This window comes from Petromyzon marinus, chromosome 60 (assembly GCF_048934315.1).
Source record: "Petromyzon marinus isolate PM22_M1 ecotype Great Lakes invasive population chromosome 60, UKy_Petmar_22M1.pri1.0, whole genome shotgun sequence".
NCBI lineage: Eukaryota > Metazoa > Chordata > Hyperoartia > Petromyzontiformes > Petromyzontidae > Petromyzon > Petromyzon marinus.
The window spans coordinates 324449-468627 of NC_133726.1; the positions used below are offsets into that span (position 1 = coordinate 324449).

General features: G+C 54.0%; 4 protein-coding genes and 1 pseudogene across 8 annotated transcripts; 2 read left to right on the plus strand and 3 right to left on the minus strand.

The window, feature by feature from the left end:
- Positions 1-5673: 5673 nt before the first annotated feature.
- On the minus strand, positions 5674-42490 carry LOC116955534 (uncharacterized). The gene is made up of 2 exons (XM_032976666.2): positions 41550-42490; positions 5674-15831 (listed from the first exon to the last, which is right to left on the minus strand). Exons 1-2 carry the CDS (start codon positions 41955-41957, stop codon positions 13984-13986), a joined length of 2256 nt encoding a protein of 751 aa, XP_032832557.1. The 5' UTR covers positions 41958-42490; the 3' UTR covers positions 5674-13983.
- Positions 42491-53554: 11064 nt separating this feature from the next.
- On the minus strand, positions 53555-70091 carry AFG1L (AFG1 like ATPase; the record flags this gene model as incomplete). The annotated part of the gene is made up of 13 exons (XM_076053218.1): positions 53555-55982; positions 56868-56972; positions 57187-57327; positions 57843-57943; positions 58955-59025; positions 59221-59303; positions 59762-59820; positions 62784-62883; positions 63287-63417; positions 63711-63812; positions 64000-64054; positions 64972-65135; positions 69224-70091. Coding segments are annotated over 13 exons (2316 nt in total), but the record flags the coding sequence as incomplete, so codon positions are not given.
- Positions 70092-71888: 1797 nt separating this feature from the next.
- LOC116955541 (large ribosomal subunit protein eL34 pseudogene) lies at positions 71889-72340 on the plus strand (annotated as a pseudogene).
- A 244-nt stretch (positions 72341-72584) lies between these two features.
- On the plus strand, positions 72585-78877 carry OSTM1 (osteoclastogenesis associated transmembrane protein 1). Its single transcript, XM_032976609.2, has 6 exons — positions 72585-73078; positions 73685-73799; positions 75005-75111; positions 75487-75624; positions 76144-76309; positions 76992-78877. The coding sequence occupies exons 1-6, from the start codon at positions 72707-72709 to the stop codon at positions 77048-77050; spliced, it is 957 nt and encodes a 318-aa protein (XP_032832500.2). The 5' UTR covers positions 72585-72706; the 3' UTR covers positions 77051-78877.
- Positions 77679-114503, minus strand: LOC116955490 (adhesion G-protein coupled receptor G2-like). Of its 5 annotated transcripts, none has more exons than XM_032976607.2 (21): positions 113995-114503; positions 100781-100860; positions 99297-99668; positions 97924-98829; positions 96703-96741; positions 96149-96208; positions 95548-95604; positions 93825-93937; positions 92085-92182; positions 91341-91500; positions 89832-89960; positions 89463-89576; positions 88969-89008; positions 87003-87103; positions 86042-86163; positions 84701-84969; positions 84237-84336; positions 83132-83424; positions 82618-82719; positions 82169-82321; positions 77679-81948 (listed from the first exon to the last, which is right to left on the minus strand). In XM_032976607.2, the coding sequence occupies exons 2-21, from the start codon at positions 100857-100859 to the stop codon at positions 81806-81808; spliced, it is 3450 nt and encodes a 1149-aa protein (XP_032832498.2). In that variant the 5' UTR covers position 100860; positions 113995-114503; the 3' UTR covers positions 77679-81805. The 5 variants fall into 5 exon arrangements, with proteins under 5 accessions (XP_032832498.2, XP_075909335.1, XP_075909336.1 ...); XM_076053220.1 differs by lacking the exon at positions 113995-114503 and adding an exon at positions 103614-104436; XM_076053221.1 differs by lacking the exon at positions 113995-114503 and adding an exon at positions 103322-103604.
- Between the last annotated feature and the right edge of the window lie 29676 nt (positions 114504-144179).

The following is a 144179-nucleotide window of genomic DNA, read 5'->3' on the forward strand; positions in this document are numbered from 1 at the left end:
CACGACTCCACTCCCCTCTGGGGAGCGGTAGCGGAGGTGAGCGGTGGCGGAGGTGAGCGGTGGCGGAGGTGAGCGCAGTAGCGGAGGTGAGCGGTAGCGGAGGTGAGCGGTAGCGGAGGTGAGCGGTGGCAGAGGTAAGCGCGGTAGCGGAGGTGAGCGGTGGCGGAGGTGAGCGGTGGCGGAGGTGAGCGGTGGCGGAGGTGAGCGGTGGCGGAGGTGAGCGGTGGCGGAGGTGAGCGCGCTACTGCGCTACGAACCGGGCCGACCAGAGTTCGAATCCCGCTCACAGCCACCAACAGCCGTGCGGGGACCAATCGGTGTCGCTCGCTCACAGAACTTGTAGCCCCCCCCCCCCGCGACAGTCTGTGCAGGCTACACGGGGGATCTTTATATGTTGAATGGCATAGCCACGCGAACTGATTTACACGCAAGCCAATACTGTACCCGATGTGACCTATGACAAACACCGCTAAGCTCCACGATCACATCGTTGCGCGCGGAACGGAGAACGTGTATTGCATATGATGGGCGACGTTTCTGGCAATCGCCCTACTTCATGGCACATGGAGACTGGGGGTCACCTGGGGAGGCCCTCCAGGTGCCGTGTGCCAACAGGTGAGACGGTGTGTCACGTCTATGCCTCCACTCGTCCGTAATTAAAAGTAACGTGATCAAAAGTATCTGCCACATTGCGTCCTGGGGGAAGGGAGACCGCCTGTGAACCTCTTGACGGGAATCTTCTATCAGGGAGAGAAGGAGACCTGGGAAATAACCCCACACTGGTTGGAGGGATACCGTTGGGGATGGACGGGAGGAAGGGGATCTGGCACACACGGATAGGGAGACGTGGCATCTCCTCGAGAGAGAAAAAGAGGGAGCCATTGTGCCATTAGGGTTTAGAGAGGGAGACCTGGGACGTCAAGAAAGGTTTAGAGAGGGAGACCTGGGACGTCAGGAAGGGTTTAGAGAGGGAGACCTGGGACGTCAGGCAGGGTTTAGAGAGGGAGACCTGGGACGTCAGGCAGGGTTTAGAGAGGGAGACCTGGGACGTCAGGCAGGGTTTAGAGAGGGAGACCTGGGACGTCAGGCAGGGTTTAGAGAGGGAGACCTGGGACGTCACGAAGGGTTTAGAGAGGGAGACCTGGGTCGTCACGGAGAGTTTAGAGAGGGAGACCTGGGACCGCAGGCAGGGTTTAGAGAGGGAGACCTGAGTCGTCAGGCAGAGTTTAGAGAGGGAGACCTGGGACGTCAGGCAGGGTTTAGAGAGGGAGACCTGGGACGTCAGGCAGGGTTTAGAGAGGGAGACCTGGGACGTCAGGCAGGGTTTAGAGAGGGAGACCTGGGACATCAAACATGGTTTAGAGAGGGAGACCTGGGTCGTCAGGAAGGGTTTAGAGAGGAGACCTGGGACGTCAAGAAAGGTTTAGAGAGGAGACCTGGGACGTCAAGAAAGGTTTAGAGAGGGAGACCTGGGACGTCAGGCAGGGTTTAGAGAGGGAGACCTGGGACGTCACGAAGGGTTTAGAGCGGGAGACCTGGGACGTCAGGCAGGGTTTAGAGAGGGAGACCTGGGACGTCAGGCAGGGTTTAGAGAGGGAGACCTGGGACGTCAGGCAGGGTTTAGAGAGGGAGACCTGGGACATCAGGCAGGGTTTAGAGAGGGAGACCTGGGACGTCAAGAAAGGTTTAGAGAGGGAGACCTGGGACGTCAGGCAGGGTTTAGAGAGGGAGACCTGGGACGTCAGGCAGGGTTTAGAGAGGGAGACCTGGGTCGTCAGGAAGGGTTTAGAAAGGGAGACCTGGGACGTCAAGAAAGGTTTAGAGAGGGAGACCTGGGATATCAAACATGGTTTAGAGAGGGAGACCTGGGTCGTCACGGAGAGTTTAGAGAGGGAGACCTGGGACGTCAAGAAAGGTTTAGAGAGGGAGACCTGGGTCGTCAAGAAAGGTTTAGAGAGGGAGACCTGGGACGTCAGGCAGGGTTTAGAGAGGGAGACCTGGGTCGTCAGTTAGGGTTTAGAGAAGGAGACCTGGGACGTCAGGCAGGGTTTAGAGAGGAAGACCTGGGACGTCATGCAGGGTTTAGAGAGGGAGACCTGGGACGTCAGGCGCGTAGTGAGACGGGGTCTCGGTGAGCCGTGCTCTGGGAGCGATTGTGAAACGCGCCCCCAACGACACAAACAGGCGGCGAGGGCCGTAACTCGTGGGGCGAGTCGAGTTACGGCGCCCCGACCCCCGTCAGTCGCCTCGGCGCAGAATTCCTCGACCCGTAACACGCGGAGCCGATTAGAAGGGGGCCGCGTGGCGCCCCCCGGTCATCCCGGGACGTATCGGCGGACCACCGCCGCGGGCTTTCGGGGCCGCCGAGGTGACCTTGCAGCGAGAAGACCCTGGGTTCGATACCCGACTGGAGCGCCTCGCTGCGTGGCGTTTGCGTGCTCTCCACCTCTTCTGCAAAGGGTTGAGTAAGAGTGTGGGCAGCGGTAGTGTAGCAGTTAGGGCGCTGCTCTACGAACCTGGCGGCCCGAGTTAAAATCAAATGAGCACCCGGTGCGGTGTGTAAACATCGCCACGAGGGATACAAAGGCGGCCGGGCGTGGTGTTGGCAACACACCCCCTCGTGTGCCGTACCGGCCTTCATACGTGCTCGCTAACGGCACTTGCCCCAACAGTCTGTCCAGGCTATACGGGGGCTCTGTGTCTTCGGGGAGCGGTGGGGGAGCGGTTAGTGCGTTGCACTACAAACCCGGTGACCCGATTCCCGATAACGACGACCCAACACAAATGAGAAATAATGTGTTCACTGTGTATGGAGTGGTGATGTGTTCACTGTGTATGTTGTGGTGATGTGTTCACTGTGTATGTTGTGGTGATGTGTTCACTGTGTATGGAGTGGTGATGTGTTCACTGTGTATGGAGTGGTGATGTGTTCACTGTGTATGTTGTGGTGATGTGTTCACTGTGTATGGAGTGGTGATGTGTTCACTGTGTATGTTGTGGTGATGTGTTCACTGTGTATGTTGTGGTGATGTGTTCACTGTGTATGGAGTGGTGATGTGTTCACTGTGTATGGAGTGGTGATGTGTTCACTGTGTATGGAGTGGTGATGTGTTCACTGTGTATGTTGTGGTGATGTGTTCACTGTGTATGTTGTGGTGATGTGTTCACTGTGTATGTTGTGGTGATGTGTTCACTGTGTATGTTGTGGTGATGTGTTCACTGTGTATGGAGTGGTGATGTGTTCACTGTGTATGGAGTGGTGATGTGTTCACTGTGTATGTTGTGGTGATGTGTTCACTGTGTATGTTGTGGTGATGTGTTCACTGTGTATGGAGTGGTGATGTGTTCACTGTGTATGGAGTGGTGATGTGTTCACTGTGTATGGAGTGGTGATGTGTTCACTGTGTATGGAGTGGTGATGTGTTCACTGTGTATGTTGTGGTGATGTGTTCACTGTGTATGGAGTGGTGATTTGTTCACTGTGTATGGAGTGGTGATGTGTTCACTGTGTATGTTGTGGTGATGTGTTCACTGTGTATGGAGTGGTGATGTGTTCACTGTGTATGGAGTGGTGATGTGTTCACTGTGTATGGAGTGGTGATGTGTTCACTGTGTATGTTGTGGTGATGTGTTCACTGTGTATGTTGTGGTGATGTGTTCACTGTGTATGGAGTGGTGATGTGTTCACTGTGTATGGAGTGGTGATGTGTTCACTGTGTATGTTGTGGTGATGTGTTCACTGTGTATGTTGTGGTGATGTGTTCACTGTGTATGGAGTGGTGATGTGTTCACTGTGTATGGAGTGGTGATGTGTTCACTGTGTATGGAGTGGTGATGTGTTCACTGTGTATGTTGTGGTGATGTGTTCACTGTGTATGTTGTGGTGATGTGTTCACTGTGTATGGAGTGGTGATGTGTTCACTGTGTATGGAGTGGTGATGTGTTCACTGTGTATGGAGTGGTGATGTGTTCACTGTGTATGGAGTGGTGATGTGTTCACTGTGTATGTTGTGGTGATGTGTTCACTGTGTATGTTGTGGTGATGTGTTCACTGTGTATGGAGTGGTGATGTGTTCACTGTGTATGGAGTGGTGATGTGTTCACTGTGTATGGAGTGGTGATGTGTTCACTGTGTATGTTGTGGTGATGTGTTCACTGTGTATGTTGTGGTGATGTGTTCACTGTGTATGGAGTGGTGATGTGTTCACTGTGTATGGAGTGGTGATGTGTTCACTGTGTATGGAGTGGTGATGTGTTCACTGTGTATGTTGTGGTGATGTGTTCACTGTGTATGTTGTGGTGATGTGTTCACTGTGTATGTTGTGGTGATGTGTTCACTGTGTATGTTGTGGTGATGTGTTCACTGTGTATGGAGTGGTGATGTGTTCACTGTGTATGGAGTGGTGATGTGTTCACTGTGTATGGAGTGGTGATGTGTTCACTGTGTATGGAGTGGTGATGTGTTCACTGTGTATGTTGTGGTGATGTGTTCACTGTGTATGTTGTGGTGATGTGTTCACTGTGTATGGAGTGGTGATGTGTTCACTGTGTATGGAGTGGTGATGTGTTCACTGTGTTTGGAGTGGTGATGTGTTCACTGTGTATGTTGTGGTGATGTGTTCACTGTGTATGTTGTGGTGATGTGTTCACTGTGTATGGAGTGGTGATGTGTTCACTGTGTATGTTGTGGTGATGTGTTCACTGTGTATGTTGTGGTGATGTGTTCACTGTGTATGTTGTGGTGATGTGTTCACTGTGTATGTTGTGGTGATGTGTTCACTGTGTATGTTGTGGTGATGTGTTCACTGTGTATGTTGTGGTGATGTGTTCACTGTGTATGGAGTGGTGACGTGTTCACTGTGTATGGAGTGGTGATGTGTTCACTGTGTATGTTGTGGTGATGTGTTCACTGTGTATGGAGTGGTGATGTGTTCACTGTGTATGGAGTGGTGATGTGTTCACTGTGTATAGAGTGGTGATGTGTTCACTGTGTATGGAGTGGTGATGTGTTTACTGTGTATGGAGTGGTGATGTGTTCACTGTGTATGTTGTGGTGATGTGTTCACTGTGTATGGAGTGGTGATGTGTTCACTGTGTATGGAGTGGTGATGTGTTCACTGTGTATGTTGTGGTGATGTGTTCACTGTGTATAGAGTGGTGATGTGTTCACTGTGTATGGAGTGGTGATGTGTTCACTGTGTATGTATGTTGTGGTGGTGGTGCAGTTGTTAGTACACTTCGCTTCATGCCCGTCCACCCGAGTTCGATTCCCGCTCACGGCCAACATTCGTGACGAATATCTGAACCGGTCCTGGGCCTCCCCTACGTCGACTCAGCCTCAAATGAGTACCTGGTGCGGTGTGTAAGCAACGCCACCATGGAGACAAAGGCGGCCGGCCGGGGTGCTGTAGAGCGCTCCACACTTCAGCTGACGTCACGCGAACAGCGGTTTGGTGTTATTGTTGTTGTGAGTAGTTTGTAAGTTATCCTCCTTGCTCTGCATGGGGTTCCCTCCGGGTTCCAGCGTTACGGGCCGCACCCCCGAAGAGCCAGCAAGTGAGGCACTCGAGGGCCAAGGTCGTGTGGCACGAGGGAGGCTGGCAAACACTCTGGGGCCGATGAGAAGAGACGTCGTCATTGACCCTCGGCAACGACCACACGCTTGGGGCGGCGGCGGGGGGGGGACAGAAAACTGATTTTATTTATTCGTCTCAAATTAAAAAACGCAGGGGTCAAACAACGAGGACCGACTCCCCCACCCGACGTCACCGATCGCGCGGAATGGAGCGCGCCCCCCCCCCCGCCCCCAACTCCCGACGGGACTTGCACCGGGCCGAGATGGGAGCGACGCAAATGACCTTCCCGGCGGTCTGGGTGCTCGGTGAGAGGAGGCCCTTCATCCAGCGGTGGATCGAGCACGGCTCCACGGCGGCTCGTTCTGGAGCACCGAGGTGCAGGATGGCGGCAGCAGCAGCAGCAGCAGCGATCGATTTAGTAACCTCGAGGCGTCACGCCGGCATTGCCTCGAACTCTGGTCGCCGTGGAACTGCGGAGTGCCGATACGGGCCCAGAGCCCGTGCCCGGGGTTTTGGTCTGCAGTGGCACGTGTGGTGATGACCCTCTCGGGTTGAAGGCATAGGGGGTTAGGGTCCGGAGGGACAGGGCAATGGGCATGGGTTGCCACCTCTACGATACAAAAAGTCGGGACCCATGGTGGGCAGCAGGAGACGATCGTCTGACAATAGCGGGGGCCGGGGGGAGCACCGCTGGTAATGTGTTGCCTTGAGTGGCTCGCGGGTCTACAAGCCACAACAGTCTGTCAGAGGCTTACACGGGGGGCGTGGGGGGGGTCTTTGACGACGTTGTGTGATTGTGCAAAGTGAGTGAGGCGTGAGAGTGTAAGTACTGTTCCGGCAAGACTGATAGATTCCCCAGGACCACAGCTGCTTCACCCGACAGGAAGATAATCCCGGGAAAACCCGGACAGATGGAAACCCTCGCTGCGGCTATCGATGGGCCGTTGCTGCTCTTAGTCAGTCCGCCATGTAGCAGCACAGTCAGTTGCTGAGTTGGTGAGTGGCTGGGTGAGTGGATGAGAGAGTGGCTGAGTTAATTCGGGGTTGGGTGAGTGGACTGATTTTCTGCTGGCCACATGTTTTGTCGTCAAACCCTCCACTAACTGACACAGCTGAACAAATTATACTGTCACGTGGTGCACGTCCCGATTATCCAATTTCTGGCTGCAAGAATGGCTCTAACTCACCGGGTGTGTGAGTGGCTGATTGCGAATGGCTCTCTAACTCACCTGGTGAGTGACTGAGAATGGCTAACTCACCAGGTGAGTGGCTGAGTGAGAATGGCTCTCTAACTCACCTGGTGAGTGAGTGGCTGATTGAGAATGGCTAACTCACCTGGTGAGTGAGTGGCTGAGTGAGAATGTCTCTAACTCACCGGGTGAGTGAGTGGCTGAGTGACAATGTCTCTCTATCTCACCTGGTGAGTGGCTGAGTGAGAATGGCTCTTTAACTCACCGGGTGAGTGAGTGGCTGAGTGAGAATGGCTCTAACTCACCGGGTGAGTGAGTGGCTGAGTGACAATGTCTCTCTATCTCACCGGGTGAGTGGCTGAGTGAGCATGGCTCTTTAACTCACCAGGTGAGTAGAGCCGAAGCAACGGGAATAATCAGGCCACGTCGTTCACCATTCGGTGTAATTTAGCTCAGTCGTGCCGTTGGGTGGTGGAGGGTTTCACAACAATGAAAGCGTTAACACTTCCAATTGTACATCTCTTTAGAAAAACACCTTGATATGAACCAACCAACCTGTATAGTTCATGAATAAAATACTTCGTTAAAATATATTTATATATAGACTATAGACTGTAAATATATATAACACACGTGCTATCGCGACTATGCACTGCATCTAAAAGGCAGAGCGCCTACAAAACAGTTTATTGCCGTTAGGTAGTCGGCGTGTGGTCCACCGCGCCTGGCACTGGGACAGCCGCCCCGGGTTCCCGGCAGCTGCCACGCACAAGCACACACCCACACACACCCACACCCACACACAGACACCCACACACAGACACACCCACACACCCACACACCCACACACACATCCACACACACACCCACACACACCCACAACAACAACAATCGCCATTCGCCACTAAGTGGCGGTGACGTCACCATCACGCTTGTGCCAGGCCATGTGCACCTTGAGGCCACGTGAAGAGTCGAACGCCCGCTGGCAGGAGGAAACGGGGCAAACCCAGGTGCCACTGGTCGACTGACTGAGATGACTGGCTGATGCACCACCTGTGCCCCCTACTGTGCGAACCTGCTGTGCTTTAGCCATCCGGCGCTCCGCTCGTTGTTGTGAGCGTCGCTCCTCCGCCCTCCGTTGTTGTTGGAGGGCGACTGCCTCCAACTGCCCAGTAGCGTCCTTCACGACCCTCCTCCACAGAGGCCGATCTTGACACCGCTGGTACCAGTCATCGGCAAGTCCACTCAGCTCCATGTCCTCCTGCACCACGTCACTCCATCTCTTCTCTAGCCCGTGCCGCGCCCGTTTAGCCCCCTCGATCCGGCCGAACAAAAGCTGTTTTGGCATGCAGTGGCTGGGCATGCGGGCAACATGACCCAACCAACGCAGCCTTGCCTGCCGGAGGAGCTCACCGATAGGACCATGCCCAGATCTTTCAAGGATTTGTGAGCTCCTCACACAATCCAGCCTGGTTAAACCCAGGATGGATCGTAGGCAGGCCAGCCTAAATGTTTCTAATCGGCGAAGATGTTCCATTAGGGGGGTCCACGTTTTGCAAGCGTAGAGAAGGGAGGGAATGACCGTGGCCGAGAAGACCTGAAGCTTAGTGCGGAGCGACAGACCAGGTAGCTTCCACACAGCGTTACGCAACCGATGAAAAGATATTGCCGCTCGACTGATTCGGATTGAGACCTCTGCTGTTAAACTGGAGCCGGTCATAAGCACACTGCCCAGGTATGGGAAACTCTCCACTCTCTCCACAACTGCCCCATCACCGATTGGGAGTTGTGGGGGTGGAGTGTCCGATGGTACAAAATACCCAGGCAGGTGCTTAGTTTTGGTGGGGCTGACGGTAAGGCCCCATCTCTTAGTAGCACGCTCCAGTCTCAGCAGCAGCGTCTCCAACTCCTCCTCTGAATGAGCAGCTATTACCAAATCATCGGGATACATAACGTGGTTGAGCAATAGGGAGCCATCCCTTGACCGCACCCGGGCATCAATCAGCCTCCCATTATATCTGTACCAAATGGAGATTCCCCCGGTACAGCTATTGAAGGCTTCACGAACTACGTGGTCAAAATACATGTTAAATAATGTGGGAGCCAGAGGACATCCTTGTCGCACCCCAAGGTGTACAGGGAATGGCTCTGACTCCCGGCCAGGTAGTTTTACCCGGGCCCACTCACCATCATGAAGGTCCTTAATGATCGTGAGCAGAGGGTCAGGGACTCCAAAAGCACGAAGAACCCAGAGCCCAGGCCTATTGATGCTATCATAGGCCTTGACCAGGTCAATAAAGCAGAGATGTAGGTCTTGTTGGAATTCCCTACACCTCTGCTGTAGCAGATGGACAGAAAATATGGCATCTGTGCAAGACCGCCCTTTCCTGAAACCGCATTGGGGCTCCGCAAGCCTCTCCTCAGCGTGCCTGGCAAGGCGATGTTGAATAATCTTTGCCAGGACCTTTCCCGGCACACTGAGGAGTGAGATGCCCCTGTAGTTGTTACAGTCTGTGCGGTCCCCCTTCTTACAGAAGGGGACCACCAGGGCATCCTTCCAATCCTGCGGAACCCGTCCAGTGGTCCAGACTGTTATGATGTCATATAGTACAGTCTGTGCACAAGCGCCACCCTCCCTCAGCATTTCGCTTGGGAGATCATCTCTGCCCGGTGCCTTTCCTGGTCTCAGACTCTGGATCGCCTTCAGTACTTCCTCAACAGATGGCACCTCAGCCAGCCACTCACTGACTTCTTCCAATATTTGAGGCACTGCAGCCTCAGCAGGGTTATCCCCACTTTGTGCCACGATGTCTTCCTGGCTGAGGGATTTCCCCTCCCCCAGGACCTCACAGAAATGCTCAGCACATCTGCAAACCTGTTCCTGGGGGTCAGAGATTGGATCACCGTTTTTTATCCTAATGATGGTAATAGGTGTGGCGCTGCAGGTTACTTTTTTGATGGAGTTAAATAGAGATTTGTGATCACGGGCCACTGAGGCAGACTCCATCTCCTCAGCAACCCTCGACCACCACCCATCCTTGCAGCGCCTCACGGCTCTCCGAACCTCCGAGCGAAGGCTGCGGTAAGCCTCCTCATTCTCTGACATGGGATTCTGTAGCCGATGACAGTGGGCCCGTCGCTTTTTCTCAACTATCCTGAACACCTCCTCTGTCAGCCAGGGTCTCTGGGGAGGTCTGGACCGCGTACCCAAAGCAGCCATTGCAGCTGGATGGGTCACAATCCTAAACCTCGCCCATTTACCCTTGACATCAGGAGGAGTGGGGAACGATGCCAACCCCAGCCGCAAGCGATGATGAAATTCTCGTTTGCAACTTTCATCAGCTGAGACCAGGCCACTTTAGGTTGGAATGGGGTCCTGGGTGTACACCCACCACCGGAGTGGAAGAATGGCAGGCGCATCTTACAAATGACTAGTCAATGGTCAGAGGGCAGATCAGCTCCACGGTAGGTCCTGGTGTCAAAGACATGGGCTCGCATCCGCTGGTCCGTCACTATGTAGTCCAGCAGATGTTCTTGCTTGGACCCGGCATGCATCCATGATGTTGTGTGGATGCGCCGATGCCGGAACAGCGTTTTGGTAATTACAAGCCCATGGGCTGCACACACCCACACACACACACACCCACACACACCCCCACACACACCCACACATAACAACCGCCATTCGCCACTAAGTGGCGGTGACATCACCACGACGCTTGTGCCAGGCCATGTGCACCTTGAGGCAACGTGAAGTGTCGAACGCCTGCTGGCAGGAGGTCACGGGGCAGACCCAAGTGCCACGGGTCGACTGACTAAGATGACTGAGATGACTGGCTGATGCACTACCTGTGCCCCCTACTGTGCCAACCTGCTGTGCTTTAGCCACCCGGCGCTCCGCTCGTTGTTGTGAGCATCGCTCCTTCGCCCTCCGTTGTTGTTGGAGGGCGACTGCCTCCAACTGCCCAGTAGCGTCCTTCACGAGCCTCCTCCACAGAGGCCGATCTTGACACCGCTGGTACCAGTCATCGGCAAGTCCACTCAGCTCCACGTCCTCCTGTACCACATCACTCCATCTCTTCTCTAGCCCGTGCCGCGCCCGTTTAGCCCCCTCGATCCGGCCGAACAAAAGCTGTTTCAACATGCGGTGGCTGGGCATGCGGGCTACATGACCCAGCCCACACACACCTACACACACACCTACACACACACCCACACACATACCTACACCCACACACACCCACACACACACACACCCCCACACACACTCCCACACACCCCCACGTGTTTCAGCGCCTGTGGGGGACTCGAGAGGTGTCGCCAACTCCGTGATGCGGGAGGAGGTTGCTGGTCACTGAGTGTCACTCCCAATGCCGGGCCGAGCTGGCACGGCGCTCCAACGGTCCGGCTGAGCCGAACCGGAACTAAACCGTGATGATAACACGCCGTTGGCCTCACAAAGCACGTCCAAATCTGGTTTGGGGCCAAGCAGGGCCAGGGGCGGGATTACTGACACGGTCGTTGCGCGTGACGTCTCAGTCGGTACGTGGCGAGGACATGGCGTTGCTGCGTCGCCCACAGCGTCACCAACGTCACTGTGCCACCAGCAGTGTCGCCCACAGTGTCGCCCACCGCGCTCTAGAGCGCCCCCCCCCCGCCACCACCCGCCCCCCATCTAAGAGGGCATTTGCCAGGGAAACCCCTTTGAGGCGCTTAATACGATCGGACACGGCCTCGGCCTGGAAACGGTGAGTGGACGACCGTGACTGTAACCCAGTGGGTCTGGAGGTAGGGTTGGTAGATTCGGCCGGAGATGATCGTGAACGGTGGGAGCGCACGGAAATGCAGTACAGCAGCAAGGTTTTCCGTGCCGTTGACCTATCTGTGCAGTTTGCGTGCTGTCCCCTTCGCTCCTGGAAAGGGGGGGAGGGGATTGGTGGGAGGAGATTGGTGGGAGGGGGTTGGTGGGAGGTCGTCTCTAGGTGCTCCAGGTTCCGTTCCGCGCGCCGTCCACCCCGTGGGTCCCGGCGGGGCACGCGGCTGTTCCTTCATCGCCCCCCCCCCTCCACCCCTTAGAAGGCAGCTGTCCCGCCCACCGTGACCGCAGCTGCCCCCGTCACGCTGCGGCTCGACTCGTGCCACGCGGCCCCCTCCTCCTTCGCGGCGCTTTGCTCCGCGCTGACATTCACGCGGCGCTTTGAAGCGTCGGAGTTTATTTGAGTTTAAAGGAACGTGGAGGGTTCACATCCAGCGTGTCGTCGTCGTCCCTCCCACCCACTCTTTCGCCCCCCCTCCCTCCCACTTCGCCCCCCGTGGGCCACACCCTGCTGCCCCCCGCGTCCTCCCCCCAGCAGTCCCCGGCCTCCCAGCTGCACCGTCTCCTGAAAAGAGGAAGAAGCAGAGGTCGCAATCAGCATCATGCACAGAGTGGCACGGAGAGAGGAGCACGGAGAGATTGGCACAGAGAGAGTGGCACAGAGAGAGTGGTACGGAGGAACTGGCACGGAGAGAATGGCACGGAGAGAGTGGTACAGAGAGAGTGGCACGAAAAAAGTGGCACGGAGAGAGTGGAACAGAGAGAGTGGCACGGAGAGATTGGCACAGAGGGAGTGGCACGGAGAGAGTGATACAGAGAGAGAGTGGTACAGAGAGAGTGGCACGGAGTGAGTGGTACGGAGAGAGTGGCACGGAGAGATTGGCACAGAGAGAGTGGCACAGAGAGAGTGGTACAGAGAGAGTGGTACAGAGAGAGTGGCACAGATCGAGTGGTACAGAGAGAGTGGTACAGAGAGAGTGGTACAGAGAGAGTGGCACAGAGAGAGTGGTACAGAGAGAGTGGCATCGTCCGTCCACCCCCGTCCTTCGCTCGGCCCAGACTGAACAATGGGCCCTCTGTTTGCCACTGCGACCTCTGCCCTCAATGGGGCTGCCTTTAGCGGTCATTACAGAGGGGCCCGCTGCATTGGCACGCGTTTCACAACGCTCCGGTCCTAGCGCTGGAGTCGAGGAATGCATTACATGCCGGGCCTCAACGGGATCAGATCAGCTACACCCCGAGTGAAAAGCCTTCGGGGAAAACCCAAGAAACTGAGGCGGAATCCCCGAGATACTGAGAGGGATCCCCTATAAACTGAGAGGGAAACCCCAATGAACTAAGATGGAAACCTAAGAAAACGAGACAGAAACCGAAGAAACCGATAGGGAAACCCAAGAAACTGAGATTCCAACCGAAGAAACAGATAGGCAAATCCAAGAAACTGAGAAATGCAAGAAACTGAGAGGGAAACCCAAACAACTCCAGCAACTGAGGCACAGGAACATTGAACCATCACGCAGCGGGAAAGGGAGAGTCCACTTGCCGAGAGGGGGTTAAGCGGTTTACTGAAGGAGTTTGTGTCACGTCCACCGCTAAGCGAACACCCCGGCCCGTAGCAGATTACGCAACGACGCCTCGGAGAGTTGTGATTGGCTCCCCGCTGTTTTCGCGTCGAAAGGCTGTGAGCTAAGACTGACAACTCGGTTGGTGACCCCTCCGCACGCGGCATGACCCGAGCTACTGGCAGCAGCAGCAGCTGCCGGTGGTGCATCAGCAGCGCTGCAGTGGTAAACAGGGCCGAAGTAAATTGCTTACAACAGGTAAACAACTCACTACAACAGGTAAACAACTCACTACAACAGGTAAACAACGACAACAAACAACGTGGGAATGCCACTCAAATGGAGTGGGTGGTGGGGGGTTGAAACCGCGGCACGGCTGGCGACCGGCGCGAGACGCCCGTTGGGAACAGCGCCAGGGTGGCGACGTGGCACCAACAGCAGCGCCTTCGCAGAAACCTCGTCGCCAAGGTTCGCGATACCTCGACGGCCCCGCCTGCGGTTAACACCGCGGGCGTATTGACGGGAGCATGCTCCCACGCGCCACCCGCTTCGCTCACGGGAGGACGCTAAAGGTCCCGCGAGGCCGTTCGCCGAGCCTCAGGCCGTCGTGTGCCGTCCAGCAGACCCAGGGAAGCCAGACGTTTATGGGGAAGGGCCCTCTCTATCCTAGGTATGGCTCCTAGTTGAACGCGCAACTCCGATCGGACACCACGCAACCGCTGCGAATGCACGACTGCTCCCAAGGTACGGCCAGGCACCCCCCCACCGCAACTCACCACGTCTCATCGGCTCCGCTGCTCCCCTCCTGGTCGCCCACCCCCCATCCCCTCCCTCCCCCTTCACCCGGGTACCCATCTGTGGGCCCCGCCGGCCACCCCGCGGCTCGCGCTGGCCGCGGCCTGCACGTACGTGTCCAGATCGACGTCCAGGAGGCCGCCGCCCTCCGTGAGCTCGTGCCGGATCATCGAGTCGAGGTCGCACTCGAGGCCTCCGCCGAACATGTCCGGGTCCAGGTCGCTGGGCAGCCTGGGCTGGGCCCCGCCGCAAGGCTGCTCCCCCAGCTGCGGCAGGAGGCCCGCGGAGAGGCCCCGGTCGGCCGGGCCGCACGGCAAGCGGCCGCGCTGGGGCGGCCGCGTGGCGGGGCCTTGCGGGCCTGTGGCCTCCGGGAACGCGGAAGGGAAGGCGGGCCGGTAGCGGATGGTGTGCGTCGGGTTGGAGAAATCGACGCCGCCGCCACCGCCGCCCGGCAGCTGGAACGGTGGCTTGCCGAACACAGGGCCCCGTGTGAGCGCCGTCATATGGTGGTGCTGCTGTTGGTGGTGCCGGTGGTGGTCGTGCGGGCCGTGGTACGGAGGCAGCGCCAGCTGCTTGCAACTGTGGTGGTCCTGCCTGGCGCAGGCCGGGCTGTAGCCGGGTCCCGGGCACGGGCGGGTCGCGCTCAGGGCCTGCAAGCGCCGGCCGTCGAGAGCGCCGGCGTCCGCAGGCGGGGACTGCGTGAACAGCGCGTGGTGCTGCTGCTGCTGCTGCTGTTGCAGAGAACCGGGGCCGCCACCGCCGCACCACGAGGGGTCTGCGGGGAGGAAGGCGGCGCTGTCGAAGCCGAAGGTGTAGCTGGCGCTGCGCTGCATCAGGCCAAAGGAGTGAGCGGAGAGCGCCGCGTCGGGCTGCGCCGTCATAACGTGAGGCCGCGCCGGCGGCGCCGGCGGCGGCTGCGAGCCCGGCGGCGAGGGCGCGTACACGCAGCCGTGTGGAGCCGGCGCGGACATCGCGATCTGCGCGAGCGGCCCCGCGGTCGGCGCGGGGCCGAGGCGGTGGTGCGCGGCGAGGAACCGCGCCGGCCCCGCGTGGAGCTGCCGCTGCGCGTAGCCCGGCTGCGGCGACGCCATTGCGCCGGCCGGCGTCGCGGCCGCGGCCTGCCGGCGCTGCTGCTGCTGCTGCTGCCGGTGCTGCATCATCGCGTCCAGCGACGCCGCCGCGAGGTCGCGCGTCGGCGGCGCCACGCGCGCGTCCGCGAGGAGGCGCGGCGAGCCGCCGCCGTCGGTCGAGGCGCCGGCGCCGTGGTCGGAGGGCGGCAGATCCACGCTGAGGCTCTCGAGCAGCTCGTCCATGAGCTCCTCGCTCAGCTCGTCGTCGAAGCGCCGCTGCAGGCGCTCGTGCAAGCTCATCGAGTCGAGCGTCGGCACGAAGGAGGGGGGCCCCGCGCCCCCGGGCCCCCCCTCCTCGCGCAGCTCCTCCGGCTCCTGGCTCGCCGGGATGGGCGACAGGCGGCCCCCGCCGCCGCCGCCCAGCGAGCCGGCGCTGGCCGCGGAGCCGGCGCGCGACCGGAAGTCGGACCACGCGTCGAAGTCGTCGGGGCCCAGCGCGCCGGACGGGCCGCCCCCCCAGCCGCCGGGGCTGCGGGCGCCCGGCTCCCCCGGCGGCCCCGCGGACGGCCCCCCGCAATTCCCCGCGGCGGCGGCGGCGGCGGCGGCGGGGCCCCCCAGCGCCGCTTTCTTCTTGGCGACGGCGCGGGCGCGGCTGCGCGCCAGCTTGCTGCCGTTGGTCTCCATGGAGACGGCGCGGCGCCGAGGGGACTTGCCGCCCTTGCCGCCGTCGGGGTTGAGGACCCACCAAGAGCTTTTGCCGGTGCCCTCGTTCTGCACGCGGATGAACTTGCTGTGCAGAGATAGGTTGTGTCGGATCGAGTTCTGCGGAGGGGGAGAAGGGGCCGGGGAGACGCGTTAGTCCGCTTGACGTGCGGGGGACACTGGGAGACGCTTCGCCATAGAGTCGTGATCGAGAGCAGCGATTCACCGCAGCCTTGCACCCCTTTGGTTCTCCATCCTAAAACAAGGTATGTTAATAAATCCGTAGGAGAGAGTGGCACAGAGAGAGAGTGGTACAGAGAGAGTGGCACAGAGAGAGTGGTACAGAGAGAGTGGTACTGAGAGAGTGGTACTGAGAGAGTTGCACGGAGAGAGTGGTACAGAGAGAATGGTACGGAGAGAGTGGTACAGACAGAGAATGGTACAGAGAGAGAGTGGTACAGAGAGAGTGGTACTGAGAGAGTGGCACGGAGAGAGTGGTACAGAGAGAGTGGTACAGAGAGAATGGTACGGAGAGAGGGGTACAGAGAGAGTTGCACGGAGAGAGTGGTACAGAGAGAGAGTGGCACAGAGAGAGTGGCACAGAGAGAGTGGCACAGAGAGAGTGGTACAGACAGAGAATGGTACAGAGAGAGAGTGGTACACAGAGAGTGGTACTGAGAGAGTGGCACGGAGAGAGTGGTACAGAGAGAGTGGTACAGAGAGAATGGTACGGAGAGAGTGGAACAGAGAGAGTGGTACAGAGAGAGTGGTACGGAGAGAGTGGTACGGAGAGAGTGGTACTGAGAGAGTGGAACAGAGAGAGTGGTACAGAGAGAGTGGTACAGAGAGAGTGGCACAGAGAGAGTGGTACAGAGAGAGTGGTACAGAGAGAGTGGTACAGAGAGAGTGGCACAGAGAGAGTGGAACAGAGAGAGTGGTACAGAGAGAGTGGTACAGAGAGAGAGTGGTACAGAGAGAGAGTGGTACAGAGAGAGAGTGGCAGAGTGACACGGAGAGAGTGGTACAGAGAGAGTGGTACAGAGAGAGTGGTACAGAGAGAGAGTGGTACAGAGAGAGAGTGGTACAGAGAGAGTGGTACAGAGAGAGAGAGTGGTACAGAGAGAGAGTGGAACAGAGAGAGTGGTACAGAGAGAGAGTGGTACAGAGAGAGAGTGGTACAGAGAGAGAGTGGTACAGAGAGAGAGTGGTACAGAGAGAGTGGTACAGAGAGAGAGTGGTACAGAGAGAGAGTGGTACAGAGAGAGTGGTACAGAGAGAGAGTGGCAGAGTGACACGGAGAGAGTGGAACAGAGAGAGTGGTACAGAGAGAGAGTGGTACAGAGAGAGAGAGTGGTACAGAGAGAGAGAGTGGTACAGAGAGAGAGTGGGACGGAGAGAGTGGTACAGAGAGAGTGGTACAGAGAGAGAGAGTGGTACAGAGAGAGTGGTACAGAGAGAGAGTGGTACAGAGAGAGTGGTACAGAGAGAGAGTGGTACGGAGAGAGTGGCACGGAGAGAGTGGCAAGGAGGAACTGGCAGAGGCGTGCTCTCGACAGGGGCACGTGGTATGTGTGTGGGAGATCCGGCTGCTATGCTTGGCACAGGGTCACGTGTCAGTGGTACATGCGCACCAACCCACGTGGTACACACTGTACAATGTACACACCACCCACGTGGTAAATGCACTGTACCGTGTGCGTCACACACACGTGGTATACACACACCGTGCCATGTACACGCCACCTTCCCCGTCATCCACTGCTGGATGAAGACCTCCCCATCAGTGTCCGTCGCGAAACACCTCGGCAAACACCTCGGCAAACACCCGGGGCAGCCCCCGGGGCAGCCCCCGGGCAGCCCCCGGGCAGCCCCCGGGCAGCCCCCGGGCAGCCCCCGGGCAGCCCCCGGGCAGCCCCCGGGCAGCCCTGCCCTTCCGACACGATAAGTCTGTCTGGCTCAACCCCTGAGCCTCCCTCTTCGTCTGCCGCAGCCGCCTTTGTGTTTCCTGCTCCGCCCACGCCGCCACAACAAGCTGACTCCTCCGCCCTACGCCGCCAAAACACGGCGCGCCGAGAGGGAACACACCGGGGGGGGGGGGGCGGGGGGGGTGACACAGGGGTGACACGGGGGGGGGTAACACAGGGGGTGACACGGGGGGTGACACGGGGGTGACACGGGGGGTGACACAGGGGTGACACAGGGGGTGACACAGGGGGGTGACACGGGGGGGTGACACAGGGGTGACACAGGGGGTGACACGGGGGGGTGACACAGGGGTGACACAGGGGGTGATACAGGGGGTGACACAGGGGGGTGACACAGGGGGGGGGTGACACAAGGGGTAACACAGGGGGTGACACAGGGGGGTGACACGGGGGGTGACACAGGGGGGTGAGACGGGTGGGGGGGTGACACGGGGGGTGACACAGGGGGTGACACAGGGGGGTGACACGGGGGGGGGGTGACACAGGGGGTAACACAGGGGGTGAAACAGGGGGGTGACACAGGGGGGGGGGTGACACAGGGGGGTAACACAGGGGGTGACACAGGGGGTGACACAGGGGTAACACGGGGGGTGACACGGGGGGTGACACGGGGGGTGACACGGGGGGGTACCACACGGGGCTCCCTAGAGGACACCACGGTGTGAACCCAGGGGACCCAGGGGTACCACTGGGGTACCGTCAGGGACGTCACGAGGGGATGACGCAGGGTCAAGGATGACGCAGGGTCAAGGATGACGCAGGGTCAAGGGGACTTCGCTCTGCGTCCTCCTCTTGAGGTCAAGGACGGGGGCAGGGGGGGGGACGGTGACGTCACAGGGGTGCGAGATCGGCTCAATGCGGATGATTCGGGCCGGGTTGCCATGGGGACGGGGTATTTATAGGGGTATTTATGGCCTTAATTGGGGGTCACGAGGGCGAGGCACGTGCGGCGGGCTCCTAGGTCGACTCGGCCTCAAATGAGCAGCGCCCGGAAGAGCGGTAAGAAGACAAAGGCGGACAGGCGCGGTGCCTGCGAACAGCACTTGCCCCCGACAGCTTGTGAAGAAGGTTCCACACGGGGAGCCGTCAGTGTGTTCACGTGTCGGTGTGTTCACGTGTCGTTGTGTTCACGTGTCGTTGTGTGATGCACGTGTCGGTGTGTTCACGTGTCGGTGTGTTCACGTGTCGTTGTGTTCACGTGTCGTTGTGTGATGCACGTGTCGGTGTGTTCACGTGTCGGTGTGTTCACGTGTCGGTGTGTTCACGTGTCGGTGTGTTCACGTGTCGTTGTGTTCACGTGTCGGTGTGTTCACGTGTCGGTGTGTTCACGTGTCGGTGTGTGCACGTGTCGTTGTGTTCACGTGTCGTTGTGTGATGCACGTGTCGGTGTGTTCACGTGTCAGTGTGTTCACGTGTCGTTGTGTGCACGTGTCGCTGTGTTCACATGTCGGTGTGTTCACGTGTCGGTGTGTTCACGTGTCGGTGTGTGCACGTGTCGGTGTGTTCACGTGTCGGTGTGTTCACGTGTCGGCGTGTTGCACGCTGTGGCGTTGTGTTCACTGTGTTGGGAGCGGTGGGACAGTGGTTCGTGCACTTCGCTACTGCACCTGGCAACCCGAGTGCGATTGCCGTGAACGGACACACATTTGTGACAAATATCAGAGCCGGTCCTTCAGTCCCTGCTGCGGTGTATAAACATCAGCGCGTGGGAGACAAAGGCGGCCGGGCGCATCTTTGCCCAACAGCCTGTTCAAGGCTGCACGGGGTATCTTTGTCTGTGTGATTACGTAATGTTTGCCGTGTATGGCACGTGCACGTGTAGTAGTGGAGCTGTGTACACGTGCGTGTGTATTGAATGTTGCGGTGTGTTGTGTACGTCCAGCCACCACCGCATGACCAGGCAGCTTCTGTTTGGCCGGATCGAGGGGGCTAAACGAGCACGGCACGGGCTAGAGAGGAGATGGAGCTGATGTGGTTCAGGAGGCACGGGCTAGAGAGGAGATGGAGCTGATGTGGTACAGGAGGGACGGGCTGGAGAGGAGATGGAGTGATGTGGTACAGGAGGCACGGGCTAGAGAGGAGATGGAGTGATGTGGTACAGGAGGCACGGGCTAGAGAGGAGATGGAGTAACGTGGTACAGGAGGCACGTGGCTAGAGAAGAGATTGAGCTGATGTGGTACAGGAGGCACGGGCTAGAGAAGAGATGGAGTGATGTGGTACAGGAGGCACGGGCTAGAGAGGAGATGGAGTGATGTGGTACAGGACGCACGGGCTAGAGAGGAGATGGAGTGACGTGGTACAGGAGGCACGTGGCTAGAGAAGAGATGGAGTGACGTGGTACAGGAGGCACGGGCTAGAGAGGAGATGGAGTGACGTGGTACAGGAGGCACGGGCTAGAGAAGAGATGGAGTGACGTGGTACAGGAGGCACGTGGCTAGAGAAGAGATGGAGTGATGTGGTACAGGAGGCACGGGCTAGAGAAGAGATGGAGTGATGTGGTACAGGAGGCACGGGCTAGAGAGGAGATGGCGTGATGTGGTACAGGAGGCACGGGCTAGAGAGGAGATGGAGTGATGTGGTACAGGAGGCACGGGCTAGAGAAGAGATGGAGTGATGTGGTACAGGAGGCACGGGATAGAGAGGAGATGGAGTGATGTGGTACAGGAGGACGTGGAGCTGAGTGGACTTGCCGATGACCGGCACCAGCGGTGTCAAGATCGGCGGCCTCTACAGAAGAGGCTCGTGAAGGACGCCCCTGGGCAGTCTGAGGCAGCCACCCTCCAACAACAACGAGGAGCGTTGCTCACGGGTGGTGCTTCTCAGTCAACCCATAGCACCTGGGTCTGGCCCCTGACTTGTCAGAAACGGTTCAAGTGATAGCCTCAGCGTGCACCTAGTCTGGCACAAGCGCCGTGGGGGCGTCATCGGCAGTTGGTGGCGAATGGCGGCTGCTGTTGTTGTTGTGAGTGACAACGCACGTGAAGTGATGTACATGTGGCGTGGACACGCGTGTTGACAAGCAACGCGCGCGTGCCAGAGTCACGAGTCGCCTTGACTCATTCAGCCTGTGAGTCACCCCCCACATACACCCACGAACACACCCCCACACACACCCACACGCACCCGTGTCCCCCACACGCACCCGTGTCCCCCACACAGACCCCCGTGTCCCCCACACACACCCACACAGACCCCCATGCCCCCCACACAGACCCACACACAGACCCCCGTGTCCCCCACACGCACCCGTGTCCCCCACACAGACCCCGTGTCCCCCACACAGACCCCCGTGTCTCCCACACAGACCCCCGTGTCCCCCACACAGACCCCCGTGTCCCCCACACAGACCCCCGTGTCCCCCACACAGACCCCCGTGTCTCATTAAACTCATTCAGGCGGGGGCTGGGTGGTGAGTTTGGGAAATGGGGGAGGTGGGGGCAGGGGTGCGACTCTCCCCTCCCGCTCAGATCCCGTGAGAGTGATAAACTCTCCCCGCGCTCTCCCCACGCTCTCCCCGCGCTCTCCCCGCGCTCTCTCGGCGTCCCAGCTTTGTTTATCGCGGCGTCCAGGCAGCCGGCTTCGCGTCACGGGGACCACGGAACCGACACGGACTCCGGAGAGCTCCTCCACACACAGAGACTCAGCCTCCCCGTGTCCTGTCCACTCAGCTACAGCTCCTCCACACACAGAGACTCAGCCTCCCCGTGTCCTGTCCACCCAGCTACAGCTCCTCCACACACAGAGACTCAGCCTCCCCGTGTCCTGCCCACTCGGCTACAGCTCCTCCACACACAGAGACTCAGCCTCCCCGTGTCCTGTCCACTCAGCTACAGCTCCTCCACACACAGAGACTCAGCCTCCCCGTGTCCTGTCCACTCAGCTACAGCTCCTCCACACACAGATAATCAGCCTCCCCGTGTCCTGTCCACTCAGCTACAGCCGATGTTGATACAGAGCAACAGCTACAATTTCACGTGCAGGTGGTTAAGCCAAAATAACCGCGTCAAGAGCAGCGGAGTGTATCACTTTGATGCCTCCATATTTGTGGATCGGGGTATTGCGTCGTTATACATTGCCCGGTCTATTCTGGATGTCCACAGTCACACGAGTGATCATAGTTGAGTCATCTGCGGAGTTTGGGTCTAACCACTCGTCCCACCACCACGTGTCCCACCTATGGAGAACTCCACCCACCATGTGCTCCACCCAAATAGCTTCACCCACCACGTGTTCCACCTATGTAGAACTCCACGCACCACGTGCCCCACCCACTTAAAGCTCCACGCACCACGTGCACTACCCACTGAGAGCTCCAAGCACCACGTGCACTACCCACTGAGAGCTCCACTCCACCACGCTCCACCCACTTAAATCTCCATGCACCACGTGCCCCACTCACAAAAAGCTCCACGCACCACGTGCACTACCCACTGAGAGCGCCACGCACCACGCGCCCACCCACTGAGAGCTCCACTCCACCACGCTCTGCAGGAGGGTGACTGCGCTGTGTTTATCGGCACCGAGTGAACAAAGGGACCAGGAAGGGGACCCCCCCGCAGCCCCCCAACCCCCCCCCCCTGCCAGACGCCGGCCGCGCTCCGCCGCCAGGAAACGCTGCTGGCTGCTCAGCTATGCGGAGGAAGCCTGCGCGTTGAGATGGCGGTACAGCAAGTAGGTCCGTGAACACGTAATCTGCGTGGGTTTATTTATATATTAAGACTTGTCGAGCAAAAGCTGAAAACGTAAAGCGGCCAGCAACGAGCAGCATTGTAAGAAATGTGATAAGAACTCGCTCACTCACAAACTCGCCCACCCACCCACTCACTGGCACATTGACTAACCCACTCACCCATTTACGCACCAAGCCACGTACACACCCATTCAACTCACCCACTCACATTTTCACTCACCCACTCACTAACCCACTCACTAATCAGTCCACTTACACTCCCGCTCATTTAACGCACTCACCCTCTCACCGCACTGCAGGTCACCTCAATTCTCTTCCCTCGCACTACTCCCCCCTGGAATTTCCCTCCTTCCATCATCACCACCACCATCGTCAACACCATGATCTTTTTCCACGACAATAACCTCGCTCAAGTCAAGAAACATCTCACGTTTTATACACTACACCTTCAATAGCGCCATTTGTTGTTGGCCATATGGCGTGTTCTGCCCTGTGTGCGGCAACGGTGTTTAAAATACAATTGCGTCATCGCAAAAACCCGGTCGCCGGTGAAAAATGAAGACACCACAATTCAGTTTCTGGAGAAGCCTTCCAGAATGAAACGTCGGACACCACGCCGAATAACACGCGGTCGCGGCACTGAAAACACGCAGCGCACGCGCGCACAGCAGGGAGCCAGACTAAAATATCCCTCGAGTGTTCCCGGTGGCCGGATAAAGAGCGGAAGGGGATCGATTGGAATTGATGTCGAGGCCCGGCCAAGAGGCCGGGCCTCTCGGAGCCATGGGCATGGATGCGGAGAGTCGACAACAACAACGGAGCGGCGGTGACACGGGACAGCACGCCGGTCTCACGAGCATGAGCAGGACTCTGCAAGCCCTTCCCGGGCACACACACGTGGATACATTATTCGTCATCGTCGTCAGCCATGGTCGATCCGCTGCTGGATGGACGCCTCTAATGGACAATCTGCGCTGCATTGAAATATTCAGAGTGGCCTGCCTACGATCTATCCTGGGTTTAACAGGGGTCATGAACAGGGGTCATGAACAGTGGTCATGAGCCAGGGGTCATGAGCCAGGGGTCATGAACCAGAGGTCGCGAATAGCAGTCGCTGTCCGACTGACGAGGGTCAACTGGATGGGGTCTCCATTATCTTCGAGCTGAGTTCAACAGGAAAAACAAAACCACGGATGGTGGATTACGCAACCAGGGCCAGGGGTTAGAGGTCAGTACAGGGGATGAGGAGAGATGAAACAAGCGTAACCCCTGACCCCAAACAGGGTTCAACCTCGCCACCTCCCTCCCCCCCCATATCAGTAGCGATGTCCAGGGCCCCCAAGGTCCCCTTTGTATCCCCTTTGTATACCCTCGTGCCCCCCGCTTTCCACAGGGAGACGGAATCAGACCAGTGGGGGTCAAAGTCCACGCGTGGCAGCAACATGACCAGGGGGTGGCTGCTGGGGCGACAAGGGCAGAGGGGGAGAGGAGTGAGAGATGGGAGTGGTGAGGGAGGAAACAGGAGGGGGCCAGGCGGGGAGGGGTGGGGGGGTGGAATCACCCCCCCCCCACCTCTCCTCCCGCTCCACTCCGGAGGGAAAGGGGACCCCGAGAAAGAGGAGCCAGAGGGTGGAGACCCCAGAAGAGCGGCTGCCTGAGCCGTGAACACTGCCGCGCCCTTCCCGAGGCGGGGACCCCAGGACTGGGGGGGGGCAGGGGGGGGGGACCTCCCCGACCATTCTATCCCGATTGGCGGTGGGGTGTCGACACAAACAAAAACAAAGACGAAGGTCCCCTGTATAAGCTGCAACAGACTGTTGGGGCAAGAGCTGTTCGTGAGCACCTATGAAAGTCAGCAAGGTACACGGCGGTGGGGCGATGGGGCAGCATCACGCTCCGTCTGATGCCTTTGTCTCCTTGGTCGCTGAGGCGACCAAGGAGAAGCCCAGAACCGGTTCTGATAATCATCACTGGTGTTAGCCGTGAACGGGAATGGAACTCCAGCTGCCGTTCGCCACTAAGTGGCGGTGAGGTGACCACGGCGCTTGTGCCAGACCAGGTGCACTTTGAGGCCACGTGAGGTGTCGAAGGTCGCTGACAACAGATCCCGGAACAGACCCAGCAGGTACCATGGGTTGACTGAGATGACTGGCAGATGCACCACCTGTGCCCCCCTACTCTGACAACTTGCGTTTTATCCGTCCAGCGCTCCGCTTGTTATGAGCGTCGCTCCTCTGCCCTCCGCGGTTGTAGGAGGGTGACTGCCTCCAACTGCTAGAACCAGTCTTCGGAATGTCCACTCAGCTCCACATCCTCCTGTACCACATCAGTCCATCTCTTCTCCAGCCCATACTAGCCCCGTCTATCCGGCCAAACAGAAGCTGCTTGGGTATGCAGTGGCTGGGCATGCGGGCTACATGGCCCAGCCAACGTAGTCTTACTCTCCAGAGGAACTCACTGATGGGAATATGTCCAGATCTTTCAAGGATCTGAGCTCCTCGCACAATCCAGCCTCAAACCGAGGATAGATCGTAAGCAAGCCAGCCTGAATGTTTCAAACTGGCGCAGATGTTCCATTCGAGTGGTCCACGTTTTGCAAATAATGAGAAGGGAGGGCATGACTGTGGCCAAGAAGACCCGGAGCTTCGTGTGACAGACCAGGTAGCTTCCATACAGTGCTATGCAGCTGACAAAAAGGCAATACCAATAGACTGATTCGGAGTGAGACCTCTTCACTCTCCACAATTATCACACCACTCATGGGGAATTGAGGGGGTGGCGAGTTGGATGATATAAAATGCCGAGGCAAGTACTTAGTTTTTGGTGGGTATAATGGTAAAGCCTCACCCCTTATTGGCATGCTCCAGGTTCAGCAGCAGAACCTCCAACTCCTCAGAGTGAGCAGCAACCACCTAGATCAGTGTAGACCAATCACAGGGTTAACCAATCACAGTGTAGATCAATCACAGGGTTGACCAATCACAGTGTAGATCAATCACAGGGTTGCTCAGTCGGGAGCCATCCCTTTATCGCACCTGGGCACCAATCAGCCTCCCATCTTTATCAGATCGAAATTCTACTGGTACAGCCATTGGAAGGCTTCTGGAACTACATGGTCGAAGATTATGTTAAATAATATTACAACAACAACAACCGCCATTCGCCACTAAGTGGCGGTGACGTCACCACGACGCTTGTGCCAGGCTATGTGCACCCTGAGGCCACGTGAAGTGTCGAACGCCCGCTGGCAGGTGGTCACGGGGCAGACCCAGGTGCCACGGGTCGACTGATAATTACACACACCTGCTCACATACACTCACCTCCACAATGACAAAGATCCCTCAAAGCCTTTAACAGACTGTTAGGACAAGTGCTGTTAGCGAGCGTCTATGAAGGCCGGAACGGTACACGAGGGGGTGGGTGGCCAACACCACGCCCGCCCGCCTTTGTCTCCCCAGTGGCGATGTTCATATTGCACCAGGTACTCATTTAAGGCTGAGTCGACCTAGGGGAGGCCCATGATCGGTTCAGATGATCGTCACTGGTGTTGGTCGCTGGGTTCTGCACTACCACTCCGACACACACACACACACACCTCCACAAACACACCTCACATCGAACACCCTCCCACACACCCCCTGCTTTACCCCCATCCCCCCCACCGAGGTCTCTGGGCGACACCACGTGGGACCGCATCTCACCGAGGCTCGATTCGCACGTGGAGCGCGTGTTTATTTCCGTGAGTGGGCGTGCGATGGGGAGCGGTCGTGTAAGCGCTCACGGCCAACACCAGTGACGATTATCTGAACCGGTCCAGGGCCTCCCCTAGGTCGACTCAGCCTCAAATTAGTACCTGGTGCGATGTGTGTTAACATCGCCACTGGGGAGACAAAGGCGGCCGGGCGTGGGGCTGGCCACCCACCCCCTCGTGTGCCGTGCCGGCCTTCATAGGTGCTCGCTAACAGCACTTGCCCCAACAGTCTGGTCAGGATATACGGGGGATCTTCGCGTGTGTGCATGTGTACGTGTGTGTGGGTACGCGCGTGTGTGTACGCGTGTGTCTGTACGCGCGTGTGTGTACGCGTGTGTACGCGTGTACGCGTGTGTGAATGTGTACGTGTGTACGCGTGTGTGTGTATGTGGGAGGGGGGAGGGTGGTCAAGTTGCTGTTTGTGACTTGCCACGTGTATGACGGCCGGCCACAGCACACCGTGTCTTTGTGTTCGAGCGTCTGGGGAGCGGTAGAGTCGTTAGCACTGGGGAGACAAAGGCGGCCGGGCGTGGTGCTGGCCACCCACCCCCTCGTGTGCCGTCGCCGGCCTTCTTTAGGTGCTGCTGCTGCTGCTGCTCGCTAACAGCACTTGCCCCTACAGTCTGTGGAGGCTACACGGGGGGTCTTTGTTGTGTGGGCGTTTGTGCGAGTACACGGGGACCTTTGTTTTGACTGCGTGAGTGTGTGAGTGTGTGTGTGCGTATGTGTGTGAGTGTGTGTGTGAGTGTGTGTGTGCTGCGTGAGTGTGAGTTTCAGCGTGAGAGTGCGTGTGCTGCGTGTGAGTGTGTGTGCTGCGTGTGAGTGTGTGTGTGCTGGGTGTGTGTGCTGGGTGTGAGTGCTCTGTGTGTGCTGGGTGTGTGTTGGGTGTGAGTGTGTATATGTGCTGGGTGTGAGTGTGTGTGTGCTGTGTGTGCTGGGTGTGTGTGCTGGGTGTGAGTGTGTGTGTGCTGGGTGTGTGTGTGCTGGGTGTGAGTGTGTGTGTGAGTGTCTGTATGTGCTGAGTGTGAGTGCTCTGTGTGTGCTGGGTGTGTGTTGGGTGTGAGTGTGTATATGTGCTGGGTGTGAGTGTGTGTGTGCTGGGTGTGAGTGTGTATATGTGCTGTGTGTGCTGTGTGAGTGTGTATATGTGCTGGGTGTGTGTGTGCTGAGTGTGTGAGTGCTGTGTGAGTGTGCTGGGGGTGAGTGTGTGCTGTGTGTGAGTGAGTGCTGTGTGAGTGTGCTGGGTGTGTACTGTGTGTGATGTGGGTGAGTGCTGTGTGAGTGTGCTGGGTGTGAGTGTGTGCTGTGTGAGTGTGTGCTGTGTGTGAGTGTGTGCTGTGTGAGTGTGCTGGGTGTGTACTGTGTGTGATGTGGGTGAGTGCTGTGTGAGTGTGCTGGGTGTGAGTGTGTGCTGTGTGAGTGTGTGCTGTGTGTGAGTGTGTGCTGTGTGAGTGTGCTGGGTGTGTACTGTGTGTGATGTGGGTGAGTGCTGTGTGAGTGTTCTGGGTGTGAGTGTGTGCTGTGTGAGTGTGTGCTGTGTGTGAGTGTGTGCTGTGTGAGTGTGCTGGGTGTGTACTGTGTGTGATGTGGGTGAGTGCTGTGTGAGTGTGCTGGGTGTGAGTGTGTGCTGTGTGAGTGTGTGCTGTGTGTGAGTGTGTGCTGTGTGAGTGTGCTGGGTGTGTACTGTGTGTGATGTGGGTGAGTGCTGTGTGAGTGTGCTGGGTGTGAGTGTGTGCTGTGTGAGTGTGTGCTGTGTGTGAGTGTGTGCTGTGTGAGTGTGCTGGGTGTGTACTGTGTGTGATGTGGGTGAGTGCTGTGTGAGTGTGCTGGGTGTGAGTGTGTGCTGTGTGAGTGTGTGCTGTGTGTGAGTGTGTGCTGTGTGAGTGTGCTGGGTGTGTACTGTGTGTGATGTGGGTGAGTGCTGTGTGAGTGTTCTGGGTGTGAGTGTGTGCTGTGTGAGTGTGTGCTGTGTGTGAGTGTGTGCTGTGTGAGTGTGCTGGGTGTGTACTGTGTGTGATGTGGGTGAGTGCTGTGTGAGTGTGCTGGGTGTGAGTGTGTGCTGTGTGAGTGTGTGCTGTGTGTGAGTGTGTGCTGTGTGAGTGTGCTGGGTGTGTACTGTGTGTGATGTGGGTGAGTGCTGTGTGAGTGTGCTGGGTGTGAGTGTGTGCTGTGTGTGTGTGCTGTGTATGAGGGTGCTGTGTATGTGCTGTGTGAGTGCTGTGTGCGTGCTGTGTGAGTGTGTGTGCATGTGCTGTGAGTGTGTGTGTGCTGGGTGTGCTGTGTGTGTGTGTGCTGTGTGTGTGTGTGCTGTGTGTGTGTGTGCTGTGTGTGTGTGTGCATGTGCTGTGTGTGAGTGTGCTTGAGTGCGATTAAGCGTGTCTCTGCATTGCCTGTGATTATGGTGTGCGTGTGAGTCTGTGTGTCTATGTAATTGTCTTTGTGTGTGGGCGTGTGATTATGTGTGTCTGTGTGTGTCTGTGATTACGTGTCTGTCATTCTTTGTGTCTGTGTGAAATTTTAGTGTACAGAATGTAGACTGCGGTGTGTAAGCGTTACCACTGGGGAGACAAAGGCGGCCGGGCGTGGTGCTGGCCACCCACCCCCTCGTGTGCCGTGCCAGCCTTCATAGGTGGTTATAGGGGGGATCTTTGGCGTGTAGTGTATAGAATCTGTGTACACGTGTAGTGTGTACATGTGTTGTGTGTACACGTGTTGTGTGTATAGAATGTGTGTATAGAATGTGTGTACACGTGTAGTGTGTACATGTGTTGTGTGTATAGAATGTGTGTATAGAATGTGTGTACACGTGTAGTGTGTACACGTGTTGTGTATAGAATGTGTGTATAGAATGTGTTTACACGTGTAGTGTGTACATGTGTTGTGTGTATAGAATGTGTGTATAGAATGTGTGTACACGTGTAGTGTACATGTGTTGTGTGTACACGTGTGTGTATAGAATGTGTGTATAGAATGTGTGTACACGTGTAGTGTGTATAGAATGTGTGTACACGTGTAGTGTACATGTGTTGTGTGTACACGTGTTGTGTGTATAGAATGTGTTTACACGTGTAGTGTAGTGTGGAAAGAATGTGTGTACACGTGTTGTGTGCACGTGCTGTGTGTGCACGTGTTGTGTATATTATGTGTGTACACGTGCTGTGTACACGTGAAGTGTAGTGTGTATAGAATGTGTGTACACGTGTTGTATGTACACGTGTAGTGTGTACACGTGTAGTGTGTACACGTGTAGTGTGTACACGTGTAGTGTGTACACGTGTAGTGTGTACACGTGTGTTTTTGTAAACAGTGGACGAGTATGCGTGTACAGTGCGAGTAGTCTATATACAGTGTGTACAGTGAGTCGTACAGTGAGCGCGAGTGCTGGTCTCGGAAGCGACTCGAAGAGTCAGAGCGAAACTCGAGCGGAGTCTCCCTCTCACCACTCCCCATCACTCCCTCTCACCACTCCTACATCACTCCCTCTCACCACTCCCTCTCACCACTCCCCATCACTCCTACATCACTCCCTCTCACCACTCCTACATCACTCCCTCTCACCACTCCCTCTCACCACTCCCCATCACCCCTACATCACTCCCTCTCACCACTCCCCATCACTCCACATCACTCCTACATCACTCCCTCTCACCACTCTACATCACTCCTACATCACTCCCTCTCACCACTCTACATCACCCTACATCACTCCTACATCACTCCCTCTCACCACTCCTACATCACTCCTACATCACTCCCTCTCACCACTCCCTCTCACCACTCCTACATCACTCCCTCTCACCACTCCCCATCACTCCTACATCACTCCCTCTCACCACTCCCCATCACTCCTACATCACTCCTACATCACTCCCTCTCACTCCCTCTCACCACTCCCTCTCACCACTCCCACATCACTCCCACTCACCACTCCTACATCACTCCTACATCACTCCTACATCACTCCTACATCACTCCCTCTCACCACTCCCCATCACTCCTACATCACTCCTACATCACTCCCTCTCACCACTCCCCATCACTCCTACATCACTCCCTCTCACCACTCCTACATCACTCCCTCTCACCACTCCCCATCACTCCTCCATCACTCCTACATCACTCCTACATCACTCCCTCTCACTCCCTCTCACCACTCTACATCACTCCCCATCACTCCCCATCACTCCTACATCACTCCCTCTCACCACTCCCCATCACTCCCTCTCATCACTCCCCATCACTCCACATCACTCCCTCTCACCACTCCCCATCACTCCCTCTCACCACTCCCCATCACTCCCTCTCACCACTCCCCATCACTCCCTCTCACCACTCCTACATCACTCCCTCTCATCACTCCCCATCACTCCCTCTCATCACTCCCCATCACTCCCTCTCACCACTCCTACATCACTCCCTCTCATCACTCCCCATCACTCCCTCTCACCACTCCCCATCACTCCCTCTCACCACTCCCCACTCCCTCTCACCACTCCTACATCACTCCCTCTCACCACTCCCCATCACTCCACATCACTCGTACATCACTCTACATCACTCTACATCACTCCCTCTCACCACTCCCCATCACTCCAACATCACTCCTACATCACTCCCTCTCACCACTCCCTCTCACCACTCCCCATCACTCCCCATCACTCCACATCACTCCCTCTCACCACTCCCCATCACCCCCCATCACCACTCCTACATCACTCCCTCTCACCACTCCCCATCACTCCACATCACTCCCTCTCACCACTCCCCATCACTCCACATCACTCTACATCACTCTACATCACCCCTACATCACTCCCTCTCACCACTCCCCATCACTCCTACATCACTCACTCTCACCACTCCCCATCACTCCACATCACTCTACATCACTCTACATCACCCCTACATCACTCCCTCTCACCACTCCCCATCACTCCTACATCACTCCCTCTCACCACTCCCCATCACCCCCATCACTCTACATCACTCTACATCACTCCCTCTCACCACTCCCCATCACTCCTACATCACTCCCCATCACTCCACATCACTCCTACATCACTCTACATCACTCTACATCACTCCCTCTCACCACTCCCCATCACTCCCTCACACCACTCCCGATCACCCTACATCACTCCTACATCACTCTACATCACTCCTACATCACTCTACATCACTCTACATCACCCTACATCACTCCCTCTCACCACTCCCCATCACTCCTACATCACTCTACATCACTCCCTCTCACCACTCCCCATCACTCCCTCTCACCACTCCCCATCACTCCACATCACTCCCCATCATTCTACATCACTCTACATCACTCCTACATCACTCTACATCACTCCCCATCACTCTACATCACTCCCCATCACCCCTACATCACTCCTACATCACTCCCCATCACTCCTACTTCACTCCCCATCACCCCTACATCACTCCCCATCACTCCCCATCACTTTTACATCACTCCCCATCACTCCCCATCACTCCTCAATCACTCCCCATCACTCCTACATCACTCCCCATCACTCCTACATCACTCCCCATCACTCCTACATCACTCCCCATCACGCCCCATAACTCCCCATAACTCATACATCACTCCCCATCACTCCCACATCACTCCCCATCACTCCTACATCACTCCCCATCACTCCTACATCACGCCCCATCACTCCTACAGCACTCCCCATCACTCCTACATCACTCCCCATCACTCCCCATCATTCCCCATAACTCCTACATCACCCCCCATCACTCCTACATCACTCCCCATCACCCCTACATCACTCCCATCACCCCTACATCACTCCCCATCACTCGCCATCACTGCTACATCACTCCCCATAACTCCTACATCACTCCCCATCACTCCTACATCACTCCCCATCACTCCTACATCACTCCCCATCACCCCTACATCACTCCCCATCACCCCTACATCACTCTCCATCACTCCTCATCACTTCTACATCACTCCCCATCACTTCTACATCACTCCCCATCACTCCCCATCACTCCTACATCACTCCCCATCACTCCTACATCACTCCCCATCAATCCTACATCAGTCCCCATCACTCCCCATCACTCCCACATCACTCCCCATCACTCCTACATCACTCCCCATCACTCCTACATTACTGCCCATCACTCCTCAATCACTCCCCATCACTCAATCACTCCCCATCACTTAATCACTCCCCATCACTCTTACGTCACTCCTACAACACTCCCCATCACTCCCCATCACCCCTACATCACTCCCATCACCCCTGCGTCACTTCCCATCACCCCTACATCACTCCCATCACCCCTACATCACTCCCATCACCCATACATCGCTCGCACCACTATTACATCACTGCTACCCTACATCACTCCCATCACTCCTACATCACTCCCCTCACCCCTACATCACTCCCCATCACTCCTACATCACTCCCCATCACTCCCCATCACCGCTACATCACTCCCCATCACTCCCCATCACTCCTACATCATTCCCATCACCCCTACATCACTCTCCATCACCCCTACAACACTCCCCATCACTCCTACATCATTCCCATCACCCCTACATCATTCCCCATCACTCTCCATCACTCCTACATCACTCCCCATCACTCCCCATCACCCCTACATCACTCCCCATCACTCCTACATCACTTCCCATCACTCCTTCATCGCTCCCCATCACTCCTATATCACTCCCCATCACTCCCCATCACTCCTACATCACTCCCCATCACCCCTACATCACTCCCCATCACCTCTACATCACTCCCCATCACTCCAACATCACTCCCCATCACCCCTACATCACTCCCCATCACCCCTACATCACTCCCCATCACTCCTACATCACGCCCCATCACTCCTACAGCACTCCCCATCACCCCTACATCACTCCCCATCACCCCTACATCACTCCTACATCACTCCCCATCACTCCTACTTCACTCCCCATCACCCCTACATCACTCCCCATCACTCCCCATCACTCCTACATCACTCCCCATCACTCCCCATCACTCCTCAATCACGCCGCATCACTCCTACACCACTCGCCATCACTCCTACATCATTCCCATCACTCCTACATCACTCCCCATCACTCCCCATAACTCCCCATAACTCCTACATCACTCCCCATCACTCCCACATCACTCCCCATCACTCCTACATCACTCCCTATCACTCCTACATCACTCCCCATCACCCTCCATCACTCCCCATCACTCCTACATCACTCCCCATCACTCCTACAGCACTCCCCATCACCCCTACATCACTCTCAATCACTCCTCAATCACTCCTACATCACTCCCCATCACTCCCCATCACCCCTACATCACTCCTACACCACTCCCCATCACCCCTACATCACTCCCCATCACCCCTACATCACTCCTACATCACTCCCCATCACTCCTACTTCACTCCCCATCACCCCTACATCACTCCCCATCACTCCCCATCACTCCTACATCACTCCCCATCACGCCTCAATCACTCCCCATCACTCCTACATCACTCCCCATCACTCCTACATCACTCCCCATCACTCCTACATCACTCCCCATAGCTCCCCATAACTCCTACATCACTCCCCATCACTCCCACATCACTCCCCATCACTCCTACATCATTCCCCATCACCGCTACATCACTCCCCATCACTCCCCATCACTCCTACATCACTCCCCATCACTCCCCATCACGCCTCAATCACTCCCCATCACTCCTACATCACTCCCCATCACTCCTACATCACTCCCCATCACTCCTACATCACTCCCCATCACTCCTACATCACTCCTCATCACTCCCCATCACTCTCCATCACTACTACATCACTCCCCATCACTCCCCATCACTCCTACATCACTCCCCATCACTCCTACATTACTCCTCATCACTCCCCATCACTCTCCATCACTACTACATCACTCCCCATCACTCCCTATCACTCCTACATCACTCCCCATCACTCCTACAGCACTCCTACAGACCCTGCATCACTCTCCATCACTCCTACAGACCCTACATCACTCCTCCATCAATACTACAGACCCTACATCACTCCTACAGACCCTACATCACTCCTCCATCACTTCTACAGACCCTACATCACTCCTCCATCAATACTACAGAGCCTACATCACTCCTACAGACCCTACATCACTCCTCCATCACTCCTACAGACCCTACATCACTCCTCTATCACTACTACTGACCCTACATCACTCCTCCATCACTCCTACAGACCCTACATCACTCCTACATCACTCCTACAGAACCTACATCACTCCTCCATCACTCCTACAGACCCCACATCACTCCTACAGACCCTGCATCACTCCTACATAACTCCTACAGACCCTACATCACTCCTACAGACCCCACATCACTCCTCCATCACTCCTACAAACCCCACATCACTCATACATCACTCCTACAGACCCTACATCACTCCTCCATCACTCCTACAGACCCCACATCACTCCTACAGACCCTACATCACTCCTACATCACTCCTCCAGACCCTACATCACTCCTATATCACTCCTACAGACCCCACATCACTCCTCCATCACTCCTACAGACCCCACATCACTCCTACATCACTCCTACAGACCCTACATCACCTCTACTGACCCCCACATCACTCCTACATCACTCCTACAGACCACACATCACTCCTACATCACTCCTCCATCACTCCTACAGACTCTAAATCACTCCTCCATCACTCATACTGACCCTACATCACTCCTCCATCACTCCTACAGACCCTACATCACTCCTCCATCACTCCTACAGACCCTACATCACTCCTCTATCACTACTACTGACACTACATCACTCCTCCATCACTCCTACAGACCCTACATCACTCCTACATCACTCCTACAGACCCTACATCACTCCTCCATCACTCCTACAGACCCCACATCACTCCTACAGACCCTACATCACTCCTCCATCACTCCTACAGACCCTACATCACTCCTCCATCAATACTACAGACCCTACATCACTCCTACAGACCCTACATCACTCCTCCATCACTCCTACAGACCCTACATCACTCCTCCATCACTCCTACAGACCCTACATCACTCCTCCATCACTCCTACAGACCCTACATCACTCCTCCATCACTCCTACAGACCCTACATCACTCCTCTATCACTACTACTGACACTACATCACTCCTCCATCACTCCTACAGACCCTACATCACTCCTACATCACTCCTACAGACCCTACATCACTCCTCCATCACTCCTACAGACCCCACATCACTCCTACAGACCCTACATCACTCCTCCATCACTCCTACAGACCCTACATCACTCCTCCATCAATACTACAGACCCTACATCACTCCTACAGACCCTACATCACTCCTCCATCACTCCTACAGACCCTACATCACTCCTCCATCACTCCTACAGACCCTACATCACTCCTCCATCACTCCTACAGACCCTACATCACTCCTACAGACCCTACATCACTCCTCCATCACTCCTACAGACCCTACATCACTCCTCCATCACTTCTACAGACCCTACATCACTCCTCCATCACTCCTACAGACCCTACATCACTCCTCTATCACTACTACTGACCCTACATCACTCCTCCATCACTCCTACAGACCCTACATCACTCCTACATCACTCCTACAGACCCTACATCACTCCTCCATCACTCCTACAGACCCCACATCACTCCTACAGACCCTGCATCACTCCTACATCACTCCTACAGACCCTACATCACTCCTACAGACCCCACATCACTCCTCCATCACTCCTACAGACCCCACATCACTCATACATCACTCCTACAGACCCTACATCACTCCTACATCACTCCCCATCACTCCTACTTCACTCCCCATCACCCCTACATCACTCCCCATCACTCCCCATCACTCCTACATCACTCCCTATCACTCCCCATCACGCCTCAATCACTCCCCATCACTCCTACATCACTCCCCATCACTCCTACATCACTCCCCATCACTCCTACATCACTCCCCATAACTCCCCATAACTCCTACATCACTCCCCATCACTCCCACATCACTCCCCATCACTCCTACATCACTCCCCATCACCCCTACATCACTCCCCATCACTCCCCATCACTCCTACATCACTCCCCATCACTCCCCATCACGCCTCAATCACTCCCCATCACTCCTACATCACTCCCCATCACTCCTACATCACTCCCCATCACTCCTACATCACTCCCCATCACTCCGACATCACTCCTCATCACTCCCCATCACTCTCCATCACTACTACATCACTCCCCATCACTCCCCATCACTCCTACATCACTCCCCATCACTCCTACATTACTCCTCATCACTCCCCATCACTCTCCATCACTACTACATCACTCCCCATCACTCCCTATCACTCCTACATCACTCCCCATCACTCCTACAGACCCCACATCACTCCTCCATCACTCCTACAGACCCCACATCACTCATACATCACTCCTACAGACCCTACATCACTCCTCCATCACTCCTACAGACCCCACATCACTCCTACAGACCCTACATCACTCCTACATCACTCCTCCAGACCCTACATCACTCCTATATCACTCCTACAGACCCCACATCACTCCTCCATCACTCCTACAGACCCCACATCACTCCTACATCACTCCTACAGACCCTACATCACCTCTACTGACCCCCACATCACTCCTACATCACTCCTACAGACCACACATCACTCCTCCATCACTCCTACAGACTCTAAATCACTCCTCCATCACTCATACTGACCCTACATCACTCCTCCATCACTCCTACAGACCCTACATCACTCCTCCATCACTCCTACAGACCCTACATCACTCCTCTATCACTACTACTGACACTACATCACTCCTCCATCACTCCTACAGACCCTACATCACTCCTACATCACTCCTACAGACCCTACATCACTCCTCCATCATTCCTACAGACCCCACATCACTCCTACAGACCCTACATCACTCCTACATCACTCCTACAGACCCCACATCACTCCTACATCACTCCTACAGACGCCACATCACTCCTACATCACTCCTACAGACCCTACATCACATCTACTGACCCCCACATCACTCCTACATCACTCCTACAGACCCTACATCACTCCTACATCACTCCTACAGACCATACATCACTCCTACAGACCCTACATCACTCTCAATCACTCCTACAGACCCTACATCACTCCTCCATCACTACTACAGACCCTACATCACTCCTACAGACCCTACATCACTCCTCCATCACTCCTACAGACCCTACATCACTCCTCCATCACTCCTACAGACCCTACATCACTCCTCCACTACTACAGACCCTACATCACTCGTACAGACCCTACATCACTCCTCCATCACTCCTACAGACCCTACATCACTCCTCCATCACTCCTACAGACCCTACATCACTCCTCCATCACTCCTACAGACCCTACATCACTCCTCTATCACTACTACTGACCCTACATCACTCATCCATCACTCCTACAGACCCTGCATCACTCCTACATCAATCCTACAGACCCCACATCACTCCTACAGACCCTACATCACTCCTACATCACTCCTACAGACCCTACATCACTCCTACATCACTCCTACAGACCCCACATCACTCCTACATCACTCCTACAGACCCTACATCACCTCTACTGACCCCCACATCACTCCTACATCACTCCTACAGACCTCACATTACTCCTACATCACTCCTCCATCACTCCTACAGACTCTACATCACCCCTACTGACCCTACATCACTCCATCACTGCTACGGCCCTACATCACTCCTCCATCACTCCTACAGACCCTACATCACTCCTCCATCACTCATACTGACCCTACATCACTCCTCCATCACTCCTACAGACCCTACATCACTCCTCTATCACTACTACTGACCCTACATCACTCCTCCATCACTCCTACAGACCCTACATCACTCCTACATCACTCCTACAGACCCTACATCACTCCTCCATCACTCCTACAGACCCCACATCACTCCTACAGACCCTACATCACTCCTACATCACTCCTACAGACCCTACATCACTCCCACATCACTCCTACAGACCCCACATCACTCCTCCATCACTCCTACAGACCCCACATCACTCCTACATCACTCCTACAAACCCTACATCACCTCTACTTACCCCCACATCACTCCTACATCACTCCTACAGACCCTACATCACTCCTACATCACTCCTACAGACCCTACATCACTCCTACATCACTCCTACAGACCCTACATCACTCCTACATCACTCCTACAGACCCTACATCACTCCTCCATCACTCCGAAAGACCCTACATCACTCCTACATCACTCCTACAGACCCTACATCACTCCTACATCACTCCTACAGACCCCACATCACTCCTACAGACCCTACATCACTCCTACATCACTCCTACAGACCCTACATCACTCCCACATCACTCCTACAGACCCCACATCACTCCTCCATCACTCCTACAGACCCCACATCACTCCTACATCACTCCAACAAACCCTACATCACCTCTACTTACCCCCACATCACTCCTACATCACTCCTACAGACCCCACATCACTCCTACATCACTCCTACAGACCCTACATCACCTCTACTGACCCCCACATCACTCCTACATCACTCCTACAGACCTCACATTACTCCTACATCACTCCTCCATCACTCCTACAGACTCTACATCACTCCTACTGACCCTACATCACTCCTCCATCACTGCTACAGACCCTACATCACTCCTCCATCACTCATACTGACCCTACATCACTCCTCCATCACTCCTACAGACCCTACATCACTCCTCTATCACTACTACAGACCCTACATCACTCCTACATCACTCCTACAGACCCTACATCACTCCTCCATCACTCCTACAGACCCCACATCACTCCTACAGACCCTACATCACTCCTACATCACTCCTACAGACCCTACATCACTCCCACATCACTCCTACAGACCCCACATCACTCCTCCATCACTCCTACAGACCCCACATCACTCCTACATCACTCCTACAAACCCTACATCACCTCTACTTACCCCCACATCACTCCTACATCACTCCTACAGACCCTACATCACTCCTACAGACCCTACATCACTCCTACATCACTCCTACAGACCCTACATCACTCCTACATCACTCCTACAGACCCTACATCACTCCTCCATCACTCCGAAAGACCCTACATCACTCCTACATCACTCCTACAGACCCTACATCCCTCCTACATCACTCCTACAGACCCCACATCACTCCTACAGACCCTACATCACTCCTACATCACTCCTACAGACCCTACATCACTCCCACATCACTCCTACAGACCCCACATCACTCCTCCATCACTCCTACAGACCCCACATCACTCCTACATCACTCCAACAAACCCTACATCACCTCTACTTACCCCCACATCACTCCTACATCACTCCTACAGACCCCACATCACTCCTACATCACTCCTCCTCGCGCACAGTTGAGCTCTTATGCACGAGGGCAGCCCCCCGTGAGAAGAAGCGAGACCCCCTAAGAGACGTGATTCCCTTCGAAGCGAGACCCCTAAGACACGTGACTCCCTTCGAAGTGAGACCCCTAAGACACGTGACTCCCTTCGAAGCGAGGCCCTAAGACACGTGACTCCCTTCCCAGTGAGACCTCTAAGACACGTGACTCCCTTCGAAGCGAGACCCCTAAGAGACGTGACTCCCTTCGAAATGAGACCCCTAAGACACGTGACTCCCTTCGAAGTTAGACCCCTAAGACACGTGACTCCCTTCGAAGCGAGACCCCGAAGACACGTGACTCCCTTCCAAGTGAGACCCCGAAGACACGTGACTCCCTTCGAAGCGAGACTCCTAAGACACGTGACTCCCTTCGAAGCGAGACCCCTAAGACACGTGACCCCCTACGAAGCGAGACCCCTAAGGCACGTGACTCCCTTCGAAGTGAGACCCCTAAGACACGTGACTCCCTTCCAAATGAGACCCCAAAGACACGTGACTCCCTTCGAAGCGAGACCCCTAAGACACGTGACCCCCTTCGAAGCGAGACCCCTAAGACACGTGACTACCTTCGAAGTGAGACTCCTAAATCACGTGACTCCCTTCTAAGTGAGACCCCCTAAGACACGTGACTCCCTTCAAAGCGAGGCCCCTAAGACACGTGACCCCCTACGAAGCGAGACCCCTAAGGCACGTGACTCCCTTCGAAGTGAGACCCCTAAGACACGTGACTCCCTTCCAAATGAGATCCCAAAGACACGTGACTCCCTTCGAAGCGAGACCCCTAAGACACGTGACCCCCTTCGAAGCGAGACCCCTAAGATACGTGACCCCCTTCGAAGCGAGACCCCTAAGACACGTGACTCCCTTCGAAGTGAGACCCCTAAGTCACGTGACTCCCTGCGAAGTGAGATTCCTAAGACCCGTGACCCCCTTCGAAGCGAGACCCCTAAGACACGTGACTCCCTTCGAAGTGAGACCCCTAAGTCACGTGACTCCCTGCGGAGTGAGACTCCTAAGACACGTGACCCCCTTCGAAGCGAGACCCCTTCAAGTAGGGACGGCAGTGTGGGGGGAGGGGGGGGTGCGTTTGACTCCTGCTAAGAGGTCTGACCCCTATGAACGGCGGACCCTCGTGAGCAGCAGGGCGATGCTACGGAGGGGGGAGGAGGGTGGTGGGAGGCGGTCGTGTGACCCCTGTGAGGGTGGCTGTCCCCCCCTCTGGGGAGAATTGTGAGCGTGACCCCCCCCCCCCCCCCCCGTGAGTCATGGACGAGGAGTCGCCGTTCTCGTTCCGCTCGTTTATGCCTCGCCGAGTCGCGCGACTCGGCTGCAGGAGGGTCCTGGCAGGTTCCCGCGGTGACATGAGCACGACGACGGTGGTGATGATGATGGAGGTGGTGGTGGTGATGGAGGTACGGGTGTCACCCTGCGACCGCCCCCCATACCACCACCTCCTCGGGGTGGTGGTTTGGGCGGGGGGGGGCAGACATCTATCTCTTGTCTCCTACAATATACAAAGTTTTTTTGACACATCCCATTAGCCAGGCGGGCGAGTGAATAATTTCACCCAAGCAGGAGCCACATCGTAAACAGAGAGAGAGGGGGGGGGGGTCATTTGCGGGGGGCAGTTCCGCAGCACCGGCGAACTCCTGGACTGTTGTCAGCCTCACCGCCCCTCCACGTGCGCAGAGTTCAAACCCAGTCGCTCATTCCCCGCTCCCTGCCCCCCTAGCAGCCCCCCTCGTCTCTATCACCCCACCTCCCCCAGCCTCCGCTCACCTTCCAGCCGGCGGAGCTGTTGCTATCGCCCTTGTCGCTGAAGTAGGGGACGCTCCGAACCATCCACTCGTAGATCTGCGCCAGCGTGAGGCGGTGCTCCGGCGCGCTCTCGATGGCGCTCGTGATGAGGTCCGCGTACGACAAATTCCCCCACGCGTTCCGCCGGGAAGATCCCTTCTTGAGGCCCGCTCCCGCGCACGGTAGCGACGCGCTGCTGGGGCTTGCTCCGTCGATCCCCTCCTCGGTCCCCTCGCTTCCGTCGACCCCCTCGACAGCTCCCTCCGAGCCCCGCTGGCCCGGGTCCCCATCCTTGATCGACAGGTCCGGACGGCGCAGCGGCCACGTACACGAGCGAGGTCGGCTCAGGGGCTCGAACTCGGGGTCGATGTCGATCGGGGGTTCGGCCATGGTGAAGAGAGAGAGAGAGGAAAACAAGGGGGGTTCGTGGGGACCCCGTTGAGTCCCCCCCGAGTGGTGACACCGAAGTCCCCGCGGCTGTGCGAGGCGAGGATCAGCCGCTCCCCGCGGCTCCCATTGGGCCCCCGAGTGAGGCGACTCCGCCCAGGATGGGAGAGTGGAGTGGGACACGGGCGGAGAGACGGGGACACGGGGAGAGACTTTGAGATACACGGGGAGAGACTTTGAGAGACACGGAGACTCCGAGAGAGACACACGGAGACACAGAGATACTGGACTCTGAGAGAGAGAGACTCACACGCAGGCACGGGGAGACGGAGAGATACTCTTGAGAGACACGCGCAGGCACACGGAGAGAGACGCGGAAGAGAGACGAAGACAAACCCGCAGATACAGAGTCGACACTGAAAGAGAGACTCGCAGAGAGACACGGACACAGACTCGACACGAGAGCACAGCGAGAGAGAGAGACAGAGACAGAGATTCAGAGACAAACAGAGATCCCCCGACCACCCCCACTGACCCCCCCCCCCGCCGCGACCTCCCCCGGCCACTCCGGGTCCCGTAAACACGAACGGAGTTGCGACACGCGGCCCCCTCCTCCCCACGTGTTTACCACCATAACCAACACCAGCAGCATCACCAACACCACCACCACTGCCATCACCATCATAATCACCTACAACACCAAAGGCAAAGATCCCCATATAGCCTCAACAGGCTGTAGGGGCAAGTGCTGTTAGCGAGCACCTATGAAGGCCGGAACGGCACACGAGAGGGTGGGTGGCCAGCACCACGCCCGACCGCCTTTGTCTCCCTAGTGGCGATGTTTACACACCGCACCAGGTACTCATTTGAGGCCGAGTTGACCTAGGGGAGGCCCAGGACTGGTTCAAATATTCGCCACTGTTATTGGTCGTGAGCGGGAATCGAACTTGGGTCTCCGGGTTCGTGGTGCAGCGCGCCAACCACGATACTACTGCTCCCATCATCACCACAATCACCACCATCATCACCACCATCATCACCATCATCACCATCATCACCACCACCATCATCATCACCATCATCACCACCATCACCACCACCATCATCACCACCACCATCATCACCACCATCATCAGCATCATCACCATCATCATCACCATCATCATCACCATCATCACCACCACCATCATCACTACCATCATCATCACCATCATCATCACCACCGACACCACCATCATCATCACCACCATCTTCATCATTACCACCGACACCATCACCACCGACACCACCACCATCACCACCGACACCAACATCATCACCACCACCATCATCATCACCACCAACATCACCATAACCACCACCATCACCACCGACACCACCATCATCACCACCACCATCATCATCACCACCAACATCACCACCACCATCACCACCACCACCATCATCACCACCACCATCATCACCACCACCATCATCATCACCACCAGCATCATCACCACCATCACCACCATCATCATCACCACCACCATCATCACCACCACCAACATCATCATCACCACCATCATCATCATCACCACAAACATCATCGCGCCCATCGTCGTCACCCCGCCCCGTGCCGGTGATGCGCGGCCTAGCGCGCTAATTGGTAAACAGCGCGAGAGGCAAAAACACGTGGGGGTGGGGGGAGCCCCCCCCCTGCCTCTCCTTCCCTTCCCCCCTCAGTCACAATGTGTTGTTTGTAAGTGGCTTTACAAATACCCCACCCACACTGCTGCCCCCTCTCTGTACCGCCCCCCCCCCCCACACTGCTGCCCTACTCAGTACTACCTCCCCCCACACTGCTGCCCCCCTCAGTACTGCCCCCCCCCCACAGACACTACTGCCCTCCCTTTGTATTGCCCCCCACACACACACACTGCTGCCCTCCTCAGTGCTGTCCCCCACACACACACTGCTGCCCTCCTCTGTACTGCCACCCCATACTGCTGCCCCCCACACTGCTGCCCCCCTCTGTACTGCCCCCCACACACACTGCTGCCCCCCCCCCCTCTACTGCCCCCCTCAAACCATCCTCATTGCGTCCACCCGAGGCAGAGCTGAGCCCCCGTGTCACCCAGCAGCGGTTCGAGCGAGAATCGGTTTCGGCTTCCTGGGTCTCATCATCATCATCATCAGTAATCCAGCCAGCTTAATCTCTGTTTGACAAGTCTGACTCTGCTGCTGATGAGACCCAGCAAAGTCGAAACCTCGTGTTAAACACTTGATGCCGGGCTACGAATGGTGTTGGCAAGAGCACCGCATCCCAGGCGATGGGAACCCTCGGCTCAACGCAACTCGCACTCAGTGTGGGTCAATTAAGTTAAGTGGCGCGGGGCGTGAGTCATCATCAGCCGTGGTCTGTCCACTGCTGGATGAAAGCCTCCCAAAGCCGTCTCCCACAATCCTAATAGTCCACGCGAGCTGTTTTACTGCTCCATCTCCACAGTGCGTTGTCCTCTCGGACGCGTAACAAACAGAATAGTAACAATAACAATGATCGTCAAGTCATCACCAGTGATCATCAGTCTGCGATGAAAGTAACTCAGCACACGAGCTACATTTCATCGCTCCGTCTCCTCGTTCCGTTCGTTGGCTTGCCGCTCCGCTATTATTCCCCACCGCGAGCACGGGAGTGATGCCGTTGTGCCGGCACCGTGTGGAAAACCAGAGTCATCATTTTCCGACCGAAAAGTCCGGAAACTGGGCACTGAGCGAGCGGAAACTCAAGCTTTCCGGCTCGTGTCCGGCTTAGGCGGGAATCGCCGCCTGCCCAGACTGGGTGGTGTGAGGAGCGGTGGCGCAACGGTTAGCGCGCCGCGCTCACGAATCCCGGTCACCCGAATTCGATTTCTCCGCTCACGGCCACCCCAACACCGGTGACGATCGACTGAACAGGTCCTGCACCTCTCCCCCCCCCTCCCCCATCCACGGCCGCCTAGGTCCACTCGGCCTCAAATGACGCTGGGGAGCCAAAGGCGGCCGAGCGTGGTGCTGGCCACCCACCCCCTCGTGTGCCACAGTGCCGGACTTGCAGCAAACGCCTGTCAAGGAGAGACGGGGGGGGATGGTATCTGTGTGCGCGTGCGCCTGTTGTGTTAAAGTCTGTGGTTAATGGTTGTATTAATACCACCGCCGTTTACTGTATCAACAATCCGGCTTGCTGCAATTGTAGCTCACGGCTAACGTCAGTGGCGAATATGCCAATGATTTTTTGCGGGGCTTCCTGTAGGTGGACACAGCCCTAAATGATCCCCCGATAGAGTGTGTCTTCATCCACATCGCCACACCCCTGGGGAGACAAATGCGGCCGGCCGGTGTTAGACGCCTCCACCTCGCGTGCCGTGTTGGTCTTCTTAGGGAGCTCGCTAGCAGCACTTGCGCCAACAGTCTGTGAAGGCTATCCCGGCGTTAGAGGGGGGTGGGGGGTGTCCTTGTTTTTGGTGATGGTGGCGGTGATCATGCGATCCAGCCCGGGGTTGGTGGATCACACGGAGATTTTGTGAAACTCAAAAGCCCCTTGGTCTGTGTGTGTGTGGTGGTGGCAATATACAGGAGGTGGCAGCACAGCAAGTGGGTTCGCGAACCCGTCGATGGTAGCGGAACTGTGGGTGTCTCTCCTCTCGTGAGCAGCGGCGCGGGGCCTTCTCCGGTGTCTTCTCTGAACCAGAACAAAACTCTCAGCGCCGACGAGATTCAAGGCCAAGCAAACTCCGTGTGTCAGGACCCTCCAGAGAGCGAGTCTCGAGACTCGGTGAGGTGTTCCTGTCTTAAGAGACACGCAGACTCACACAGACACCCATAGTGACCTACAGACTCATATCTCTAGAGATCCATGGCTTTAAATTGACCCACAGACACGTGGCGACCCATGGGTTATCTAGATGCACACAGCCTCGCATAGTGAATTACATATCAACCAATGGATTTCCACAGACCCATAGCCTCACATAGAGATCCATAGCCTCAGACATGGATTTAGAGATACAGTCATACCTCGGTATACGACCGCTTTGGAATACGTCGAATTTGGTATACGTCGTGTTTTTGACGAGAAATGTCTTGGGATACGACGTCTTGGGATACGTCTTGCTTGTGATACGTCTTGCTTGTGATACGACGTCTTGGGATACGACGTCTTGGTTGGGATACGTCTTGCTTGGGATTCGACGTTTTGTGATTCGACGTCTTGTGATACGACGTCTTGTGATACGACGTCTTGTGATACGACGTCTTGGGATTCGATGTCTTGGGTTACGTCTTGCTTGTGATACGACGTCTTGTGATACGACGCCTTGCTTGGGATACAACGCGCTTGCTAGAACGTGTATGGGTCTGGATGGGTCACCGTGTATTCCCCGTTCACGACTGAGACAAAGCGCCGCTCCTCAGTCTGCCTGGAGATCTCGTTCAGTGCACAACCCCCTTGCTAGAACTCCGTGAATGTTCACGTGTTTTTTGTAATTTAAACGTGAATTTTCAGCAAGGCACTTAAATTTATGCATTTATTTTAATGTATGTATATGCATTTTAGTACTAAGTAGTGTCTACATTATGTTATACAACCACATTAATGTATAGTATGCCATATAAAATATAATTTCTTATACTCTGGAACGGATGATTTCCTTTCCCTTCATTTGTTACGGGAAAACTTCGTTTGGTGTTCACGTAACTTTGGGTAGAAGGTACCACTGTAGACTCATTTTACATAGAGACCCGATGACTCACACAGAGAGCCACAGACCTCACTCACATACACTCACACAAACTCTGAGTCGTGAAGTAGGCGACTCATAGACCCACAAAGAGACGCGTAGATGTGCATAGAAACCGATGGGGTTTACTCCGAGCCCCATGGCTATACAACAGCGTGACACGGGGATTACGCAGAAACGACACAAAGACTCGCATGGACTCACCACGAAGTTAGAAACAACCTCACGAATGGGATTCGTGGCCAAACAACTCCCCCGCGTCGCGTCAGCCCCTCCTGGGGGCGAGTCAAAGAGCGAAACCCGCGACCACGGCTCACGACTCCTTGGCGACTGTGGCGCCTCTCCCGTGCCTGCTGGTGAACTGCCGGATCGTTTATCGGCAAGGACAGGTTTCGAATGTCGGTGTCTCATCAGCAATTCTGCTGAAATCATGCGGCTGATGGGGAAGTGTTACAAAATTACCTTTAATTGTTTACGCGCAGTGTAACAGATTCGCGAAGGAATCGCAATTGTCGGCTGACTGCGAGTCTCGGCACTCGCTACCAAGGAGGGTGGTGCCACGAGTCTGCGATGCTGCTTCTCGACGACTCCCTCGGCAAGTGGAAGAGAGAGGCGGGGAGCATCGGGATGAGTCGAACCCAGGCGACCCACCAAGTCAGGGGGGTTCGGGCACCCGACGGCCTCTTCCCCACTGCGTGAAGCGAGCTCTCGGGAATTTCTCACGGGCTCGAAAATTTAGGGGAGGGGGGGGGGGTTATGGGGAGCGGGGGATGAGCAACTGGGTTTGAACTCTGAGCACGTGGGGTGTGTGGAGGCCGGAAGAGGAGAATTGTCCCAGGAGCTGTCGATCAGCGATGGGGACCCATGTCGCGCGACATGGCTCCTGGTCGCACGAAATTATTCACCAGCAGAAGGCCTGCTGGGCTCATTAGGCGTTTAAACAAAATAGCAACTTGTATTTAGTAGGTGGAGGCAGAATTAAGGCATCGCCTGAGGACTCGTCCACTGAGTAGGAGAGGTACAGCACGGCGTGCATCGCGGTGTCTGTGAAGTGGTGGTCGTGAAGAGCCTGGGGAATAGAGCTGGTGGATAATTAGTAGGGCTAGTACTAGTGGCTTGTTACTAGGGCTAGTGCTAGTGGCTGGTTAGTAGGGCTAGTATTAGTGGCTAGTTAGTAGGGCTAGTACTAGTGGCTTGTTACTAGGGCTAGTACTAGTGGCTTGTTACTAGGGATAGTACTAGTGGCTAGTTAGTAGGGCTAGTACTAGTGGCTAGTTAGTAGGGCTAGTATTAGTGGCTTGTTACTAGGGCTAGTACTAGTGGCTAGTTAGGAGTAGGGCTAGTACTAGTGACTAGTTATGAGTAGGGCTAGTACTAGTGGCTAGTTAGTAGGGCGAGTACTAGTGGCTAGTTAGTAAGGCTAGTACTAGTGGCTAGTTCGTAGGGCGAGTACTGGTGGCTAGTTAGTAGGGCTAGTACTAGTGGCTAGTTAGGAGTAGGGCAAGTACTAGTGGCTTGTTACTAGGGCTAGTACTAGTGGCTAGTTAGGAGTAGGGCTAGTACTAGTGGCTTGTTACTAGGGCTAGTACTAGTGGCTAGTTAGTAGGGCTAGTACAAGTGGCTTGTTACTAGGGCTAGTACTAGTGGCTAGTTACTAGGGCTAATACTAGTGGCTTGTTACTAGGGCTAGTACTAGTGGCTAGTTAGTAGGGCTAGTATTAGTGGCTAATTAGTAGGGCTAGTACTAGTGGATAATTAGTAGGGCTAGTACTAGTGGCTTGTTACTGGGGCTAGTACTTGTGGCTAGTTAGGAGTAGGGCTAGTACTAGTGGCTTGTTACTAGGGCTAGTACTAGTGGCTAGTTAGTAAGGCTAGTACTAGTGGCTAATTAGTAGGGCTAGTACTAGTGGCTAGTTAGTAGGGCTAGTACTAGTGGCTAGTTAGTAGGGCTAGTACTAGTGGCTAGTTAGTAGGGCTGGTACTAGTGGCTAATTAGTAGGGCTAGTACTAGTGGCTGGTTACTAGGTCTAGTACTAGTGGCTAATTAGTAGGGCTAGTACTAGTGGCTAGTTAGTAGGGCTAGTACTAGTGGCTAGTTAGTAGGGCTAGTACTAGTGGCTAGTTAGGAGTAGGGCTAGTACTAGTGGCTAGTTAGTAGGGCTAGTACTAGTGGCTTGTTACTAGGGCTAGTACTAGTGGCTAGTTAGTAGGGCTAGTACAAGTGGCTAGTTAGTAGGGCTAGTACTAGTGGCTAGTTAGTAGGGCTAGTACAAGTGGCTTGTTACTAGGGCTAGTACTAGTGGCTAGTTAGTAGGGCTAATACTAGTGGCTTGTTACTAGTGCTAGTACTAGTGGCTAGTCAGTAGGGCTAGTATTAGTGGCTAATTAGTAGGGCTAGTACTAGTGGCTAATTAGTAGGGCTAGTACTAGTGGCTAGTTAGTAGGGCTAGTACTAGTGGCTTGTTACTAGGGCTAGTACTAGTGGCTAGTTAGTAGGGCTAGTACTAGTGGCTAGTTAGGAGTAGGGCTAGTACTAGTGGCTAGTTAGTAGGGCTAGTACTAGTGGCTTGTTACTAGGGCTAGTACTAGTGGCTAGTTAGTAGGGCTAGTACTAGTGGCTAGTAAGTAGGGCTAGTACTAGTGGCTAATTAGTAGGGCTAGTACTAGTGGCTTGTTACTAGGGCTACTACTAGTGGCTAGTTAGGAGTAGGGCTAGTACTAGTGGCTTGTTACTATGGCTAGTACTAGTGGCTTGTTACTAGGGCTAGTACTAGTGGCTAGTTAGTAGGGCTAGTACTAGTGGCTAATTAGTAGGGCTAGTACTAGTGGCTAGTTAGTAGGGCTAGTACTAGTGGCTTGTTACTAGGGCTAGTACTAGTGGCTAGTTAGAAGTAGGGCTAGTACTAGTGGCTAGTTAGTAGGGCTAGTACTAGTGGATAGTTAGGAGTAGGGCTAGTACTAGTGGCTAGTTAGTAGGGCTAGTACTAGTGGCTTGTTACTAGGGCTAGTACTAGTGGCTAGTTAGGAGTAGGGCTAGTACTAGTGGCTAGTTAGTAGGGCTAGTACTAGTGGCTTGTTACTAGGGCTAGTACTAGTGGCTAGTTAGTAGGGGTAGTACAAGTCGCTAGTTAGTAGGGCTAGTACTAGTGGCTAGTTAGTAGGGCTAGTACAAGTGGCTTGTTACTAGGGCTAGTACTAGTGGCTTGTTACTATGGCTAGTACTAGTGGCTTGTTACTAGGGCTAGTACTAGTGGCTAGTTAGTAGGGCTAGTACTAGTGGCTAGTTAGTAGGGCTAGTACTAGTGGCTAGTTAGTAGGGCTAGTACTAGTGGCTTGTTACTAGGGCTAGTACTAGTGGCTAGTTAGAAGTAGGGCTAGTACTAGTGGCTAGTTAGTAGGGCTAGTACTAATGGATAGTTAGTAGGGCTAGTACTAGTGGCTAGTGAGAGTGAGCTTGTCCCATCCTTGACCTCTCCCTCTGTGTATTTTTAACTCTCTGATGCCTCAAAACCTTTGACCCTCCTGACCACCCCTTGAAGCTTTGACCCCCCCCCCCCCAACGTCGAATCCCCATCGCCTCGCGTGTAATGAAGCCGCGCGTGCGACTTAATTCCCTTTAGGAACTCTGAAGCGAGCAGTGGACTACGTTGTGCCCGCGGTACATTTGCGCCCCAGTGATAGGGTGCCAGGAGTTGGTGATGGTGGGTTCAGCTCTTCCCCCACCCTCCCCCAGGCCCCCACCCTCCCCCAGGCCCCCACCCTCCCTCCTACAGGCCCCCACCCTCCCTCTTACAGGCCCCCACCCTTCCACCCCTTCCCGGGGTCCCTGCCCTTGTTTACAGCCCCGGCGTGAAGGGCGGACCCCGTCTCCGCCAATCACTGGCGGACCCGCCCCTCCCCCACAGCCCCGCCCCTCCCCCACAGCCCCGCCCCTCTCCACAGCCTCACAACTGCCTCGCGTCAAGGTGCAACGGAGCCTCTGGAGGTCTCTGGAGTCCACTGCGGTCCCTCGAGCCCACGAAGGTCCCTGGAGCCCCTTGGGATTCCTGGATGTCCCTGGAGCCCCTTGGGATTCCTGGATGTCCCTGGAGCCCCTTGGGATTCCTGGATGTCCCTGGAGCCCCTTGGGATTCCTGGATGTCCCTGGAGCCCCTTGGGATTCCTGGATGTCCCTGGAGCCCCTTGGGATTCCTGGATGTCCCTGGAGCCCCTTGGGATTCCTGGATGTCCCTGGAGCCCCTTGGGATTCCTGGATGTCCCTGGAGCCCCTTGGGATTCCTGGATGTCCCTGGAGCCCCTTGGGATTCCTGGATGTCCCTGGAGCCCCTTGGGATTCCTGGATGTCCCTGGAGCCCCTTGGGATTCCTGGATGTCCCTGGAGCCCCTTGGGATTCCTGGATGTCCCTGAAGCCCCTTGGGATTCCTGGATGTCCCTGGAGCCCCTTGGGATTCCTGGATTTCCCTGGAGCCCCTTGGGATTCCTGGATGTCCCTGGAGCCCCTTGGGATTCCTGGATGTCCCTGGAGCACCTTGGGATTCCTGGATGTCCCTGGAGCCCCTTGGGATTCCTGGATGTCCCTGGAGCCCCTTGGGATTCCTGGATGTGCCTGGAGCCCCTTGGGATTCCTGGATGTGCCTGGAGCCCCTTGGGATTCCTGGATGTCCCTGGAGCCCCTTGGGATTCCTGGATGTCCCTGGAGCCCCTTGGGATTCCTGGATGTCCCTGGAGCCCCTTGGGATTCCTGGATGTCCCTGGAGCCCCTTGGGATTCCTGGATGTCCCTGGAGCCCCTTTGGATTCCTGGATGTCCCTGGAGCCCCTTTGGATTCCTGGATGTCCCTGGAGCCCCTTGGGATTCCTGGATGTCCCTGGAGCCCCTTGGGATTCCTGGATGTCCCTGGAGCCCCTTGGGATTCCTGGATGTCCCTGGAGCCCCTTGGGATTCCTGGATGCCCCTGGAGCCCCTTGGGATTCCTGGATGTCCCTGGAGCCCCTTGGGATTCCTGGATGTCCCTGGAGCCCCTTTGGATTCCTGGATGTCCCTGGAGCCCCTTGGGATTCCTGGATGTCCCTGGAGCCCCTTGGGATTCCTGGATGTCCCTGGAGCCCCTTGGGATTCCTGGATGTCCCTGGAGCCCCTTGGGATTCCTGGATGTCCCTGGAGCCCCTTGGGATTCCTGGATGTCCCTGGAGCCCCTTGGGATTCCTGGATGTCCCTGGAGCCCCTTGGGATTCCTGGATGTCCCTGGAGCCCCTTTGGATTCCTGGATGTCCCTGGAGCCCCTTGGGATTCCTGGATGTCCCTGGAGCCCCTTGGGAATCCTGGATGTCCCTGGAGCCCCTTGGGATTCCTGGATGTCCCTGGAGCCCCTTGGGATTCCTGGATGCCCCTGGAGCCCCTTGGGATTCCTGGATGTCCCTGGAGCCCCTTGGGATTCCTGGATGTCCCTGGAGCCCCTTGGGATTCCTGGATGTCCCTGGAGCCCCTTGGGATTCCTGGATGTCCCTGGAGCCCCTTGGGATTCCTGGATGTCTCTGGAGCTCCTTGGGATTCCTAGATGTGTCTGGAGCCCCTTGGGATTCCTGGATGTCCCTGGAGCCCCTTGGGATTCCTGGATGTCCCTGGAGCCCCTTGGGATTCCTGGATGTCCCTGGAGCCCCTTGGGATTCCTGGATGTCTCTGGAGCCCCTTGGGATTCCTGGATGTCCCTGGCGCCCCTTGGGATTCCTGGATGTCCCTGGAGCCCCTTGGGATTCCTGGATGTCCCTGGAGCCCCTTGGGATTCCTGGATGTCTCTGGAGCCCCTTGGGATTCCTGGATGTCCCTGGAGCCCCTTGGGATTCCTGGATGTCTCTGGAGCCCCTTGGGATTCCTGGATGTCCCTGGAGCCCCTTGGGATTCCTGGATGTTCCTAGAGGCCCTTGGGATTCCTGGATGTCCCTGGAGCCCCTTGGGGTCCTTGCAGCCCTTGGAGGTCCCTGGGGCCCCTTTGGGATTCCTGGAGATCCCGGTGGCACCTGGATGTTCCTGGAGCCTCTTGGGATTCCGGGAGGTCCCTGGAGATCCCAGACCTTAGAGTTCTTGTAGGTCTCTGAAATCCCTGCAGGTTCCTGGAGGTTTCTGAAACCCATTCGAGCCACTTTAGACCCTGGAGGCTGTCAAAGTACCTGGAGAATTCTGGAACCTCCAGAGGTCTGTGGAGCCCATGGACGCTCCCTAGAGGTCCCTGAAGCCCCTTGAACCCCTGGGAAGCGTGGTACAGCCGGGGTTTAATGACCCCCCCCCCCATCCACCAGCCCCTTTGGAAGGTCCCCTTGCTCTTCGAGGTCTCGGGATCACGGGAAGAGAGCCCCGAGTGACCCCTGGTGGACAGAGACGGGAGCAGTCGGGGTGACCAGGTTTCTCAGTGGGAACTGCTCACTCACCATCCACCACCCGTGGTCTATCCACTGCTGAATAAAATACTTTTGCATTAACACCATCATCACCCGTGGTCTATCCACTGCTTAATTATTTTAACATTACTACCATCATCTGTGGTCTATAACTGCTGAAGTCCTTTAGCATTACAACCACGACGGTCAACCACTGCGGTCCACCACAAGGATCCACCACGGAGGTCAACCACGGGGTCAACCACGGGGGTCAACCACGGCAGAGAGAGGACGGGAGGGGGCATCGCCCAACGCGTTCCTCAGTAGCCCACCGTGGCAAAAACGGCGACGTTTTGGGCAAATGGCCCTTCGTGATGGCACATGGAAGCGGAGTGGAGAGACGGGCTGGGGACCACGCGGGACGCCGCACACACCACGGGGGGGGGGGGGGGGGTGGCGCCAACGCACTGCCAGTAAATAAGTTTTAATTGCGAGGACGCGCGGACAGCTATAATTTACGAAGTTGTGCACTTGAAATACATTCAGACGGCCTCCGCGCGAACGCCGAGCTCGGAAATGTTCGACCTCATGAAGAAATTTCGGAACCGAGGCGAGAAGCGTGCCGGGCCCGTCGGCCAGGCCGCGCCCGGGGGGCCCCGGCCCGGCACGGCCAGGAGGGGTCCCTCACGATCCGTCGCCAGGTCCCGTGGGCTACGTGGCGGCTAGCGCGACGGGCGTCTCAAGTCAGATGGCCGGGGGGGGGGGTCGTAGCGAGATCGTGACTCGTGTCGCTCGCGTAAGGGACAATCGGCTGTCAGGGAAGATCCCCCCCCCCCACTTCCCCCCGTGCAGCATGGCCGGTGTGACATCATCACTCCGTGTGCGCACTGCAATTGTTGTTGTCACAGGAGAACCCCTCTTAACGACCGCCCCTGTTAACGACTAATCGCTTAACGACCGCCCCTGTTAACGACTAATCGCCGACGGGCCTCGATAGAGCCCAATGTGTCCGCTTGCCGACTATTCCCCTATTAACGACGGGCTGTTGTAGGTACGGTAAATATGAATGAATGCGTTGATTAACCATGTTTCTTTTAACGTGTTTATATTGTAAAAATTTCACTTAAAACTTTCGTGACTGCATTAATTAATATTCTATGGTTCTTTCGGTAAAGTCGCGTAGATAGAAAAATCTGAATAAAAAATTTGAATCAAAATAAAATATTATTTTTATTATTTTATTTTTATTCACTTTTTTTTCTATCTACTTTACCAAAAGAACCAAAGAATGTTTATATTGTTGTTAGTATCTTTACGTATTGTTTAAATATTAGAAAGTACTTTTTTGGGCGAAAAATGGTAACTTTCGATGCTATCGGAACGAATTAAACCTTTAACGTGCATTTCCTAGACTCGCTTAACGACCGGTTCCGTCGAACCAATCACCGTCGTTAAGAGGGGTTCCACTTTATTAATGTGGCTGTTACCAATGACTTTCGTGATTAATTATTAAATGTATTTACTGGTTACGATGGGGTCACGGCCGGTCCTCGTGAACCCCACGAAGCCTACGACGTTCGTAACTTATCGCATTCGCCCGGAGCTACGACAAATTTCATCACCGACAAAACTTATGACATTGCTACGACGTCGTGTACTAACTCTTTCCGTACCCTTGTCCCTGCTGAGGAATCGTCTCGCCTCACCTCCTTACCAATTCCAGCGAAGCTAGCTTATGAATATGGAAATGTAGGGGATCTTTAAATATTCAGATATACTCAGAGCCGGCACCGCTGAGATGCTGGGATCCGGTCCGGGTTTCAGTTCGCACAGCCACAGCGGATACATAGTGTGTTGATGGGCTCAGCCTGGTCAGCAATGACTTACATAGATTCACATGGGGATCCATCGACTTGCATCGAGACCCGTGGACTCACACATAGACCGAGTTGTCATTAAAAAGGCTGCTCAAGCGTAGTGAGTTGATGGTCTTGGCCCGCTCACCGTTGGCTGGAAACAATAACAATGATAATTGTATTCAGTTAGATTTTTCACTCAAGTTGGTGAAATTCCAGATCTGAAAATCACAACTAAAACATCGGTTCGATCACTTAAAACGGGCTACACTCTCCCGAGTTAAAAACGCGGCCTGACTGCAGCGCGCATGAACGTCGCGCTGCAGGGCGGGGGAGACCGCTGGCCGCCCCCTCGGTACGGACCAGAGGTCCCCGCTTGACAGGATCTCGGATGTAGTTATGCAATGATCCCTTCCGCGGGCCGGCTCTCTGGCAAGTAAGAACCCGTCGTCTCGAGAAGATCTGAAGTCACAAACATTAAGATTGGAATCGTGTGCGGGTCCCACAAAGGGGACGGTGGTTCAAATCTAAACTTGTTCCACAAACCCCCCCCCCCCCAACGCCATGGCCCTTCACCACCCAGCCCTCCGCCCACACTCCACCTTCCCCTCCATGCTGAGACGCTCTCCTAGGGGCTTGGCCAAGGGGTTCCGTAAAGGGGGCTTCGCTGAGATGGCCCCCCACATAGAGGGAGCTGGGAGCCGGTCTCAGCTGTGCCCCATACCGGTAGTGGCGGTGGTGGTGTCTGTATTGGTGGTGGCGGTGGTGGTGGTGTCTGTATTGGTAGTGGCGGTGGTGGTGTCTGTAATGGTGGTGGTAGTGGTTTTGGCACTGGTGGTGGTGGTGGCGTTGTCTGTATTGGTGGTGGCGGTGGGGGTAGTGGTGTTGGCACTGGTGGTGGTGTTGGCACTGGTGGTGGTGGTGGTGTTGGCGGCTCCACTCCAGTAGGCGTGGGTGTGCATCTCCGTGAGACGCGAGGTGGTTCGTGCAAATGCAAATGTCTCCTCTTGCCCCCCAAACACGGAGAGAGACGCCGCAGAGGCCTATGAGGGGGGGCAGGGGGAACGCACGCGTGTTGGCAGTTACACGTACGCGCAGACACGCACACGTACGCGCAGACACGCACACACACGCACACATACGCGCAAACACGCACACACACGTACGCACAAACACGCAAGTATACACACGTGGGCCGCTTAAAATATTCGTCACGAGTGTTGGTCGTGGGCGGGAATCGAACCCGGTTAGCCGGGTCCGTAGTGCAGTGCGCTAACCGCTGCACTACTGCTGCACTACTGCTGCACTACTGCTTCACACACACAAAGACAAAGATCCCGCGTATAGCCTTAACAGACTTTAGGGGCAAATGCTGTTAGCGAGAAAACATCCAGCAACAACAACTGCCATTCGCCACTAAGTGGCAGTGACGTCACCACGGCGTTTGTGCCAGGCTATGTGCACGTTAAGGCCACGTGAAGTGTCAAACGCCCGTTGGCAGGAAGTCACGGGACAGACCCAGGTGCCAGGGGCCGACTCACTGAGATGACTGGCTGATGCACCACCTGTGCCCCCTACTGTACCAACTTGCTGTGCTTCAGCCACCTGGCACTCTGCTCATTGTTGTGAGCGTTGCTCCTCCGCCCTCCGTTGTTGTTGGAGGGCGACTGCCTCCAACTGCCCAGTAGCGTCCTTCACGAGCCTCCTCCACAGAGGCCGATCTTGACACCGCTGGTACCAGTCATTGGCAAGTCCACTCAGCTCCACGTCCTCCTGTACCACATCACTCCATCTCTTCTCTAGCCCGTGCCGAGCCCATTTATCCCCCTCGATCCGGCCGAACAAAAGCTGTTTAGGCATGCGGTGGCTGGGCATGCGGGCTACATGACCTAACCTCTAAACACACGCACGTGCACCACCCCCCTCACCTCAGCGATGCCCAGGTCATCCATGAGCTCACGATCCATCGATCCGTCCGGCTCACTCGCAAATAGCAGCGACAGCGGCACCTCGGCCGAGATCACCACGCGCACCTACACACGTACACGTACACACACACGTACAAACAGCTCTCTCCCACATAGCTTTAAAAGACTGTTGGGGAAAAGTTAGCGAGCACCTATGAAGACCAGAACGGAGATGTGGAGGAGAGACCGTGGCGTCGTGCAGCACACGTCTGTGCAAGTGGTGTAGAGGTTGTCGCGGTGGTGTAAAGGTGCAGTGGTGGTGTCGAGGAGGTGTAGCGACCTTGGCGTCGTACAGCGTGTCCACGAAGGTGATGAAGCGACGCGCCTGCGTGCGCTGCGCCAGCGCGAGTCGCGGGACGCGCCGCACGAACACCGTGCGGAAGTGGCGACACAGCTCCAGGTAATCGCTCGCTCCCAGGGGCTGAGACGGGGACACACGCCAGGGCACTCACCACTCGCTCACTCACGGGGCACTCACCACTCGCTTGTTCACTCACTCACGGGGCACTCACCACTTGCTCACTCACTCATTCACGGGACACTCACCACTCGCTCACTCACCCGCTCACTCGCTCGCTTACTCACTCACTCACAGGGCACTCACCACTCGCTCACTCACGGGGCACTCACCACTCGCTTGTTCACTCACTCACTCAAGGGGCACTCACCACTCGCTTGTTCACTCACTCACTCACGGGACACTCACCACTCACTCACGGGACACTCACCACTCACTCGCTCACTCACTCACCGCTCGCTCGCTCACTCACTCACCACTCGCTTGTTCACTCACTCACGGGGCACTCACCACTTGCTTGTTCACTCACTCACGGGGCACTCACCACTCGCTCGCTCACTCACGGGGCCACTCACCACTCGGTCAATCAATCACGGGGCACTCACCGCTCACTAACTGTGCACTCACCGCTCACTCACCCGGTCGCACAGCTCGGAGAAGGTGCAGTCGGCAACGTCACCACAAGCGCGTCTCAAGCGCAGCTCCCTGCCGCCCACGCGGAGGAGACGCGGACGCGCGACTGCGCGCGGCACGTCACGGCGAAACCATGGTGACAGCATGGTGACATCACGGACACAGACCACGGTGAAATAGCAATGTCAATCATGGCGCACGGCACAAGACACTCCGGCATAATCCCAGCACGACAGCAGAGGGCACGGCACGAGGCGCACACCAGCGTGGACGTGCGGCAGCCACGGCGATCGGGGCACAGGACGGTACACACAGCATGGCAGAGTAACACAGGACGGTACACACAGCATGGCAGAGTAACACAGGACGGTACACACAGCATGGCAGAGTAGCACAGGACGGTACACACAGCATGGCAGAGTAGCACAGGACGGTACACACAGCATGGCAGAGTAGCACAGGACGGTACACACAGCATGGCAGAGTAGCACAGGACGGTACACACAGCATGGCAGAGTAACACAGGACGGTACACACAGCATGGCAGAGTAACACAGGACGGTACACACAGCATGGCAGAGTAGCACAGGACGGTACACACAGCATGGCAGAGTAACACAGCACAGGACGGTACACACAGCATGGCAGAGTAACACAGCACAGGACGGTACACACAGCATGGCAGAGTAACACAGCACAGGACGGTACACACAGCATGGCAGAGTAACACAGCACAGGACGGTACACACAGCATGACAGAGTAACACAGCACAGGACGGTACACACAGCATGGCAGAGTAACACAGCACAGGACGGTACACACAGCATGGCAGAGTAACACAGCACAGGACGGTACACACAGCATGACAGAGTAGCACAGCACGGTACATGTGGCACGACAGAGGACAGCGCCGTACACGCAGCATGGCACAAAAGCCACGGCACAGCACGGTGGGCGTGGAATAGCATAGAACGCGGCATGGCACGGCGCGGCACGGCGCGGCACAGCGCGGCACGGCGTGGTGCGACACGGCACGGCGCGGCACGGCGCGGTGCGACACGGCACGGCCGTGCATCGCAGTGGCGCAGGCGGGATTGCATGGGGGGCGACGCTCACTGTCGTTCTGCGAGTAGGTGAGCTCGTCGAACAGCGAGTCCAGCCGCTCGTCCGTGTCCGCGTCGCCCGTCCTGCGCGTGGCGAGAGACTCGGTCAGCACCCGGGTGGTGACCGGAGCCGACGCTCGGCGCGGAGTCGCCGCAGAGTCGGGCTCCCTTCCAACCCAATACCGGCGAACTGCCGGACGCGTTTATTTGGCAAGCTTGTATAAACGTGGAACACACCGCACGCCGTGCCGTGCGGTGTGCCGCGGCCGGAGCCCTCACAGGAAGTAGAGCTTCCCGGTGGCAGGCTGCCCGTGCTGGCGGTAGTCGATGCCCGAGTCCAGCCGTATGCACTCGCAGCGAGCCTGCTCACACACACACACACACGCGCGCGTACAGACATCCCCCGTGGAGCACCTCTGAAGGCCGGGCACGGCGTACGAGGGGCGGTGTGGCAAGGGCCACACCCGGCCGCCTATGGCGATGTTTATAGACACACACACACGCACACAGTACCGGGTATTCATTTAAGGCCGATTCAAACTAAGGGAGGCCCAGTGACAGGTTAATTTGCTCATCACCGGCGTTAATCGTGAGCGGGAATTCAAACACGGGTCACCGGTACCGGACAGCAGTGCACTAACCGCTGTGCCACTGCTCCCCAGCACAAACATTGAGCCTGCACACACACACACAGACCGTGTCACAGAGATCACCGAGTCACCCTCCGGAGTTGACCGAGTCCACCCTGCGGAGGCTTCACCCTCTGGAGTTGACCGCATCAGAATCTGTCGGCACGCAGGAGGCCGGCGCTGCCCCTCACCTTGAGGACGCCGATGAAGGGGAGGAAGTTGACCCTCTGCAGGCCGTGCTTGTACAGATCTGGGACAAACACACGGAGCCAACTCGAGCAACCACTCCGGGCCAGTAGACCCCCACCACCACCGCTCTCTCCCCCACCACCGCTCTCCCTACCATCACCACCACCACTCTCCCCACCACCACCACCACCGCTCTCTCCCGCACCACCGCTCTCCCCACCACCACCACCACCGCTGCCCTCCCCACCACCATCACCACTCTCCATACCACCGCCACTGCTCTCCCTACAATCACCACCACCGCTCTCCCCACCACCACCACCACCGCTGCCCTCCCCACCACCATCACCACTCTCCCTACCACCGCCACTGCTCTCCCTACACCCACCACCACCGCTCTCCCCACCACCACTACCACCGCCGCTCTCCCCACCACCACCACCGCTCTCCCCACCACCATCACCACTCTCCCCACCACCACCACTGCCCTCCCCACCACCACCGCTATCCCCACTACCGAGTAAATCAGCGAGTGCTGGATCATCCGTCGACCTGACCGTTGATTTACCCTGACCTCTATCCGGTGGTTGAGTGAGGTGGGAACCGGGTGCTCCACCCCAGTTCTGAGAGCACCCAGCAGCAGCAGGATGATTCCAGCTGTTGCCGAATCTGTACTGCGCGTAGCAGCAGTGATAAGTGCTCGGAGTGAGAGAGGCCTTGGCACAGAGAATAAAACCAGACTTCTCCATAGCCAGATGAGTGATAAAGCCGTTCCACGGCAAGCTCAGAAGAGACTGCTGGACCAAGCTGAGTCGTGGTTTATCTGTTCATAAGAATATCAAAGCTTAAGACGATTCAGGAGGAGCTGTGGATTGGTCAGCCCTACGTGGTCATGGTCATCGCTGAATGCGCACAGAGGTTGTTATTGAGTACGATGCCACGGAGGGCGCTGTCATCTGCAAAGGAAGTGGCTCCCATTGTGAGTGGGAGACGAGTTGGTAAAGTATGTATGTATAATTATTCAGCATCGTACGTAGCCAACTGTGCTAATCGGAGGTGCGGGGGAAGGACAACAAACTAAACACGAAAAGCAGTTCTAAAAAAATTGTTTTCAATATAGATAATTTAAAGTGCATAGCTCCAGTGGCTTCCTAATATCTGAAGGGAAGAGAGTTACAGACGGCCGTTGAAGCTCATCTGAAAGCACGCGATGCAGTGACCATCTTTGTTCGATGCAGAGATCTTGCGGAATGCCAGAGCGACCGGTGAAGATACCAGCCTAGCCACCGTCTACTGCCACGTCTATAGACCTATGAGTTGTTAGGAAACTGAAATTCAGGCTTGCAGATTAGAGATGAGATTGTTGTGTCAAACAGATGAATGCTTTTATCATACTAATTACCAACATGTATAACAGCACACACGATCATACTAATTACCAACATGTATAAGAGCACACACGATCATACTAATTACCAACATGTATAAGAGCACACACGATCATACTAATTACCAACATGTATAAGAGCACACACGATCATATAATTACCAACATGTATAACAGCACACACACGATCATACTAATTACCAACATGTATAAGAGCACACACGATCATACTAATTACCAACATGTATAACAGCACACACAATCATACTAATTACCAACATGTATAACAGCACACACGATCATACTAATTACCAACATGTATAAGAGCACACACGATCATACTAATTACCAACATGTATAACAGCACACACGATCATACTAATTACCAACATGTATAAGAGCACACACGATCATACTAATTACCAACATGTATAACAGCACACACGATCATACTAATTACCAACATGTATAACAGCACACACGATCATACTAATTACCAACATGTATAACAGCACACACACGATCATACTAATTACCAACATGTATAAGAGCACACACGATCATACTAATTACCAACATGTATAACAGCACACACACGATCATACTAATTACCAACATGTATAACAGCACACACGATCATACTAATTACCAACATGTATAAGAGCACACACGATCATACTAATTACCAACATGTATAAGAACACACACGATCATACTAATTACCAACATGTATAGCAGCACACACACGATCATACTAATTACCAACATGTATAACAGCACACACGATCATACTAATTACCAACATGTATAACAGCACACACGATCATACTAATTACCAACATGTATAACAGCACACACGATGTTTCACGGACACAAGCAACTGTAACCCTGTGGCGCGTAGCCGAGAGAGGTGGGGGCCTTCAGGAGAGAGGTGGGGGCCTTCAGGAGAGAGGTGGGGGCCTTCAGGAGAGAGGTGGGGGCCTTCAGGAGAGAGGTGGGGGCCATCAGGAGAGAGGTGGGGGCCTTCAGGAGAGAGGTGGGGGCCTTCAGGAGAGAGGTGGGGGCCATCAGGAGAGAAGTGGGGGCCATCAGGAGAGAGGTGGGGGCCATCAGGAGAGAGGTGGGGGCCCATCAAGAGAGAGGTGGGGGCCTTCAGGAGAGAGGTGGGGGCCTTCAAGAGAGAGGTGGGCCCATCAAGAGAGAGGTGGGGCCTTCAGAAGAGAGGTGGGGCCTTCAAGATAGAGGTCGGGGCCTTCAGGTGAGAGGTTGGGGCCTTCAGGAGAGAGGTGGGCCCATCAAGAGAGAGGTGGGGGCCTTCAGGATAGAGGTGGGGGCCTTCAAGACAGAGGCGGGCCTTCAAAAGAGAGGTGGGGCCTTCAGAAGAGAGGTGGGGCCTTCAAGATAGAGGTTGGGTTCTTCAGGAGACAGGTGGGGCTGTTAACAGAGGGGTGGGAGACTTTAAATGTCAGCGTAGATTGAACGCTGCTGCTGCTGCGAGTGTGCAGCAGCGGAACGATGATGGCTGCGTTCCAAACACATTGGTGGTGGGGATGATGGTGGTGGTGGTGGTGGTGCCGGTGGTAGTTGTAGCAGAGTGCTCGTGCGCTCACGGCCGGTGCCGGTGGGGTGTGCGCTACCGTCGGGCGGGCGGTTGGAGGTGGCCACCATCACCACGCCGAGGCGGAACAGGTTCTCAAACAGCTGCTTCAGGATCATGGCATCCGCAATGTCGGTCACCTGCAGCACAGTGGCAGCCACGTAAGTCCGTGGGTCTCTGTGCGAGTCCGTGAGTCTGTGCGAGGCTACGGGTCTGTGTGAGTCCGTGGTTCTCTGCGAGTCCATTGGCCTCTGTGCGAGTCCCTGGGTCTCTGTGTGAGTCTACGGGTCTCTGTGCGAGTCCGTGGGCCTCTGGGTGAGCCTGCAGGTCTCTGTGCGAGTCCTCGGGTCTCTGGGTGAGACTGCATCTTTCTGTGCGAGTCGTGGGTCTCTGTGAGCTTACGGGTGGTCTGTGCGAGTGTGAAAAAGCAAGGAGTAGCTTGCAGAGGTATGGAGGAGCCAGGAGAACACGTGAGGAGGAGCGTGGAGACGCTGCAAGGAGGAGCAATGAAGGCTCGAGGAGGAGGAGGAGGAGGAGGGGCACCTGAAACTCGTCGAAGCACAGCAGGTGGGTGTCTTGGCTGATGAGCGCCGCCACGGGCGCAATGGGGTCGTACGCAGTCGCCATGCGGCCCACGCGCCGCGCTGGCAGAGTCCGCTTCAGCCGGTGAATCCCTGCAATGGGGGTGGGGGGGGTAGGGGGCATGGGGAGACCCGGGGGGAGGGCACAGGGACGCGGGGGGAGACACGGGTAAAGAAGTACACAACACAAATAGTGTTTGCTGCCCTGCCCTCGACTGCCCACAACTCCGACAGGGCCCGCATCGCTGTACATCGTGATTGCCCTTTCATATACTTACTCTGCACCTACACACATGCGGGCGAGTGGAGGGGGGGGGGCCCGGGGAGCGTGCGGGCGAGTGGGGATGGAGGTGCATGGGGAGCGCGTGGGCGCGCGGGGAGCTCACGGCTGTGGATGTCGAGCATGAACGAGTGGAAGTGGACGCGGCACTTCCTCTCCACCTCTACGTGTGAGAAGAAGAGGTCCATGAGCATCGTCTTGCCCGTGCCTGGCACCGCGCAGCACACAGCACACGCATCGCAATCACGCTCGGCACGGCCCCAGCATGGCTCAATTGTGCAGTGGAAAAAGGGTGTTCTTTTGCCTTCATACAATAGGGAACCCAGCTTACGGTGTGGTGCTGTGCGGTGTGGTGCAGTACGAAACAGCCCGGTGTGGTGCGAGGGGGAACCCACCGACGTCACCGTGAATGTAAATCCCTTTCACGGGCGGAGTTGGAGCCGACATCAGCTGAGACAAACCCCCAAAGACAAACACAATCACACCCACACAACTTGTTAGGGATAGTGAGTAAGTGCGCAGTGCGAGACACACGTGTGTGTGCACACCTATGTGATGCTGTGTCACACTGACACCTGTGTGACACCTGTGTGATGTCATCACATGTGTGACACCTGTGTGAAGCTGTATCACGACGACACCTGTGACACCTGTGTGACGTCATCACGGGTGTCACACCGACACCTGTGTGACACCTGTGTGATGTCATCACGTGTGACACCTGTGTGAAGCTGTATCACGACGACACCTGTGTGATGTCATCACAGGTGTCACACCGACATCTGTGTGACACCTGTGTGATGTCATCACGTGACACCGACACCTGTGTGACACCTGTGTGACGTCATCACAGGTGTCACACCGACACCTGTGTGACACCTGTGTGACGTCATCACAGGTGTCACACCGACACCTGTGTGACACCTGTGTGATGTCATCACATGTGTGACACCTGTGTGAAGCTGTATCACGACACCTGTGACACCTGTGTGACGTCATCACAGGTGTCACACCGACACCTGTGTGACACCTGTGTGACACCTGTGTGATGTCATCACATGTGACACCGACACCTGTGTGACACCTGTGTGACGTCATCACAGGTGTCACACCGACACCTGTGTGACACCTGTGTGACGTCATCACAGGTGTCACACCGACACCTGTGTGACACCTGTGTGACGTCATCACAGGTGTCACACCGACACCTGTGTGACACCTGTGTGACGTCATCACAGGTGTCACACCGACACCTGTGTGACACCTGTGTGACGTCATCACAGGTGTCACACCGACACCTGTGTGACACCTGCGCCGACGCTACGCGGCCCTGAGGACCGCCCCCCACCCCACCCCACCCCCGCTACCTGTGCCAACATCCCCGGCTGTGGGGGACTGTACCCCCTCAGTGCGTCGTGCAGGCCCTGTAGCCGGCCCACCACCGCCCGCTGCTGCTCGTCGGCCCTCAGCTCCCCGCGCTCCACCAGCTCAGCGTAGGCGGCCACGGGGCCCCGGGTGTGCACGCAAGAGGCTGCAGCCCACGGCACGCACCACCCGGACACAACGCCACGAGTCCGCCACTCGGAAATGAACATCGGCGTCACGGTCATGATAACAATACGTTACTATTTGTAAAGTGGCGCATTTCATCCGTAGATCCCACCAATGGGCCCCGTGTATGGAAAGCCGGGAAATAAAATAGAACCTGCACAGGGTAGACGGCCAGAACTACGCAGGGGGTAAAAGGCCAGTTCACAGAGGTTAGTTTTCAAGACAGGCTTAAATATATATAACGACTCCGATTGTCTTATTTGCAAAAGAAAATTGTTCCAAGGCTTGGGAGCTGCATTGGCAAAAGCCGATCACCCCAGAAAATGAGCCTTGACCTCGGAGTCCTTAGAAGGCGGTGATCCGATAGAGCTCAGCGAGCTCGTTGGAGAGTAAACACGGAATCGGTTCCTGTAGATATTGCAGGGCGAACCCACACAGATTTCCTTGTAGGTCAGCAGCAGCGTCTCGTAGTCCACTCGGGACTTGACTGGTAGCCGAGCAGGTGCTCGCTTAAAGAGTCGAGCAGCTGCATTCTAAACGAGCTGGAGTCTACCCAGCGCCTTACTCGGAATTCCGAACATCATTGGCCGTGTTCAATCCACTGCTGGATGAAGGTCTCCTACCCAAGCCGCCGCCGCCGCCTCTCACGATCCCTGCCCTGGAAACGATCCACCCACATCAGTGGCCGCCTGCTCCACACATGGACGGATTTCAGCATCGCACCCGCCTGGTAAATCCTCTTGGACGCGTTCCCCATCCCTGTGGCTGCTGCCATTCCGTTCTTAAGCCTCGACCATCGGTCGTCCGCCACGCTCCCTTCTCGCCGTGACGGGTCCTCCCCAAGCCCCGCTCACCTCTCTCAACACTCAGGGTTAAGGATGTGTTAGGGTTTGGGGGGGGGGCTCGTGTTAGGTTTGGGGAAAGGGGTTAAGGTTAGGCGAGGAGGTGAAGGTTTAGGGGTCCGGGTTCTAGGGTTAAAGTACGAGTTTTAGGGGCTTTGGGACTGGGTGGGAGTTGGGGTTAAGCGATCGGGGATTAGGGGACAGGGGGTTGAGGGTTATACGGATAGGGTTTAAATATCTCCACAAGGGCCCCGGTGAGGGATAAGGGTTAATATGAGGGGGGTTTAGGGGGTCATGGTTAGTGTTACGCGCTGAAGGGGACCCCCAAGGGGTTAGTTACCCCCCTACCCCCCCACAACGCAAGGGCATCAGCGAGGGCGTCTGGGCCACGGTCCCCACCTGGGACACGGCAGGAGAGGAGTCGCAGGGCCCGCAGCCGCGTCCAGGGGGCCCCGGGGGCCATGGCGACCCAAGGGGTCCCGGGGGGAGTCGAGGGGGTCTCGGGGGGGGGGGTCCTGGGGGGTCCCGGGGGTCCCGGGGGGAGTGGAGGGGATCAGGGGTGGAACGCACAGGGGGCCGGTGCCGGCAAGGGCACGGGCGCGGCCATTACCGGAAGTGACGCGTCGCAGTAGGCGGAGTCGCGCGCGCGTCGTGGCCGGGGAGAGTTTAGAGAGAGATGAGAGAGAGTTTAGAGAGAGAGAGATTAGAGAGAGAGAGTTTAGAGAGAGAGAGTTTAGAGAGAGAGAGTTTAGAGAGAGAGAGTTTAGAGAGAGAGAGAGTTTAGAGAGAGAGAGTTTAGAGAGAGAGAGTTTAGAGAGAGAGAGAGTTTAGAGAGAGAGAGAGTTTAGAGAGAGAGAGTTTAGAGAGAGAGAGTTTAGAGAGAGTTTAGAGAGAGAGAGTTTAGAGAGAGAGAGTTTAGAGAGAGAGTTGAGAGAGAGAGTTGAGAGAGAGAGTTGAGAGAGAGTTGAGAGAGTTGAGAGAGAGATGAGAGAGAGATGAGAGAGTTGAGAGAGAGATGAGAGAGAGATGAGAGAGAGATGAGAGAGAGAGATGAGAGAGAGAGTTTAGAGAGAGTTTAGAGAGAGATAATAGAGAGATAATAGAGAGATAATAGAGATTATAGTTTAGAGAGTGTGTAGAGAGAGTAGAGAGAGGGTTTAGAGAGAGAGTTTAGAGAGATAATTTAGAGAGATTAGAGAGAGAGTTTAGAGAAAGAGTTTAGAGAGAGAGAGATTAGAGAGAGTTTAGAGAGAGAGAGATTAGAGAGATATTAGAGAGAGATTAGAGAGAAAAAACTCGATTTGGTGCTTTCGTGACTGCAGGAATTAATCTTTGTTTTTTTCGGTAAAGTCACGTAGAAATAAGAAAAAATAAAATTACATAATATACGACGTTTCGATTGCAACACAAGCAATCATCATCAGGCAGAGGAAACACAACCGCAGATATATACAGACCTTAAGTAGAGGGAATTAACACAGATATACCAGGGGATACAGAGAGAAGGAGCATCACACTAAATCAAACAGGGTTTAGCAAAATTTGGAAACTGTATAAAGCAACACAGACGGTCGGTTATATCTGTGTTAATTCCCTCTACTTAAGGTCTGTATATATATCAGCGGTTATGTGTTTCCTCTGCCTGATGATGATTGCTTGTGTTGCAATCGAAACGTCGTATATTATCTAATTTTATTTTTTCTTATTTCTACGTGACTTTACCGAAAAAAACAAAGATTAATTCCTGCAGTCACGAAAGCACCAAATCGAGTTTGAACCACCTCTTCGGGGAGGTATGAAATCTGTGTCTTTGTGTTCCCTGCTGGTGTATCTGCCTTTGTGTCTTGAATTGGGTTGATGTCGCTGTGTTGTCTCTACCTATAGTTTTGTACCTGGGTGCCTCTAAGTGTGCGCTACGGTGCCCTCTCTGTACGCATGGCAACTTGTATCATGCTAATTTGTGTACCATTGTCTCTGATTCCCAGCCCCCCCATCTCTAGCTATTTAAAGCCTAGGCACAGAGTTGCTTCACCTCTTAACTGTGTGCGTGTCTCCCCCCATAGGTCTCTCTACGGTATGTATTCTATCACTATCTTAAATTTCACACTTAACTCACAATTTAACAATCTTTGAAATAGCGTATTCAACAAGACCATGCGTTAATTGTGTTTTAACGAGCCGTCTGTGTTGCTTTATACAGTTTCCAAATTTTGCTAAACCCTGTTTTTATATAGTGTGACGCTCCGTCTCTCTGTATCCCCTGGTATCTCTGTGTTAATTCCCTCTACTTAAGGTCTGTATATATATCTGCGGTTATGTGTTTCCTCTACCTGATGATGATTGCTTGTGTTGCAATCGAAACGTCGTATATTATGTAATTTTCATTTTTTCCTATTTCTACGTGACTTTACCGAAAAAACCAAAGATTAAATTAGAGAGAGTTTAGAGAGAGAGATGGGAGATAGTTTAGAGAGAGATTAGATAGATATTATAGAGTTTAGAGAGAGATTAGAGAGATATTAGAGAGAGAGATTAGAGAGAGAGATTAGAGAGAGAGATGAGAGAGAGTTTAGAGAGAGAGATTAGAGAGATATTAGAGAGAGAGTTTAGAGAGAGAGATTAGAGAGAGAGATGAGAGAGAGAGTTTAGAGAGAGAGTTTAGAGAGAGTTGAGGGATAGTTTAGAGAGAGTTTAGAGAGAGGGAGGGGAGAGAAATAGTTTAGAGAGAGGTTAGAGAGGGATTAGAGAGAGATTAGAGCGAGAGTTTAGAGAGAGATTAGAGAGAGAAAGATTAGAGAGAGAGATTAGAGAGTTTAGAGAGAGAGAGGGATTAGAGAGAGATTGGAGAGAGATTAGAGAGAGTTTAGAGAGAGAGAGTTTAGAGAGAGGGGAGAGATAAGAGAGTGTTGGGAGATGGAGCGGGTGAGTTGAGAGAGGGAAGAGTTAAGAAAGAGGGGGGAGAGGGTTAAGAGAGATAGGGGAGAGCGAGTGGTGAGAGAGGGGGGAGTGATTTGAGCGAGGCAGGGATAGAGTGAGGAGAAGAGGGGAAGGGGGAGAGAGAGGGGAGGGGGGAGAGAGAGGGGAGGGGGGAGAGAGAGGGGAGGGGGGAGAGAGAGGGGAGGGGGGAGAGAGAGGGGAGGGGGGAGTGCGGAGAGAGAGGAGGGAGAGCGGATAGAGAGGAGGGAGAGCGGCAGCAGCAGGAGGACGAACGCAGCTCGCTGCTCACGAGGCCATGGCGGACGGACCCTGCGAGGGAATCTGCAGCAGCAGCAGCGTGAGGGACGCCGGCCACCCCATCGTGGTGCAGGGTACCGAAGCTCCACAACTCGACCACCGCGTGGCACCGCGCGGCGCGGCACGTCGTGCTGCGCCGTGCCGGCCTTCGTGGGCGCCCGCAACCCGGCGCCCCATTTTAATGGCCACCACCTCTGGGTTGTGACCCATCCGTCAGCGTCGTCTTCGTCGCCGGTGCCTGGTGCCGGAGCGCTGCACGGTGGCGTCCCAACCGCGCCGCCGGCACAACGAGGAGGAGGAGCGTCGGCGCACCCTGGCAGCCCGGCTCCGGGACAACGCGGAGCGGCTCCGGGCGCACGCGGCCGCGGCCGCGGCCGTGCTGCCCTCGGACGGGCCAGACGGCGCCCTCGCGCAGGGGGTTGTGAGCCGTCGTCAGCGTCGTCTTCGTCGCCGGTGTGTGCCGATGGACCGGCTGGAGCGGCGCTTGGTGGCGGCGCGGTTACGGCGCCACCACAAGGAGGAGGAGGAGGGGCGCCCTGGAAGCCTGGCGCAAGGACAACGCGGAGAGGCTCCGGGCCCAGGCGGCGGCCGCGGCCGCGCTGCCCTCGTGCCAGACGGCGCCCTCGCACAGGCTGGCGACGGCGCTGCTGCGGGTGGTGAGGAAGCAGCACGGCTCGTTGGCGTCGGCCGGCCTGGCGGGCCCCGAGGAGAACGCCGACCTGGAGGGGGCGATGCGCTTGGTGCGGCGCCGGCGCCCCGTCGCGTGGGTCGCCGCCGGCGCCGCGAGCCGCTAGGGCGGCGACGCGGAGGGCCCCGCCGTGGACTTTGCCGGGGTTGGTGGCGCCGTCGGCGAGAGTAATTTGTCATGGAGAAGCGGTTGTTTTTTTTTAAGCACGTGTTATTTTTCACGCACGTGTTCTTTTTTAAGCACGTGTTATTTGCACATGTTTAGCATGAAGTGTAAGGGCACTGTCAAGTTTCGACTTGTTTTTTTGGAGTTTTTATTTTCTGAATCATCACGATGAAAGCCATTGGTTCAAACATTAAGCATATTCACGTCTTGTGAGAAGCACACTTCGTTTAGAGACGTATTCTGCCCTCTGACCGTAATAAATAATTTAAATTAATGGCTGCCACAAAGTCCCGTAGTGGGAACAAGTTACATCGGTGGTGGTGAGAATCTGGCTTTAACTTTGTACGCTGTCCGAGGGGGTTGAGTTACTTTGCTTGGATGCACATGGCAGCTGCACTATCCGTGTTTCAGTGATATGCGCACTCGTAACTGGCGATGATTTACCTCCACTGGAGGATCAAGGCTCTGCATGCAATTGCTTTAAGCAGAACATTGAACGTGTTTTTTTTTAATTTGAGAGACAATATTCATTGAATTGCTTTTTAAGATGTATGGCAGAAATAACCAGCTTGCTCAGTGGTCGGTACTGAGCATGTGGTCACGGTGTTCTTGACGCATGTGTGTAGAGGTTTTTATTGTTACAAGTGTAGTGTTCCACTTTACGCGGACAACTTCTGTCTTTCTTCGAACACCGCTTTATTTACAACATTCAACACGTCCTCCACACTCCACAGTATCCTGGTCACCACGGCTCGCTCGCCGTGCTCTGCTCGTCTCGCTCACCACCTTTGTCTCCCCACTATCACTTCACTTGCTTCGCACTCAGCGACTTCGCACACAGCGTCTTCCTCGTCCAGCTCGCAACTCCAACTCCCCGCTCTCTGTGTGCCTCCCCCAATTTATCCCTATTCTCATTATCGCTAATTAATTGGCCCGCGTGCCTCCGCACGCTTCGCGTCCTCAAACACCTGCCTTTCTCCAGACATCTCGACGCCTCCTCGCCCTTGACAACAGCCACAGACAATCACCGCCGTTGCTGATCCTCTGGCTTAATTGGCCCAACCGTTACCTCATCATCCCAGCCCTTGCACCTGGCTGTCCTAACACGACCCACACTGTTGTCGCCTTCTCCACAGGCTGACCCCAGATAACCCACACTGCCCGTGTGATCATGCAATCGCGCAGTTTCCACAACACACCTTCATACTCCACTACACAAGTGCCGCGCTGGTACAGCTGAGATGCTGGGTTTAAATCCTCGACGCAGCCGACTGAAACTCGGTTCTCGAGTCACCGATGTCTGACCGCCACAACAACAACCCACGATTATACTTGCTTTTGTGCTTTTTTTCGCCAGCCCTAAATAATTAAAATTCATTTGTTAAGAAAAGTTGTGGATGAGAGGTCACCTCGAAGAAATCTCAGCTGTAGTTCTGTGGCAGCTTCTTCTGCAGTGCTCTTGAGAGTTCTGGTGCATCTCATGGCATGGATGAAATTGGGGAAAGAGACGAAATATCAATTCATGTATTGCAAATTTGTGTTGTTATTTTTCCCGTTGAAAAAAATACATCGTACTGCAATTTAAAAAAAATACTAATTGTATGCATTACCGTAGAATGTGTGTTTTATATTTGTGCAAAATTTATAATTGGGTCATTAAAATGTAAACCGTCCCAAACCAAATAAATCAAAACGTACACATTTACCAACCAATGGTCCTTAAAAAAAAAAGAGAGAGGGGGGAGAGGGGGGAGAGAGAGAGGGAGAGAGGGGGGAGAGAGATAGAGGGGGGAGAGCGTAGATAGAGAGAGGGGGGGGGGAGAGTTTCGTCTAAGCAAGAAAGCCAAGATGGTGCAGCGCCTCACTTACCGCCGTAGGCTGTCCTACAACACGGCCTCCAACAAACCGAGGCTGTCAAAGACCCCCGGTGGCCGGCTGGTGTACCTGTACATGAGGAAGGTTGGCAAGGCCCCCCAAGTCTGCGTGTGGACTTTGCCCCGGCCGGCTGCGTGGAGTGAAGGCAGTGAGGCCGGCCGTGCTAAAGAGGTTGTCAAAGACCGAGAGGCACGTTCCCAGGGCTTACGGAGTCTCCATGCGCGCCAAGTGCGTCCGTGACAGAATCAAGCGCGCCTTCCTGATTGAGGAACAGAAGATCGTTGTCAAGGTGCTGAAGGCCCAGACCCAGAAGCCCAAGTGAAATGCAGACCGGTTAACGTGATGTTTTGAAAAAATAAACCAATTGGACTTCAAAAAAAAGAGAGAGGGGGGGGAGAGAGAGGGGAGGGAGAGGGGGGAGAGGGGAGGGGAGAGGGGGGGAGAGCAGAGAGAGGGGAGAGAGAGAGGGGGGAGAGGGGAGAGAGAGGGGGGAGAGAGGGGGGAGAGCGGAGAGAGAGAGGGGAGAGAGAGAGGAGAGAGAGGGGGGAGAGGGGAGAGAGAGGGGGGAGAGGGGAGGGGAGAGAGAGGGGGGAGAGAGAGGAGAGAGAGGGGGGAGAGGGGAGGGGAGAGAGAGCGGAGAGAGAGGGGGGAGAGCGCCACCTCGCGGCGTCTTCCTCCTCACTTCCTCCCCCCACCCAGAATGCCCCGCTCCGTCAACATCCTCCATCGGCAGGGCCCAACACCACCATGGCCACCAAGGGCCGCCTCGTCCCCTTCCTCATCCCCTCGCTCCTTCTCCTCCTGCTGCTGCTGCCCTTCCTCGCCTTCCCCGCGGGGGCCTGGGGTCCCGGTGGTAGCCTGCCGCACGCCTGGCTAGAGCCCGAGATGCGGGGGGGAGGCGAGGTCCCCTTGTACCCCGTGTACCCCGTGGACCCCGTGGACCCCCTGGGCCCCACCCCCGACGAGTCCCCGTGCGCCCCGCTGCTCGTGGAGTTCGCGAGGAGGAGCGCCGAGTTGGCGCTGTGCTCCCTGCGCCACGCGCGACCCCTGCGCCTGTGCGGCAGCTGCGTCATCCAGCAGTGGAGCGCCAACCGGACCTACGGGATGATCCTCACCACGGTGCGGGGTAGGGGGGTACACTGGGGGCCTAAAGGGGTCCAGGGGAGACTGGAGGGGGACCTGGAAGGACGCGGGACTCAAGGGGCTCACGGGGACCGCGGCGGATAGGGCTACGCAGGGACACGGGGCCAATGGGGACCGGGGCGGCGGGGGGGGGTTCGAAGGGACCGCGAGGGATAGCGGCGACTGAAGGGGATCGGCCGGGAAACGGGGGGCCACGGGGGAGTGGGTGCACTGGGGACTAAAGGGGACGGGGGGGGGGGGCTAGGTGGGAGCAGGGGTCCTGCGACTGCTGCTCGCACACCGCCAGGGCCATGGAGGAGGCGTGGGGGGGGGGCATGGAGGAGGCGTGGGGGGGGGGCACGGACGGCCGCGTTGGGTTCGTGTGGCCAGGGCGGTCACTCGAGAGGCGGCTGAGCGCCTTTGGGGCTGCGCTCGGCAGCACCACGGTGTCAAATCACACAACATCTGTGTGAGAGAGAGCTTTATAGCTCTTCGGATTCCTCCAGTGTAATAAATACAGATCGGGTTCCTCGCCCGCCCGCCCGCCCGTCTGCGGGCAGCTGCTCAACGCCCGCCACCTCGCTCGGCCTCTCGCCCCTCCAGGTCCAGGTGAACAACGAGACGTGCGAGAGGACGCTGCTGCGCTCGGACCGCCTGCAGCTCGTGTACCAGCAGCACTCCTTCTCGCAGGGCCTCTGGGACGCCGCCTCCTGCGAAGGTCGGGCCCGCCCAGAGGGCCAGCGCTGTGGGCCTTGTGGGCCGGCCCTGTGGGCCCGCCCAGTGGGCCAGCCCTGTGGGCCTTGTGGGCCCGCCCAGAGGGCCAGCCCTGTAGGCCCGCCTTGTGGGCCTTGTGGGCCAGCCCTGTAGGCCCGCCCAGAGGGCCAGCCCTGTAGGCCCGCCCTGTGGGCCCTGTGGGCCAGCCCAGTGGGCCCGCCCAGAGGGCCAGCCCTGTGGGCCCGCCTTGTGGGCCAGCCCTGTGGGCCAGCTCTGTGGGCCCGCCTTGTGGGTCAGCCCAGTGGGCCCTGTTGGCCTGCCCTGTAGGCCAGCCGAGGGCCAGCCCAGTGGGCCTGCCCTGTGGGCCAGCCCTGTGGGCCAGCCTTGTGGGCCCGCTCAAGAGGGTCGCCCCGGGTTCGGCTTCTTGCGAGCGCGTCCCGGGTTTGACGCTGAATAATAATTAATACTAATTACATTTCTAGAGCGCTTTTCGTCAAGGGTAATAAAGCGCTGTACAGGACACAGCAGCAGACACTCGGCATAAAACATAATATATTTACATTTTAAAAATAATTTACTCAAATGACTAAACACAGTAAGTAAGCAGGCGGTCCGGGTATCGTCATCGTCTGTGTTTGAGTGGGCGGCAGGGATCGGTTTGTAACCGAGATCTGGTTAATCGAGATGTGTTAAGGGCTTGGCCTCTGCTGTGAAAAAAGTGGCAACCCTGCAACTCACTCAACCCATCTAATCATTAATTTTCCAAGTCACTCATCAATTCACCTGCTCACTCATCCACTCGCTCATTCACTCACCTGACTCACTCGCTCATCAACCCACTTGGGTCACCTCGGTTGTAGCCAATAGAGGCGCTTGTGTTATAGTTTCTCGTTGATAAGACGACTCTTCCGAACAATCATCCCAGCTGCAGTCCGCATCTCCTAAGCAGTCCTGGCTACCCCTAGGTCAACTCGGCCATAAAAAAGAGTACCTGGTGCATTGTAATCATCATAAGTGACAAGACGATGTCGTCCAGGCATGACTCTGGCCACACCACACCCCCTTGTGTGCCGTTGCCGGCCTTCATCGGTGCTCGCTAACAGCCTCTGTAGACTACACGGTGGATGTGTGTGCGTGGGATGTGTGATGTTTGTGTGTGCTTGGGATGTGTGTGTGTGTGCTTGGGATGTGTGTGTGTGTGGGCCACAGCCTGCCTGGTGAACGGAACGAACGGCACACGGGAGGTGGCTTCGTGGATGATCAGCTTCATGCAGCAGCTCAACAAGACGCGCACCTGCTTTCACGAGAACTCGCTGGTGAGGACCACTCGCCCCTCTCAACCACTCGCTCACCCCTCTCCACCACACCTACCATGGGAGTCCAGTTTTACCATGGAGGCCCCATTTTACCATGGGGGTCCAAGTTTTACCACAGGGTACCCAGTTTTACCACGGCGTTCCAGTTTTACCACGGGGGTGCAGTTTTACCCTGGGAGTCCAATTTACCCACCACTCCACACAACACATGCAACCCCTCACACTGGTGCCACAGGTCAGTCACTGTGGCAAGTGAGGCTGTATTCCTAGCCCTCTTGAGTTCTCACCTGGCGAGACAACCCGAGACGTTAACCTCTTTGTGTGTCTCTCTGTCGGCCCGCCGCTCACCGCCCCCGTTTCCGTGACCTCCTTCAGGTGCCGCGGTACGACCTGGAAGGCAACGTGAAACACTCGGCCGTGTGCAACAATTGCAGGACCGCGTACAACACCCTGGGGAAAATGTATGCCGAGCTGCAGAAGAACGGCAGCCTGTGCATCGACCTGGAGGACGCGGTACGGTGTGTGCACACGTATGTGCACGTGTGTGCACGTGTGTGCACGTGTGTGCACGTGTGTGCACGTGTGTGCACGTGTGTGCACGTGTGTGCACGTGTGTGCACGTGTGTGCACGTGTGTGCACGTGTGTGGGGTTTGTTTGGGGAGCGGTGGCGTAGCGGTCAGCGCGTTGCTCTACGAACCCCGGCGACTCGAGTTTGATTCCCGCTCGCAGCCAACGCCAGTGACAATTATCTGAACTGGTCCTGGGCCTCAAATGATTACCGGTGTGTGAACATCGCCACTGGGGAGACAAAGGTGGCAGGGTTGTGGAATAAACCACCCACCCCCTCGTGCCGTTCCAGCCTTCATAGGTGCTCACGAACGGCACTTGCCCCAACAGCCTGCTGTTGGATGCGGCACGGTGTGTGCACGTGCGCGTTAGTGGTGTCTGTGTGCCGTCACATCGCCGCACCACGCGCGCGCGATGCAGCGCCGTTACGCGCGCGTGATGCAGCGCCGTGCGCATCCGCACAGATGAACACTACGCGGCAGCTCTGGAGCGTGCAGTTCAACTGCGTGGAGTACTGCAGCGACACGCCCTCCGTGTTGGCCGTCTCCATCTTCATGTGCATGCTGCCCATCTTCTTCTACATGAGCAGTGTGATACACTCACGGCAGCGCAAGCGGCGTCTCGTCACGTGTGAGTATGATGCACGGTCAATATTTTTGCGGGGGGGGGGTGGGGGTGTGGTAGGTGGTTTGCAGGGCATTGTGGCCACGTTGCATAGGGGACGTCACGCCGGCAACGTTGCAAGGGGAAATGTTGTCTTTCTGTCGGCTAATTTGGCAACGATGTTACCGCCAGCGCTAACCACTCTTAGAAGAGCGAGAGTTATGATCTCGCTTAGTCGGCCAAAATGCACGTTGACTTGTAACCTGGCTTTAAAAGATTTGCGGTCGTCGTGCGAACCATCACGTAGCCTGTGCCACTTGACGACGGATCGTAATGGAGGGCACGTAATGCAATAAAATCGTACACCAGATGAAATCACCGATCTGCAATCTGCCCATATATGGAAAAAAGGTGTGACGTTGCCCGTAGGAGCATGTCTCTGCCCATATATGGTCTAGTGGAACCCGAAGCGGGGTATAGTGTATCGATTCTGCTAGTAGTCTATCCGACAGCCATGTATCGAATCGAGCGTTAATCACTGCGTTGATTCATTGGCAAGCGATGCACGGATCGAGTAATCCCATTGGTGAGTATGGCGTCGCGTGATTTGCCCCCTTTTGATTGGCCAACATCAGCACCATCGGTGATTTGCTCACAGTCCGTCTCTGTCGCGCGTCGTCACACCGTTTGGCCGTCCGCTGTTTTGCAGCCAAGCGCATGAAGTCGACAAACAGCTCGGCAAGCCTGCACCGAGCGCAGGCGCAGTGACACGTGCGCCGGTGGGACGTGGACCGGTAGCTTCTCCGCCACGATCCCCCCCCTCCCCCCCGCCAACACTCCCGCCCCCCACCCCCTGCACTCGCCCGCACGGAGACGCACACGGCGTCGGCGCTGGGCCCCCCACCTCGGGTATTAGATGAGTGACAAAACGTCAACACGTATGTCAGTAACACTGGGGCCCCGAAAGCAATGCAATTTGTATTTACTTCGGCGGCGTTTTGGGCATTGGCCCCTTGTTCTTCTGCACAGAACATGGCTCGATTACTTAAGCAATGGAACACTTTGTCGATTGTCGGTTCCTTACCTGAAGTGCCGGGCAGAAGGAGTATATATATAACATTTCACGTGTGCCGCTGGACGGGAACTAGTGTGGGGCATTGGCCATGTCGCGCTGGGCGTGGCTTCCAGCGGGTTTCCCACCTTCAGGAGGCAGGATGTGTGGGCGGCCGCCATTTTTATAAAGGGGTCCAAGTAATGGGGCATGAATGCGACACCACCAATACGTCCACCAACATCTCTTCCATCACATCTACATCAGCGTGAAACCCCCCCTCCTGGGCCGAGAGAAAGGAAACGGGTCATGTCTTCTTCACAGAGCAGCGAAGTGAGTCAAGCATGGCTGTAAATGCCCTGGTTTATTGACATCACAACAATAACAGCGCTCACAGATTCCAACCTGGTAACAGCCCCCCTTTTCCCTCGGTGGAGGGGGGGAGGTGGTGCCTATGTAGATTCTGCAGACACAAACGAAGCAACGCAGCTTTCAGAAAATAAAATATCTCTAGCTTAGCTCTCTTCATATTTCATAGGAATTGCACTCGTATTAACCTACAGTACGATAATCGATTAAATAAGGATTAGTTTGACGGGTAGATTACCTTTCTCCCTCTTTTCGCTCCGCACGCAAGCTGCTCAGTCCGTGGGGGCCCCAGCAACCTCAAGTTCAGCCCCACCCAGGGCGGCAAACCTCCAGCTGCGACTTCCCTATTGGTTTACATGGCAAATTGGAGGTGGGTATTTAACCACCAGCTCTGGTCAGATGGCCATTGCTTGATGAGGACGGCAATGCCATTTGTTGCAGAGGATTTGCGGTTCAGATTCCTTGGGCCACCCTGGTTATTACTGCGGTGTGCTTTAACCGTAAAAACACAACTAAGGCACCCTCGGCCACAGAGTGGACGTCAACGATCACGTGCCATCTTTCGCAATGAGTAGCAGGCTGTTCCACCCGGGCGTGGCGGTCCAAATTTGAACTCTTTTTACCTGCAAGTTACTGGATTGGGATCGCTCGGCAGCAGTAATCATCGCCCCCTCCCCAACCTACTCCAAAAGGACTGCCGGCTGTGTCTGTGGACAGCATCAACAGCGCCTGAATGGCAATTGCCGTGCGGCGCCATGAGAAACACAGCGCCCGCGGCACATGCACTCAAATCGCTGCTGTTGGCCGCATACAGAAGCTGGAACCCACTGAAGTTATGCCCCCCATGGTGGTACAGACCCAGTGAAACTTCTTGTCTGGACTTGCGGAAAACAAGTGGACGTTTTGGTCTTTGCAACTTTTCCCACATTGACCAAGGGCGGCCCTGAATCTCCACTCTTTTCACGACACGCCAGCTACTCTGGGTGCAACTGGCGACCCCGAAGCCCGCGGCGGTACACCGCGTCGGTTCGCGAGCGTGCTTGATTAAGGACTTTTCACAATGCGGGCGCGTTTCTGCGAGTTATCTCAACCCCTGCCAGGCATTGGGTTGAAAGAGTTCTGTTGGTACGACTTTTATGCTCACGGCACGTTGATTAAAATTATTTTTTACCATTTGTGTAATGGTTCTTATTTTGTGGTTTCTCGCAATGGCAGCATGCAGCTACGGGATGCGCTAGGGGTTTCTCTGCGGTGAAGTTGGCACTTTCCCGAGTTACTTCCTTAAAGACGCCTGGTGCGGTTTCAAGCGAAACGTGGCATCTCTCATCGCCACCGAATCTGGCCTGTGAGAAGTTCTCCTTCACTTGCCGCTGGGTGAGAGTAGACATGAGTGAGCAGGTGGGTGAGTACGGACGTGAGTGTGGAGGTGAGCGGGTGGGTGAAAGCGTTTGACTGCATTGGCGAGCTCGCTGAAACAAAGACAGACCTCCCTGTATAGCCATAACAGACTGATGGGGCAAGTGCTGAAAGCGAGCACCTATGAACGCTGGCATGGTATACTTGAGGGGGTGGGTGGCCAGCACCACGCCTGACTGCCTTTGTCTCCCTAGTGTCGACGTTTACACTGCACCAGGTACTCATTTGAGGTTGAGTCGACCTAGGGGAGGCCCAGACCCGGTTCAGATAATCGTCACTGGTGTTGGCCGTGAGCGGGAATCAAATTCGGGTCACCGGGTTCGTAGCGCAGCGCGCGAACCGCTACACCACCGCTCCTCCCAATGATCACAATCGCTCGTGCACCCTGTGGACAATTGAATTTACTTGCGTAGGGTGATGGTGGGTTTCGCGACACGAAATTTGACCGAATCATGACTACGTTGGTGGCCTAACGCACAGTCAACTACGAATCGTTCAGCGACAATCTCGTGCAACGAAAGGGTTCGATTGGAACAATTCGCTGGTGGCGGGAGGGGCATTGGGGTCCCCGCAATGATGTCTTTGAAAAGTACGAGGGTGGTAGGAGTCACGCAATGAACACTGTGTGGGCAAGACGCGACGATGCTACAGCCGGGAGGATGGGTGGGGGACGCTATAGGCGCAATGCACTTAATGGTAATAATTTAGGTTATTTTACAATCAAATATTAGTAATTTACGGGCATTACACTGGGGGGTTTGAACGCGTGGTCTTCACACGTTACGCAACGGCACAAGCCCGACAGGTTTTCAGCCTTGGCTGGGAACCGTGACGTCACATTTCGTCCCTCGGGTCCCCCCCCCCCCCTTAATACCCCCTCCCCCGACAACATTTACAAAGCCACCTAATAATGAAATTATGGGAAGCTCGTTATGACAGTAATGATCGAGGGCTTTTGGGAACGTGACCCTGAATGGTGGCAAGATGGGCTGGGTCCACTCCATACCGGGATTTGAACTTGCAATGTTTCAATTGCGAGCCGCCCTACAGAGCACAATTAGACGTCTGGCACGAGCCTCCAGGCCTCACGACGCCCACATGGCACGCGCCCCCCCCGTCCCGTGTTTCGCCGATCTCCGTTCATCCGACTTGCACGCCGCCCGCTCCTGCCGATTGCACAACACGTCCCTCGTGACCCGAAGTGCGGTGATTCATTTGAATCGGCGCCCCACATCCCGCGGTATGCAAGCGCGTGCTCTCTCACCCGAGGGCCGCACCTTCCTCTGAATTGGCACGGAGCTTTCAGTGCCCCTGCAGGGTCCCAGCGCACTTCGCCGTGCGGATCCTGGGAACGGAGTTGCCCGCGGGGAAACTAACGTTGCCCACGAAGCGATCTGGCCAAATCTGTGACGTTCAAATAACTGTTTAACACCCTTCCCCTACCTATTGGCCTAAATACATCGTGAGCCTAAATGCATCATTAGCGTGTCATCTGCATGAACTGTGAATAACCGATGGTCACGCATGCTATTAGATGGGTACATCCCGCTTCCCAGTCCGGCTGATACACGTACTGGTCACGACCGACCTGGGTGAACAATCGTGGACACTGAAGAATGATCATGGCCATTGAAGAGTGATCATGGCCATTGAAGAGTGATCACAGCCACTGAAGAGTGATCACAGACATTGATGAGTGATCGTAGACAATGAAGAGTGATCACGGACATGGAAGAGTGATTGTGGAAGTTGCAGACACCCTGGAGAGGAATCCCGCTCGGTGTGAGAGAAGCTCTAGCCCGGAAACCGTGGCCATTTTTCACAAATAAATAGACGGACGATATGTACAGAGACATGGCACACACTCGCACACGTGTACACAGACACACGCACAAAGCACACTCGACACCGACACCACGGCTCAACTCAAACCCAGTTCACGAGTCCGGTGTAACCCTGCTCCCTCCCTCGGCTGTGCCGCAGGGGGTGTGGCTTGCCCGGCACCGTCCCCGTGGCTCCCAGCACCGTCTCTCCGTGCGGCACCGTCCTACACGAACCCTGGGCCGTGGGCCATGACCTCTGCGAGGCACCGGGGAGTCTGCTGGCCAGACCCCCCCCAAACAGCCAGACCCCCTAACCAGTCCTAACAAGTCCTCCATCCGCTTCCCTTAGCCAGACCCCCCCCCCCCTAGAGCCACGCAGATTTCCCGGTCGGCGGTGGAGTTTGAGCCGCCAGTGCCCCGACACGCGGTCCCCCCTAGGGCCTCTATCAACCGGTGGGGCCGCAAACGGCACACCAGGCGGTAGATGGCCAGCACCACGCTCGGTCGCCTTTGTCTCCCCATTACTGATATTTGCACACTGCGCCAGGTATTCAATTGAGTCAACCTAGGCGAGGCCCTGGACCGGTTAAAATATTCGCCACCGGTGTTGGTGGCCATTAGCAGAAATCGGAACTTGGGCCGCTGGGTTCGTAGCGCAGCGTGCCAACCGCCTCTCCACCCGACACGCGCATGCACGGCAGGAGGCGTGAGGACGAAAGCGACTACAACGATCGTGACGATGACGATTGTGAGGATGACAATGATATTTACAAGATCCTAGGAGGGCGCGGGGACGAGTGGCTGGGAGGAGGATGTGGAGGAGGCGCGAAGGGGAGGGAAGTGGCGGTTGCGTGGCGTGGTCGGCTAGCTCGTGCCGCCCCCCCTGGGCAGGTGCGCCAGGGGCTGGCCGTGCTGGCCGGCACCGCTTCCGGTGCTCTCCTCGATGCTGCTGTACACGGGCTCCCCGTTGTCGTACATGGTGGACGAGGGCTCCGAGCGCACGGCATCTGCAACGCACGGTGGCGTGCGGGGGGACGGAGACAGCGGCGTCAGCGGTCGGTGTTGCACGCGTGTGTTATGCACGCGCGTTCGTGTGTGTTTTCGTCATACTTGTTAGCGTGTGTGTTAGGGCGTGTTGGTGAGTGCGCGTGTGTTAGCGTGTTTTGGCGCGTGCGTTAGCGTGTGTTACTGCGCCTGTGTTGCTGTGCACGTGTTGGCATGACGCACTGCTCTTGCGGCGTGGCACCACGAGGCAGCTCTGCGAGGAGCTGCTGGGCCCCGTGGACACCTGGCTCGAGTTGGTCGAGTTGCTGGACATCGACTTGGTCACCTGGTTGCCTCCCGGCTTCTTCGTGTAGTTCGTTCCCGTGCGGCTCCAGTCTGCATGCAGCGGGAGGGAGGAGAGAGAGAATCATTCATTGTTGCCGCTTTACTCACTTTTCATTCGTTCACTCACTCACTGTCCATTCAGTCACTCACCTTTTACGCTCTGTCAAGCATTAGCCATGCATTCACCATTTCCATTCATTTCATGGCATTCATTACTTCTTTCTCCACCATTCACTCTCAATAATGAATTCAGTCTCATTCATTTTTCTTTGTTCTGGCGCCTTCAATTGTTTACCGCATGCGAGGCTTAGCTTAGCGCCATCGGCGACACCTGGCCATCATCTCACCGGAGTTGTCGGGCAGACGGCAGCGGCCGCAGCACAGGTAGCGGCGCCAGTGCTTGCGCACATTCTCCTTCATGGCGCAGTGGAACACGAAGATGAATGTTCCTGTCCGGGGTACACGCACACACACACACGTACAAAGATCACTCGTGTGGCCTTAACGCTCTATTGGGCCAAGTGTTGACTAGCAAGCAGCACCAATGCAGGCCGGTACGTCACACGACGGGGTGGGTGGCCGGAGCCAGCGCCAGCGCCAGCGCCAACGCCACCCCCCCATGCCACCTTTATCTTCGACCCAGTGCTCCGGTTAGCATGGTTGGCTGCGCGCGGTGCGAATTAATTTCGACGTACAGTGCTGATGTTGGGTACACATCACACCAGGCGCTAATTTTAAGGCCGAATCAACCTAGGGGGAGGCCGCGCTGGCTGCAAGTCCACCGGCCGGCTTTAAAGCGCAGCACGCCAACCGGGGCGGGTGGGTAGAGGCACCCGCATCTCGCGCCAGCGCCCGCCGCACCTTGCAGCGTGTTGAGGATGCAGAAGAGGTACATAAAGGGCAGATTGGCGGGGCCCCACGCGAAGAAGGCGAAGATCCAGGTGAGGCCCAGCAGGAAGGTGAGCGACACGGAGCCCTTGAGGTCGCGCAGCACGTCGGAGCGCCAGTCGCCGGCGGCGCCGCGCGAGCTCTTCATGCTGCAGATCTGCACGAGCACCACGACGAACATGGCCAGGTTGATGCAGAGCACCACGCCCAGGAAGGCCACCACCGTCACGTAGAACGCTGCGTCGCCGTTGTGCCGGAACCAGCAGCTGCGGGGGGTGCGGAGGGGGTGGGAGGAGGAGGGGAGACACCGGCCGGGCGGGGGGGGTAATTAGGAGGCGAAAGGTCCATCCGGAAATAGGACCGCAGAGGTCAGGCGATCGACTGGCGGCACACGTCGTCCGAATCTGCACGGATGACGCTGCCATACACAGGAAGGCTATCGCTGATCCCATTATAATCACTTGGGATAGTGGACAGGGGCTAGGGGAATGGGAATAATAGGTTTTCGTGGATAGGGATTCAAGAATAGGGGTTAGGAAACGGGTTGGAGATAGGGTTTGGGGATAGAGGGTCATGGGGTCGGGGTTAGTGTTAAGAGTCAGAGATAGGATAAGGGGTTAATGTAAGGGAAAGGGGTTAGGAGTTAGGGTTTAGCAATTGGGGTTAGGGGTTATGGACTAGGGATTAGGTTTAGCGATAGCAATAGGAGTTAACAGTGATGGGTTAGGTATTCGGGCTTAGCAATAGAAATAGGTGTTTAGTGATAGGGGTTATGGGTTTGGGGTTAGTGATAGGGTTTGGGTTATGGGTTGGGGTTAGTGATAGGGTTAGTGGTTTTGGGTTGGGTTAGCGATAGGTTTAGAGGTTATGGATTGGTGGTTAGGGGTTAGCGTTAGGATTAAGGGTTATGAGTTGGGGGTTAGCAATAGCATTAGAGGTTACGGGTTGGTGATTAGGGGTTAGCGTTAGGGTTAAGGCTTATGAGTTGGGGGTTAGCGATAGGGTTCAAGGTTATGGGTTCGGTGTTTGCGATAGAGATAGTGGCTCGGGGTCACAGACTGCCCCAAGTGGGACTCACAATGAGTCTTGTGTGGAGTTGGTGGAGCGCGAGTACGCTACGAGTCCGTATATATCCTTCTGGATCGCGAGCACCAGACTTACGACCACCGCCGGGATCCCTGAACACACACGGTGAACACGCGCACACATGGTGAACACGCGCACACACGGTCAACACATGCACACACACGGTCAACACATGCACACACACGGTGAACACGGACACACACTGTGAACACTCACACACAGAGTGAACACACGTACACACACGGTGACCACGTGCATGGTGAACACACCCTGCACCCTGTACTCTCACCCTGCACTCTCACCCTGCACCCTCACCCTGCACCCTCAGCCTGCACCCTCAGCCTGCACCCTCAGCCTGCACCCTCAGCCTGCACCCTCAGCCTGCACCCTCAGCCTGCACCCTCAGCCTGCACCCTCAGCCTGCACCCTCAGCCCCACACCCCAGTGCACCCTCACCCCATCCGGCGATGCAGAACTTGAGGATGTATCTGCGGATGTAGGTGTTGAACACTTTGACGAGGGCGATGTACATGTGCAGCGCCTCGAGGCCCATCCACGTGAAGGAGGCGAGCAGCGCGTAGTGCAGCAGCGCCGCCACAGCCACGCACAGGCCTGGTATGGCCAGCGAGGCCAGCCACGGGTCCAGCAGGAACACCAGGTTCAGCAGCAGGAGCGCCGCGCACAGGTTCATGAGGATGCGCGACGGGAAGTCTCGCCGCAACTTCCTGTTGGCCATGACGATGGGTTTCGGTGGGGGTTAGGGGGGGGGGGCAGGAGGTGAGGGCACGGTGTGTGTGGGTGTAGTACCTGGGCAGTGTAATTATGACCAGCTCCCATTTGCCAACACAGTTCTCATCCCGAATTAATCGAATGGCGTTATCTTTTAATCGGCTGCGCAACACTGTGGAAACTATGTGACCAGTTCCACACAAACCTTCGGATCTTCTCGGCCACAGTAAAGCCCTCGTTGCTCTATGCTTGCGAGATGTGGACCGCTCTAATAGAGAAATATCCGAACCAGTTTAAAACATTCAGGTTGGCCTGCCTACGATCCATCCTGGGTTTAACCAAGCTTGTGTAAGGAGCACACAGATCCTTGAAAGATCTGGACACAGTCCCATCAGTGAACTTCTCCTGCAGGCGAGGCTGCTTCCGCTGGGTAATGTTTCCCGCATGCCCAGCCACCTCATGCCCAAGCAGCTTTTTGGCTGGATCGATGGGGATAGATAATAGTGGCACGGGTTGGAGATGAGATGGAACTGATGCAGTACAGGAGGATGTGGAGCTAAGTGATCCTCTTTGGATGAAGGCTCATGAAGGACGCTACTGGCAGCTGGAGGCAGTCGCCATTCAACAACAGCGATGGTAAATTTCGATTTAAAGCTTTCGTGACTGCAGGGATTCATCTTCTTGGTTCTTTCGGTAAAGTCACGTAGAATGGAGATAAAAATAAAACTAAAACATAATAAAATAAGATAAAAATTCTCACGATGTTTCGGCCACAACACAAGTAGCCTCCTTCAGGTGAAGAAACAGGACAGTGCTGTCTTCTTGACAGTCCTGTTCCTTCACCTGAAGAAGGCTAGTTGTGTTGTGGACAAAACATCGTGATAATTTTTATTTTATTATGTTTTAGTTTTATTTTTATCTCCATTCTACGTGACTTTACCGAAAGAACCAAGAAGATGAACAGCGATGGTGGGTGTGTTGCGTGATCTGAGTGTATGATGTGTGTGTACGTGTCAATGCGTGATGGTTTGTATATGATGTGTGTACATGTGCGTGATGGGGCCTCACTCGAAGGCGATGTGCGTGAGCAGGGTGATGGCGAGCAGGATGGAGGACACTCCGCAGCCGATGTAGGTGATGAACGTCAGTGCCATCTCGTCCTCCTTAGGTGTGGGGTCGTCGTTGAGTTGCTGCGTCACACGCGGCAAAGACAAAGATCCCGTGTATAGCGTTATCAGACTGTTGGGGCAAATGCTGTTTGCGAGCAGCGCCTATGAAGGCCGTCACTCGAGGCACACACAGTGTCACAAACAACAACGAAAACCGCGTCCGAGGTAAAGGCGTGGCCCTGCAATGGCGTCACTACTGGTTGAAGGGCTGTTGACTACGCTGTGCGACGTCAGTGTTCTATACAGTGTACAGTGTACAGGCAGCGTCCGCTCATTGCCCTAACGAGCGCTCAAACCGCCCGCGTGGCTGCTCGGAGCGAGAGCGAGCGGCTCATAGCAAGCGGAATTTCGCGAAGTTTACATCTTGGTTGGAGGTGGGGGTGGGTTGGCTCAGCCAACACAATGTAATCCAAGTCCCTTCCTCCCTCCAGGGTCGATAAAATCAGGACTGTCAAGAAGATCAAAAGTGCTTCTCTTATGGACAACAGACTTGCACCTGCCACCGGAATGAGGAATTTCCACCACTGGCTCTGCAGGGCTTCAAGCGGGAGATGAGCACCAAAACCTCTATGCCGATTTGAGCAGTGGGAACTCACTCCAAATTGGATTACATTGTGTGGGGGGGGGGGCCCTCATAATCCCAGGCTCCGCAAACCCCCGTCCGACCTCCACACCCAAACTGCTAACCCTGAAGCCTTGCCCCCCCCCCCCACCCCCGCGTGACCCCGGTGCCGCCCCTACGACCTCGTACACGCGGACAGGGTAACGGCTGTCTCCAGCGCAGACCAAACGCGGGCAGGTTGCTCGGTGGGCGCTCGTGGACCCCTGGCGCTCGTGCGGGCAGAAGGGCACCTGCTCACCAGCAGGATGCCGAAGTGGGTGAGGTGGTTGCAGCTGCACGTGGTCTGGCTGGCGTTAGAACTGATGACCTCACATCCATCCTGGCTCCACCCGGGACCTCCTAGAGGGCAGGGGGGGGGGGCAGAGGATGGTGGGGGGGGGGGTTATGTGAGCTATGTGGAGTGGGAGCTTTTTGCCAATATCAAAGTATGAAAAAATAATATTTTTTTTCATGAGTTAGCTGGACAGGATTCTCATTCGCAAGAAGGAGGCTGGGTCACTTCAATGATTAAATCAATAACGGAAAACAATGAACAGCAATGAAACAAAGATACATTGGAGCAGAGACAACCAAATAGAGATATGAGAGCAGAGACAGCCAGATGGAGATCAGAGCAGAGACAAACATATAGAGATCAGAGTAGAGACAGACAGATAGAGATCAGAGTAGAGACAGACAGAGATCAGAGTAGAGACAGACAGATAGAGATCAGAGTAGAGACAAACAGATAGAGATCAGAGTAGTGACAGACAGATAGAGATCAGAGTGGAGACAGACAGATAGAGATCAAAGTGGAGACAGACAGATAGAGATCAGAGTAGAGACAATTCGATAGAGATCAGAGTAGAGACAGACAGATAGCGATCAGAGTAGGGACAGACAGATAGAGATCAGAGTAGTGACAGAAAGATAGAGATCAGAGTAGAGACAGACAAACAGAGATCAGAGCAGAGACAGACAGATAGAGATCAGAGTAGAGACAGACAGATAGAGATCAGAGTAGAGACAGACAGAGAGAGATCAGAGTAGAGACAGACAGATAGAGATCAGAGTAGAGACAGACAGATAGAGATCAGAGTAGAGACAGACAGATAGAGATCAGAGTAGAGACAGACAGATAGAGATCAGAGCAGAGACAATTAGATAGAGATCAGAGTAGAGACAGACAGATAGAGATCAGAGTAGAGACAGACAGATAGAGATCAGAGTAGAGACAGACAGATAGAGATCAGAGTAGAAACAGACAGATAGAGATCAGAGTAGAGACAGACAGATAGAGATCAGAGTAGAGACAGACAGATAGAGATCAGAGTAGGGACAGACAGATAGAGATCAGAGTAGTGACAGACAGATAGAGATCAGAGCAGAGACAGACAGATATAGATCAGAGTAGAGACAGACAGATAGAGATCAGAGTAGAGACAGACAGATAGAGATCAGAGCAGAGACAGACAGATAGAGATCAGAGCAGAGACAGACAGATAGAGATCAGAGCAGAGACAGACCGATAGAGATCAGAGTAGAGACAGACAGATAGAGATCAGAGTAGGGACAGACAGATAGAGATCAGAGTAGTGACAGACAGATAGAGATCAGAGTAGAGACAGACAGATAGAGATCAGAGTAGAGACAGACAGATAGAGATCAGAGTAGAAACAGACAGATAGAGATCAGAGTAGAGACAGACAGATAGAGATCAGAGTAGAGACAGACAGATAGAGATCAGAGTAGGGACAGACAGATAGAGATCAGAGTAGTGACAGACAGATAGAGATCAGAGCAGAGACAGACAGATATAGATCAGAGTAGAGACAGACAGATAGAGATCAGAGTAGAGACAGACAGATAGAGATCAGAGCAGAGACAGAGAGATAGAGATCAGAGCAGAGACAGACAGATAGAGATCAGAGCAGAGACAGACAGATAGAGATCAGAGTAGAGACAGACAGATAGAGATCAGAGCAGAGACAGACAGATAGAGATCAGAGCAGAGACAGACAGGTAGAGATCAGAGCAGAGACAGAGATCAGAGCAGAGACAGACAGATAGAGATCAGAGCAGAGACAGACAGAGATCAGAGTAGAGACAGACAGATAGAGATCAGAGCAGAGACAGACAGATAGAGATCAGAGGAGATATTTTGCGAGTGCCTCTCGTACAGTGCGGTTGGTGAAGGTGTTTGCCGACCCCCCCACCCCACTCACCGTTCTTGTTGAAGTTCCAGAAGACACACTTGTATGACATCTGTGGGGGGCAGGGGCACAGTGAGGAGAAGGGGACAGAGCGAGTGAGTGTTGTTATTGCTCTGCAAGTGATGCGTGAGTGTTGCGAGCGAGTGATGCGCGAGTGTTGCGTGAGTGTTGCGAGCGAGTGTTGCGAGTTAGTGTTATGAGTGAGTGTTGCGTGAGTGTTATGAGCGAGTGTTGCGAGCGAGTGTTGCGTGAGTGTTGCGTGAGTGTTGCGAGCGAGTGTTGCGTGAGTGTTATGAGCGAGTGTTGCGTGAGTGTTGCGAGCGAGTGATGCGTGAGTATTGCGTGAGTGTTATGAGCGAGTGATGCGTGAGTGTTGCGAGCGAGTGATGCGTGAGTGTTGCGAGCGAGTGTTGCGAGCGAGTGATGCGTGAGTGTTATGAGCGAGTGTTATGAGCGAGTGTTGCGAGCGAGTGTTGCTCTGCGACTGTTGTTGCGGGGGTGCTCACCCCAGTGGCCTTGCTGACGTTGTAGGAGAGTGAGACGGTGACGTTCTCCGTCAGGTTCACCAGACTCTCGTTGCCGATCGTCGCCGCTATCACGGGGCTCACCAGGCCCGGGGCCTGCACGGGATCACAGCGGGCACAGGGCACGGGTGGTCACGTGGGCCACAGCGACATAAGGGTCAGGGGTCACAGGATCATAAGGGTCACGGGGGTCATCGTGGCGGTATGGGGTCATGGTTGGGCAAGGGGTCGTGAGGCTGAGTCGGCCATTGTGAGCCTGAGTCAACGTGTGTATGCATTCATTTGTGCGTGTGTACGTGTGCCAGTGAGCGTGCGAGTATGAGAGTGAGCGAGAGTGAGTGAGTGACTTACGGGGAAGAGGCCGCCCGTCTTGCTGTACAGGTTGAAGTGAGCTCGGCTGCTGTTGTGCCTCTGCAGCAGTGCGGCCGGTAGCTGCACCCACATCTGCAAGTTGCTCGACAGCTCATGGCTGATCACATCCTACAAAAACAAAGATCCCCCGTGTAGCCTTGAACGGATCGTTGGAGGCAAGTGCTGTTAGCGAGCACCCGTGAAGATCGCCACGGCACACGAGCGAGTGGATGACCAGCACCGTGCCTGGCCACCTTTGTCTCCTGAGCGCTGACGTTTACACACCGCACCGGGTACTAATTTAAGGCCGAGTCGACCTAGGGGAGACCCGGGGCCAGTTCAGATATTCGTCACCGATGTTGTCCGTGAGCGTGAATCGAACTTGGGTCGCTGGGTCCGTAGCGTAGTCCACTAATTATTGCACCACCACTCCCAATACAAACCAATACAAAGACAAAGATCCCCCATACAGCCTTAACAGACTGTTAGCAAGCACCTATGAAGGCCGGCACGGCACACGAGGGGGTGGGTGGCCAGCAACATACCCGGCCGCCTTTGTCTCCCCGGCGGCGATGTTTACACATTGCACCAGGTACTCATTTGAGTTTACCTAGAGATTTACAGCACCATTGAGGGTACTCCTGCCTCTTCTAAGTCGTCTGGCCAGTGAGAATGAGGCCAAATACAGTCTAGAGAGGCGCTCTAGTGGAAGCCATTCCGTCAGCAGTGACAAACACAGGATACACACAGTACACACACAAAACACAGCATACACACAGCACAGACACATGGCAACTGATACATGGCATACACGGCACACACTCACAGTACACACACACAGTACACACACAAAGTACACACACACACAGAGCACACACGCACAGTACACACACACAGTACACACACACAAAGCACGCACACACACACAGAGCACACATGCACAGTACACACACACAGTACACACACACAGTACACACACACAGTACACACACACACACAGAGCACACACTCACAGTACACACACACAGAGCACATACGCACAGTACACACACACAGTACACACACACACAGTACACACACACAGTACACACACACAGTACACACACACAGTACACACACACAGTACACACACAGTACACACACACAGTACACACACACACAGAGCACACACTCACAGTACACACACACACAGAGCACACACTCACAGTACACACACAGTACACACACAGTACACACACACAAAGCACACACTCACAGTACACACACAGTACACACACAGTACACACACACAAAGCATGCACACACACACACACAGAGCACACACGCACAGTACACACACACAGTACACACACACAAAGCACGCACACACGCACAGTACACACACACAATACACACACACAGTACACACACAGTACACACACACAAAGCACGCACGCACAGTACACACATACAGTACACACACACAGTACACACGCACAGTACACACACGCACAGTACACACATACAGACCTGGCTCTGCTGGTTCTGGGGCCCCACTCCAAAGAAGATAGGTCGTGGGGGCCCCACGGGCTGTGATTCGGCGACTGCCAGTAGCAGGTGTGTGGCCCACACGCTCATGTTCCCCGACACATTCAGACTCAGACTCAACGAGTCCACCGTATGAAGCGTCCTGGTGGGGGAGGGGGGCACGGGGGAGAGAGGGGGGGGGGGGTGGTGATTAGCACTGGGAAGATCCGAGGACCCTACAAAGAGAATGAAGATCTCCCCTGTAGCCTTACTAAGTGTTTAGGTTAGGGCCGGCAGCGGTAGCCTATGAAAGGCCATGCACGGCACACGGGGGGGTGGTGGCCAGTACCACACCAGGCCGTCTTTGTCTCTCCAGTGCTGACCTTTAAACACCGCACACGGTACTAATTTAAGGCGGAGTCGGTTGTAGGAAAGGCTCAGCAGAACTTTTAATTCGTCTCGCCAGCGTGGAAGAGGAGGCCAAATATGCACGTTAGCAATGGCCGGCATCATCAGGTGATTTCCTGATGATGCCGGCCATTACTAACGATGCCGGTTTTAACAACGGTTGTAACAACCAGTGGAACATCCGCACACAATCGTTAAACGTTCGAATTGACCCTGCTGCAACATTGTCATCATTCTAGAAATCCCACTGCACCACTGCTCCCCGTGCCTGTCTACATCTGACTGCCAACATTGCTCCTCCCCCACTACCCTCCGGCCCCCATCTCCCCACTCCCTCACTTGGTTGCCACGGCAGCGAGCTCGCTGTCCTGTGCGTCCATCATGTTACTGATGACTCCCAACATAGTCGAGGCCAAGTTCGACTGCACGAGGCCAACCTGAGCACACACACACAGACACATTCCATTATACACACACCTACACACATCAACATTTGCCATTCGCAACAAAGTGGCAGTAAAGTCACCACGGCGCTTTTGTAAGGCTAGGTCATGGGCACAGACCAAGGTGTTATGAGTTGACTGACTGAAATGACTGCAAAATGCACCACTTGTGCTACCCACTGTGCCAACTTTCTGCGTTTTAGCCACCCGGCGCTTTGCTCCTGAAGGCCTCCAACTGCCCAGTAGCATTCTTTACGAGCCTACTTCACAGAGGCCGATCTTGACACCGCTGAGACCAGTCATCGACAAGTATACTCAGTTCCACATCCTCCTGTACCACATCCGTTCATCTCTTCTCTACCCTGTGCTGCGTCAGTTTACCACTCTCTATCTGGTAAAACACAAGTTGCTTGCACATGCGGTGGCTGGGCATGTGGGCTACATGACCCAGCTAACGCAGACACAAATGCCAGGGAGCTCATGAGATGGGACTATGTGCACATCTTTAAAGGATCTGTGAGCTCCTCACACAATCCAGCCTGGTTAAACTCAGAATGGAGCGTAGTCAGGCCAGCCTGAATGTTTCAAACTGGCACATGTTCCTTTAGAGGTATCCATGGTACACAAATATAAAAATACTTGGAACTTCGTGTGGAGTGACAGACTAGGTAGCTTGCACACAGCGTTACGCAGCCGTTATACATATGTACCGGGTATATATTGACGAGTAAACTTCTAATGAGGCAACAGAATATTTATTGTCTTTTCTACAAGGTCCCCAACACAAAGGGTAAATCGGTCCCTTTACCCAATGCCTGGGAAGTATGGCCTCTGGACTATACGGGCCCTATCACTGGGTAACCCGCTCCCTATCGTCCTCCGGCTGGGACCTAGGGGAGGCTATCTGACCCGACTCTCCTGGTCCGTGGGTCCTGACCACTGGCCTCACTGAGCTCCGGCCCTTAGAAGGACATCGGAGCTTGGGGTCCAGAGTCCTATCTTCAGCCCAGGTCTTTGTTCTTCAGCTTGCAGATAACTGAGCCAGACCTCTGAAAGGTCTGGCTTATATACTGGTTCGTGGCTTGCTCCGCCCTAGCCACGCCGTCCTTCTGGAACATTCTGGAAGGTGACATCATCCCCCGGCTCCCCCCTCCCGGGGCCCTGGGGAATGTGTCCCAGGATCCGTTTGCTGGGATTTGTCGTTGGCCCCTTGTTGGGCCATGGACATTTGCCTTGGCGTGGTAACGCCGCTGCCCCCTATTGATGATAAGGGGAATCTATCCAGCCTGCAGAGTGGTGAGTGACAATCACCCCTACACATACAACAAAACAAGATGAAGATCCCCCATATAGCCTAATCAGTCTTTTAAAGCAAGTGCTGCTAGCAAGCACCTATAAAGGCCGGCACGGTACGATCTTTACACACAGCACCAGGTACACATTCTAGGCTGAGTCAACCTAGGAGAGGCCCAGAACCGGTTGAGATCATTGTCACCGGCGTTGGCCGTGAGCGGGAATCGAACTCGTGTCACCGGGGTTCGTAGCGCAGTGCGCTAACCGCTGCGCCACCGCTCCCGCGTGACAGTGAGCTGCGTGGGGATGACGTGCGTTGCGCTGCGCGAGTTGCGATGCGCACCTGCAAGGCGCGCTGCAGGGTGTCCACCGTGATCTGCAGCTGCTCCTGGTTGAACTGGGCGCCTGTCTTCTGCGTGCGAGCGTACAGCGCCTGGGCGACGTCATACACGTTGTCTACACGCAGCACACCGTCACGCGTCACACGCGTCGCCCATGAGCAGCACAATGTCGCATATCAAGGTTACTCGCTACGCACGCGTTAAGCGTGGGCGAGTCGGTGCGTGAGCGAGCAAGTGGGTAAGTTAGTAGGTAGAGTGAGTGGGGGAAGGCCTAGGCGAGTGGGTGATTGAGTGGGTTGGAGGGTAGGCAAGAGAGTGAGTGGATGTGATGTGGCTGGCAGCGTAACTACTGGATGTATACACACGTGCACACGTGTGACGTCACTATGCGGGGGAGCGTCACAACCCCGCGGGTCTCCGCACACACACGCGTGACGTCATCTCGTCTGGAGGCGGGAATGACGTCAGGGCTGGTTGAGGACTCGGGAGGCCGGGGGTGAGGCCACAGGGGGTGGGGTGTGAGGCCGTGGCACTGTGTGAACCCGGCCGGACACGCGACCGAAACCCGGTGGGGGCCGGGGGCCCGGGGGGCACCTTAGGGGGCACGTGGACAACCGAGGGGTTTCAGAGAGGGTTCTCTAAGGAAGGCGTGATCGGGGTGGAGCTCGGACACGCCGAGGCCCATATAAGCAGCCTCATCTTTATGTTCGGGGCTGTTCGTGTCAAGAATAGAAGTGGCATTGTGAAGACATCCCAAGAGAAGAGTCAAGCCTCCAGTGAGCGGACCAGCCAGTAGCCCTCCTGGCTGAGTCGCGCTAGTGTATCCGAAAGTCTGTATGTAGAGAGTGCTGGTGTGTGTTAGACAGAATAGGTCGGTGGTTACCACCCTATGTTATACGATGTTGTGTTAAAGAATAAATAGTGTTGCCTCCCAAGGAGTTGTGTGCGCCTAATTGAGCCCATTTCAGATGCATGGGTGAATGGGTGGGTGCGGACGTGCGTGATTAAGTGGGTGGGCATTAATCTTGGTGATGGAGTTGTTGGTGAGGAGTTCCAGATCTGGACCTCCTCACCAGCCATCGCATACCCAAGCAGCTTCTGTTTGGCTGGATAGAGGGGGCTATATGGGCGTCGCATGGGCTAGAGAAGATATGGATTGATGCAGTACAGGAGGATGTGGAGTTGAGTGGATTTGCTGAAGACTGGTTACAGTGATGTCAAGATCGGCCTCTTTGGAAGGAGGCTTGTGAAGGACGCTACTGGGCAGTTGGAGGCAGTCGCCCTCTAACAATAGAGGACAAAAGAGCGACGCTCACAACGAGTGGAGCGCCGGGCGGATAAAATTCAGCAAGTTGGCACATCTGGTGCATCTGCCACTCACTCTCAGTCAACCTATGGCAGCTGGGTCTGTCCTGTGACCTCGTCAGCAAGCATTGGAAACTTCACGTGGCCTCAAAGTGCACCTGGCCTGGCACAAGCACCATGGTGACGTCACTGCCACTTAGTGGAGAATTGAACAATTGCCTAATCAGATCATTCAACGGCGATCTGAAACAAATTAACGTGGCTACTCCTGAAGCAATCGAATGGGTATCAAATCTCGACATCAATTTGTAATGTGTTTCAATCCCCAAAAATGCCATACGAAAGAAAAGAAGAAGAGTGGCCATGACAGCTGTTGCTGCTGTTGGTGAGGTGAGGAGATGTATGGGTGAGGATACTCACCAGCTGTGATGTTCATGTTCTTGATCTCCTCGAAGGTCGGGATGTAGGGATTGGGATCTGGAGAGCACAGACAGCGTAATCATGATGATGGCGCTGATGGTCCTGGTGATGATGGTTGTCACGGCGAGCGATAATGGTGATGGTGGCGGTAGTGTTGGTGGTGATAGTGATTGTGATGGGCCTGTGATCCCGCATTGTGGCAGCAAGGGTTGGTGGATTAGGTAGAGATCTGTGGAGGAAACTACAACAGCAGAGGGCGGAGTAGCAACGGTCACAAAGAGTGTAGCGCCGGGCGGCTAAAACTCAGCGAGTTGGCACAGTGGCAAGCACAGGTGGTGCATCTGGCAGTAATCTCAGTCAGTCAACCCATGGCACTTGGGTCTGCTCCATGACCTCCTGCTAGCAGCGAGCCTCCGACACTTCACATGATAGTGGTAAACAGCGGCCATTGTTGATCTGTGATACTCACAAACTCTAACCTTTGCAAAATAGCCGAAGGGAAATCGGTTAAACTGTTTTCGGTATTTAACTTTGGCCCATGGAAGTTTGACCCTTGAAGGTTCTGAAGGATGCTCGAGGGGTCAAAGGTCAGGGGACTCACGAGTGATGCACCCATTGCCATCTGTGCAATTGGTGTGCGATGTCGTCGTTTGTGCAGATCCTGCACACACAGACACACGGGCGTACATCACTTAGCAGCAGGGCATCGCATGTGTATACACACACCATGAGTACGGCGAAAAAGGTCCTCCTTGTAGCCTTAACAGACTGTTAGAGAAAAAGTGCTATTAGCGAGCAGCACTGATGAAGGCCAACACGGCACACGACGGGGTGGGTGGCCAGCACCACGACCGACCGCTTTTGTCTCCCTCGTGGCCATGGTTACACATTGTACCAGGTACTCATTTGAGGCTGAGTCGACCTAGGGGAGGCCGAGGACCGGTTCAGATAACTGTCACTCATGTTGGCCGTGAGCGGGAATTGAGCCCGGGTGGGCGGGTTCGTGACGCAACGCACTAACCGCTACACTTTCGCTCCCCACAAGACACGACACAGACACACACAGACACTACGTGCAGACAGCCGCCGTCATTGGCGACCGTGCTAGAGTGGAGACACTGTGTGGTGTGTTCACAATGGCCGTGTCTCACTCACCTGTCGGTTTGGGCTGGGAGCCGTTGCCACTCATGTTCCCTGCACGACATTGATGAGAGGTTAATGTCGTGTAAGCAGCTTACATGGTGACCCACAGACTTAAATGGAGACCCACAGACTTAAATGGAGACCCACCGACTTACATAGAGACCCACAGACTTACATGGACACCCACAGGCTTACATGGGGACCCACAAACTTACATGGAGACCCACAGACTTACATGGAGACCCACAGACTTACATGGAGACCCAGACTTATATGGAGACCCACAGACTTACATGGAGACCCACAGACTTACATGGAGACCCACAGACTTACATGGAGACCCACAGATTTACATGGAGACCCACAGACTTACATGGAGACCCACAGACTTACATGGAGACCCACAGGCTTACATGGAGACCCACAGGCTTACGTGTAGACCAACAAACTTACATGGAGACCCACAGACTTACATGGAGACCCACAGACTTACATGGAGACCCACAGACTTACATGGAGACCCACAGATTTACATGGAGACCCACAGATTTAAATGGAGACCCACAGGCTTACATGGAGACCCACAGGCTTACGTGTAGACCAACAAACTTACATGGCGACCCACAGACTTACATGGAGACCCACAGATTTAAATGGAGACCCACAGGCTTACATAGAGACCCACAGGCTTACATGGAGATCCACAGACTTACATGAAGACCCACAGGCTTACGTGGAGACCCACAGGCTTACGTGGAGGCCCACAGACTTAAGTGGAGACCCACATACTTACATAGGGACCCACAGAGTTATATGGAGACCCACAGGCTTACATGCAGACCCAAAGACTTACATGGAGACCCACATACTTACATGGAGACCCACAGACTTGCATGGAGACCCACAGGCTTACATGGAGACCCAGAGACTTACATGGAGACCCACAGACTTACATGGAGAGCCGCAGACTTACAAACACAAGCAAAAACACAAACAATACCCACAACACAAACCATAACACAAACCATAACCACAAGCCCCAACCATAACACCCGACAGTGTCCCTCTCTGTGGTGAGAGCCGAGTCACTGCACGGCCCGCCCCACGCTCTGTGGTGAGGACGAGTTCACCTCACCTGGTTCAAGCTACTCTCAAATTCAAACGTTTACCCCCCGACCCCCCCCCGGCCCACCCTGGGTCGGGTCGCCGCCCCAGCAAATGCAACCTCCTCACCGCACGGGAGGTTGTGGTCCTCGACGAGGAGGTCCTGCGAACAGTTCCAGTGTGTGTCCACCCAGTCCACGAGCGCGCCACCCGGAGACTCGCAGTCGGCGCTCTCCACGGCGCTCTCGTTGAAGGCTTCGCCCCACAGGCGGAACGCGTACAGCTCCCCCTTGAAGGCCTTGTCTCCCGTCAACGTGCCGTCCAGGTTCTGCCCGCGGCCCAGGTACAGGATGCCTCCGGCATTCACCAGCGGGCTCGACGAATGCAGCACGGACGCGCTGTTGTTGTTGACGGCGGCAGCGGAGGAGGAGGAGGTGTTGGAAGCGGCGGTGATGCTCGAGGTGGTGTCTGCGATGCCGGTGTCGGCCCCGGGTTGGGTTTTTTTTATTTGACCGGGCGCGTTCGTGTTACCGTGGTTGGTCTTGACTTTGCCCGCTGTGGTCGTTGCCGGCGCGCCGGCGCCTCCCCCGGGAACCTGGGAGGTGGTCGTGGCTTGAGCGGCGCTGATGCTTCCATTTCCACTCAAGGGACTTCTCTGAATAAATGGGTAATTTTCGACACACGTTCCATTCAGGAACAGCTTAACATAGCTCGTGTTGGCCGTCACGCACAGCTTGTGCCAGTGGCCTCCGCTCAAATTATTGTTTACTGGAAAGATGTAATCAAGCCCGCGAAGGAAAAAATGCACATTGGAAGGGAACTCCACCTCCATGCCCAGTGCATAATTTTCATTTCCTATTTTCTGGTAGGAGAACACCGTAGACAACTGCCTTGGCTTCATGTCCTCTGCGGCGACGCGAAGTTTGACGCAGACCGTCAACGCCTTCTTGATTATCAGGATCCCCTGCGACGTCGCAGTCTCATTCAGGCTGTTATTCTTGAACAGCGCCTTGCTACTCAGCATGTTGCTAGCCACTGTGGGGACAGGTGGGGACACGCGGGGACATGAGGACACGCAGGGACACACAGGGAAGGGGAGACACACAAGGACACGCGGAGGCATGCGTACACACGGAAATGCGTGGACGCGCGAGGAAGAGGAGGCACTTACACGGGGAACGTGAGGGGGGCCATGGGGGACACATTGACGCACATGGACACAGAGGCGGGACATATGGGGAGAAGGGTGTTTGTGGATTTTTTTGCACGTGGAGAAACTGATATGGGAAGGAGGAGTATGGTCTGCTCATTTATTTAGTTTACTCATGTGAATAACGATTGATTAATTGGACGGTTGGGACACCCGCACATTGACGACGCCCATCGCCGATACGGGCGCCCCATCCCATGCCTCGGCCGCACCATGACACGCGGCGGGAGATGGGGAAGGAGGAGCGGCAGCAGAAGAAGAATCCGAATCGCCCCGGTGATCCGTGGGATACCTTGGCGGTAGACGGCACTGAACCCCCGTTTGAAGACCGTGAAGTCGGAATGGAAGAGCACGGTGAGCGAGCTGCCCGTCGAGTTCACGCTCAGGTGGTTGGCCGTGATGCCGCAGAAGGTGCCAAGGGCGCGCCCGTCGCTGTCGAGCAGCGTCATGTTGTCGTAGAGGCAGCCGCCCTGTGACTCCAGCTGGAAGTCGCTGAACGTGAGCTGCACCACGAAGCCCCGCGGCGCGCGCAGCTCCCAGCGGCAGCGCGCGCTGGCCGGGTACGCCGACGGGTAGCCGGGGGATGTGAACCCCCCGCTCGGGGCCCGCAGGACGTTCCGGCACCCCCCCGGTGAGCCGCGGGACCCCTGCCCTGACCGGACGGCTGAGTCCGGAGACGACGATGAGGAGGTGGTGGTGGTAACAGGGCGGTGGCGGGGACGAGGTGGAGGAGGAAGAGATGTGGGAGGGGGGGAACGCGGGAGCGATGTCGGTTGTGGGGCGGATGGCCCGTGGGGAAGGGGCCCGAGGATGGCTGAGGGCTACGCACGTTGGAGGGTCAGGGGTGAGGAGCGGGGCAGGCAGGTCATGAGGCACGGCCGTGCAGGCAGGAGGGGGAGCCATTCTTGGGATCAGCAGGAGGGGAGGAGGATGAGCAGTGGGGAGAAGGGAGAGGAGGAAGTTGATGATGCATCGGTAGTAGTAGGTTGAGGTGACGATAGGGTAGTTGGAGTAGTATGATGATGATAAGGTTGAAATAGTAGTAGCTGTTGACTGATGATGTTGATGAGGTGAACATAGTAGTAGTAGCAGTAGGGGAAGCAGGATTGATCTCGGGGTTAAGCAGAGCCCCTCAATTCTTCTCATCCTCGGTCTTGTTAGTCTCTCTCTCGCTCGCTCCCTCCCTCCCAACTCGGGGGCAGGGCAGGCGTGCAGCAGGCAGGGTCATCCTCCAGGGTGCAGGGATAGTGCCGCTATGCACGAAGCATAGATAGGGTCAAAGTGCAGGGATAGGGTTACAGTGCAGGATGCAGAGATAGGGTCGTAGTTCCAGCAGGATCATTGTGCAGGGCGCAGGGATAGTGGTAATTGTGCAGGGCGAGTTACGGTGAGTACAGGGAGGTGGAGGGGAGTTAATTGCCTGTCAGGCAATTGATTCGATGTTAGGGCGCGTGGTCACGTGCTGTTAGTGGTGGACGCAAGCAGCTCATGCACACAAGGACACGTGTACACATAGACACGTGTACACAAACAGACACATGTACATAGAGCCATGTGTACAGAGACACGTGCACATACAAGGATATGTGTATGCATATACACGTGTATACAGACACAGTGACATGCAAACATGTGACGCAATGATGTAAACATGGCGCGATGATTATGATGTCATGTTGGTGATGATTATGGTGATAGTGTTCATGACGATGGTAGTGATGGTGTTGTTAAAGATGATAATGTTGAAGTGATGATGTGATGATGATGTGTTGGTACCTGTAAAGGAGAGTTCCTGCGTGAACGCGAGTACCACGAGGAAGAGAAACGGAGATCGGATAAGCAGCAGAGACATCATCCTGCAATACACAAGAGAAAGGATCCCCCATTATAACCTTAACAGACTGTTGGGGCAAGTGCTGTTAGCAAGCACCTATGAATTCCGGAACAGTACACGAGGGGGTGGATGGCCAGCACCACGCCCGGCCGCCTTTGTCTCCCGAGTGGCGATGTTTACCAACCGCACCAGGCACTTATTTGAGGCTGAGTCGACCAAGAGGAGGCCCAGGACTGGTTCAGAAAATCATCACTGGTGTTGGCCTTGAGCGGGAATCGAACTCGGGTGAACAGATTTGTAGCACAGCGCCCTCACCGCTACACTATCGCACCCCACAAATACACAAAAAGACTAATACATGAACGCACCGTCCTACACATGCACAAACGATACCCCGTAGAGCCTGCACATGCAGTTGGGGCAAGTGCTGAAGTTAATCAATACCAAGACCTGCTATTCACTACTAAGTGACGGCGACGTCACCATTGCGGCTGTGCCAGGCCAGGTAGACTTTGAGGCCACGTGAAGTGTCGGAGGCTCGCTGACAGGTCACGGGACAGACCCAGGTGCCATGGGTTGACTGACTGAGATGACTGGCTGATGCAACAGCTGGGCCCCCAGAGGGCTGAAATGAATGGCAGATATACTACCTGCGCTCCCCACTGTGCCAACTTTCTGCGTTTTAGCTGCCCGGTGCGCCGGTCATTGTTGTGAGCGTCGTTCATCCGCCCTCCACTATTTCTGGAGGGTGACTGACTGCCTCCAACTGCCAAGTAGCGTCCTTCACAAGCCTCCTTCCAAAGATGATGATCCTAAAATCGTTGGAATCAGTCTTTGGAAAAGTAAACTCACCTCATCTCTCACCCATGAAACCTACCCACCTATTCATCTACTCACACAAACACTCAAAGAGCCCCATATATTCTTCAACAGGATGTTGGGACAAGGGCTGTTACTGAGCACCTACGAAAACTGGCACGGCACATCATCAGAACCATGCAGCACCGGTCCAGCTACCGACAGATTTCTGGCAGCCTCTCCTCCTCAGCTAGCATTTGGCCACGTCCCACCCCCCTCCCCCCCGGGTGTGGTGAGGTTCCCTTGCTCCACCAATCGAGGTTTAGAGAGGTGACTTCATAGCTGCCTGCCCGCACAGGGGGCCTCTGGTACAAGCTTATTTCGATTTCCTCTCCGTGGTCCTTTGTGAATTACGTTTGAGCGGGAAGCGCCATCAGCTCCTCGCACCAGCCCAGCACCCCCGTTTGCCAAGGTTGGTGGCCGTGAGAGTGTGCACCGCAATAATAAGAGTTTCGTACATTGAACGCCATCATTGTTACAATGTGAGGCGATCGTCACGAGGCGCTGCTGTGTTCTAGGGAGCGATGTTGCCATGTGTATACACAACTGAGCAGCGATTTGCGGAGTAATGTTTCACATTTGGCAAATTTGGACCGTGACACCGGCACACAATGGCCTACCCTCTTCAAGTAAACTTTAGTGTCCACCGTTTGCACGTAGTAGTGCAATAGTAGTTTATGATCAACACGCAGTACGACCACAGTATTAACCAGGGCGGCCCGCCAGATTCAACCCGCGAAACTTCTGCAACCAGCGGCGAACTCGCTCCCGCGGTCCGTGTCACCATCATGTGGGGGTTGGCGGGGGGGTCATTAGCCGACTGACGTCAGCCTGTTGCCAAACACTTCATTACTTACAATACACCAGTGTTGCCATCTGACATCACTCACAGTGCAGGCCCTGCACTTACACATATCCCACCAATCAACCGAGTAATTTGCCTACCCGGTACGCGTAGGTTATGCACGCGTACAAGGATGCTCTTGTACAGCGTGTATAAGTGTCTTAATAGCTGCTAGCTGATGAGTACCACTGTGTGTAGATCTGTTCTGTGGATGGACTGTCCCCCGTTACATACAGTACTCTTTTTTTTATTTTACCAGGTAAGGACCACTCAGTTATATCGCTGCTTTCAGAAGCGACCTGGCAACTGATAGCTCAACTTCGTGGCTTGTGGAATTGTATAGCAGCCAAATACTCGAAACGCGTGCTTCTAAATGCGGAGGGAAAAACCGGAGGACCCGAAGAAAAATCCACGCGAGCACGGCGAGAGCGACACGCAAACTACAAATATACAGCAGCAGCAGCAGCAGGCGTCAGGGTTGCGATCGAACCCAGGACCTCCTGTACACCAGGCGAGGGAGTTAACATTTCTCCACCCATGAATGTGGAATTTCCACCACCGCCTCAGCTGGACTGCTATACAGATGTGCACCAACGCCTCAAAGCTTACTTGAGCAGGAATTATTGAATATGTAACGAAGACAATGCCCAGTACAAAGATCCCTCCTAGAGCCTCTAAACAAGCCGTTGCTGTTTGGGCCAAGTGCTGTTAGCGAGACTTCACGGAGGCCGGCACGGCACACGGAGGCGGGTTGTGGCTAGCAGCAGCAGCACGGCCTTACCCAGCACAATACCAGAGGCTCCTCCAGCTGCAGATCGGCGCTCTCCTAGTTGAGAGGAGGCGGCAGGGACGAGCGAACAAGAGCGTGGCGATAGCCAGGAGACAGGCAACAGGGATTGTTCACCGCACCGTAGAAGCCTCCTAAACAGCCACCCGAGGTAAGAGTCTGAAAATAATGGTGCCCCTGATTTTCGGATTAAACTTGCGGGGAAATGGCCAAAGCTCTAGCCCCTGACGCGACACTTTCTGACGACCTCGTGGTGTTGTTGTTGTAGTTGTTGTTTTGAGTTTACCCGAAAACCCGGAGTGGAGTCGTCCAGGAACGCGGTGTGAGAAGACTTCCGAAACGCACTTTTCCCGCCAAAAAGTAGGGTGACGTCACGCATATATATATTTTTTCGTGTCCTTAAAACTACGAACATCGGATATATATATTTTTTTAAACTCAGCCCTACAAGTATACATTTAAAATAAAACAATGAGTGATTTAAGCTGTTGATGTTTCAAGTTGATTTTGTAAAAACAACAACGGAGCAGCGTCTGTTTTCAAAGGGGGCGGCGGGGGAAAGGGGAGTCACGTGGTTTACTGGAGGCTTGAGCTGGTTTCCAGATACACGCGGGCTAATGACATCGTACAAACTGTAAAGAAAGGGAGAATCGCAATGTCCCCTTCACATATCCGTCGCTGCACGTACAAAATAAGAGTGTTATTTTGTAACACATCGCATTAACCGCCGGCGCATTCTGCAAGTGAATAATTTCAACAGAATTTCAGTAGAAGCAAACCTCTGGACCAGGTTCGGCATTCCGTGTCTCACCAGCAGAGCAAGGTTCGCTTGAACCAGAGCTGGTGAACTGACACATGGTTATCGCACGCCTGTCAACCCCTTATCAGTGCCCTACCTTATTACTCACCAATTCCGACCTTATTGGTAACCCCGTGCCCTTATAAATCTCAGCGTTCATCCTACAAAGTCCCATCGCAAGGTAGAAACACAAATAGACACATTGTATTTGCCCGTATTGAAACGGCTGTCCGCCACATGGACCTGGAAACTCAATCTCCCTGTCCAAGAACACTGGTAAACCGTAGGCCTACGTGTGAAACTAAACCGTATGATCACGTTGAAGAGAAACAACAAAATAACAAAATATATATAAAACAATAAAAAAATTCTCACGACGTTTGAGTTATGGTCGAAACGTCGTGAGAATTTTTTATTGTTTTATATATATTTTGTTATTTTGTTGTTTCTCTTCAACGTGACTTTACCGAAAAAACTAAGAATATGAATTACTGCAGTCACGAAAGCTTTAAATCAAAATTTAAACCGTATGAGTTTACAGGCGAGTTATAGGCAAGGGCCCTCTCTCTGTCTTAGGTATGAGGCCCAAGTTCAGCACGAAACTCCACAATACACAGCGCAGAATCATCACTCGCGTCATTCTGGAAAATATAAATCGTATATAAAAAATATAAATCTCGTGTAAATAACGAAGAGATAATTGTTCCGTGTCACGGCCAGAAGGGAGCGCAGAAGGAAGCATGGCGGACAAGACATCATCACCACATCGGTGTTCATCCAACAGTGGATCGAGCATAACTATAGCGATAGAATGAATAATTGCGAAATGCATTAATGGGATTACCCTGAGAGACAGAGACAGAAGCACGGGGATGAGAACACACGCAGATTTATTGGCGTCATCCAGCAGTGGATAGACCGTGACGATGAAAGCACGGAGATACGGCGTGTCTGGCATTACGCCGACAGAGGAAGGAGCACGTGGAATGGAGAGCACATGATGGTGGTGGTGCTGACATCATCAGCACCACCACCACCACCATCATCATCATCCAGACTGTTAGTGAGAGAGGCGTGTGATGACATCGTCACCACCACCATCATCATCATCATCCAGACTGTTAGTGAGAGAGGCGTGTGATGACATCGTCAGCATCACCACCATCATCATCATCCAGACTGTTAATGAGAGAGGCGTGTGATGACATCGTCAGCATCACCATCATCATCATCATCCAGACTGTTAGTGAGAGAGGCGTGAGTGGGGCTTGGGGCCACAAGGGAGCGTGCTGACGGACATCGTCATCACGTCGGTGTTCATCCAGCAGTGGATAGACCACGACCACAGCGATAGAAGAACGGAGAGATGCAGGGATGGAATTACACCGAGAGACGGAGAGAGGAGCACGTGGATTGGAGAGCACACGCAGGTTAATGACATCGTCACCACCATCATCATCATCATACAGACTGTTAGTGAGAGAGGCGTGAGTGGGGCTTGGGGCAGGAGACATCACGGCCACAAGGGAGCGTGCTGACGATGTTCGCAACGGGAATGGTGGCAGCCACGGGAATGGGGAACGCGTCCCCCCCACCACCACCGTGGAGGAGACGGAGCGATGATTGTGGTGATGTCGCCTCGTGGTGTGGATGGAGCAGCAAGGTGATGTGCGGGTGGTGAGAGGGGTCGTGAGAGATGGCGGCGGTGGTGGAGGCGTCGACTTCGGGGGAGGGGTGGAGGAAAGAGGTGGCCATCATCCAGCGGTGGATTGACCATGGCTGCCGATGAGGACGATATCAAAATTCCCCGACAACATGTTACTGAGCTGAGTCCTGAGAGTCAGCATGCGGCACGGTTCAGCCAAGTGTGGCTTTTGGAAGCAATTGACGGCATGGCAATTATCCGACGTAATAGAGTTGTGGTTGGTACATCGTTGACGCGACTTTTCATTTATTTAATGATTTCGCTCTAACCAGTAACACGTGCGGAGTACGGAGATTATCGCCGTCGTGATGTTCGATCGGAGTGATTGGTTGTTGAGCCTCGTTGGCCCAGAGGCGCGTGTTGTCGAGTGGGACCGCAGCCTTAAAAAAACGTTTAACGTTTTGCAAACAACTCGGCGTGGATTCTGCTCCAGGGTGTGGCCACAAAATCCCTTTGCAATGGAGCGGGGGGGGGGACCCCAAGATAATGATTAATTGTGCACCTCTATTGGAACAGCCTCGCGTTGCTGCCCGACAACCTCAAGCGCGCGCCTGGATTCGTGCCCAGGAACTTCTCCGCGGCTGATTCCTCCCAGTGTATTGCTGCGCGCTGTATCAGCTGTTTCGGGACAGCAGCTGTCTTCAGTTCCACACGATTTGCCAAACTTAAGAAGTGTCAAGTACCACATAACTGTCTTCTCCTTTATAATCATTGCCCGGGTTACTTACTACTACTGTACGTCTGTGAAAGAGAGCTTTATAGCTCATCGGACTCCTCCAGTATAAATACTATATTCTGAAAATATCCTGATTCTTCATGTGTTGTTGTTGTTGTCTGGTATGGGGTTCAGGGGCAGCCACATCAGAGACCAAACCCTCTTCCAATCCACCACCGTTCACGTTATTCCTGATTCAATCAATCCCCGAATTTGCGAGGGCAGAATGCAAAGTGACTTTGTTGTGGCCACCCCCTCTCTGTACAGAGCAGCAGCGATCGCCCTGTCCCTGGGGCTTGGTGCGATCTCCCTCGCCTGGTTCGACCCCGGACCCTGGCGATGCCTGCTATTGTTTGGCTGCTACGATCAATTCCCACACGTGGTGGTGGTGGTGATATCAGCCACTCCATGATGAGCTATCATCACCCACGAGCTCTGTGGCCTTTACCTGCTGGTGATTAAAAAAACGCGAAGTTGTTTAAAACAATACTGGGCAGGAAAAAAATTACGTGGTGATATGCTGCTACTGCGTTAGCGGTGGTGCACAAGCACAACCAATAACAACTAAACTCGTTCCGACGTTTCGGGCAATGACCCTTCTTGATAGCAGATACATAAGACTCGGTGAAGCCTTTCCTAGGTAAATAATACATGTGAATAATATTAATAATCATGTTGAATATGATAATGCAACGCTGGACATTACAGCGGACTACAAACAATGTAAGAAAACTGCAGGGGAAAAAAATCACAGCATTATGGGGAAACTGATATAGCAATTTTCGTTATATTGTGAATATTAAGATATCGTATCGTGAAGAATTACTTCGCGGCAAGCCTGCTTGACACATACACGCGTATACATACACACATGTATAACCATCTGGCAGTCCACTATCTCTGGTTCAGTTGCTGCCAACTGCATTCGGCTGTGATCGTCCTTGTAACAGAGCCGCTCAGTTCAATGGGGCCCTACCAGCTGAAATAATAAAGTCGTAAGTCTGTATGCAACTATATAGATTTCTATGCAATCCCAAAAGCAGTAGCTTTATGTAATTACAGTATATGCATCTCTGAAATCTGTCGGTTTATGACTATGTAACTCTATGGGTCGCTATGTAACTCTATGGGTCGCTATGTAACTCTATGGGTCGCTATGTGACTCGATGGTTCGCTACGTAACTATATGGGTCGCTATGTAACTCTATGGGTCGCTATGTAACTCTATAGGTCGCTATGTAACTCTATGGGTCGCTATGTGACTCGATGGTTCGCTATGTAACTCTATGGGTCGCTATGTAACTCTTTGGGTATCTATGTAACTCTATGGCTCTCTATGAAATATGTGAGTCTCTATGTAACTATATGGCTGGCTATGTAACTCTTTGGGTCTCTGTGTAACTCTATGGCTCTCTATGAAATCTGTGAGTCTCTATGCAACTCTATGGCTCGCTATGTAAGTCTTTGGGTCTCTATGTAACGCTATGGCTCTCTTTATAACTACAGTGTCCTGTAAACTGACGGTCTTGTTCTGGGGTCGTCCTTGATCACATTGATTATATTAGTAAAAAGACATATAAAAATTGTTTTTTCTGTATCGACACAAGCACTGCTTCCCCCCAATGTTCCGTTTGGAATTGATCAAAGCTACCATTCTGCCTCTACTTGACTACTGTGACATCGTGTATAAAATCAGCCCCAAGTACTGTACTGAAGAAGCTTGATTCCATCAATCACTCGGCCTTAAGATTTACATTGAACTGCCCATATAGGACTCACCACTGTGATCTCTACATTGGGTCAAACTTAACATCTCTTAATGTTCGACGGCTTGTGCACCAGATCTCATTTATTCACGATGTACTTACAAAAAATCCGCAGACTACCTGCTGGATCTCCTCTCTCTTTCAAAGAACAAATTTGACCTCAGGTCGTCGCTCATTTATCAGCTTCAACATTCCCTATTGCCATACAAAAACTGGAGGAAGGGCCTTTGCTATTGATGCCCCTAGGGTCTGGAATGCTATTGCCAATAAACTGCAACTTAAATCGCTACCAATGAGATATTCTCTAAAACTGCTCTAGAGGAGGTGTACACCCCTAGCTGGCACTGCTATTCATTGGCGTAAAATAAAATAAAATGTTTCGCTCCGGATGACGCTGCAAAGTATTATCTGTATTTAGATTTAGCGTGCTGATCTTAAAGGTGCATTGAAAAATTTGATACTCCGACTGATGCTTCTGTTGTTGTGGAGTAACTCATCAGGCCAGCTATGGCTGTAAGATTTGGTGTTACATGTTATTTATGTAGTTTATTGTAAAAATTCGGTCAGCCCCTATGATCACTGTTACGTTGCAATTATGGCTTTATTTTTTGGTGATTTCGAAAAGTTTTTTGGTTTGGACATGTTTGTTTTGTTGTAGTACGGAGTTAGATTGATGGCCTTAATCTAAGTTTTCTTGTGGTTGTTGTGGTTTGACTTGCATCCCACTGGGATTTTTTTGCACACAGCATTGGTGTACGGTGCTTTTTTCAGGAATATTTTGCTGTTTTTTTCATGGATTTTCTGTTTGCAAAGTCACAAAGTCATTTTAAGATGTTTTCTTGTTCGTGTTTTTGTTTTTTTGTTTGTTGTGGTTGCACCCGATTCAAGAGCCGAATGGCTCACAGGGCTATACCAAAATAAATAAATAAAAACTGAAGTAAATAAAAACTTGTAACAAAGCTGTTCAACTCATTGGGCCTCACAGCTGGAATAAAGTCCGAGTCTGAATCATAATAATCAGTGCACCATGTAATTCGCTCCCTCCCCACATCCCTTGTTGCGTGTGAGACTCGAGCTGATGGAAGAGGAGTTCGGACCCCACGCCAGATACCAGCTGGCTGCATAGCTTAGCGGTTAGAGCATCGGTCTCGTAAATCCAGAGGTCGCGAGTTCAAATCTCACCGAGGGCCTTAACAATATATTACTTGCCACATCACTCAAATAACACAATCCTTCCACTGGCGCCAAGCCAGTTCCAACTCAACACAACCACCCTTCCCATGTCCCGTCCCGCAACACAAAAACCACGCGCCAGATGTCACTGAAATATATTCCCGTAAATCGAAGTATGTGTGCCAACCGTTGCGCCACTGCTCCCCAAACTGATGTTTACAACACACAAACAGGTACAATGTTGGGAATGTTATTGCTGGGTTTGTTGGCTGACCAGGCAGCTGCGTACCGACACTGAACCAGCGTGGTGAAGTATGGCTTTGGGATGCACGTGAAAGTGACCAGCAGTGACCAGCAGATGGCGGCAGCAGCAGGAAACGCGTACTGGCGTACTCGCACGCAAGTCGAGAAAAAAATATTCAGGATGGGCTGGCTGGGTATTGATTTCTCATAATTACAAAGTCACACAATATATCAGCACAATTGCCTATTGTTTTAGCACCTCAGATTAGCACGGTTGGCTCCCTACAATACGTTAAACAAACATACAGGCTCAACATACCGGCTTTGTCGAGTAGCGTGCGAACTACAATACCACGATACACACAAATACAATTACACATATACAATTTCACACACATTAACATTAACAGACACACTCAAAAAAGAAGACTGTTGAAGACCGGTACACATATGAACACACGCGTACACCCACGCACACTATGTATGTTATTGTCAATCATCACAGCGCTTTGTTATTCCACTGCTGGATGAAATCAAGGCCACCATACCCCACGTCAGTTTAACTCCACGTCAGGAGGCAGTCCGGTGCCGCAGGTTGCCGACCCCTGGGTTGGGGTCACCACCACCACTCGCCACTGACGTCAGCCGTGGTCAGCCATCGAGCCCGGGTTGTCAGGTTTAAAGAACAACAACCGCCACTAAGTGGCGATGACGTCACCACGACGCTTGTGCCAGGCCATGTGCACCTTGAGGCCACGTGAAGTGTCGAACGCCCGCGGGCAGGAGGTCACGGGGCAGACCCAGGTGCCACGGGTCGACTGACTGAGATGACTGGCTGATGCACCACCTGTGTCCCCTACTGTGCCAACCTGCTGTGCTTTAGCCACCCGGCGCTCTGCTCGTTGTTGTGAGCGTCGCTCCTCCGCCCTCCGTTGTTGTTGGAGGGCGACTGCTTCCAACTGCCCAATAGCGTCCTTCACGAGTCTCCTCCACAGAGGCCGATTTTGACACCGCTGGTAGCAGTCATCGGCAAGTCCACTCAGCTCCACGTCCTCCTGTACCACATCACTCCATCTCTTCTCTAGCCCTTGCTGGGCCCGTTTAGCCCCCTCGATCCGGCCGAACAGAAGCTGTTTCGGCATGCGGTGGCTGGGCATACGGGCTACATGACCCAGCCATCGCAGCCTTGCCTGCCGGAAGAGCTCACCGATGGGACCTTGCCCAGATCTTTCAAGGATTTGTGAGCTCCTCACACAATCCAGGCTGGTTAAACCCAGGATGGATCGTAGGCAGGCCAGCCTAAATGTTTCCAACCGGCGAAGATGCTCCATTAAGGGGGTCCACAGAACAATGCACATTGCCACAGGCACTCACACACAATGCACGCAATCTCATACAACTACAAAGACAAATATGCTCCGTATAGCCTTTAATAGACTGTTGGGGAAAGCACCTATGAAGGCCGGAACGAGGGCTGGGTGGCCCGCACGTCTCTGTCTCTCTCTCCTGCTGTACAAGTGTGTAATTCATATTCTTAGTTCTTTCGGTAAAGTCACGTTGAAGGGAAACAATAAAATAATATAATATATATAAAACAATAAAAATTCTCACGACGTTTCGACCAAAACACAAACGGTCGTCTTCAGGTGTGTTATGGTCGAAACGTCGTGAGAATTTGTATTGTTTTATATATATTATATTATTTTATTGTTTCCCTTCAACGTGACTTTACCGAAAGAACTAAGAATATGAATTACTGCAGTCACGAAAGCTTTAAATCAAAATTTAAGTGTGTAATTGTGTAATATTACATATTGCAGCAAGTACTGCATTAAGGCTGAGTCGACCTAAGGGAGATAAAGGATCGGCTCACCACTGATGTCGATGAATCGCACTCTGAGGCAGCGGGGTTCGTAGCGCAGTGCGCCAAGGCCGTAATTATAATATATATTGGGGGACACGCATCAAATATGCTCAAAATGTACCTCCCCAATATATTGTTATAAAAAATAATTGCTATGCTATGTAAATAAATATAACAATTTTCTAAAACTTGGCCAAAATATCTTGACTTGTCTTCATATAAATCAATAAGTAGATTTCTGTTTATATGATTGTGGTTATGTTTGTACTTTATTAATCCCTAATCACTGACATTACATGCAATAAAACGAGAAATGGTAAAAAAGTAAAAACAGGGCAATGTAATACAATACACTATTAGACACTATTGTAAAAAATAAATGGGTTTTCAAATGTAGATATTTTTCTGGGTTGGGACACCCTGGAAGATTTGGTCACCCCCAATGTTGACTCCATTTTTACGGCCTTGCAGTGCGCTAAGCATTGCACCACCGCTCCGTATCAGTGATTTTATATATAACTCGATAATAGAGGTTCTTTGGGTGCCATCCATTTAGTACGTACGCATAGGAAACGGGGGGGGGGGGGTGGGGGTGAAGCCTCGATAATAATTTGTCTACATTGCCCTTGAAATGAGTGTTAGATAGTCCGGCGGTGGACTATCTGTTTGCTTAAACACGTTAATATTATTCATCCTTGATCGTTTCTGCGTGGATGAAATATCGGCCGTTCTATAGGATTCGAGGGGGGGGGGGAGTCAAGCGTACGTACGTACGCAGGTGGGGGGGGGGGGGGGAGGTGTAAAAAGTCCGCGTGCGTACAGGGAGGGGCTGTCAAGTTTTGACAGATTTTTCGTGGACGTACTAAATGGATGGCCCCTAATAGCAACAGTGGCGAGTGATATCGGAACCAATTCTAGATTTAAATCTTTCGTGACTGCTAGGATCCATACTCTTTGGTTCTATTGTGTAAAGTCACGTAGGTAAAAAATACAATAACAAAAATCACGCCGTTTCGGCCACAACACAAGCGGCCTTCATCAGGTGAAGGGACGAGACTGTCTGTTGGACAAAGAGTATAGATATCTGAACCAGTTTCTGACCCCCTCATCCACCCCTCCCCCCCCACCGCCTCGCCACGTATTCATTCAGAAACCAGCAGTGATCAGTGTGGCGAGGTATGGTCAAACAACTATTGGCTTGACAAAGGCCTGCACGTTGTTATTATTCGTGTAACTTGTTTAGTGCGTATCGGGTACATGGTCTATGCTCTGGGTACAATGTATGTCATGCGTGGGTTCAGGGTTTGTTATGGACGCACCTGGAATTTGCACCGAAACGCAGAAACAAGAACACGCGGATTCGAGAACACACGCAGGCGAGAGATATATTCACATCGATCTTTATCCAGCAGTGGATTGACCACGGCTGATGATAGTCACCATAATTAAGCATGTACGTGTGTAAATAGTACGTGTGTACGTGTGTAAATAGTACGTGCGTGTGTGTGGTGATGCGTTCTGAGTGTCTTATGTGTGTGTGTATAGGCCTTTATAAATGCTCGCTAACAGCGCTTTCCCCAAATAGTCTGTCAAGGCCATACGGGGGAATGTTTTGTATATGTGTAGGTATCAATGCGAGTATGTTATTGAGTTTATACATGTGTGTGTGTGTATTGAAGCGGTGTGTGTGAATGAGTGGTAGTGTAGTGGTTAGCGCTACGCTGCGCTACGAACCTGGCAACCCGGGTTCGATTCCCGCTCACGGCCAACACCAAGTGACGATTATCTGAACGGGTCCTGGGACCTCCCCTAGGCCGACTCAGCCTCAAATGAGTACCTGGTGCGGTGTGTAAACATCGCCACTGGGGAGACAAAGGCGGCCGGGCGTGGTGCTGGCCACCCACCCCCTCGTGTGTCGTGCCGACCTTCATAGGTTCTCGCTAACAGCACTTGCCCCCAACAGTCTCTTAAGGCTACACGGGGGATCTTTATCTTTGTTTGTAATGTGGGTAATGTCTTTGTGTGTGTGAATATGGTCCTGGGCCTCTCCGAGGTCCCCTCAACCTCCAAAGAGTGCCTGGTGCGATGTGTCAACATTAGCGAGAGGGAGACAAAGGCGGGCGGGCGTGGAGCTCAGCCACCCACGCCGTCGTGGGCCGTGCCAGCCTTCATAGGTGCCACTCGCTAACAGCACTTGCCCCTATCGCCATGTGTAGGCTACACGGGGAACCTTTCTCTAATGGTTGGGACGTCCTTGTTGAGAGTATCAGCGTGTGTGTGTGTGTTACTTGTGAGCCCACCGCTGCCCACCGTAACAACATTAACCTGGCCCCTCTATTTCTTTTGGTGGGGAGAGGTGGGGAAGGGGTGGGGGAGAGGGAGTCGCGGTCCCTTGGTCTCACCTCCCAGCGGCGAGAGGGTCGCGGGACCCCCCGGTCGTAGCGGGGTCAGGACCCCTGTTGCGGACCCCAAAGTCTCCACGCAGCCTCGCGTTCCCGCAAGTAGCAGTCCCGGGGTCTCCGCTCACCCCCGCTCCTCCCACTTGCAGCTCTCTTGAAGCGATGGGTCCCTCTCCGGCAGGGGTCCGGCAGGGGTCCGAGAGAGGTACCTTCGGCAGGCTCCCTTCCTTAGCAGGGCTCCGAGAGAGTCGTCCCCGCTCCTCGAGAGTCGAGATCAGTCCCAAAAGGAGTTCTTAGAGAGGGTATCCGAGACTAGGGGAGGGGGTCTCTTCCACAGGGCTCCTGTACTGGAGGAGACCGATGTGGGCCGAGGAGATGTCCGCCTACCCCCTTTGACTCGAGCGGAGCAGCGAGCGAGGGGGATGATGAAGAAGTCGCGAGTTCTCTCTCTCTGCTGCCCCCCTCTCTCTCCCTCCCTCCCTCCCCGAGTGCGCGCGACTCGGCGCGTCAGCGGGAGTGACGTCACAGGACCCCTCCCGAGCCGGGGGAGGGGTGAGGGGTGAGGGGAGGGGGGGTGAGGGGTGGGAGGGAGGGGTGAGGAGATGCGTGCAGTCAAGGCGACTTCAGTGATGGGAGGGTGAGTGGAGGAGTGATGGGAGCGAGTGATGTCGTGGGAGTAATGGGAGTGATGGGGGGAGGGGATGGAGGAGAGTGATGGGAGGGAGTGATGGGGTGGGGGGAGTGATGGGAGGGAGTGATGGGGTGGGGGGGAGTGATGGGGGGGTGTGATGGGGGGGGGTGATGGGGGGGAGTGATGGGGGGGTGTGATGGGGGGGTGTGATGGGGGGTGTGATGGGGGGGGGAGTGATGGGGGGGTGATGGGGTGGGGGGGAGTGATGGGGGGGGGGTGATGGGGTGGGGGGGAGTGATGGGGTGGGGGGGATGTGATGGAGTGGGTGGAGCCTCAGGTGAAATGGCGCCGTGTGCGAACTTCGCACTTGCCCCATCAGTCTTTGCAAGGCTATATGGGGGACCTCTGTCTGTGTGTGTCTGTCTCTCTGTCTGTCTGTGTCTGTCTCTCTGTCTGTGTGTCTGTGTGTCTGTCTCTCTGTCTGTGTGTCTGTCTGTGTGTGTGTCTGTGTGTGTGTCTGTGTGTGTGTCTGTCTGTCTGTCTGTGTGTCTCTCTGTCTGTGTGTCTGTGTGTCTGTCTCTCTGTCTGTGTGTCTGTCTGTGTGTCTGTGTGTGTGTCTGTCTGTCTGTGTGTCTGTTTGTGTGTCTCTCTGTCTGTGTGTATGTCTCTCTGTCTGTGTGTCTGTGTGTGTGTCTGTGTGTGTCTGTCTGTGTGTCTGTCTGTGTGTCTCTCTGTCTCTCTGTCTGTCTGCTTTACGAACCCCGAGTTTGATTCCCGCTCACGGCAAACACCAGTGACGACGATCTGAACCGATCCAAAGGCCCTCCCCAAGGTCTACTCGGCCTTAAATGGCTACCTGGAGCGGTGTGTAAACTGGGGAGACAAAGACGGCCGGGCGTGGTGCTGGCTACCCACCCCCACAGCACTTGCCCCAACAGTCTGTTAAGGTTATACGGGGGATATGTCTTTGTATGTGCATGCATGGGTCTATATGTGTACAGTATATGTCTGTGTATATATGTTTGAGGCAGTTGTGGAGAGAGTGGAGGAGTTTCCGTACCTGGGCAGTGTGCTTATGACCAGCTCTGGATTGGCAGCGGAGGTCTCACTCCGAGTCAATCGAGCGGCATCATTGAATCAGTGGCTTACCGAGCTCCACACGAAGCTCGTGAGGTCTTCTCGGCCACAGTTAGGACGCCCTTCTCCACGCTTGCTAAACAACCGGCCTACGATCCATCCTGGGTTTTAATGAGAATGGATTTTGTGAGGAGCTCAAAGACCATTGAAAGATCTGAACACAGTCCCATCATGGGTGAGCTCCTTCGGCAGGCGAGGCTGCGTTGGCAGTCATGAAGCCTGCATTCCCAGCCCACGCAGCTTCTGTTTGGCCGGATAGAGGGGGATAAACGGTGCGCGGCACGGGCTGGAGAAGAGATGGAGCTGATGGGGTTCAGGAGGATACGGAGCTGAGTGGCAGAGGAGCGATGTTCACAACAACGAGCGGAGCGCCAGGCGGCTAAATCGCTGCGAGGTGGCGTCGTGAGGGGCACAGGTGGTGAATTTGTCAGTCATCTCAGTCGGTCAATCCACGGCACCTGGGCCTGTCCGATGACCAGCAGCGAGACTTCCACACTTGACGTTATCGGAGGGCCGACGGCCGGCCATTAAATGATGCGGCGGAGTGATGGGGGGAAGTGATAGGGCGGAAGGGAGTAACTCCCAGTTCCTTGTACCAGAGAACAGCTGGGAGCGAGGGGTTGGCGCTGTGGGTGGGTGAGGGGCGGGGGTGGGGGGTAATTAAGGGGGGGGGGGCCGGGGTGAGCCCAGGTGATCGCGGCGCGCTCCACGCTGAGGTTGCCAATCTCAGGCGATGACGTCGCCCACTGCGAGTCGTTCGCTCTGCGAATAACGCAGCTGTAGAGCCTCCCCACTCTCCCTCCCTCCTCCCTCCCCACTCTCCCTCCCTCCCTCCTCCGTCCCCACTCTCCCTCCCCACTCTCCCTCCCCTCTCTCACTCCCTCCCTCCCCTCCCTCCCTCCCCTCACTCCTGGAACTGGGAGTTACTCCCCCCCACTCTCCCTCCTCTCTCCCTCCACTCTCCCTCCCTCTCTCAATGTTCTTGTTGCTGTTATTTGAAGGAGAAAAGATCTGTACCGGGTATCCACCTCCATCTCCACCCTCCCCCCAGTCCCCCGCACCCTGCCCCCCCCCCTGGAGGAGGCGCGACTTTTGGACTGTGTTTAGGGCCCAGTCACTGTTTGGTTTTTGGAACTCAGCGACCCCCGCTATAGCCCCAATCACAGAGGAGTCACTCATTTACCCGGCACAGCATCGCCGAGTCTCAAGCCCCCTGCTCAAGAGGGTGCTGCCACACAACTGGGATGCTTGGTGAATTCCTCTGCAGCTTGGCAGCGTTTGGCTGCCATGTGGGAAGGAACCGGAGACCCCTGAGAAATCCAGAGAACGTTCCTGCGTGTGTGATTGAATCCATCTGTGCGGTGGTTTGAGTGTCTCCCCCCCCTTTCCTCGTGTGCAGCAGCTTGGGGCTGAGTGTTCTCCGGGGTCTGCGCTCTCCTCCGACACGGAGCCAACCCCTCACTGCTGACGGGATTCACGGGCAAACATCTCCGTGTGGCAGGACCCTCCTGAGGGCGAGTCTCGAGACTCGGTGAGGTTCCGTCTTAAAGACTCACAGAATCACTCAGAGACGAATAGACTCACATAAAGGCCCATAGATTATAGAGAGACCCACAAACTCGCATAGAAACCCACAGACTCACAGAGAAACCCACAGACTCACATAGAAACCCACAGACTCACATAGAGACCCACAAACTCGCATAGAAACCCACAGACTCACAGAGAAACCCACAGACTCACAGAGAAACCCACAGACTCACATAGAGACCCACAAACTCGCATAGAAACCCACAGACCCACATAGATACCCACAGACTCACATAGATACCCACAAACTCGCATAGAAACCCACAGACTCACATAGATACCCACAGACTCACATAGATACCCACAGACTCACATAGAAACCCACAGACTCACATAGAAACCCACAGACTCACATAGATACCCACAGACTCACATAGATACCCACAGACTCACATAGAAACCCACAGACTCACATAGATACCCACAGACTCACATAGATACCCACAGACTCACATAGATACCCACAGACTCACATTGAAACCCACAGACTCACATAGATACCCACAGACTCACATAGATACCCACAGACTCACATAGATACCCACAGACTCACAGATACTCACAGACTCACATAGATACCCACAGACTCACATAGATACCCATGGACTCGCATTTAAACCTAAGGATTATGTAGTGACCCATATACTCACACAGAGACCCGTGAATTTACATAGAAACCCATAGGCACACAGAGACACCGATGGGCTCACACGAATAGGATTAATGGCCGAACGACTGCGTGTAGGAGCACCTCCTGAGAGCGAGTCTTGGGATTAGGTGGCGCTCTTCTGCGCCAATAGAGGAAAGGACTCACGTTGTTGTTGTTGTTGTCGTTGCGTATGATGAGGTGTTCTTGTTTATTTATGACAGATAGAAAATCATCGCCACTTATGTTGGCGCCGGGCCCGGAATCGCGGATCTCGGGTTACCGGCTTTCTAGCGCAGTGTGCTAACAACGGCGCCACCCAAAATGAAAAACGACTATTACATTAATGTTTTAAAAATAAAATTAATGAAATGCGCGTAATTAAGTGACCAGGTAGGTGTGCCCGTGTGAACAGTCGCGGAAATAAAACGAGCGCGTTGAACCGCGAGTCACGTAAAAAAAAACAAATCATAAAAAAATAAACGTTCACCGTAGGTGGGCGTTTGTAATCAAGTTATTTGTGTTTCATCTTAATTGTACAATACTGAAAATAAATGATGAAAGGCATTAAGTTTTTTTTTGGGGGGGGGGGACGGGGGGTGGGACGTTTTTCCCCATCCCCCGCCCGAACTCCGCCAAATATTAAAGAAGATCATCGATTACTGACTGGGCTACTGCTTCCCACGTGCACTGACTCCGGTGCGCGGGCCGTTCCGGCGATACCGGCGCCGTGCCCCGAAGGGGCCCACCCGCTGGGCTGCCGGCAGCCACCACGCGCGTTGTTGCTTCAGTGTTCAACATTTACATCGGGAAAAATGATGAACACTCCGTACGCGGTAAACAATGAAAACACTGCACGTATACACATCGCCCCGTGATGCAGTCTTCCAAATTGGAGTGGTAAGTACGGTACAGTAAATACAGTAACTTTTTTTTTTTACCAGGAGCGTATTTTGTCTTTGTCTTTTTATTCATGCCAATGGCATATAGTTAAACAAAAAAAACATTCACAACACCTAAAACACAACAGGATTGTGTAAAAAGAAGCTTTTTTTATAATGATGTAGTGTCATGAGACCTTTTGCCAGTATCAAAGTGTGAAAGGGAATAATTAAAAAGGGAATAATTAAACATGGAATAATTAAAAAGGGAATAATTAAAAACGGAATAATTAAAAAGGGCTTTCCCCTTTCTGGCAATAAAATAGGTGTTAAGATGTCCAAACACCAAATAAATAACCTCTTCTGGTTTTTCTTACACTGATTTAGTGATTCACCGGCTTTTTTAAATCCGGCGACCCCCCCGCCCCCGCTTCCGAAGCCGCCGAATAATAATTATTTATGATCTACGTTAGACGCTTGCGAAGGCATTGATCGTGCAATAACCACATAATAATAATAATACACGCGTTGCCCTGACAATTGTTTGGGCCCTACACCACAGACGGGCGAGGTCTGGCTTTCGACACCGACATTACACAAGCATATTCTTTGGGTCTTTCGGGAAAGTCACGTAGATAGAAAAAAAAGAATAACAATGAAATAAAAATGAAAATAAAGTGAATACAAAAATATGTTTTTATTATAATTTTATAACTTTTTCTATCTACGTGACTTTACCGAAAGACCCAAAGAATATGAATTTCCGCAGTCACGAAAGCTTTAAGCCAAGATTACACAAGCAGCAGCGGCAGGAATAATTGTGGTTTTATACATTTCTGGATTTCATCATCATCATCAGCAGAGTGAGGCCTGTGAGATCGAGTTTGCGTGAACAGGGTAAACTAAGCATAAACAAAGTCCAACTTCATCTCCCCCCCCCCTCCTTTCTCACCGCCAGGATTGGCAACCACACCTCTGGTCCAACCTGTTTGCTTGTCCCCCGAAAATGCTGTCTCTGTTTCCACCTCCCCTGCCCCGTGGGGTTAGCCCTGCCCACTGGGGATGGAGAGGCGACCCCCGAGTGCGCCAGGCACGCCAGCGGCATTCGTTTAAGAGGCCAGATCACCGCTGATGAGACCCAGAAAGTTGAAGGTGGTGCAAACAAATGTGTTTAACAACCGAACGGACTGTTTGAGGCGAGTTCTGTTAGCGAGTAGCACGTGTGAAGGCTGGTACGTCCTCATTAAGGGGTGGTGGCCAGTACACATCACTTACGATGAGCATACATAACATCAGATACTCGTTTAAGGCTGGGTCGACCTAGGCGAGGCCCAACTATTAATAATAATTTCAATGTATAAAGTGCCCTTAATAGTTCTCCGGGCGCGAGGCCAATGACCGATTCAGATATTCGTCAGTGATGTTGGCCGCGAGCAGGAATCGAACTTGGTCCAGCGGGTTCGGAGCAGAGACAACCAAAACCGACCGCGTGTCACAGAGAGCATCTAAAGCGGGTCATAAACAAACCGAATACTTGTTCCGTAACAAAAGTTATCTCTGACATTTACTGTACTTGTTTAACAAGCATTAATGAATTAATTATAAACCGACTTTAGGGAAACCCCGCAGTGGTTCCTGAATGACGGCTGCGCTGGGTGTACACGGACGAGGACACGGGGGGTGGGGGAGTGAACACAACTCCACGTGGAGCAGGTCGCCACGTGGAGTTGTCAACACGAGCCCACTACTCGGCGTCAACGAATTCTATTATCATAAAAATGCCATTTTATAGAGCGTCATTCTTGCAATTGCATTTCACAACGCTGCACCTCAATTAGTCCCTTACACAGATCATACAAAAACAAAACCCCACCACTTAGCAAATCGAATAGTAAAAAATATGGAGAGAAAAAAACTCATCACCATCGGCTCGGCTGTTCGGTCTCTGATTTACCGACCCGAGCGTCTCACGCTTAGCCCCACTCACGTTCGCAAAACGCTCATCGCACACTCTGGGTGATGATGGCTGAAGAGGTGGACGAGGTGTTCAGGATGGAGGAGCGCTTTGTGGAAAGCAAAGCCGAATGGATAATGTGGGGCGAGGTTCGCCACCACCCTCACCAGGAACGACTTTGTTCTCGAGTTTGGTTTTGCTTCCCCGATCAACGGTAACATTGTGTCCAACAAACAAGCAGTTATGGCTTTATTTTGGTGATTTCTAAAAGTTTTTTTTGGTTTGGCCATGTTTTTGTTTATTGTAGTACGGAGTTAGACTGATGGCCTTAATCTAAGTTGTCTTGTGGTTGTTGTTGTTGTTGTTTCACTTGCATCCCACTGGGATTTTTGCACACAGCGTTGGTGTACGGTGCTATTTCAGGAATATTTTGATGTTTTTTTCCTGGATTTTCCGTTTGCACATGCACAGAGTCACTTTAAGATGTTTTCTTGTTCATGTTTTAGTTTTTTTGTTTGTTGCGGTTGCACCCGATTCAAGAGCCGAATGGCTCACAGGGCTATACCAAAAAAATGAAACTATGAAAGCACGTGCGTCTCTCTCGAAACCAGCTCAAGCCTCCCGAGTACCACGTGACTCCTGTGCGAGGCCACGCCCACTCTGAATCCCGCCCCCGCCCGCAGTCAAAACACACGCCGCTCCTTCTCCTCCTGCTGCTGCTGCTGCTCCGTTCAGCTTCCTTCTGTGCCAGCTCCGTCCTTCTCTTCTCTCCCTCTCTTTCCCTCTCGTTTCCCATCCTCTGCCGCTCACTCCCCATTCTCTTTCCCCTGTCTCGTTCGATCCTCAGTTTCCATCCATGACATCCGTGACTCCACTCCCCTTCCCGTGGTCAACAGTTTAAGGATGTCCGATTAACAATCACGATCATTAACAAGGGAAGGTGGGGGGGGGTGCGCCCGGTTTAGGGATAACGCCGTCAATCATCGTGAGTCGCTTGTTAAGTCACGTGGTTGAGCAAAACATTCGACATTGAAACAGGAAATGGAACGTTCGCAAAAGGAATGTGGAATGGCGCGCGCGTGCTTGGAACTCCACCGGGAGGCTGGGCGGGAGACCAAGACTCGGAGTAGAGAACGAACGCCGGTTCGAGACACCGCCACCACCACCACCACCGACACCGACACCGCCACCACCACCACCACCGCCACCACCACGGCCACCGCCATCACCACCGCCACGGTGGGTGTGGAGCAGCTGAACTGGTTTGGGCGGGACGCGTCACGGCGAGGAGGGATGACGATGAATGGCGGTGGTCGAGACCAGTCTAAGGCGCCGTCCATAAATGACGTCTCGCACCTAGGTGGGGGGGGGGGTCAGACATTTGTGACGAGGGGGGGGGGTTGAGAAGTGTGACGTCACATCAAAATGCGCAACTTTAAATAAATATAGACAACACGTTCTACTTAATTAAATAGACTTTTTAATAAATGTTTTCTCCTACAACATCACAGTGCGGCGCCACATTAAATACGCCGCACTACAATGACAACAATAGTTAAAGCGATTTGAAGCATGTTTTATTTTGTTGGGGGGGGGGGGCAGAGCTTTGTGACGTCATACTTCAGGGGGGGGTCTGACTTTTTGTGACGCCGTGTGACGAGAGGGGGGGGGGTCAAAAATCGCGTGACGTCATTTATGGACGGCCCTTAAGAAATGTAACGCGTCCAGAGAGGACGTCCAGCGCCGTGGAGCAGATGGGGCGGCGTGATCGGCTCCTCGCGTGTCGTAGAAGAACCAGGCGGACATGTTCACATCGTGGCTCCGTGACGGCTGTTCAAAACTCTCGGCGTGCGAAATGTGCACGCGCACGTGCCACTGTAGCTCGTGTTGTCGGATTTTACACATTCATTATGTAGAACTATAAAATACACTTAACATTTCTGCGTAGAGGATTTACATTCCTTGGTATATGCCGTATTTGGGCGGAGCGGTGGCGCAGTGGTTGGCGCACTGCTCCGTCATGGACCCGGGGGATGGAACGTCTGTTCCGACGCTTCCGTTCCAGACAGCGCCTAATAACGCGAGAGGCGACTGGTGATGAAATGAAAACAAAGACCGCCCCGTATCGCCTTCGGCAGACTGTTGGGTCAAGTGCCGTTAGCGAGTAGCACCAATACAGGACGCCACGTTACACGCCGGGGGCTGGGTGGCCAACACCACGCCCGGTCCGCCTTTGTCTCCCCAGTTGAGGTTGAGTCGACCTAGGAGAGACCCAAGACCGGCTCGAATATTCGCCACTGTTATTTGGCGTGAGCGGTGAAATCGAACTCGGATGGCCGGGCTCGTCGTGCAGTGCGCTAACCACTGCCCCACCGCTCCCCACGATGACGCCACCGCGAGTTGAGCGGTGGTGCAGTGGTCAGCGCTCGAACCCCGCGACCCAAGTTCGACTCCCGCTGACGGCCAACATCAGTGACGACGATCCGAACCGGTATTGGGCCTCCCCTAGGTCGACTCAGCCTCAAATGAGTACCTGGTTCGATGTGTAAAACATCGCCACTGGGGAGACAAAGGCGGCCGGGCGTGGTTGCTGGCCACCCACCCAACTGGTGTGCCACCGTGCCGGCCTTCATAGCCGCTCGCTAACAGCCCTTGCCCCAACAGTCTGTTCAGGCTACACGGGGGATCTTTGTCTTTGTGCGTGTACGTTGGGCAAGCCGCAGTGTAGTAATAGTTAGCGTGTCACGCAAGCGGCCATCCAAGTTCAGCTCCCAGCCACATGCGGCCGGGCGGGGCTGGTGGCCACCCCGTCCCCCAGCTCGTGACGGCCTTCGGCGGCACTGCGACTCGCTCACAGCACTTGGCCCGACAGTCTGTGGAGGCTACACGACGGGGAGACGAGGGGGGGGATCTCTGTTCTTCGTAAGGACATCCATCCATCTGAGACACGCACACAGCTAACGACACCACCACCACCACCCCATCATTCCTGGAGCTCCCCTCGTGCTCGTCTCTCGCGCGACTCCGCTGCCCGCGTTGTTTGTGGAGCTGACTCGGACTGGGGGCGGGCAGGCGTGAGTGAGCGAGTAACCCGCCACTCAAATTACATTCACTGACGCCGAATCGTTCGTTTATTGTTGTTATATATGGGTAATAATATTGCCTGTTGGTGGTGCAATGTGCACCGGTGGGGTCGACTTTGTTCGTGTTGTTGTTGACTGTTAAATTTCGATTTAAAGCTTTCGTGACCGCAATGATTCATCTTCTTTGGTTCTTTCGGTAAAGTCACGTAGAATGAGAATAAAATAATAAATTGATGAAATAAAATAACACTAATATTATCACGACGTTTCGGCCACAACACCTGATGAAGGCCGCTTGTGTTGTGGCCGAAACGTCGTGAGAATATTATTGTGTTATTTTATTTCATCAATTTATTATTTTATTCTCATTCTACGTGACTTTACCGAAAGAACCAAAGAAGTTGTTGACTGTTGTCTTCGTATTGTTGTTGACTGTTGTCTTCGTATTGTTGTTGACTGTTGTCTTCCTATTGTTGTTGACTGTTGTCTTCCTATTGTTGTTGACTGTTGTCTTCGTATTGTTGTTGACTGTTGTCTTCGTATTGTTGTTGACTGTTGTCTTCCTATTGTTGTTGACTGTTGTCTTCCTATTGTTGTTGACTGTTGTCTTCCTATTGTTGTTGACTGTTGTCTTCGTATTGTTGTTGACTGTTGCCTTCGTATTGTTGTTGACTGTTGTCTTCGTATTGTTGTTGACTGTTGTCTTCGTATTGCTGTTGACTGTTGTCTTCCTATTGTTGTTGACTGTTGTCTTCCTTTTGTTGTTGACTGTTGTCTTCCTTTTGTTGTTGACTGTTGTCTTCCTTTTGTTGTTGACTGTTGTCTTCGTATTGCTGTTGACTGTTGTCTTCGTATTGTTGTTGACTGCTGTCTTCGTATTGTTGTTGACTGTTGTCTTCCTTTTGTTGTTGACTGTTGTCTTCCTTTTGTTGTTGACTGTTGTCTTCGTATTGTTGTTGACTGTTGTCTTCCTATTGTTGTTGACTGTTGTCTTCCTATTGTTGTTGACTGTTGTCTTCGTTTTGTTGTTGACTGTTGTCTTCGTATTGTTGTTGACTGTTGTCTTCCTTTTGTTGTTGACTGTTGTCTTCGTATTGTTGTTGACTGTTGTCTTCGTATTGTTGTTGACTGTTGTCTTCCTATTGTTGTTGACTGTTGTCTTCGTATTGTTGTTGACTGTTGTCTTCGTATTGTTGTTGACTGTTGTCTACGTATTGTTGTTGACTGTTGTCTTCGTATTGTTGTTGACTGTTGTCTTCCTATTGTTGTTGACTGTTGTTTTCGTATTGTTGTTGACTGTTGTCTTCGTATTGTTGTTGACTGTTGTCTTCCTATTGTTGTTGACTGTTGTCTACGTATTGTTGTTGACTGTTGTCTTCGTATTGTTGTTGACTGTTGTCTTCGTATTGTTGTTGACTGTTGTCTTCGTATTGTTGTTGACTGTTGTCTTCGTATTGTCGTTGACTGTTGTCTTCCTATTGTTGTTGACTGTTGTCTTCGTATTGTTGTTGACTGTTGTCTTCTTATTGTTGTTGACTGTTGTCTTCCTATTGTTGTTGACTGTTGTCTTCGTATTGTTGTTGACTGTTGTCTTCCTTTTGTTGTTGACTGTTGTCTTCCTATTGTTGTTGACTGTTGTCTTCGTATTGTTGTTGACTGTTGTCTTCCTATTGTTGTTGACTGTTGTCTTCCTATTGTTGTTGACTGTTGTCTTCCTATTGTTGTTGACTGTTGTCTTCGTATTGTTGTTGACTGTTGTCTTTCTATTGTTGTTGACTGTTGTCTTCGTATTGTTTGCCTTCGGCGCGTTCCATTCGGATGGAAAAATTCTATACAATAAAAACATATACGGTTTATGTACACTACAGATAATATATACTATAGATAGTATATGTATATACTATATATACTATATACATACACTATCAATAGTGTATTTTTACTCATTAATAGGTAATATTTGTTCTCATTGTATATACTTTTCTTATTGTGTATTTGAGTATTGTCAGGTGATGCTGGCGCTTTGAGAGGCAGACGTGGACCAGTGAAGGCGCCACGCGTGCTAGCACAGCCAGGCTCCATGGATCACTCACTGGAGAAATCAGATGAGCTATGAAGCTCTTTTCCACAGATGTCGTTATAGTTCTTGTTCTGTGCTGGATGTTGCACGGATCCCCCTGGCTACACGGGACTTGACCATGTAATAATGTTTAATAATGTGAACTCTTATTGATTGATGAGTCAGAATAACTGGTGGCCCATGACGAAATCTACCCGGCATGTACGCCCAGTGTTGGTCAGATGTCATTAGAAGCCAAGCAGGGTTAGCCTGGAGACACAGGAGACACAGTCTCACACAGGAGACACAGTCTCACACAGGAGACACAGTCTCACACAGGAGACACAGTCTCACACGGGAGACAGTCTCACACGGGAGACAGTCTCACACAGGAGACACAGTCTCACACAGGAGACACAGTCTCACACAGTCTCACACAGGAGACACAGTCTCACACAGGAGACACAGTCTCACACAGTCTCACACAGGAGACAGTCTCACACGGGAGACACAGTCTCACACGGGAGACATCCTCACACAGTCTCACACAGGAGACACAGTCTCACACAGGAGACACAGTCTCACACAGGAGACACAGTCTCACACAGTCTCACACAGTTTCACACAGGAGACACAGCCTCACACAGGAGACACAGTCTCACACAGTCTCACACAGGAGAAACAGCCTCACACAGGAGACACAGTCTCACACAGTCTCACACGGGAGACACAGGCTCACACAGTCTCACACAGGAGCCACACGAGACACAGACTCACACAGGAGACACAGGACACAGTCTCACACAGTCTCACACGGCAGACACAGTCTCACACAGGCTCACACAGGAGACACAGTTTCACACGGGAGACACAGTCTCACACAGGAGACACAGTTTCACACAGGAGACACAGTCTCACACAGTCTCACACAGGAGACAGCCTCACACAGGAGACACAGCCTCACACAGGAGACAGTCTCACACAGGAGACACAGGAGACACAGTCTCACCCAGTCTCACACAGGAGACAGTCTCACACAGGAGACAGTCTCACACAGGAGACAGTCTCACACAGGAGACACAGTTTCACACGGGAGACACAGTCTCACACAGGAGACAGGCTCACACAGGAGACACAGTCTCACACAGTCTCACACAGGAGACACAGTCTCACACGGGAGACACAGTCTCACACAGTCTCACACAGGAGACACAGGAGACACAGTCTCACACAGCCTCACACAGTCTCACACAGGAGACACAGGAGACAAGTCTCACACAGGAGGTAATCACTCTCCCGCCCTCCCCGTGTTTACCGCTGTCTGCTCTCAGGGGGCGGGCAGGGAGCGGCACGCGCAGGCACGGCCACTGCGACCTTGAGGCAGGTTAATAATAAATAATTAAATCGGCTACCTGTCGCTTTTATAAATAACTAATGGCGTTACCTGCGTGAAGATCCCCCTCCCCGTAGAGCCTTCAACAGGCAAGTGGCCGTCAGCGAGTGGCACCGGCGATGGCCGGTAAAGCCGCCTTTGTCTCCCCAGAATACGGATGTTTAACACACTGCACACGAGGCAGCCATTTGAGGCTGAGTCCACCTAGGGGAGACCCGTGCGTGATATTCTGAGAGCGCTAAGAGGCCGCTTGACCCCCACGTGACGTCTCAGCCGTCCCACGTGTGATGAACTCGGGGTCCATGCGATTCCCTGCCCAGATGACGAGACAATTGGCTTCCTAGACGTCTCCCTGGAACATGGATTCGCCGTGCCGGCTGATGGCATGCGTAAAGGAATACTTCTTCTTTGGTTCTTTCGGTAAAGTCACGTAGAATGAGAATAAAATAATAAATTGATAAAATAAAATAACACAATAATAATATTTTATCAATTTATTATTTTATTCTCATTCTACGTGACTTTACCGAAAGAACCAAAGAAGATGAATCATTGCAGTCACGAAAGCTTTAAATCGAAAAGGAATACTTGTTTCGTAATCGACGATTTAAGCGCCGATGACGTCACCAAGCCCCGCCCTTGACTTCCCGTCCGGCGGCACACACGCCTTATCCCAACATCCCGGCTTTAGGTGAGTCTTCAAATCCTGTGTGGGGGGGTTGACTCAGCCCACCATCCATCCGGTGTTGTTAAAATAAAGTGCCACGTTGTGGGGAAGACCAATAGCGGTTGTCTTCTGGATATATTCTCTCCACCCCTCGCCCGCCATAGCAATGTGGAATGTTCACCACGAGCTCTGCAGGACTGTACATGGGAGACAGGCAGCGCGTTGTGGTGTAGTTGACAAGACGCCTGCTGCCCCGTATGTGCGTCTCCACAAAGACAATATACAAGCACGTTTTACACTTCCCAATGAGCTTCACGGCTTTCTTACTGGGAGTGCATTGTCTATCAGCGGCTTTGGTTCAACTCGACCAACACTGTGCACTGGTGTTAGCATTCAGTGCATCATCAGCAGAGTCAGGCTGGCTTATCGCAATGCTGATGGACTGCCAAATGTTGATAAGCACGGACCGGTTTCGACATTCAGTGTCTTACCACTGGGCCCCGCCGGGCCGGGCCCCGCCGGGCCGGGCCCCGCCGGGCCGGGCCCCGCCGGGCCGGGCCCCGCCGGGCTGGAGTTCATGTGGAGTCTGACCCCGGTTCCAGCTGTTCCATAGCAACCAACAGGGCGGTAACCAAGGTCTGATTCATCAATCCTCATCCACCATGGAGCAGCACGGCGCCTCACTCACCCGCTCACTCACTCGACGGCTCGCTCACCCAATCACCGACACACTCACCCACTCACGGACTCGCTCACCCACTCACCGACACACTCACCCGCTCACCGACACACCGCTCACGGACTCGCTCGCCCACTCACCGACTCACTCACCCTCTCACCGACTCGCTCACCCAATCACCGACTCGCTCACCCTCTCACCGACACACTCACCCACTCACCGACTCGCTCGCCTACTCACCGACTCGCTCACCCTCTCACCGACTCACTCACCCACTCACCGACTCACTGTCTCACCCACTCACCGACTCGCTCACCCACTCACCGACTCACTCACCCTCTCACCGACTCACTGTCTCACCCAATCACTGACTCGCTCGTCTACTCACCGACTCGCTCGCCCACTCACCGACTCACTCACCCTCTCACCGACTCGCTCACCCACTCACCGACTCACTCACCCTCTCACCGACTCACTGTCTCACCCAATCACCGACTCACACACCCACTCACGGACTCGCTCACCCACTCACGGACTGACTCACCCACTAGCTGACGATCCTGGGCCGTGGTCGTCTGAGTAACAGAACCGCTTAACTCAACGGGGCCTACAATAGCTGAATTGATACAATCTGAATTCACGGATCTCTACGGATCTCTGCGTAACTCGTTAGCCTGATAACTTTAATCTAAATTGGTTGTAATTGTTTGACTTGCATCCCACTGGGATTTTTGCACGCAGCGTTGATATACGGTATTTATTTCTGGGAGACTTTGCTGTTTTTTCCTGTATGTTTCTGTTGCGCGTAGTCACTTTAAGATGTTTATTCTTGTTAATGTTTTAGTTTGTTGCGGTTGCATTCGAGTCCAGAGCCGCATGGCTCACAGGGCTCTACCTAATAAATGAAAACTGAAACTGATCCCTGTGATCATTATGAATCCGTGTTCGGCTCTCGGGGGGGGGGGGGGTGGGGGATTTCAAAGCCTCTATCGCCATCGCAGATCGCTGGCGCGCGTCACCGCCATTACGTCACAGGAGCCACGTGACGTCAGTCCTTCGTTGAAGCTGGGACAGCCCCGCGTGCAGAGAGAGAGAGATAGCGTGCAGAGAGAGAGATAGCTCCCAGACCGCCTCGTCTGTCCACTCTTTATCTGACTGCGGCGCCCCGCCGCCCGAATACCTGATCCCTAATGGACCAGCTGTTAGCCGCCCTGGTACGCACCTGGTATTTGATCTTAGTCTGTGTGTGTATGTATGTATGTGGGTATGTGCGTATGTGTGCGTGTGTGTATGTATGTATGTGTGCGTGTGTATATGTGTGTATGTGTGTGTATGTGTGCGTGTGTATATGTGTGCGTGTGTATATGTGTGTGTATGTGTGTGTATGTGTGTGTGTGCGTGTGTATATGTGTGTATGTGTGTGTATATGTGTGTGTGTGTGCGCACATGGCCTGGCACAAGCGTCGGGGTGACGTCACCGCCACTTAGTGGCGAATGGCGGTTGTTGTGTGTGTGTATGTATGTGTGGGGAGCGATAGTGTAGCGGTTAGCGCGCTGCGCTATGAACCTGGCGACCCGGGTTTGATTCCCGCTCACGGCCAACACTAGTGACGATAATCTGAACCGGTCCCGGGCCTCCCCTAGGTCGACTCAGCCTCAAATGAGTACCTGGTGCGGTGTGTAAACATTGCCACTAGGGAGACAAAGGCGGTCGGGCGTGGTGCTGGCCACCCACCCCCTCGTGTGCCGATCCGGCCTTCATAGGTGCTCGCTAACAGCACCTGCCCCTACAGTCTGTTAAGGCTATATGGGGGATCTTTATCTTTGTTTTGTATGTGTGCGTGTGTATATGTGTGTGTATGTGTGCGTGTGTATATATGTGTATGTGTGTGCGTGTGTGTATGAATGTGTATGTGTGCGTGTGTATATATGCGTATATATGGCTGAGTCATGTAGCCCGCATGCCCAGCCACCGCATGCCGAAACAGCTTTTGTTCGTACTCTTTGGTTCTATTGGGTAAAGTCACGTAGGTGAAAATAAAATAACAGCGCTGTCCTCCAGACAGTCTCGTCCCTTCACCTGATGAAGGCCGCTTGTGTTGTTGCCGAAACGTCGTGATTTTTTGTTATTTTATTTTCACCTACGTGACTTTACCCAATAGAACCAAAGAGTATGGATCCTAGCAGTCACGAAAGCTTTAAATCTAGCTTTTGTTTGGCCGGATCGAGGGGGCTAAACGGGCGCGGCACGGGCTAGAGAAGTGATGGAGTGATGTGGTACAGGAGGACGTGGAGCTGAGTGGACTTGCCGATGACTGGTACCAGCGGTGTCAAGATCGGCCTCTGTGGAGGAGGCTCGTGAAGGACGCTATTGGGCAGTTGCAGGCAGTCGCCCTCCAACAACAACGGAGGGCGGAGGAGCGACGCTCACAACAACGAGCGGAGCGCCGGGTGGCTAAAGCACAGCAGGTTGGCACAGTAGGGGGCACAGGTTGTACACCAGCCAGTCATCTCAGTCATCTCAGTCAGTCGACCCGTGGCACCTGGGTCTGCCCCGTGACCTCCTGCCCGCGGGCGTTCGACACTTCACGTGGCCTCAAAGTGTACATGGCCTGGCACAAGCGTCGTGGTGACATCACCGCCACTTAGTGGCGAATGGTGGTTATTGTTGTGTGTATATATGTGTGTGTGTATATGTGTGTGTATGTGTGTGTGTGTATAAGTGTGTGTATGTGTGCGTGTGTATGTGTGCGTGTATATGTGTGTATGTGTGCGTATGTATGTGTATGTATTAGTCCGGCAAAACAACCCCCTACCTCCTCGCGGTGCCGGACGGGCAACTCTGTCGTGGACAGTGCTGTGGGGGGAGGTCCAATTTCGATTGGCTCCTCCCCTCATGGCATCTGTGTCCACCACAGGGGCTAAACGGGGGCTCTGGACGGGTGCGAGGGGCTGGTAACCCCTCCACCTTCAATTAATTACCACTAAACTACGACTGAAATATATAACTAATAAGCTTGTGCTGGAGGCCCCGGGGGTCCAGGCGTCTCTGACGTCTCCTGGCCAAACCCCAATTGGCGGAGCCAGGAGATTGAATATCTACCCTCGGGGCTCCTCCAGAAACAACGAAAAACCACTACGGGTGGCCACGTGGAATGTTCGAACGCTCACTGCGGAGGAGAGGCTGCCACTCCTCTGTCGGGAGCTGGACCGGTACCGCCTGGATCTTTGTGGCATTCAGGAGGTCCGGTGGACCGGTTCTGGCTCCTGCCACCATGAGGGGTGGACAGTCCTCTACTCGGGGCAGCAGACTGCCAAACAACAGGGTGTGGCTCTTCTTTTGAACAAAAGAATGAAGGGGGCGTGGGAGCGTGGCGGTGAGGTGTGGGAAGCTGTAAGCTCCAGGCTACTTTGGGCTCGCCTTCCCATCAACCGGAGGCGAGGAATGGTGGTCGTGGTTACTTATGCCCCCACCGAAGATGAACATCCGTGGAGGGATGCAGGCAAAGCCGATGAGTCAGATGCCTTCTATGACCTCCTGTCACAGGTGCTGGCTAAAGTGGCCCCTCGGGATAGAGTCATCATGTTGGGTGGCTTCATGCCCGAGTTGATCATGATGCTGGCACCTGGTCTGGAGTGATTGGAGGGCATGGGCCAGATCAGCTCAATAACAACAGTAGGAGGCTGCTAGAATTTCATCATCGCTTGCGGCTGGGATTGGTATCATCCCCGACTTCTCCTGATGTCGAGGGTAAATGGGCGAGGTTTAGGAATGTGACTCATGCAACTGCAATGGCTGCTTTGGGTACGCGGTCCAGACCTCCCCAGAGACCCTGGCTGACAGAGGAGGTTTTCAGGATGGTTGAGAAAAAGCGACAGGCCCACTGTTATCGGCTACAGAATCCCACGTCAGGGAATAAGGAGGCTTACCGCAGCCTTCGCTCGGAGGTTCGGAGAGCCGTGAGGCGCTGCAAGGATGGGTGGTGGTCGCAGGTCGCTGAGGAGATGGAGTCTGCCTCAGTGGCCCGTGATCACAAATCTCTATTTAACTCCAGCAAAAAAGTAACCTGCAGCGCCACACCTATTACAATCATTAGGGGAAAAAACGGTGATCCAATCTCCGACCCCCAGGAACAGGTTTGTAGATTTGCTGAGCATTTCTGTGAGGTCCTGGTGGGAGGGAAAATCCCTCAGCCAGGAAAACATCGTGGCACAAAGTGAGGATGACCCTGCTGAGGCTGCGGTGCCTCAAGTATTGGAAGGAGTCACCCCCTGTGAGTGGCTGGCTGAGGTGCCATCTGTTGAGGAAGTACTGAAGGCGATCCGGAGTCTGAGACCAGGAAAGGCAGCGGGCAGAGATGATCTCCCAAGCGAAATGCTGAGGGAGGGTGGCGTTTGTGCACAGACTGCCCTATATGACATCATAACAACAGTCTGGACCACTGGACGGGTTCCGCAGGATTGGAAGGATGTCCTGGTGGTCCCCCTTTTTTTAAGAAGGGGGACCGCACAGACTGTAACAACTACAGGGGCATTTCACTCCTCAGTGTGCCGGGAAAGGTCCTGGCAAGGATTATTCAGCATCGCCTTGCCAGGCACGCTGAGGAGAGGCTTGCAGAACCCCAATGCGGTTTCAGGAAAGGGCGGTCCTGCACAGATGCCATATTTTCTGTCCGTCTGCTACAGCAGAGGTGTGGGGAATTCCAACAAGACCTACATCTCTGCTTTATTGACCTGGTCAAGGCCTATGATACCATCAGTAGGCCTGGGCTCTGGGTTGTTCTTCGTGCTTTTGGAGTACCTGACCCTCTGCTCACGATCATTAAGGACCTTCATGATGGTGAGCGGGCCCGGGTGAAACTACGTGGTCGAGAGTCAGAGGCATTCCCTGTACACCTTGGGGTGCGACAGGGATGTCCTCTGGCTCCCACATTATTTAACAGCTATTTTGACCACGTAGTTCGTGAAGCCTTCAATAGCTGTACCGGGGGAATCTCCATATGGTACAGATATAATGGGAGGCTGATCGATGCCCGGGTGCGGTCAAGGGATGGCTCCCTATTGCTCAACCACATTATGTATGCTGATGATTTGGTAATAGCTGCTCATTCAGAGGAGGAGTTGGAGACGCTGCTGCTGAGACTGGAGCGTGCCACTAAGAGGTGGGGCCTTACCATCAGCCCCACCAAAACTAAGCACCTGCCTGGGTATTTTGTACCATCGGACACTCCACCCCCACAACTCCCAATCGGTGATGGGGCAGTTGTGGAGCGAGTGGAGAGTTTCCCATACCTGGGCAGTGTGCTTATGACCGGCTCCAGTTTAACAGCAGAGGTCTCACTCCGAATCAGTCGAGCGGCAATAACTTTTCATCGGTTGCGTAACGCTGTGTGGAAGCTACCTGGTCTGTCGCTCCGCACTAAGCTTCAGGTCTTCTCGGCCACGGTTATTCCCTCCCTTCTCTACGCTTGCGAAACGTGGACCCCCCTAATGGAACATCTTCGCCGGTTAGAAACATTTAGGCTGGCCTGCCTACGATCCATCCTGGGTTTAACCAGACTGGATTGTGTGAGGAGCTCACAAATCCTTGAAAGATCTGGGCAGGGTCCCATCGGTGAGCTCCTCCGGCGGGGAAGGCTGCGATGGCTGGGTCATGTAGCCCGCATGCCCAGCCACCGCATGGCGAAACAGCTTTTGTTCGGCCGGATTGAGGGGGCTAAGCAGGCGCGGTACGGTCTAGAGAAGAGATGGAGTGATGTGGTACTGGAGGACGTGGAGCTGAGTGGACTTGCCGATGACTGGTACCAGCGGTGTCAAGATCGGCCTCTGTGGAGGAGGCTCGTGAAGGACGCTACTGGACAGTTAGAGGCAGTTGCCCTCCAACAACAACGGAGGGCGGAGGAGCGACGCTCACAACAACGAGCGGAGCGCCGGGTGGCTAAAGCACAGCAGGTTGCCACAGTAGGGGGCACAGGTGGTGCATCAGCCAGTCATCTCTGTCAGTTGACCCGTGGCACCTGGGTCTGCCCCGTGACATCCTGCCAGCGGGCGTTCGACACTTCACGTGGCCTCAGGGTGCACATAGCCTGGCACAAGCGTCGTGGTGACGTCACCGCCACTTAGTGGCGAATGGCGGTTGTTGTTGTATGTGTGCGTGTGTATGTGTGTGTATGTGTGCGTGTGTATGTTATACGCATGTTATACTGGTAGGAACGAAGTTGTAAACTGAGTGTACCAGCCTGCAATATATTAATGTGTCTGTCCGTCCGTCCCCTTTCAATACTTTAACGAAGTGAAATCTCGTGCTGTTGGGTGTAAAATCAGCAATAGACAGCGCAGAGACTTGTCCTACCAGCCCACCCTGCAGGGACCTGTTACGTGTGTGTGTATATATATGTGTGTGTGTATGTGTGCGTGTGTATATGTGTATGTGTGTGCGTGTGTGTATATATGTGGGGAGCGATAGTGTAGCGGTTAGCGCGCTGCGCTGTGAACCTGGCAACACGGGTTCGATTCCCGCTCACGGCCAACACCAGTGACGATTATCTGAACCGGTCCCGGGCCTCCCCTAGGTCGACTCAGCCTAAAATGAGTACCTGGTGCGGTGTAAACATTGCCACTAGGGAGACAAAGGCGGCCGGGCGTGGTGCTGGCCACGCACCCCCTCATGCGCGTGTGTTGGCCTTCATAGGTGCTCGCTAACGGCCCTTGTCCCAACAGCCTGTGCAGGCTACACGGGGGAGCTTTGTCTGCGAGCGTGTGTGAGACTCCGTGCGTGTTTTAAGTCGCGTGTGTGTGTCACTCTGTTTTTGTGGTTGTGTGGGCGTGACTGTGCGCGTCGGTGTGTGTTTGTCCCTGCGTGTGTATGGTATGTGTGAGTTGTACCTGTGGTGACTGCTATATCGGGGAGACGAAACGACATATTTCTAACCGAATTCGCGAGCACAAATCAGATTTGAAACACGGCAGAACGAATTCTTCGGCCGTGGCTGATCATTGTCTCAACACAGCGGGTTCTCATGACATTGTCTTCTCCGATACCAAAGTACTATGCAAACCTCCCGGTTATTACCAAATATTTGTCCATGAAGCCATCCAGATATACAAACATAGGCACAACTTCAACCGAGAGGATGGTTTCAAATTGAGCAACTTTTGGAAAGATGTCATCAACCAAGTCAAACGTTAGCTGGCTGATAATTGTACAGCCGTTTCCGTTTCTACCAGGATGGTGCCTGCTCTTGTGCAGCATGCCATCGGCCTCCCGAACCCCCTGCAGCATAACAAAAGGTGGCTTAACTTAGCCCCTCCCCTCCCCACGCACGTCACTTCCTGGCTCCTCCCCCTCCCTTAACTTAGCCCTCCCCACCCACGTCCCTTCCTGACTCCTCCCCCACCCTTAACTTAGCCCTCCCCTCCCCACCCACGTCCCTTCCTGGCTCCTCCCCCCCCCTTAACTTAGCCCTCCCCACCCACGTCCCTTCCTGGCTCCTCCCCCCCCTTAACCTGTATATAAGCTCAGGTATTCCAGAGCTGTTCACTTGATACAGCGAACTTTGTTGTGACTGTTCCACCTGAAGACGGAAGCTTGTGTTGCCTCCGAAACGTCGTGATTTAATTTAGTTGTTTCATTTTATTTTTATTTTACCTACGTGTCTTTACCGAAAAAACCAAAGAGTATGTGTGCGTGTATTTGTTTGTATGTGGGTGAGCGGTGGCGCAGCGGTTAACACGCCGTGCTACGAACCCGGCGAGCCTAGTTCGATACCTGTTCACGGCTAACACCAGTGACGATTATCTGAACCTGTTCTGGGCCTCTAATAAGTCGACTCAGCCACAGGGGAGATAAAAGCGGCCGTGCCGGCCTTAACAGGTGCTCGCTAACAGCACTTGCCCTAACATTCTGTTTAAGGCTATACCGATAATATTTGTCTTTGTGTGCATTATTGGAAAGATTCACTGACTTCCAACAACTACCGGGGCATCTCGCTCCTCAGTGTGAGGCAGGAAAAGGTGATGACAAGGACTAATCAAAATTGTCAGGCAGCACGCTGAGAAGAGGCTTACAGTTCATAGTTCATTTAGTTCATTTATTTGGTATAGCCCTGTGAGCCATTCGGCTCTTGAATCGGTTGCAACCGCAACAAACAAAAAACATGAACAAGAAAACATCTTAAAGTGATTATGTGACTGTGCAAACAGAAAATACAGGAAAAAATATCAAAATATTCCTGAAATAGCACCGTACACCAACGCTGTGTGCAAAAATCCCAGTGGGATGCAAGTCAAATAACAACAACAACCACAAGACAACTAAGATTAAAGCCATCAGTCTAACTCCGTACTACAATAAACAAAAACATGGCCAAAAAAAAACTTTTCGAAACGGGCCATCCAAGCCCCAATGTGGTCTCAGGCCGGGACAGTCCTGCACGAACGCCACATTCTCTCTCCGTCTGATACATAAGAGGTGCAGGGAATTACAACAAGATCTCAAGATCTGCCCAGAATTCCATGCATAGGCCAGATGCTCTGGGTTATTGTTCGTGCTTTCGGGCTCCCTGAATCTCTGCCCACGGTCATTCAAGGCCTTCATGAGTCAGAGGACGGGTATGTCCTCTGGCTCCCACACTATTTAACATATTCTTTGACGACGTAGTTTGAGGCGCTGTCCGTTGCTGTTCTGGAGGAATTTCCATCTGCTACAGTTGTAGCGACATCACTGGATGTCGCTGTGTGTGCCCAGCCTGGGAACGGCACGCCATGCAATGAAACTGAAACTGCAGTGACATTGCAGACACCACCGAGGCGGATGCAGGAGCGGTCCTAGCGCGGCTCGAGGAGCACGAACTTCCAGAAACCAGTGGCACCCTGCGCTGGGTGCAGTGCCAGCCCCTACAGGATAGGGTGCGGGGGGGGGGGGTGCCGGCTTCAGGAACGGGGTTTCACGGGGCCATGGCCACTCTGGTTGACACCCGGAGGACACGTGACCGGAGGCGTCTACCCGGGGACCCCCAAAAGGGGGGCTGGTGGGACCACGTGTCAAGCGGAGATCCTCCTCGAGAGTTCGAGAAGGGGGCCGTGGCTAGGGGCGGGGCGAGCCCCGCCACAGAAGATAAAAGCCGGCGGTATCCCAGTGGGACCGGCTGCTGTTGTGATCATCAAGAACCTACGCTCTACACCTACGTCCGAAGACAAGTCACCAACACGGGACCTGGACCCAAGCTGGGGTCCCGTCCATCGTAGCTACTCCCAGTGTAGTTAGTGTAATCTAGAATCTAGTTAGTATCGTTAGCCTGGTGGGGGGCAGTTGCCTCTTTGTGTTAGGTGTTGGTATTGATATGTTGCCTCCAAACAGTACGTCTGAGTCTCCGTTTGAGCCCACTACACAGACACAATGCGAGGCAGACCGATGGCCGGACGTGGTCAAGCGATGGCTACCTATTGGTCAATCATGTTGAGTATGTTGATGATGTGGACCTGAGTGGACTCACCGATAACGGGTCCCAGAGGTGTCAAGATCGACCTCTGTGCAGGAGGCTCGTGAAGGACGCTGCTACTGGGCAGTTGGAGGCAGTCGCCAACCAACGACAACGGAGGGCAGAGGAGCGACGCTCACAACAACGAGCGGATCGCCGGGCCGCTAAAACGCAGCGAGTTGGCGCAGTGGGGAGCACGGTTGGTACGTCAAACACCTCCACACTTGCCGCCGGAGTCTATGCAGGCTACGAGTGGGACATTTGTGAATGTGTGTGCCCTCCAGTGTGCCATGCCGGCCTTCATAGGTGCTCGCCAACATCACTTGCCCCAAAAGTATATTAAGGATACAGCGGGATCTTTTTCGCGTGTGAATGTGCGTTGTGTGCATTGCAGGATGATGATGCTGCTGATGATGTCGTCGCTTGTCTGAAGAAGGCCCATTGCCCTAAACGTCGCCACTGCGTGATTTGGGGTCACACGCAGAGAGGACCCGCGCGCGCATTACGCGAGGAACTCAGTGGATTCGTCCAGAGTAGTAGACGGACTCGGTGTGGCAAAAAACATCGCTTCTGGCAAGCCCCACGGCATAGGGTGATGGACCTGAATCGTTTGAGGGTGTACGGGCCCTTCTCGTTGCTGGTTCGAGCCCAGACGAAGCGATTCCACGCAATGTGATCGGAGTCGCTGAGAGGTTGGGTAGCGAATAATGGGACGGACGACTCCACCACGGGGGGAGTGGGGGAGGGGTGGAGAGGGGGGTCACATTTGACCTCATGGAACGGAGCAATTTTTGCATTTCCTCTCTCACGCTCTCCCTCCCACTGCTGCTGTTGTTGTTGCTGTTGTTGTTGCTGCAGTTGTAACTGCGAGTGCAGTTGTTGTTACCATCCTGCGTTGACCAGCGTGGTGAAGTATGGTCAAGCGATTCACCCGTGAGCCACCACGGCCTTCATCCAGCGGTGGATTGGAATTGGGCTGTGTGAATGTTCCCTCCTGACAAAGACAAAGATACCCCGTAGAGCCTTTGGCAGGCTGTGGGGTCAAGTGCTGTTTGCGAACAGCACCTATGAATGTCGGCACGGTGCACGAGATGAGTAGGTGGCTAGCACTACTCCTGGCCGCCTTTGTCTTCCCACTGTTGATGAGGTTGGGTGCCGCAGTCGCCTGGTATGCTGCAGGTGGTCGTGGGTTCGGTCCCGATCCTGACGCCTGCTGCTGTATATGTAGGTGTTCCCTCTCTCCGTTGGTCGCGTCCTTCGGCTTTTCCTCCACGTTTATAATCAACATTTCCACGTGATAAGCCCACTTCGTTGAACTCTCATTTATGGCCAGATCGCTTTGGAAGAAGAAAAAAAGAACCATGTAGTTCAGTGGGCCTCACCTAGCAAAATAAAAAAAAGTCAAATAGTACATACTACACACCGCACCAGGTACTCATTTGAGGCTGAGTTGACCTGTGATGATATCTCCTGCCCAGTGGAGGTGGCGGTCAGGGGAGGGACACTGCATCCGCCCCGTGGTGAATTAACTCATTATCTCCAATTAGCGCGAAATCACCACCACAACAAACAGTGGGTTACGTGACTTAGAAGGGGCCGCTCCACCGCTCCTCCAACCGCCCCGAACAATCTCCCTCTGGGGAGCCCCCCCCACCTCCATCCACCCTCGGCACCCGACGCCTACGCTAATGAGGCTCGTTATGAGACTCGTTAGCGCGGGGGGGGGGGGGGGGCAGCCCCGCCCCTCTCATCCCCCAACATTGACTGTTGATGTTTGTTACCATAGCAACTCCCTCCAACTCACCAAGCCGTACCCCTCACTCAGGTACCCCCGCCCCCCATCCCACCCACACCTCCCCTCTCGACCTCGCCTGGACCGCAGTGTACTGTGTCGAGACTTTAACGAATTATCGCCTCGGGCTCCGTGAAGCAGACCAAGGGCAACGCCCCGCGCGGGTCAATGTGGCAGCTTCCATTCATTGGAGCAGCACGGAAATCCGCACCCCAAACCCCCGAGGTTACACAACCGCGGGGCAGGGCGGTTAAGGGTGACGACCACTGTTGCTGCTGCTCCGTCTCTTCACGAGGGGTTCCGAATCACGAGCTGCAGTGAGGAGTCAGCATTGAGAACTCAAGAGAGGCAGGGCAAAGTCTCAATTGCCACAGTTGAAGACGAGTGACCGATATCAGGCGAATTGAGATCAGAGCAGAGACAGATAGAGATCAGAATAGAGACAGACAGATAGAGATCAGAGCAGAGACAGACAGAGATCAGAGCAGAGACAGACAGAGATCAGAGCAGAGACAGATAGAGATCAGAGCAGAGACAGACAGACAGAGATCAGAGTAGAGACAGACAGATAGAGATCAGAGTAGAGACAGACAGACAGAGATCAGAGTAGAGACAGACAGATAGAGATCAGAGTAGAGATAGACAGAGATCAGAGCAGAGACAGACAGGTAGAGATCAGAGCAGAGACAGACAGATTGAGATCAGAGCAGAGACAGACAGATAGAGATCAGAGTAGTGACAGACAGATAGAGGTCAGAGCAGAGACAGACAGATATAGATCAGAGCAGAGACAGACAGAGATCAGAGTAGAGACAGACATATAGAGATCAGAGTAGAGACAGACAGATAGAGATCAGAGCAGATACAGACAGATAGATATCAGAGCAGAGACAGACAGAGATCAGAGTAGAGACAGACAGATAGAGATCAGAGCAGAGACAGACAGATAGAGATCCGAGCAGAGACAGAGAGACAGAGATCAGAGCAGAGACAGTCAGATAGAGATCAGAGTAGAGACAGACAGAGATCAGAGTAGAGACAGACAGATAGAGATCAGAGTAGAGAGAGACAGATAGAGATCAGAGCAGAGACAGACAGATAGAGATCAGAGTAGAGACAGACAGATAGAGATCAGAGTAGAGACAGACAGATGGAGATCAGAGTAGAGACAGACAGAGATCAGAGTAGAAACAGACAGATAGAGATCAGAGTAGAGACAGACAGACAGAGATCAGAGTAGAGACAGACAGATAGAGATCAGAGTAGAGACAGACAGACAGAGATCAGAGTAGAGACAGACTGATAGAGATCAGAGTAGAGACAGACAGACAGAGATCAGAGCAGAGACGGACAGATAGAGATCAGAGTACAGACAGACAGAGATCAGAGCAGAGACAGACAGATAGAGATCAGAGTACAGACAGACAGATAGAGATCAGAGTAGAGACAGACAGATAGAGACCAGAGTAGAGACAGACAGATGGAGATCAGAGTAGAGACAGACAGAGATCAGAGCAGAGACAGACAGATAGAGATCAGAGTACAGACAGACAGATAGACATCACAGCAGAGACAGACAGATAGAGATCAGAGTAGAGACAGACAGATAGAGATCAGAGCAGAGACAGACAGAGATCAGAGTAGAGACAGACAGACAGAGATCAGAGTAGAGACAGACAGATAGAGATCAGAGTAGAGACAGACAGACAGAGATCAGAGTAGAGACAGACAGACAGAGATCAGAGCAGAGACAGAATGATAGAGATCAGAGTAGAGACAGACAGACAGAGATCAGAGCACAGACAGACAGATAGAGATCAGAGTAGAGACAGACAGAGATCAGAGTAGAGACAGACAGATAGAGATCAGAGTAGAGACAGACTGACAGAGATCAGAGTAGAGACAGACAGACAGAGATCAGAGCAGAGACACACTGATAGAGATCAGAGTAGAGACAGACAGACAGAGATCAGAGCACAGAAAGACAGATAGAGATCAGAGTAGAGACAGACAGAGATCAGAGCAGAGACAGACAGATAGAGATCAGAGTAGAGACAGATAGAGATCAGAGTAGAGACAGACAGATAGAGATCAGAGTAGAGACAGACAGACAGAGATCAGAGTAGAGACAGACAGATAGAGATCAGAGTAGAGACAGACAGACAGAGATCAGAGTAGAGACAGACAGACAGAGATCAGAGCAGAGACAGACTGATAGAGATCAGAGTAGAGACAGACAGACAGAGATCAGAGCAGAGACAGACAGATAGAGATCAGAGCAGAGACAGACAGATAGATATCAGAGTAGAGACAGACAGAGATCAGAGTACAGACAGACAGACAGAGATCAGAGCAGAGACAGACTGATAGAGATCAGAGTAGAGACAGACAGATAGAGATCAGAGCAGAGACAGACAGATAGAAATCAGAGTAGAGACAGACAGAGATCAGAGTAGAGACAGACAGATATAGATCAGAGTAGAGACAGACAGATAGAGATCAGAGTAGAGACAGACAGACAGAGATCAGAGCAGAGACAGACAGACAGAGATCAGAGCAGAGACAGACAGATAGAGATCAGAGCAGAGACAGACAGATAGAGATCAGAGTAGAGACAGACAGATAGAGATCAGAGCAGAGACAGACAGACAGAGATCAGAGCAGAGACAGACAGATAGAGATCAGAGCAGAGACAGACAGATAGAAATCAGAGCAGAGATAGACAGATAGAGAGTAAAAACAGACAGATAGAGAGCAGAGCGGAGACAACCGCATCACAGGAGCAATGTAAACGAAAGTGAGTGCCTCGTGAGGACAGTTCGCTCGGACAGGTGATTCGTGAGCCCCTTCACGGCACGGTCGAGTGACGTGAACCAGAAGCTCGAGGCTGACTCTTGCACGGGACGTGGAATCTGACGGGACCCACGCTGCCGTGGTGTCCTGGGTACTGCCTGCAGCAGCTGCTCGTACTCACACGCCACCGGCGCTGTCCATCCAACTGGATGTCGACGATTCGCCATCCTCGTTACGACAATTGTATTGGTTCACTAGAAAAACTCGCACCGTGGGTCAACCCGCAGATTGTCTCGCGTCGCGAGACCGTGAACGCCGCGTGGGGGGGCAGCAGGAAGTTCGTGTCCGTGAGCCCCTCTGTGTCAGGGGAGCGGCGAGAGTCCCCAACCCTCCTTGTGCCACTGCACGTGGGCTGCGTTTCCTCCGTGGTCGCCTTCGAGTACGAAGCCAAACCCTCACTTCTGATGTGATTCACGGCCACAGATCCCCGTAGAGCGGCAGCACCCTCTTGAGGGCGTGTCTTGAGACTCGGTGAGCCCCCCCTGACGCCTGCTGCTGCATGAGTTTGCGCATCTCTCTTTCCCCCCGTGGTCACGTGGGTTATTCTCCAGGTCGTCCGGTTTTCCCCTCCACGTTTAGACAAACGTATTTAGAGTATTTGGCTGCTATAAATTTCCACACAATGATGAGCAACTTCATTGAGCTATATAGCTCAGTGGGTCTAACCTCGTAAAATAAAAAATAAAATAAAACAAGTAAAAAAAGAACGACATTTCATATTTTCGTTGTTGTTTATTGAGATGTTCTTGTTTATAATTAGAGATGGAAGAAATACACCACTGATGTTAGCCGTGGCCGGAAATCAAAACTCAGAGAAACGGAATAACCCCGATATCAACACGAGAACTAAACCCCGACATCAACACGAGAACTGAACCCCGACATCAACACGAGAACTGAACCCCGACATCAACACGAGAACTGAACCCTGACATCAACACGAGAACTGAACCCCGACATCAACACGAGAACTAAACCCTGACATCAACACGAGAACTAAACCTTGACATCAACACGAGATCTGAACCCTGACATCAACACGAGATCTGAACCCCGACATCAACACGAGATCTAAACCCTGACATCAACACGAGAACTGAACCCCGACATCAACACGAGATCTAAACCCTGACATCAACACGAGAACTGAACCCTGATATCAACACGAGATCTGAACCCTGACATCAACACGAGATCTGAACCCCGACATCAACACGAGAACTAAACCCTGACATCAACACGAGAACTGAACCCCGACATCAACACGAGAACTGAACCCCGACATCAACACGAGAACTAAACCCTGATATCAACACAAGAACTGAACCCCGACATCAACACGAG

Excerpts from the sequence above, each read along its gene's own strand:
- LOC116955534 (XM_032976666.2), bottom strand. The coding sequence starts at position 41,957 with ATGGCCGAACCCCCGATCGACATCGACCCCGAGTTCGAGCCCCTGAGC. Across the intron at positions 15,832-41,549 it reads ACAGCTCCGCCGGCTGGAAG|AACTCGATCCGACACAACCT; the intron begins GTGAGCGGAGGC and ends CCCCCTCCGCAG.
- OSTM1 (XM_032976609.2), top strand. The coding sequence starts at position 72,707 with ATGGCCACCAAGGGCCGCCTCGTCCCCTTCCTCATCCCCTCGCTCCTT. Across the intron at positions 75,112-75,486 it reads GCTTTCACGAGAACTCGCTG|GTGCCGCGGTACGACCTGGA; the intron begins GTGAGGACCACT and ends GACCTCCTTCAG. Across the intron at positions 75,625-76,143 it reads GCATCGACCTGGAGGACGCG|ATGAACACTACGCGGCAGCT; the intron begins GTACGGTGTGTG and ends GCATCCGCACAG.
- LOC116955490 (XM_032976607.2), bottom strand. The coding sequence starts at position 100,859 with ATGATGTCTCTGCTGCTTATCCGATCTCCGTTTCTCTTCCTCGTGGTA. Across the intron at positions 93,938-95,547 it reads GAACATGAACATCACAGCTG|ACAACGTGTATGACGTCGCC; the intron begins GTGAGTATCCTC and ends TGCTGCGTGTAG. Across the intron at positions 87,104-88,968 it reads CTGGAACTTCAACAAGAACG|GAGGTCCCGGGTGGAGCCAG; the intron begins GTGAGTGGGGTG and ends CCTGCCCTCTAG.